The sequence below is a fragment of the Neomonachus schauinslandi genome, chromosome 1 (assembly GCF_002201575.2).
Source record: "Neomonachus schauinslandi chromosome 1, ASM220157v2, whole genome shotgun sequence".
Lineage (NCBI taxonomy): Eukaryota > Metazoa > Chordata > Mammalia > Carnivora > Phocidae > Neomonachus > Neomonachus schauinslandi.
Window position 1 is genome coordinate 63,600,595 of NC_058403.1, and position 144,179 is coordinate 63,744,773.

A 144,179-nucleotide genomic window follows, 5' to 3' on the forward strand; every position below is an offset into this window, starting at 1 on the left:
AATGTCTTCCATACACGATGAGTTTGTGAACCATCATTTGATCTTCACAGCAGTTGAGCTTACTATTTACATTATAGATGAGAACATTGAGAGATGGATATGATTTGTTTGTTCAAGGTCACATAACTCGTAAGTGGTAGGCCTGAGACTCAACATCATCTCCTTCTAAGGTCTGTGCTCAATCTACTATCCCACTTAATTTGTCTAAATGCAAGGTGAATATTTCTTATTTTTAAATTAATCATTGATCTCTAATGTGCTACTGAACTTTGGTGTCTAGGAAATCAACAAGGAAGAAAAGAGAAAGAAATATCTGGGAGAATTTAGGGAGTTAAGAGAACCATGTAGATGTAGATTATAGACCAAAATGCTGTAACAGTTTCAGCAATTGAGAAAAGATTTTTCTTGCCCACTCTCCTTCCTTGCTTCAGTGAAGAAAGTGTACTGCAGTGACAACACTCTGTGATTTCCTCAGGGTAAGCTAGTATTGGCAGGCCTCGGGCAAAGAAGTTGGGTAGCAGCCCCTTCTTGCCCTGTCCCCACTTCCTTTAACAGGCTGTGTTCCACATATTAGCAAGCTCTTAGTTTCCTCCCTGAGCACTGTGACTCTTTTTTTTTTTAATTTTACTTTATTTTATTTAAATTCAATTACTTAACATACAGTGTATTATTAGTTTCAGAGGCAGAGTTCAGTGATTCATCAGTTGAGCAACTGTGATGCTTTAAACCCTTACAACAACTGCTTCTTTGGGATGGAATATTCTCCTGCCCTTGAAAAAAAGACCAAAAGATAATCCTTTCCCAAATGAAATATTTATGTTATTCATATCCAGCTACTTACATCTCCTCTTGTTTCAGAATGGTACAGTTAGGGGGCACCTGGGTGGCTCAGATGGTTAAGCATCTGCCTTCAGCTCAGGTCAAGATCCCAGGGTCCTGGGATCGAGCCCCACATTGGGCTCCTGGCTTGGTGGGGAGCCTGCTTCTCCCTCTCCCCCTGCTCGTGCTCTCTCTCTCTCTCTCTCTGTATCTCTGTGTCTCAAATGAATAAGTAAAATCTTTAAAAAAAAAAAAATGTTACAGTTACCCTACACATGTAGGTTGCTTTTTCTTCTGCCTTTTAATTTATGAAGAGGTAAGCTTTAAGGTTAATGATTGGTTTTAACATAAACACCATTCTTTACTTTTCTTACTCAGTCTAAATGTTGTTAGACTTGTGGGGTTGTTGTTAGAGTAGGCAGTTAGTTAGGTTCTAACAGGATACCTGGAGGCCAGGACTGAGGAAGTCATGGCCAGCTATTGGGAAAGTCAGAGGCCTGTCCTGGCAGCACTCCACAAGAAGCCAGATCTAACCAAACAGGCCTGAGATGGTGGATGCCATGACAGGAAACCCCTGACCAAATTAGGAAGAAAAAGTGTAAAACACTGCTTCACACCCCAAGTAATAAACATTTTGCCTCTTAGTTAATAACGGTCAATAAAAGCTAGAAACCGAAACCCCCACGGCAAACATTGTTCTTGCTATCATTCTTGCTCTCACATCTCCACAGGGTACTTTTTACTTTAATAAACTTCCCGCTTCTGTTACTCATCCACTGTGCTTCATGTCTGTCCTTGAATTCCTCCTCGTGACAAGACCAAGAACCTTCGGCAACTCCTTCAGGTCTGGCTGGGTCGGTGGCTCAGGAACCAGGGTCTCCCCAGTTCACCCAGCAATAGGATGGCCTTTGTCTTAAAGGCAAAATAGGAGTATAACACAATGACATTTAGCGTTTCCCATTCTCCCCCAAGAAAAATCTCAAAAACCCACTTCCCCCAAGAAAAACACGACAATTTTAGAGCTGTAACTGGAGATTAAATTGAGAGTAGGTGGTGTGTGGAGACTAAATAATAAAGGATTAGATTCAACCATCTGTTTTACAGAGGTAACTCTGAGGTTGGTTTGATTAGTGCCTTTCATATCAAGTTCTTGCTTCCCAATTCTGATTCTAACCAACAATATTTTACTATTTTAAGCCTGTGGGGCTCTTCACTATTGCTATTGTAATTGCTATATTAATAGGCAGCAAGAGTTGAAATGGTGAGTCTAATGGACTTTTTTATAGTAGAGTGAATATGTTATGTGTGGTACTGAATGGAAGCATTACCTATGAATGGCACCAAGCAATCATTCTGTGGTTGGCAGCCCTGGTAATGTAACAAGCAACAATTAAGGAAATACTTTCTAAAATCCCACCATGATGAAAGTACTTAGCTATTTTTCATGCCTAACAAATTCCAGGTGTGGAGACTTTACCACTTAAGGGTAGGAAGTGGATGTTGGTAGAGGAGTGACACCATATGCTGAGAGAGAAGAATTACAAGGCTTGAATTCTCACTTCCCTAGTTAATAAGTTTAGAGGTAATTTTGTACCTCTAAATTTACATTTCTGCCTGCAAATTCCACAGGTAAGTATGTACTATATATTATGCTCTATAGCTTTTTAAGAACTCTGAAGGGTTTGAAACTTTACTCTATTTGCCTACCACAGTCCCATGAATGCTAGTAGAAGCCAGCAAACTGCTAGGTCAGAGATAAAGGTAATTTATTACTTACAGCCGTAGCAGCAATATATCAGCATTTTTGTGTCAGTTTGCTGAGCTCCAATTCCCACAGGGTGATGTGAAGAAGGCCAAATGACATCTGCATACATATTGGGTTGCATTATTGGAAAAAAATATAGTGAGCTTAGGAAACCCAAATCTTTTTTTTTTTTTTTTAAAGATTTTATTTATTTATTTGAGACAGAGAGAATGAGAGAGAGAGCACATGAGAGGGGGGAGGGTCAGAGGCAGAAGCAGGCTCCCTGCCGAGCAGGGAGCCCGATGCGGGACTCTATCCAGGGACTCCAGGATCATGACCTGAGCTGAAGGCAGCGGCTTAACCAACTGAGCCACCCAGGCGCCCAGGAAACCCAAATCTTTAATAATGGGTGGTAAGAACGTCTGCCCTTTGCTCAAAGGGAGACTGACTTTTTTTTCTTTTTAAAGGTTTTCATTTATTTGAGAGAAAGAGTGTGAGAGAGCGAGAGCATGAGTGAGGTGAGGGGCAGGAGAAGCAGACTCCCCACTGAGCGGGGAGCCAGATGCAGGGCTCAATCCCAGGACTCTGGCATATGACCTGAGCCAAAGGCAGACGCTTAACTGACTGAGCCACCCAGGCACCCAGGAGACTGACTTCTAAGGCTCTAAGCAAACCTGCCCTTTGCTCTAGAAATGCACACTATCTCTATTGTCCAAGGTTGTTTCCTACACAAAGGAACAAGGGCAGACAGTATCCCCCTTACAAGGCAAGCAGAACATGGCCAACTGTCTTCCAACATGGCAAAGTATAACTTTAATGATTTTTTTAATTAACTAGCACTCCTCTACAATATCAAAGTTACAAGTAAACCACAAGACACAATGTAATTTCATAAAGATGGCACATTATTTCATGCTGTGTAGCATTACCAAAAACCTAGTGGTAATACACGTTTATTATCTCCGTTTTTAGTTAGGAATCTAGGCGTGGCTTAAGTAGTTCCACTGATTAGGGTCTCACAAGACTGCAATCAAGATATTGGGTGAAACTGTGATCTTATCTGAGGTTCTAATGAGGAAGGATATGCTTTTAATCTCACTCAGGTTGTTGGCAGAGTTCAGTTTCTTGAGTTGTAGGATTGAAGGTTTTGGTTTCTTGCTGTGGGTTGGAGGTTGCCCTCAGCTTCAAGAAGCTTGTTATGTGGGGTTCCCCAACATGGCCACTTGCTTCCTCCAAGCAAGGGAGAGAGTGAGCAACTCCAGTAAAATGGCCTGTACGGTCTACCTAAGACAATCACATAGTCACATATATCTCATTGCATTTGACATATTCTGTTGGTTAATGTCTTCCAATATATTTATGGAGGGGGCTGGCTGTTGGCTACTGAAGATAATTAATGTGATTCAGTGAGGAGAAGTCTTTCTGAAGAGGGGAGATTTTAGCTGAGAACTCAAATGATGAAGAGTCAGCAGTGAGAAGATGGGGGACAGGGATGAGGAACATTCTGGGAAGAAGGGACAGAAAGTGGGAAATGTAGCTATGCCCACAGACAAATATTATCATACCATTATAACATTGTATTTTGTTTCTGTGTCTGTTTTCTCCATCATTCAGTAAGCTGTACAAATTATCTCAGAATCTTCAACACCTATTTTATAGTAGATAGTAAATTTGTTTAATAAATGGATGTATTTATTAATTTAGGAATCATTTTATTAAGTTTTCATTTATCAGGAACTTCAGAGATATAAAATGATCATGTGAAGGCCTGTGCCCACAATGAACTCACAGTTGTGTGGAGCAGAGTTGCAAACAATTACAATTCAAGGTGGTCCATGCTATTGGTACTATTATAGTGTTGGAAGAAAGAACGAAGTCTCACTCTTTTTGGGGGATTTGAGGAAAACTACATAATGGTAGTAAAGTTAGCACTGAGTCTTCAAAGATATCTAAATTAGTTGGGGTGCATAAATAGGAAAAGGCATTTTAGGCAAAGGAATCAGCTTGAGCAAGGGCTTGGGAGTGACAAAGCATATAGCTGGTTTGCAAAACCCCCAAGAAGTTTAGGAGTAAACAAAACCAGGAGTATGTATGGAAAGATGGATAGCATGCCAGGAGGCTTATTCAATAAGTGTCTATGGATCACATCAAAAGGACAAAGAAGTCAGCTCTAAGGTGTGCCACTAGCCTAACAGGATCATTTGAGTATCATAAATAATAATGGATTAAGACACATCAGATTTGTAAAATGTATGCATTCCTAATGATACTAAACAAACAAAATCTTACTGGCTAACACTGGAGGTTGCTAGGGCACCAACTCGTTTCTCTGAAATTTTATAATAAAGTGAAAAACCACAGCATTTATCCAGTCTTTCTTCTAGGATCCCGGTATTTCAGGATAACCAATGAGTTGGTGAAAATTGTTTTTTTTAAAAAAGATTTTATTTATTTGAGAGAAAGAGCATAATCGGGGTGAGGGGCAGAGGAAGAAGCAGACTCCTCCTTGAGCAGGGAGTCCAGCGGGGAACTTGATCCCAGGACTCCAGGATCATGACCCGAGCTGAAGGCAGACCCGTAACCAACTGAGCCACCCAGGCCCCCCCAAAGTTTTTTTTTTTTATAGAATCCCAGCTAATAAAGAAAATCATTAAAAGTATTAGAAATCTACTGTTACAAGACTTAAGAGCTATACCAAAATGCAATGTGAAGATTTCTTTTTTGATCTTTTGATAGGAAAAAAACAACTATTAAATGACATTTTGGCTTTAACCAGGTTAATTTGAACATGCACTATTAGATGACATTAAGGAATTATTAATTAGATGTGATAATGGTGAAGTTAAAAAAATCCGTATCAGTTTGAGATGCACATTAATTTAAGGGTAAAATAATGTCTGGGATTAGTTTCAAAATACTCAAGCACGGAGCGGGAGAGGGGATCAAACTAGATTGGCAAAATGTTAATTGTTGATTCTTGGTGACGGGTACGTGAGGGTTATTAAAAGTGGATTCACTTTTGCCTATGTTTAAAATTTTCCTTAATAGTTTTAAAAAGCAGAAGTCCCGCGGAAAGGGGATGTCCGAAATGAAAGACCCCAACTATTCTAGGAGATTCTCAGATTTCCCAGGGCTTTCCGAGAGTTGTGAACTGTAATTGCCGAATCGGGGCTGGATTTGAGCAGCAGATTCCGGCTCTCCGGGAGCTGACCCAGAGTGGGCGGTTGAGAGCTCACAGCAGTTTTGGGAGCATAGTGGGAAGCGAGGACATATTTCCCCAACCCGGCGGCCTCCCCTCCTCAAGCCTGCCCTTCTTTTCAATGTTCCTTCCCTCCGAGCCCCACACGCCGCTCACGCACTTGGACGAATCTCTTTTTCTCCTATTCTTCCTCTCCAGCGCCTAGCTCCACCCCTAACTCTTCCTGACCCTACTTGTCCTCTCCCACGACAGCCCCGCCCCTTCCGTTTCTAGCCCCGCCCCATGTATTCGCCCCGCCCTTCCCCTCCTGCTCCTCGCCCCGCCCCTTATCTCGGCGCTGAGGAGGAGGTTACCATAGCGACCGTGCACACAGCAGCTAGGCGTCCCTCGTTGGTCCCCGGCTGGCCGGAGGGAAGAGGCGACACCATGAGCCATGTGGTGACTATCGAGGAGCCCCAGGCCAACCCGAAGGTGTCTCAGACCCGGTGCGGGATCAGGTCGGGGGCCTGGGGCAACGTCTCCTCCAATCGACAGTATGATTTTCTGTACGGTAAGGGTGGCACCAGACCTCCCTCCTGAGGTATTGAGTCCTGGGCTGGGTGGGCTTCGGGACGGTGGGACCGGGCCAGGGGCCCGGTGAGCGGAAGATGAGCCTCAGGACGGATCCCTTGTCCGCGGTTATCCTTTGTTGGGTGGGAGCAGCTCCGAGCTCCGCAGGTGGCGGCGCTCTCCGGGCGCGGCGGAAGCCCCAGGTGCGCTCAGAGTCTCGGAGCACCGCGCGGGATCGCCTTACTGCTCGCCACCTGTTACCACCTTTTCCTGATAATTTGCACAGCCTTAAGTAATCTTCCCGAAACCTGTTTCCGGTGTTTTGCTATCCAGAAAAGTATGTAATGATTTGCAGGCTTGGAGATTCACTCAACATTCCCACGTTCAAACTGTGTAAAGTGCCCGACAAAAATGACCTTCCCGCCCCCATTCTCCGGGCAACTCCAAATTTGGCTTTGTAGATAAAGGAGTAGCAGTTTATCTCACGTTTGTTTCTAGTTTTTCTCTTTTTAAAAAAAACTTATTGTTACTCATCAAAGCATTGCTTATAAACTAGGTCCACTGGATTCTTTTGGGTCAATAAAGACAGGCCCAGTTTGTTTTAATGCCCTGCTTGTCCGTTTGTGTTCTGTCTCTTTTACTGGACCTTAAGTTTCTTGAGTTCTTTAGGTACTTGTTTTATACAGTTTTCCAGCCTTCTTAGCACCTATTCCAGTGTTGGTACATATGCAAGGTACTTCATAAATGCTTAGTGAATTTTGAATTTACTATTAAAAGAATTTTAATCAGTTAAACATGATTTTTTCTAATTTTGCCCTCATCAGTCCCATGCTCTTCACCTGAACCTTGCATTGCTTTTAACCATGTGGTATCTCCTCTAAGATTCCCAGGATCATCTTTGGATGGGAATCCACAGGTTACCCATTTCCTGGTATAGGGGCTATGTAATGGTTGCTTACATTTTATAGCCAGTGGTTTTCTTTATCCATTCTTGGTTTCATTTTGTAAAATAAGTCTAGTAAACTGTAAACACATCACCGTGTTGATTTCAAAGGTAATTTGGAAATTGGATAGACCTCTTCAGTAAAGACAGGCAAACAATTTACCAAGCTTCTTGTCTCTTTTATTCTTAAAAGTATTCCTTTCTCTCTCTCTCTTTTTTGCAGGGAGATGCTAAATGTTTCCATGTCCCTTGCAAGGAACAGAAACCCACTCAAAATAGGCCAAATAAAGTTTGGATTGTTCCAATAAAACAGGCAGTCTCACAGCTATTAATGGACAGGAAGCATAGTATAGCCAGGACAAAGTAGAACCAAGACAGGGAAGGTCAGAACTAAGGTATGGTGCCCTTCTGCGTGATTTCTTAGACCTTATGGTTTTTTATCTTGTTTAGGTTGTCAGATTTAGCAAGTAAAAATACAGGATGCACAGTTAAATTTGAATTTGAAATAAATAACGAATAATATTTTAGTATATTTATTTATATATTTAGTATAAATTTTTGGCCCCATGCAATATTTGTGATCTATTTATATAAAAAGTTATTCATTGCCTATATGAAATTTAAATTTAACTGGGCATCCTGTATTTTATCTGTCAACAGATATGTTGCAGAATGTGTAGTCATAAATCATACAGTATTGTGCCATTATCTTCTCTAGATGGCAGGAATGTTTCTATGGATAGCACGTCTTTGTACTCCTTATGGGAAGAAGAGAATAGTTTATAATTTATTATTCAGATTTAGGGGAAATGCAGGCTAAACTCATTTAAGATGAACAACACAGTTGGAACCATAGACCCAATGACATCTTTTAAATCATTTAAAATAAGAGTATGAATAGAAATTTCCCATTGGGGATGCTTAACTGTCTCCGTCAGTTAAGCATCTGCCTTCGGCTCTGCTTCTCCCTCTCCCTCTGCCTGCTGCTCCCTGCTTATGCTCTCTCTCTCTGTCAAATAGATAAATAAAAAATCTTTAAAAAATTTCCCTTTGTCCCTACGATATCAGACATGTTGAAGCTATAGCCTTTGTCCCTTTAAACAGGTGCATTCATTCAGCCTTCAAATTCATGAGCCTGTAATTTGAGGTCATAAAATCTGGCCTCATCATTCCTAATCAGCCCAGTTTCCATCACTTCTCAACTTGAATCATAGGTGTGGATTTGGGTGCTGCAGCTAAAGAAGAGTATATTAAAGGTGATGATTCCCAAATTCATATCACTGGTCCAGACTTCTCTCCCAAACTCTAGATTCTTATATCAAATTGCCTACTTCATTTCTCCACTTGGACATATAATAGACACCTAAGGCATGCTTTTCATGTTCTCCCTACAAACCTGCTCCACCACAGGCTTTCCTGTGTCAATTGATACCAATCCCATACTTTAGTTGCTAAGTCTAAAAATCTTGGAGCCATCATTGTCTCATCTCTCTCTCTCTCTGACACACACCATTCCAATCCATTAAGTCCTCTCTGGTCCCACCTTAAAAATATATCTAGAATCCTGCCCCATTTCATCACTTCTCTTGCCACCACCATCATTTCTTCTCTAAGCTCACTGCATGAGCCTCCTAATAGGTCTCCCTGTCTTTTCCATTGTTTCCATGCAGTCTGTTCTTCACTGGGCAGCCACAATGAACATTTTATTATTTTTTTAAAGATTTTATTTATTTATTTTAGAGAGCACATGAGTGAGTGGGCAGAGGGGTAAAGGGGTAGAGAGGGAGGGGAGAAGGAAAGAGAGAGAATCCCAAGCAAACTCCACACTGAGTGCAGAGCCCTATTTAGGGCTCAGTCCCACAAGCCTGAGATCATGACCTGATCTGAAACCAAGAGTCGGATGCTTAACTGCCTGAGCCACCCAGGAGCCCCTACAATGAACATTTTAAAATGTAAGTCAGATTTTGTCACATCTTGTCTCAAAATCTTGAAATGGTTTCCCTCCTCACTCAGATTAAAAGCCAAAGTCTTTTCAGTGGTCCACAAAGCCCCATGTGATCTAGGCCCCTGGTAACTTGCCTGACCTTTTATCTACCATATTTTGCCTCTCTCACTCTGTTTCAATCCTGTTGGTCTCTGCTGTTCTTCAAACATGTCAGGCATGCTGCCATCCTAGGGCCTTTGCTCTAGCTGTTTCCTCTGCTTCAAATGCTTTTCTTTCAGATAACAGTATAGTTAACTCCCCACTTGCAAGTCTCCTTAAATGTCACCCCTTGGGGCACCTGCGTGGCTCAGTCAGGTTAAGCATCTGCCTTTGGCTCAGGTCGTGATCCCAGGGTCCTGGGATCGAGCCCCATGTCGGGCTCACTACTCAGTAGGTAGCCTGCTTCTCCCTCTCCCTCTGCTGCTCCCCCTGCTTGTTCTCTCTCTTTCTCTCTCCTCTCTCTCTCTGTCAAATAAAAAAAAAAAAAAAAAAAAAAAGTCACCCCTCAATGAGGCCTGGCCTGCCCTGACTCCCCTGTGTAAAATTGCAATCCAATCTCCATTACCTGTTCTTTCCCCACTTTTTAAAATAACACTATCCTCTAACATATTATATAATGTGCTAATTTGTTGTGTTGTTTATTGTCTCTCTCTCATGAAGTCAGGGATCTTTATCTTTTTCTTGATATGTTCCAGGCACCTTGAACATAGTAACCTGTCAATAAATCTTTCTTGAATGAAAGAGAGCTGAGCCTCTTGTAGTTTTTCAACCTTGGGAGAATATTAAATGTCTGCATTCAATATATCATTTTTGTTGGGTAACTGAGGAGTTATTAGACTCTAGGAATTGACTCACATTATCTAAATTAAATTAAATTTAAATTACTTATAAATCACAATAACAATTATTAATTTCTGTGAATAAATATGTTGCCAAGTCATCTAGACTAGTTGGTCAAGGTATTTGTTTCTCAAGAGATATCTACTAGGGAAATCAAGTCTCTATCTGAAGGTTGCTTATGAATTTAATATCATATTGTTTAATTTTAAGGGATGGTATAATCGATCATAAATAGTCTTCATTGCTTTAAAGATATACCTAACAAGTCCGTACTTATAATAACAGGGCAATCTTTTGTGGAACTTTGGAGAAAAAACTTAGTCCCATCATCAACATCCTTCTAAATTTAAGGAGTGAATTATAGCTGATTTTATTTATTTATTATTCGAGAATGACATTTTCCTACTATGTTTATCAATTCTGAGGTGACATGTTGTTAAGAGTTTGTATCTTTCCCTTGTACTGAATATGGGAGGTAGTGCCCCCAATGTGTTATTTCTTTTACTTGTAAATGGGTGTAGTTAGCATATACAGGGTCTCTCATCTTAGAGTATTTCCTGGGCTACCCAGACCCAGAAAGTGGTTTGTTCGTAGAAGAGAAAAGACGGTGTGTTTAGGCTCTGGTGCTTGAGGACATCTCAGGCCTACTTTTTGCCTTGCAATTCTATAACCTGACTTTGGAATATACAGAGGAGAAATGCATCTAACAGACTCTCACTTGTGATAGAGTAACAGGGCAATGAGCTACTGTAGAGTTAGGCAATATCTAAATCTTGTAATTTTTTTTCCAAATAAGAAATTACATTATTTTGCCATTATTCTCAGTCTAGATATATTCCATTCCTTATACCACCTTATTGTTTATTTTGCAGATCCATTGTTTATTGTGTCAAGTGAGAAAGACCACATGCAGGCAAATATCCAAGCTAACCTGATTCGAAACAGACTGGTAGGTCTAATTCAATCACTAAGGCAGCCTAATGAACTTGAACTATCCAGTTTTGCTAACCACACTAATCAGATTGACTAATCCTGAGATCTCCAGTGGATTTTATATTCTGCAGAAATTACTCTGCCATGATTACTAGGGGATAAGACATCTTGATACTTGTGGCCCAATGTGAGGATTAATTAACTAATAGTGAATAAAGGACTCATTATAACCTAATTTATTTCAGTGGGAAAAGTTATATATGCCTGTGTTAAGTTAAAAGAATTCAAGTAGTACAAAAACATACACAGTATGAAATAAATTCTAACCCTCATCCCCCTTCTCATGATCATCCACTGTTATCAGTTTCTTGGGTATCTTTCTAGAGATATTCTATGCACATACAATTACCCTTCTTTCTATGCTACATACACTATTGTGTACCATTTAAAATTTACAATAACAAAATGCTTTAGAAAATCTGATGGTAAAATTTTGTCCTTTTCCTCCCTATCTCCCTGTCCTAATTTTAGAGAAAAGTTCCCAGGTTTAGAAGCATGTTCAGTAACCTGATCCATTATCCAAGATATTCTCTGTATTGGAGCAAGGTAGACCCTGTCCCACCATTCATCCGCTGGGAATGGAAAGGACAGGAGGAGAAACACAGAGAAGCCCTTGGGCAGCTTGCCATGTAAGTGTCAGGTAGCTTCGGGGGCTACTCATGTTTTTAATGAATGCATTTTTCTTCTTAAGATTTTTTATTCTGCATTTTTTAAAAGTATAATTGGGATGTTACACCTAGGTCAATTGACCCCAAATTCTCTCTCTTAAACCCCCTAGCCAAAACAAGCCTGATTCAGGGGCAGTGGTTATGGGTTTATGGGTTAGTAGATATTTTCAGAAGCTTGGAGTGAATATATATATATATATAATATATATATATATATTAAATGACAGTTTGCCACCAAAGGTAGAGGTAGAGGTGACTGAATTTGTTTCTTTGATCCATCTTAGAAATTACAACTATACACTTCTGCTAGTATCTAAATATATATATATATATATATATTTGGAGATTTGCAGCCAAAGCACCTTCAGAGACAAGTCTCTTGAATTCTTTATTCTTTTAATTATTTATAAGTCATGCCTAGTAAATTAAAAGAAAAAAGCTACCTTTCAGCCTGGACATAAAAATATCTCTTAAAACTCTATTATTCCTATGTACTATTAATTAAAAGTGTGCATTTTTGTATGTGAGATTTCATAAATCTACTCTTTTCTTACTCTTACTTCCCCTTGTTAGCTCCCGGTTTCCTGCTCAGGGAAAGTAATTATGTAGTCTGAGATAGGTCAGTCAGATGCATGTTATAGAAGACTTTGCTCTCAGTCTCAGATACCCTGTGCATCTCCCACTTTACAGACATAAAAATATGAAATAGAAATTATATTTGGAACTAATATGTTAGAGTTTAATAATGTTTTCCTGCTTCATTTTAGAACTGCTAAGTCTTTTCAGATGGCTAAAAAGGCTTATGAAGATCCTGAAATTACTGGAAGGAATCGCTATAAATATTTTGAAAGGTAAGAAGTAATTACTAATGAAAATGAGCCCTGATATTATTAGAAAATGTCTTTATGATAATGATAGCAGCTATCAGTTTTGAGTGCATGCAGTGTGTCAGGTACCAGTTTAAGTGCTTTATATATATAATCAATTCTCTTTTTAGATTGTATTTTTAAGTAATCTCTACACCCAACGTGGGGCTCCAGCTCACAACCCTGAGATCAAGAGTTGCATGCTCTACCAAGTGAGCCAGCGAGGCGCCCCTATATAATCAATTTTTACAACAGGAATGTAGGATAAGATATATTATCCCTATTTATCAGTAAGGAAGCTGAGATGAAGAGAGGAAAAATAAATTACTTGAAGTCTCTTAAGTAAACAAGTGGCAGATCTGGGATTCCAGCTAAATCTGCCTAACTTCAGAGGTACTAGCTGTAAATAAGAATGTATATTTGAGAACAAAATGAAGTCATCAAATCAAGTGAGATACAGCAGAGACATCATGACAGTAATAGTACATGGGAAATTGTTATAAGTAGCCAATAGGCGACATTCACTGTCTTTTTGTGAATGTTGCCAAAACCAGTATGGTCCAAAGTTTCACTTTGTTTCATTTGTGATCAATACTCATGTGATAATCATATAGTCAGATTAAAATAAAATGAGGGTCTCCCTATAGGTCTTCTGTGGTTAGAGAAATAGTCTTGATGCCATATGTACATAAGCTTCCTTGAGAAAGTAAATTTGTAACCCACGTTGTTATTTGTGAGCAACCTCTTTAGAGAAGTTTTATAATGCTGACTTTTTAGAGCAATGTTAAATTTTCAACACAGTATACTCAATTCCTAGACTTTCTGGGGGTAGTTTTTAAAACTAAATCACTGAGAATTTCAGAATGTCTCAGGGAACTAGAGAAGTTGCTGGGAGCTCATGACCAGCTGAAGCCCAGGTATTAAGGCATTACTTCTGAAAGTATGATTTCTTTACCATCTGCAGGGAAAACATTGGAATGTCTATTACAAATGCAGATTCATTAGCTCTGTCTTAAATCTACTGGATCTCCTGGGCTGGACTTGGTAATTTGCATTTTAAACAAAAATTTCCCCATTCTCCAGTGATTTTGTGTTTGTCCAGGTTTGAGGATTAGCAATACGGGTTATTCAAGCTCACTGATTTTAAGGGACTAATATGAGAGTTGGAATAAAGCCCAGAGAGCACACAGTGTAAAAGTCCCACACGTTTGTGTTCTTCTTTCTCCACCAGGCCTTTCCTTCCATTTCATCAACAGATGCCATTTAATGTTGTTTTTGCAGCAACCAAGTAAGTAACCATTATTTTACAACTTTTTTTCCTAGTTTTTTATTTATTGTTTGTTCCCATATTTGTTTCCAGAAGTTCTGTAAATCAACATTTTTCAAATTCCAGATCACAAATCATTAGAAAGTCATGACATATTTTAGTGGGTGATGAACAGTATTTTAGCAAATGAAATAGAAAATAACCAGAAGCATCAGATACATTGAGGGTAAATTGCCTTTTTGCTAATAACTTCTGTTTTGGATAGATATATACATTTTTTCATATGTAATGATTATGATGTAAAATGTATTTCTTATTACGTGTTATGGTAAAAATAAAAGTTAAAAAATGCTTTAAATATCATCTTTTGCTTCCCTGAAACGCACATTTATTTGGGAACAGCTCTTCAACATTTTATCAAGAAAACTAATCAGTTATAAAATAGTTTTTGAGTACTGGAAGTTCATAATTTAATAATCATAATCTACACAAGGTAATTTAATATACGAAGATCAATGCAACATGGTTTCTGTCCCACAGAGGGGTGGACCAAGGTGAGAGAGAGGTAAAGGACAAGGGCCGAATCTGGGATGAATGTGCAGTTCTCCAGTCTTGTTTTAGGGCTATACTGTTTCCTGAGTCAGTATAACTTAATTTGTGTATAAGAGAAAAAAATAAAATGATCAGGAAAAGAAACCTTTTTTAAGGTATCAGATTTCTGAACAGAAATTTAGATAGGGCTTCGCTTTCAAACAAGCCTTTAAAGGATACCCTAATGATACAGCATTTTATGAATAGAATATATGTTATCAAATGTCTGTAATCCTCAAGATAAGTGCCAGTTGTGAACCTGATTCTCTGATTTTTTAATTCTTTTTTGAAGATTATTTATTTATTAGTGCATGAGCAGGATGGCGGGGGGTGGGGGGCGCGTATGCAGACTCCCCACTGAGCAAGGAGCCTGACACGGAGCTTGATCCCAAGATCATGACCTGAGCCAAAGGCAGACACTTACCTGACTGAGCCACCCAGGCACCCCTCTCCTCTGATTTTTTAAGACTATGCGTGGATACTATTGGCTCTTATATAGATGGAGAATAGATTTCTTGCCCTCCCCCTAGAGAGATCAACTTTGTGTGGTGTCAGTTTACTTGGGGACAGCTACAGACTTGTTTTCAGTGAAATGCTCTGTATGAGAAAAGGAGAACATATGAGATTGGTGGATCCCTATAGATACCTTTGATAATTCTTTAAAAGCAGGCTTAGTGGATCACCTACTATGGAGGTAATAATTACATCAGGTCTAAAAGTTGTTTAATTAATTGTGGGGAGTTCTGAGGTCTACAGCGATGAACACTGAGCCTCTTCTTTTCTAAATAACTGTGACGTGGGAGATTCCCTATAAGAATTAAACTGTAACGGTTGACATCTTAGATACTCTCTGTCTTTCTTAGAAGTTTTTAAAGAATTAATCAGTATCCCCGAATGAAGTCAACTCTGGGATTCTGGCAGGGTTCAATTTCTGAGCAATGAGGATAATCCACCTTATGTTAGCAGGGATAGAATTGTCTGGGGGACCAGCTGGCCTTCTCCAGCCATACCCTTTTCATGGTTAGCTGTTGGAGTCTTTACTTTGGACTCATGTAAGCATCTTGGGGAAAAGGATAAAAAGTTAACATTTTTAAAAAGTTTAGTGGTGGATTTTAGTTCCACATGTAAGGACCTTGGCAGTTGCCATCTGTCCTAACAACAAGTAAGAAGCTGAACAAACTGAAAAAGCAACAACTTTTCTTGGATCTGTAAGAAAAGGGGAGAATTCAGGACAAACTGCTCCCCTAAGATTAGAGAGGCATGTTTACAAGGAGGCATGGCTTCCCAGAATCCTAGAGATTCATGAGTGGAAACCACTCCAGAAACCAAGTTCAGGTAGGAAAGCCTGAACAATAATTGATGAATTGCTGGAGGCTCTGAGAATTAAATTCTAGGGGGACCTAGTCATTGGGGTTCCCACAATTTTGTGAGATTTACCTCCAGGACCTCAACTAGGTTCTCACAGGGCATTTGAGGAAAAATCCCCTCATGCTCTTGGTAGGGGGAGTGGAAAGGAAACCATTTTGAAATATGCCAGGGCACTCTGTTCTTCTTAACAAGGTCAACCGTTAGGAGAAACTAGTTAACCAGAGCCTAACCTGCTGGGTATTATTAGAGCCTAACTGACCTGGGGGTAGGAAAATATGCAACTCTAGCCTCCTCTAGCCATCTTGCCCCACCTAGGAGGGGGGTGGGGAGAAAAAACTGAGAAACACTTAAGAAATTCACAGTCCATATACATAGGTTCACCAAAAGACTGAGACATAGTCATAGGATAATAGAACACTTATCTTCCTCCCCTCCTCCTCACCTCACCCCCACATTACTAAAGGCCTATTTACAGTAGTTTTTCTTACCCAGTACATTATGTGTAGCAGTCAAGAAACAAAAGGCATAGTGAAAGGCAAAAAACACAATTTGAAGAGACAGCATAAGCATTAGAACCAGACATGGCAGTTATGTTGGAATTATCAGATCAGGAATTTAAAACAACTATGATTAACATGCTAAGGGGCTCTAATGGATAAAGTGGATAGCATGCAAGATCAGATAGACAATGTATGCAGAGAAAAGGAATCTTAAAGAACTAAAAAAAGAAATGCTAGAAATAAAAAATGCTGTAACAGAAATGAAGAATACCCTTGATGGGCTCATTAGTAGGCTGGACATAGCTTAGGAAAGAATTTTGGAGCTAGAAGATATAACCATAGAAAGCTATAAAACTGGAAAGCAAAGAGAATAAAGACACAAAGACTGAAAAAAAGGAACAGAATATCCGAGAACTGTGGGCAACTACAAAGATATAATAAATGTGTAATGGAAATACCAGAAGAAGAAAGAGAGAAAGGAACAGAAGACATATTTGAAACAATAATGACTGAGGATTTCCCCAAATTAATGTCAGACACCAAACTACAGAGTTAGGAAGCTCAGAGAACACCAAGCAGGATAAATGCCAAAAGAAGTACACTGAGACATATCATATTCAAACTAAAGAAAATCAAGATAAAGAAGAAATTTTGACAGAATCTAGAGGACAAATATGCCTTACTTATAGAGGAACAAAGATGAGAATTACTTCTGACTTCTCAGAAATCATGTGAGCAAGAAGAGAGAGAAGTGAAAATTTGAAGTGTTGAGAGAAAAAAAAAAATCAACCTAGAATTCTGTATCCTATGAAATTACCTTCAAAAGTAAAGGAGAAATAAAAACTTTCTCAAACAAAAATTGAGGAAATCTGTTGCTATTAGACCTGCCTTACAAGAAATGTTAAAAGAAGTTCTTTAGAGAAAAGGAAAATAAAAGTCAGAAACTTGGATCTGCATAAAGAAAAGATGGAATAAATGAAGATAAAATGAAAAGTTGTGTTTTTTAATCTGACAGTTGACAGTTTGTTCAAAATAATAACAACAATGTATTTGGAAACATATATGCAGTTGATACACAGTTGACTCAAAAATATGGGGGTTGGGGCACTGACCCTCGCATATTAGAAAATCCATGCATAACTTTGACTCCCCCAAAACTTATCTATTCATAGCCTACTGTTGACTGGAAGCCTTACCAATTATATAAACAGTTGATTAACACATACATATTTTGTATATTTATTATGTGCTACATTTTTTACAGTAAAGTAAGATAGAGAAAAAATGTTAAAATCACAAGAGAAAATACATTTATAGTACTGTACTATATTTATGAAAAAAAATCCATGTGTAGGTGGATCTATGCAGTTAAAACCTGTGTTGTTCAAAGGTCAACTGTGTGTATGTGTATGTGTGTGTGTGTATGCTTATGTATGCTTATATTTAAGTAAAATGAATGACAGCAATGATAAAGAGATGGAAGGGAAGAATTAGGATTGTTTTGTTAATTATATGAGGTGTGTATGTTGTCAACTATATGTTGTCAACAAGAAATCCACTTTATTTTTTTATTAAGTTTTTAAATTTTAATTCCAGTATAGTTAACATACAATGTTATATTAGTTTCAGGTGTATAATATAGTGATTCAACCAGTTCTATACATTACTCAGTGTTCAGCATGATAAATGTACTGTTTAATCCCCATCATCTATTTCACCCATCCCCCCCCAGCTATCTCCCCTCTAATAACTATCAGTTTGCTCTCTATAGTTAAGCGTCTATTTTTTGTTCTCTCTCTTTTTAAAGAAACCCACTTTAATTATAAAGACACATATAGATTTTCTTTTAAGAATTTATTTTTAAGTAATGTCTACACCCAGTGTGGGGCTTGAACTCAAAACCCTGAGATCAAGAGTCACAAGGCCCACCAACTGAGCAGCCAGGCACCCCATAATGTGTCCTTTTTTCTTTAATGTATACTGTATGCCCAGTGTGGGGCTTGAACTCACAACCCCAAGATCTAAGAGTTGCATGCTCTATTGACTGAGCCAGTCAGGTGCCCTGAGACACCTATAGATTAAAAGTAAATGGGTAGAGAAAAATACATTATGCCAGCACTAATTAAAAGAAAGCTGCAGGAGTTATACTAATTTCAAACAGAGCAGACTTCAAAGCAAGGAAGATTATCAGGGATAAAGAGAGGCATTACACAATGATAAAAGGCTCAGTTCTCCAAAAAGACATACATTATTTCATGTGTATGCACCTAACAGAATATCAAACTACATAAGGCAAAAACTAATAGAATTACAAAGAGAAATGGATGAATCCATTATCATAGTTGGAGACTTTAATACCCTTCCCGTAGAAATGGACACATCTAGCAGGCAGCAAATCAGTAAGGCTCTAGTTGAACTCAAGAACACCATCAATCAACTGGATATAATTGATATCTACAGACTACTTCATCCAACAACTGCAGAATACATATTCTTCTCAAGTTCACATGGAAGATTCACCATGATAGAGTACATTCTGGGCCATAAAACACAGTTTAACAAATGTGAAAGAATAGAAATCATACAGTGTCTGCTCTCAGACCACAATGGAACTAAACTAGAAATTAATAACAGAAGGATAATAGAGAATTCCTGAATATGTAGAGATTAAATGATACATTTCTAAATGACACGAGGGAGAAAGAAGAAATCTCCACAGAAATGAAAAAATATTTTGAACTTCATGAAAGTGACAGTACAGTTTTTTAGAATTTGTGGGGTACATTGAAAGCAGTGCTTAGAGAGAAATTTATAGCATTGAATTCATGTATTAGAAAAGAAGAACTAAAACCAATCATCTAGGTTTTCACCTTAGGAAACTAGAAAAAGAAGAGTAAATTAAGGGCGCCTGGGTGGCTCAGTTGGTTAAGCGACTGCCTTCAGCTCAGGTCATGATCCCAGGGTCCTGGGATCGAGTCCCGCATCGGGCTCCCTGCAGAGCAGGGAGTTCAAGCCCCACACTGGGCATACAGTATACATTAAAGAAAAAAGGACACTTGCTTCTCCCTCTCCCACTCCCCCTGCTTGTGTTCCCTCTCACTGTCTCTCTCTCTGTCAAATAAATAAATAAATAAATAAAATCTTTAAAAAAAAAAAAGAGTAAATTAAATTCAAAGCAAGCAAAAGAAAGGAAATAATAAAAATCAGAGCATAAATCAATGGAATTGATGAAGAAAATCAATAGAAAAAAATCAATGAAACCCAGAGCTGGTTCTTCAACAAGATCACTAAAATTGATACCTCTAGCCAGGATAACTGGAAAAAAAAAAAAAGAGAGGACACTACTTTCTAATATCAGAAATGAAAGAAAGGCTATCACTACTGATTCTATTGACGTTAAAAACATAAAGGAATACTATGAATAACAATGCCTGCAAATTTGATAACCTAGATGAAAAGACTAATTACTTGAGGGGCACCTGGGTGGCTCAGTCAGTTAAGTGTCTGCCTTTGGTTTGATTCATGATCCCAGGATCGAGCCCAGGCTCCCTCCATCGGGGAGCCTGCTTCTCCCTCTCCCTCTGCCCCTACCCTGCCCCACTCATGCTCTCTTTCTCACTCTGCTCTCTCTCTCTGATAAAATCTTTTTCTTTTAAAAAGGAAATGCTTGAAAGATACAGTTTGTCATAACTCACACAAAAGAAAGAGAAAATGTGAATAGACCCATATCTATTAAAGAAATTAAATCAATAATTAATAACCTTCCAAAACATAAAGCACCAGACTCAGATGAGTCTACTGGTGAATTCTACCAAACTTTTAAGGAAGAAATGATACCATTCTCTACAATCTCTTTTAGATAATAGAAGAAGAGGGAATACTTTCTAACTTTATGAGGCTAGCATTATTCTAAAACCAAAATCAGACAAAACATTAAAAGAAAATGGCAGACCAATGAACATAGGCACAAAAATCCTCAACAGAATATTAGCAAATCAAATCCAACAGTGTATAAAAAGTTATACACCATGACCAGGCTGGTGCAAAGCTGGTTCAGCATTTGGAAATCAATTAGTGTAATCCATCATATCACAGGCTAAACAAGAATAATCACATGATCATGTTAATAAAGGCAGAAAAACTATTGTACAACATCCATGTTTTATTCATGATAAAAACTCTGAGTAAACTAGGAATAGAAGGAAACTTCCCCAACTTGATAAAGAACATGTACAAAAAACCTGCAGCATACTTAATAATGAGAAACTCAAAGCTTTTCCACTAAGATCAGGAAAAAGGCAAAGATGTCCCCTCTCACCCCTCCTTTTCAACATCATAGAAGTCCTAGCTAATGCAAGAAGACAAGAAAAGGAAATAAAAGTTATAAGGACTGGGAAGGAAGAAATCTGTCTTTGTTAGCAGATGTTATGTTTATCTATGTAGATAATCAGGGACAAAAAAGGACTAAAAAAACTAGAACCAATAAGTGATTGTAGTAAGGCTATAGGATACAAGGTTAATATACAAAAGTCCATTGCTTTCCTATATACCAGCAATGAACAAGTGGGATTTAAAATTAAAAATACAGTACCATTGGGGCGCCTGGGTGGCTCAGTTGGTTAAGTGACTGCCTTCGGCTCAGGTCATGATCCTGGAGTCCCGGGATCGAGTCCCGCATTGGGCTCCCTGCTCGGCAGGGAGTCTGCTTCTCCCTCTGACTCTCCTCCCTCTCATGCTCTCTGTCTCTCATTCCCTCTGTCTCAAATAAATAAATAGAATCTTTAAAAAAAAAAATACAGTACCATTTACATCACCATAAAAAATGAAATATTTACGTATAAATCCAATAAGGTATATATATACAAGATCTATAGGAGGAAAACTATAAAACTTTGGTGAAAGAAATCTTGATGAAAGAAGAAGAACTAAATAAATGGAGAGATATTCCATGTTCCTGGATGAGAAGACTCAATATTGTCAAGATGTCAAGTCTTCACAACTTGATCTATCGATTTAATGTAATCTCAATCAAAATCCCTGCAAGTTATTTTATGGATATCAACAAACTGATTCTAGAGCTTGACAATAGCCAACACAATATTGAAGGAGAAGAACAAAGTTCAGGACTGACACTATCTGACTTCTAGACCTACTATTAAGCTGTAGTAATCAAGACAGAGTGGTATTGGGGAAAGAATAGACAGATCAGTGAAACAGAATAGGGAGCCCAGAAGTAGGCCCACATAAATATAATCAACTAATCTTTGACAGGAAGAATAAAGGCAATACAATGGAGCAAAGATAGTCTTTTCAACAAATGGTGCTAGGACAACTGGACATTTACAAGCAAAAAATAAAAAATAAAAAGAATCCAGACACAGACCTTACACCCTTCACAAAAATTAATTCAAAATGGATCACAGATCTCAGTGTAGAATGTAAAACTGTAAAACTTTTAGAAGATAACAAGAAAAAAATCTAGATGGCCTTGGGTATGGCAATGACTTTTTAGCTGTAACACCAAAGGTACAATCCTTTAAAGAAATGATGGATAATCTGGACTTTATTAAAATTAAAAACTTCTGGTTTTTCAAGCAAAGATGGCAGAGTAGTAGGAGGACCCTAGGCTTACCTCATCCCTTGAACAGAGCTAGATAAATATTAAATGTTCTGAACACCCAAGGAATCTGGGTACTGACAGAACAAACTGCACAACCAGAGGGAGAGAAAAGGCTACATCATGGAAAGTTGGAGGTGTGGAGATGTGATGGGGAGAAAAGGATGGTGGGTGCTGCAGAGGAGAGGGAGCCCTGATCATGGAGAGAGGCAAGATGGGGGCGTTGCACAGGGGATCACACAAGGAAAACATTTCCCCAAAGCCATTGACTGGGAAAATGAGAGGGGCTGATTATTGTGAGTTTTTACAGTCAACAGAACTCAAAGACTGGAGTTTTAGAGTCCTGTGCTGTGGCCAGTGTGGAGCCCGGTAGGTGCTGCAGTGCTCCTGTGGAGAAGTAGGGCAGAGAGCCTGAGAGCAGACAGCATGCTCTGAGGATCCCCTGGGATGCACTGGGAGAGATGGTTCCCCCTTCTTGAAGTGCATCTGGGAGAAGTGGAATTGCTTCTCCAGGGAAAAAAGAGGTCGCAGGCATCATTATGCTCCCCACCCCTTAGCATAGACAGACATCTGCTGAGGTGGCTAACCTGGACACTGGCTTTTGCTTCACTTTACTCCAAACCACTGTGTGTTCATCATATTTCTGGGACAAACCTCTATCAGCCCCAGTGTGGCAAGACCCTTCCCCAGAGGACCAGCACACAGGTCCAAGCCATGCCAGGTCCCTAAAATTTGGAGCTGTAAAACTCAGCCAGCCTGCCTGGGATAAAACACAGGTACCCTGCACTGCCAGGTGGATAGACACCGGACACAGACAGGGTGAAGGCAGGGATCTGCGGGACACCTGGGATACACAAGGGGAGACTGTTCATTCTTCTGTAAGGGCTTGCCAGACAGTGGTGGGCACCAACTCCCCTCTCCAGGATGAGGGAGAGGGCTGGTGCCATTTCCCTTCCCTGCCCCTCAGCATAAACTAACTTCAGTAAGCAGCACAAGCCAACAGTGGCAGCATAAACCACCTATATCAAGCTCTGCCCCCCTGCACTCTGCAGGTGCTTCTTTACTAGGGCAAGTGTGCCTGAGAACCCAAGCAGCAGGCCCCTCCCCCAGAAGACCAGCATAATCCCCCTGTATGCACCAAATCTACAGACCATAGAGTGCTGCAAAGCATCAGGTCTCTTTTAATAAACAGACCAGAGCACAAATACTTAAAACTTGCCACACTCTGGCCAAGTTCCAAACAGTTCCCAGTGCAGGCAAGGTGAAACTGCAGAGGACTGACCTGAGGGAAAGAGTAGCCAGAACACAGCAGCAGAGTGCACACAGCATATACCAGAGACACTTCCTGAAGTGCCAGGCTCAGCACAGCATATGACCTCTTCTCCATAAAGTCATTACTCTCAGGAGCAGGAAACATAACAGGCTTTCCTAACACACAGAAGAAGACAGAGACCTAAACAAATGCCAAGACAGAGGAATTCATCCCAAAAGAAAGAACAGGAAAAGGTCGTGCTAGAGATCTAATCGGAACAGATATAAGTAATATGCCTGATCCAGAATTTAAAACAACAACCATAAGGATACAAGCTGGGCTTGAGAAAAGCATAGAAAATACCAGGCAGTCCCTTACTATAGAGATAAAAGTCCTAAAAAGTAGTCAGGCTGAAATAAAAAATGCTATAACCGAGATATAAAACTGACTGGATGTAACGACCACAAGAATGGATGAAACAATGAATGTGATATAGAAGATAAAATTATGGAAAATAAGCTGAAATGAAGAGGGAAAGAAAAATATTGGATTATGAATGTAGACTTAGGGGACTCAGTGACTCCACAAAGTATATAACATTCATATCATAGGAGTTCCAGAAGAAGAAGAGAAGGAAAAAGGGGCAGAAGGTTTATTTGAGGAAATTGTAGTTGAAAACTTTTCTAATCTGGGGAGGAAACACATATCCAAATCCAGGAGACACAGAGAACTCCCATCAAAATCAACAAAAGCATGCCAACACCAAGATATATTATAGTAAAATTTGCAAAATACAGAGATAAGGAAAGAATCCTAAAAGCATCAAGAGAAAAGAAGTCCTTAACTTACAAGAGAAGACAAAATAAGGTTAGCAGCAGACCTTTCCACAGAAACTTGGCAGGGTAGAACAGATTGGCATGATATATTCAATGTGCTGAATGGGAAAAATATGCAGCCAAGAATACTCGATCTAGCAAGGTTGTCATTCAGAGTAGAAGGAGAGATAAGAGTTTCCCAGACAAACAAAAACTAAAGGAGTTTATGATCACTAAACCAGCCCTGCTGGTTTTATTTTTTTTAAAAGATTTTATTTATTTATTTTGACAGAGAGAGACAGCGAGAGAGGGAACACAAGCAGGGGTAGTGGGAGAGGGAGAAGCAGGCTTCCCGCTGAGCAGGGAGCCCGATGTGGGACTCGATCCCAGGACCCTGGGATCATGACCTGAGCCGTAGGTAGACGCTTAACGACTGAGCCACCCAGGCGCCCCAAAACCAGCCCTGCTGGTTTTAAAGGGGACCCTTTGAGTGGGAAAGAAAGACCAAAAGTAACAAAGACTAGAAAGGGACAGAGAAAATCTCCAGGAACAAGGACAAAACAAGTAAAACAATGGCACTGAAGTAATATCTAACAATAATCACTCTGAATGTAAATGGACTAAATGCTCCACTCAAAAGACATAGGGTATCAGAATGGATAAAAAAAAAAAAAAAGAAAGGACCCATCTGTATGCTGCCTACAAGAGACTCACTTTAGACCTAAAGGCACCTACAGACTGAAAGAGAGGGGATGGAGAACAACTTATCATGCTAATGGACATGAAGAGAAAGCCAGAGTAGCCAGACTTAAATCAGATAAAGTAGATTTTAAATCAAAGACGTAACAAGAGTTGAAGAAGGGCACCATATCATAATAAAGGGGTCTATCCAACAAGAAGATCTAACAATTGTAAATATTTATGCCCCCAACTTGGGAGCACCCAAATATATAAAACAATAACAAACATACAGGAGCTCACTGATAATAATACAATAATAGTAGGGGACTTTAACACCCCACTTACAGCAATGGACAGATCATCTAAGCAGAAAGTCAACAAGGAAACAATGGCTTTGAGTGACACACTGGAACAGATGGACTTAATGGATATATTCAGAACATTTCATCCTAAAGCAGCAGAATACACATTCTTTTTGGGTGCACATGGGACATTCGTCAGAATAGATCATATACGAGGTCACAAATCAGGCCTCAACAAGTACAAAAAGATTGAGATCATACCATGAATATTTTCTGACCACAACGCTATGAAACTTGAAGTCAACCACAAGAAAAAATGTGGAAAGACCACAAATACATGGAGGTTAAAGAACATCCTGCTAAAGAATGATGGGTTAACCAGGAAATTAAAGAAGAAATAAAAACTACATGGAAACAGATGAAAATGAAAACATGCTGGTCCAAAACCTTTGGGATGCAGTAAAACCGATTATAAGAGAGAAGTATGTAGCAAGACAGGCCTACATCAAGAAGAGAAATCTCAAATACACAACCTTACACCAAAGGAGCTAGAAAAAGAACAAGTGAAGCCTAAAGCCAGCAAAAGAAGGGAAATAATAAAGATTAGAGCAAAAAGAAATGGTACAGAATTTAAAAAAAAAAAACAAAAAAACAAAAAAACAGAACAGATCAATGAAACCAGGAGCATGTTCTTTGAAAGAATTAATAAAATTGATAAACCTCTAGCCAGACTTATCAAAAAGAAAAGAAAAAAAAGACCCAAATGAATAAAATCACAAATGAGAGAGGAGAAATCACGACCAATGCCACAGAAATACAAACAATTATAAGAGAATATTATGAAAAGTTATATGCCAACAAATTGGGCAATTGGAAGAAATGGATAAATTCCTAGAACATACAAACTACCAAAACTGAAGCAGGAAGAAATAGAAAATTTGAACAGACCCATAACCAGCAAAGAAATTGAATCAGTGATCAAAAATCTCCCAACAAACAAAACTCCAGGGCCAGGTGGGTTCCCAGGGGAATTCTATCAAACATTTAAAGAAGAGTTAATATCTGTTCTTCTGAAGCTGTTCCAAAAAAATAGAAATGGAAGGAAAACTTCCAGACTCATTCTATGAGTCCTGCCTCACCTTGGTTCCAAAACCAGACAAAGACCTCACTAGAAAGAATTACAGGCCAATATCCCTGATGAATGTGGATGTAAAAATTCTCAAAAAGATAGTAGAAAGTTGAATCCAACAGTACATTAAAGAGTTATTCAGCACGATCAAGTGGGATTTATTCCTGGGCTGCAAGATGGTTCAATATTCACAAATCAATCAACATGATACACCACATTAATAAAAGAAAGGAAAAGAACCATATGATCCTCTCAATAGATGCAGAAAAGCATTTGACAAAGTACAGCATCCATTCATTATAAAAACTATCAAGGGCACCTGGGTGGCTCAGTTGGTTAAGTGACTGCCTTCGGCTCAGGTCATGATCCTGGAGTCCCGGGATCGAGTCCCGCATTGGGCTCCCTGCTCGGCAGGGAGTCTGCTTCTCCCTCTGACCCTCCCCCTCTCATGCTTTCTCTCTCTCTCTCATTCTCTCTCTCAAATAAATAAATAAAATCTTTAAAAAAAAAACTATCAATAAAGTAGGGATAGAAGGAACATACCTCAACATCATAAAGGCCATATACAAAAGACCCACAGCTGATACCATCCTCAATGAGAAAAAACTGAGAGCTTTTCCTCTATGGTCAGGAATAAGACAGGGATGTCCACTCTCACCTTTGCTATTTAAAGTAGTACTCAAAGTCCTAGCCTCAGTGTCAGACAACAAAAAGAAATAAAAGGCATCCAAATCGGCAAGGAAGAAGTCAAACTTTCACTATTCATAGACAACGTAATACTCTATGTAGAAAACCCAAAAGACCCCTGCCAAAAATTGCCAGAACTGATAACATGAATTTAGTAAAGTGGGAGGATAAAAAACCAGTGTACAGAAATCTGTTGCATTTCTGTATACCAATAATGAAGCAGCAGAAAGAGAAATCAAGGAATCAATCCCATTTACAATTGCACCAAAAACAAGATACCTAAGAATAAACCTAAGCAAAGAGGTAAAAGACCTGTACTCTGAGAACTATAGAACACTTATGCAAGAAATTGAAGAAGACACAAAGAAATGGAAAAACATTCTGTGCTCATGGATTAGAAGAGCAAATATTGTTAAAATGTCTATACCACCCAAAGCAGTGCACACATTCAAAGCAATCCCTACCAAAATACCACCAGCATTTTTCACAGAGCTAGAATTAACAATCCTAAAATTTGTATGGAACCACAAATTAGCCAAAGCAATCTTGTAAAAGAAAAGCAAAGCTGGAGGCATTCCAATGCCAGACTTCAAGTTATATTACAAAGCTGTAGTTGTCAAGACAGTATGGTACTGGCACAAAAACAGACACATAGATCAATGTAACAGAATAGGTGACCCAGAAGTGGGCCCGCAACTATATGGCAAACTAATCTTCGACAAAGCAGGAAAGAATATCCCATGGAAAAAGGACGGTCTCTTCCACAAATAATATTGGGAAAACTGGGACAGCAACGTGCAACAGAATGAAACTGGACCACTTTCTTATGTACAAAAATAAATTAAAAATGGATGAAGGACCTAAATGTGAGACAGGAAACCATCAAAATCTTAGAGGAGAACACAGGCAGCAATCTCTTTGACCTTGGTCGTAGCAACTTCTTACTAGACACGTCGCTGGAGGCAAGGGAAACAAAAGCCAAAATGAACTATTGGGACTTCATCAAGATAAAAAGCTCTGCACAGCAAAGGAAACAATCAAGAAAACTAAAAGGCAACCTATGGAATGGGAGATGTTTGCAAATGACATGTCTGATAAAGGGGGTTAGTGTCCAAAATCTACAAAGAACTTATCAAACTCAACACCCAAAAAAGCAACCCAGTTAAGAACTGGGCAGAAGACATGAATAGACATTTTTTTCAAAGAAGACATCCAGATGGTAACAGACGCATGCAAAGATGCTCAACATCACTCATCATCAGGGAAATACAAATCAAACCACGATGAGATACCACCTCACACCTTTCAGAATGGCTAAAATTAACAACACAGGAAACAACAGATGTTGGTGAGGATGTGGAGAAAGGGGAACCCTCATGCACTTTTGGTGGGAATGCAAACTGGTGTAGCCACTCTGGGAAACAGTATGGAGGTTCCTCAAAAAGTTAAAAATGGAACTACCCTACAATCCAGCAATTGCACTACTAGGTACTTACCCAAAGGATACAAAAATACTGATTTGAAGGGATACATGCACCCTGATATTTATAGAAGCATTATTAACAGCCAAATTATGGAAGGAGCCCAAATGTCCATTGACTGATGAATGAATAAAGAAGTTGTCATATATATATATAATGGAATGTTACACAGCCATAAAAAAGAATGAAATCTTGGCATTTACAATGACATGGATGGAACTAGAATATATTATGCTAAGCAAGATAAGTCAGTCAGAAAGACAAATACCATTTGATTTCATTTATATGTGGAATTTAAGAAACAAAACAGATGAATGTAGGGGGGAAAGATAGGCAAACCATAAAACAGACTCTTAACTATAGAGAACAAACTGAGGGTTGCTGGAGGGGAGGTGGGCAGGGGGATGGGCTAAATGGGTGATGGGGATTAAGGAGGACACTTGTGATGAGCAGTGGGTGTTATATGTACGTGATGAATCACTAAATTCTCCTGAAACTAATATTACACTGTATGTTAACTAAGTGGAATTTAAGTAAAAACTTAAAGAAAATAAGTAAATAAAGTTAAAAATTTCCAATGTACAAAAGACAATGTCAATAGAATGAGAAGACAAGCCACAGACTGATAGAAAATATTTGAAAAGACGTATCTGCTAAAGGACTGTTACCCGAACTATGTAGTGAACTCTTCAAACACAACAATAAGAAAAAGAACAACCTGATTTTAAAATGGGCCAAAGACCTTAACAGACACCTCACAAAGAGGATATACAGGTGGCAAATAAGCATATGAAGAGGTGCTTCGCATCATATGTCATTGGGGAAATGCAAATTAAAACAATAAAATGTCACTCTGCACTTGCTAGAATGGCCACCATCTGGGACACTGATAACACCAGCACTAGGAACCCTCATTCATTGCTGGTGGGAAATATAAAATGCTATAGCCACTTTGGAAGACAGTTTGGCTGTTTCTTATAAAACTAAACATACTCTTACCATATAGTCCAGCAATTGTGCTCCTTGGTGTTTACCCAAGGAGTTGAAAACTTACGTTTACACAAAACCTGCACATAAACCCATAGATGTTTATAGCAGCTTTATTCATAAATGCCAAAACTTGGAGGCAACCAAGATGTCCTTTACCAGGTTGATGGATAAACTATGGTATATTGAGGCAATGTAATATATTATTCATCACTAAAAAGAAATGAGCTATCAAGTCATGAAAAGACATGGAGGAATCTTAAATGTGTATTACTAAAAGAAAGAAGCCAATCGGGAAAGGCTACATACTGTATGATTCCAACTATATGACTTTCTGGAAAAGGCAAACCTGGAGATTATAAAGGGTCATTGATTGCCAGGGGTTAGAGGGGTATGGATGACTAGAAGGAGCACAGAGAATTTTTAGGGTGGGCAAGATACACTGTATGATACTATAATGGTGGATAGGTGTTATTATATATGTATACTACATATTGTAAGGATTTGTCTAAACCATAGAATGTATAATACCAAGAGTGAACTCTAATATACACTATGGGGTGATCATGATGTGTAAATGTATGTTCCTCAGTCGTAACAAATGTACCGCTATGGTGAGGGATATTGATAATGGAGCAGGCTATGCATGTGTGGAGGCAAAGTGTGTATATGGGAAATCTCTGTACCTTCCTCAGTTTTACTGTGAATGTAAAGCTGCTCTGAGAACATTAAGTCTTTAAAAAATACAAACATTCATTAAAGTTCATAATTACAGAACAGGGTTTGCTACTTTGTGAAACCCCTCTTTGTGAGGTTTAGTTTTGTTGGGCCTGGAAGGGAAAATCTAGAAGAGGGTATGGCAGACAGTGCATGCTCCTGGTGCCTGTGCAGTAGTGGAGGAGGAAGGGTCTGGAGAGAGGGAACAGAGCAGCGCTAGGTGCTGTTGGGATACCGGTGAGCCTGTGGATGGGATCCAGGGCTCAAGCCAGGTAAGCAGCAGATATGGGGTCTTTCTTTCTCATTTTTCAGTTCTGACTGAAGTTGGGGAGGGGTAGGAAAGAGATCATTGTTTTTTCTTATTCAGTTTATTCTCCCCTAAAACCAGCTGAAATGGAGAAAAAGAGAATAGGTTGGAGAAAAATAACAAGTTAGTTAGGAAAGAAACTGTATTAAGTTACTGTAGGACTTCTGTCAAAGTAGCATTCCCCCTTTGCATCCTCTTCTCTGACTCACCTAGAAGGATCTTAAGTCATCAGAAAGATTAGTCAGAAGGATTCATTAGGCTTTATCATAATCTTAGCATATTTGATCAGATGGTTCAAATGTGTAATTTTTAATTTGGAAAAACAATTTATTCTCTTGATTCAAACTAATGGTGTTACATAATAATATTCATATGACCTGGGATGATATAAAGCTTATTTATATCATCAGTTATTTCCTCAACTAGAATCTTTATAGTCAAATAATTTCTGCTGAAAACACAAATTATAAATACCTAAATTATCTACATAGGTTAGAAATTCATAGCAGCTGCTGAAAAAATGATTTCAATACCATTAGAATTCAGCATTAATAACAATTTAAAGTATTATTTCATTACAGGTTGAACCTCCAAGTAGGTGCTTCTTTCTAGCTGACTTGAAGTGCATTTTTCTTAGAGCTAAGCTCTGTATGTTTTGCTTCTTTATAAACACCTCCCATTGCCTTTGACTATTTTTAAAATGGAAATCTTTCTTTTTTGCCATTATATTTAGTTTTTTTGTTTATGTAATTTAATAACTCTTCTACCAACTAGAAAACATATTTTCTTTTAAATGGAAATGGCTGTATTGTTTTTTTCCTTATTTTTTTCCCCTTATTTTAATAGTAGTATATTTCTAGGTTAAAAAAAAGTTAGAAAATTTAGAAAACTATAAACATGAAAAAAATTCTGTAATCCTATCCAGAAATAATTGTTATTTATGTTTATAAATTCTGATTACATTTTTACTTTTAATAGTTGCATAAATTCCATTATAGGTGTGCCATATTTTTTGAAGTAGTTTTTCTATTGGTGGTGATCATTTAAGTTTGATTTTTCTTGAAAAAGAGCCACATGAATAGATTGGAAAGATTTCCATGAAGTATGGTTTAGTTAAAAAGGCAAGATGCAAAAATGTATTCATAATATGATTTCCATGTTAGCAAAACAATAAAATAATACTCTATGTGTATATTTGTGTGAGCATAGAAAAATAAGTGTGGATAAAAATACAGCAAGATTCAAGGATAATTCAAGTATATATTCTAGATCTAGGATGTACAGAGAGGGTACTGCTATAGGTAGATAAGGGAGGAAAAGATATTAAGGGAAGCAAACTCAAAAGTAAAAGAAAAACGCACTGCTGGGGTGCCTGGCTGGCTCAGTCAGTGGAGCATGCGACTCTTGATCTCAGGGTTGTGAGTTCAAGCCCCTCATTGGGTGCAGAGATTGCTTAAAAATAAAATCTTTATTTTATTTTTTAGATTTTATTTAAATTCAGGTTAGTTAACATATAGTGTATTATTAGTTTCAGGGGTAGAATTTAGTGATTCATCAGTTGCATATAACACCCAGTGCTCATTACATCAAGTGCCTTCCTTAATACCCAGTTACCTCATCCCTCACCCACCTCCCCTCCAGCAACTGTTTGTTCCCTATAGTTAAGAGTATCTTATGCTTTGCTCCCTCTCTGTTTTTATCTTATTTTTCCTTCCCTTCCCCTATGTTCATCTGTTTCATTTCTTAAATTCTACATATGAATGAAATCATATTGTATTTGTCTTTCTCTGAGTTATTTCGCTTAATGTAATACACTCTAGTTCTGTCGTTGCAAATGGCAAGATTTCATTCTTTTTGATGGCTGAGTAATATTCCATTGTAGGCATATACCACATCTTTATCCACTCATCAGTTGATGGACATCTAAAAATAAAATCTTAGAAAAGAAAAAGAAAAAAGCCCTGCACTAGAACATTAAAGCATATGTGCTATCATACTTGCTATAAAAATTATGTTAAGAGTAGACATATGTTTAAATGAATTAATGTAAAATTTTTTTCTGTACTTAAAAATAGCCAGAATAAAAAAAAAAAGATGAAAATATGGATCCAAGATTGATGCCTAATAACCTCAGGTGCAACTATTTTTTTTAATTGGCCATTAAAAAAGAGTTTGTAAGTTTTTATTCTTACACATCAGACTTTATGAATGTGTTTGCATATATCTCTGTATACTTGTCCAGTTATTTCCTAGAATAAATTCCTAGGAGTACATTTGCTGGGGCAAAAGAGTATTGTAAAGTTCAGATATATATTGCTAAGTTACCTGTTAGGTTATATCTATTTATTTTAATCAACAGTTTATGAGAATGCCTGTTTCTTCACAACTTCATCAATGCTGGGTATTTTCAATCTTTTAAATCTTTGCTTATGTGATATAATAAGATAGAATCTTGTGGTTTTATTTTACTTTGATTACTAGTTATGTTCATTATTTTTTCATATGTTTGTTAGTTTTCACTTTTGTGAATTGTTACGCATTTTTCTGTTGGTATTTAACTTACTGATTTACAAGGGCTTTTTGTATAGAAAGGGTGTTTAATTATTATCATATATGTTGTAAAACCTATTTCTAAGTGTGCCATTCATATTTTAAATTTGTTCATGACACTTTGAGGTATAGAAGTTTCAACTTAATTCATTTCCTTTTGTAGTTTCTGGCTTTTGAGCCATGCTGAAAAATACTTTCACTCAAAGATAGTATATTTACTTATGTTTCCTGTTAGTACTTTTATAGTCTCATTTTTACATTAAATGCCTTAAAATATCTGGAATTTTTGTCCAAGGGATGAGGTAACTTCTGTAGTTAATCAAGTAATCCTAGCATTAATTATTGAGTCATCTATCTCAAAAGAGCCTTGCCTTTTTAAAAAATCAGAAGCATCTCTTCTCTTTTCTCTGCTCCTGAATTTCTAGAGGGAAACAATTAAATTTGGTTATATAACTAAAAGCAGAGAAAAAAGAAACCAGGAAATAGCAATTCTCAACAGGTTTAGAAGTAACTGTATAACATCCTAGAATCTACATTTCTGACTACAATCCTGCCCAGTGATACACAGATAAATAGGTACTTTTGTGAGTAGACCTGGGCTTTTATATCCCTTCAGTTTCTTGGCAGAGGTGAGACTAACAAGGCAGTTCTCTCAAGATAATTGGGCACAATCCTGGTTACACTGGATTCATGAATTTGTGCATGTTTAAAGGGGGAATGGGCTTAGTGAAGATAAGGATTTATTTCTACTTGACGGTATAGTATTCTAAGTGATTGGATCAGGTTTTAATTTTTAAAATAATTTTCCCTTTTAGGACAGAGGCATATATTTTCCCTCCTACTACTTCTGCTAAGTACCCTTCCGTACCTTCAAAGTACACTGTGGGTACTCAGACTGATTATCGGGATGCTGAAGTTCAAACTGATCCATATTCTCCAGAATATGTAGTATGTCAGGATTCAATCCCTGAGCTCTTGACCCTGGCTGCTCTTACTTGGGGTGAGTTGGTAATTGTCTTGAATATTTATGGTTGCCTGTCCTGATAACCGTGCATGCTACTGAGTTCCTGGAAATGATGTGCTCAGAGGCAACTGTGGTATAAAGTGTTGCTATTTAAAATGTCTTGCTCAACAGAGCTACTTCATAGACTCATACTTCTACTGATACTTTTGTTCAAAGAGAGTATACCCTTTCCATTGCAAGGAGGCTTATTGTACTTTATCCCTGAAGCTGAAGTTCTATTTCAGCTTAATTTTGTGGTTATTTGCTGATGACTCACCTCCCCCCGCCCCCAGTGTTTTTCCTAGTAAATCAGTTCCTTTTCATTGAGCAATCCTTACTCCCTCTTTACACATAAACCTTTTTTGAGTGTATAATACTGAATGTATATTCTATAATATGTAACAGTATTATCTTACTTTGCCAAAATATCTTGCAATTTATCAAAGCTCTCTTACATACCCTATTAGATGATTTGGGTGATTTCTTTTGCTGTTATCTCTGAAATGCTAATATGGTTCAGGCTCAGAAATTCACTCTTAGAATGCAATAAAATCTGACCTAGGCCTATATTATGTGAAATTAGAAAAATTAATAAGGAAAGGGGCTTTTGGAAATGACTAGACATTAGCTTCTTGAACTCACTTGATTGTAGCTGGGAAACGGAAGAGCCAGAGAGGCCAGCTCATCCCAGGTGGTGGAGATAGTTGGTAACCTGTAATGGTTTTTATTAACATGAGATTACCTTTGTTTCCCAGTTGTGATGGTTTGCTGTGGTCAAGTCTACATCATAGAGAATAAAGATGTTCATATCTGAGCTCTAGTTTTGATTCATGTTTCCTGGCTCACCTTACGAATTCAGATGAAGCATTCTTGACATCCATACTTGAAAGCAGAGGCTCTACTTTCAGACCTAGAAGACAGATTAAAAATATGCTGAAACTTTTCCCTCCTGATCTAAATATATATATGTGTTAGTATATATATATGAATATATATATTGGTTATGTGTATATTAGTGTGTGTGTATCCATACACACACACACACTTTTAAAAAAAGGAAGAAAATTTCCATAGTTTAGTATTGGAGATGTCTTCCTAAAAGAAAGAAATAGCTGGGAGCCTATGAAGATGAGCAGGTACTGCGAATGGTGGGGAGCCAGATCTGAATTGCCTGCCTGAAACTAGAGGAAGCAGGACTTTTCTCCTGCCCATAGGTAGGACTGAAGGCCAGTGCCTGCCAACACAGAGGTTGAAGTATCAGTAAAAACCACTGAGTCAAGCCTACCCCCTCATTTTTGAGGCTCTGAGTAGGAGTTTAAATGGAGGCCTATACACTATATGTATAGATATTTAAAAGTTATAAATCAAGTTAATATCTTTTAAGTAAAATATTTTAAGTAGAATTCTATATTTTTCACAAATATATCTTTATAACAAGTTGAAAGGACAACTTTAAATTAAAAATTCTTAGATTCCTTGGGATTCTTTGGTGGAATGGGGCAATAAGGGAAGAGGCTGCCTGTGACTTGCCTTTTTCTCTGGCTCTGTTCCACATCATGAGGGGCCTGTCATGTATGCATGTGATTACCTCACCTTGTTTTTCCAACCTTTATGTACATATCGCTGTAAACAGCTGCCACTTGGCTACCCCTTGGGTTTAAGGGTGAACAAACAGGGTGCCTGGGTGGCTCAGTCAGTTAAGCATCTGCCTTCAGCTCAGGTCATGATCCCAGGCTCCTGGGATCAGTCCTGCATCCGGCAACCTGCTCAGTGGGGAGCCTGCTTCTCCCTCTCCCTCTGCCCCTCCCCCTGCTTATGCTCTTTCTCCCTCTCTCTCTGTCAAATAAATAAAATCTTAAAAAAAAAACCAAAACGGTGAACGAACAGCAGCATATGGTCTGCCCTTGGGAGTCTGACTTCTGGGAAGAGGTCCATGTAGATTTTGGAAGGAGGCTTGGGCCATTTGTTCAAGGAATTCAGGGTTTCTAAGAGTAGAGTAGCTCCAGCTGGGCATAGTCTGTTGAACTCCTCATCCTATGGTGATGGGTAGGACTCTAAAGAATGAGGCTGGGGAGCTATCCCTCTTGCCAGGTCAAAGAGTGTTACTACCCAGGGTGCTCATGAGAGAAATCAACAAATGATCTCAACCCAAGAATCACAAAGCATCTAAGGAACACAGACACCAGGAGTGATCCACAAAATGTAAAAAAAAAAAAAAAACAGAGAGAGAGAGAATAAATTCTTGAGCAAACAGAGCAAATGGCGCAATCTGAAAAGGACTTGGGAAATACTTTTTATATCCTCAAAGAGATAAAGCAGGATAAAGCATGAAAACAAGAAGGGGAGCTATGAAAAAGAACCAGTTGCAATCCCTGGATTGATGAAGTTTGAAATAAAATGAGCTCAGTAGTAAACTAGGCAGAGCTGAAGAACAAATTAGTGAAATGAAAGATTAAATGAACAAGTATTCCAGAATGCAATATTCAAAGGTAGAATAAGATAAAAAAGGTAAGAACCATGGCGGATAGGATTATAAGATCCTATAATAGAATGGTGGAAAAGCAATGCAAAAAAAGATAATGGCCGAGAATTTCCCAGGACTAAAGAAAGATATGAGTCCACAGGTTGAAAAATTTCATTGAGGACCAAACAGGATTAAAAAAAAATTCACACCTACAATAAAGGAAAAAGAAAAAACTGCAAAAACCTTTAGAGAGAAAAGTCAGATTACCTACAAAGAGACAAAAACTAAATTGACATTTTACAGAATTATTTTTAAAGTGCTGCGGGATAGAGATGAGTGGGTGGCTCATTTGGTTCAGCGTCTGCCTTTGGCTCAGGTCATGATCCCAGGGTCCTGGGATCAAGTGCCGCATCCAGCTCCTTGTTCAGCAGGGAGCCTGCTTCTCCTTCTGCCTGCTTCTCCCTCTGCCTGCTTCTCCCCCTGTTGCACGTGTGCTCTCTCTCTGACAAATAAATAAAATCTTAAAAAAAAAAAAATAAAGTGCTGTGGGAAAATAATTGCAAATCTAGAATTCTTTTACCAGCCAAACTATTATTCAGGAGTGAAGCTGAAATAAAGACTTTTCATAGGATAGGACATTTCATTGGATCTATCTCATAGGATATTGTACAGATTAAGTAAATTCCTTTATGTAATGTACTTAGACCCGTGCCTAGCATGTAAATAAGCATCCTTTAAATGTTACCTATTAATCTGAATAAAAGAAGATGAAAGGATATACTTCTGTAAGAAGAAAAATGATCTCAAAAGGAAGAAGCAGGGTTTGAGAACATGATGCACAAAAAAAGAGAAAAACATGTCATTAAAACTGTTAGGTATTGAGTTTCTAAAGATGATAACTTTTTTTTTTTTAAGATTTTATTTATTTATTTGAGACAGAGAGAATGAGAGACAGAGAGCATGAGAGGGAGGAGGGTCAGAGGGAGAAGCAGACTCCCTGCCAAGCAGGGAGCCCGATGCGGGACTCGATCCCAGACTCCAGGATCATGACCTGAGCCGAAGGCAGTCGCTTAACCAACTGAGCCACCCAGGCGCCCCAGATGATAACTTTTTAAAGATTGTATTTATTTGAGAGAGAGAGAGAGAGCCCACACAAGTGGAGGGAGGGGCAGAAGGAGAAGCAGACTCCCCAGTGAGCAGGGAGCCCAACACAGGCTTGATCTCAGGACCCCAGGATCATGACCTGAACCAAAGACAGATGCTTAACTGACTGAGTCCAGGCACACCTAAAGATGATAATTTTTTAAAAAGACTTTATTTATTCATTTGAGAGAGAGAGAAAGCAAGGGAGGGAGGGGCAAAAGGAGGGAGAGAGGGACAAGCAGGCTCCCCACTGAGCAGAGAGCCCAACGCGGGCCTCCATCCCAGGACCCATCCCATGACCTGAGCCGAAGGCAGACGCTTAACCTAATAAGCCACCCAGGTGCCCCATAAAGATAAATTTTTTTTTATTCTTATGTTAATCCCCATACATTACATCATTAGTTTTAGATGTCATGTTCCATGATTCATTGTTTGTGCATAACACCCAGTGCTCCATGCAGAATGTGCCCTCCTCAATACCCATTACCAGGCTAACCCATTCTCCCACCCAAGATGATAAATTTTTTTAAAAAGAAGCAATTACTAAAACTCTAGGGCAGGATTGGCAAACTATGGTCCACAAGCCAAATTGGCCTATTGCCTTTTTTTTATATAGCTTGGATGCTAAGGATGATATTTACGATGTAAAATAGATGAAAAATCCTGCTGTTTTGTAGCGTGTGAAAATTACATGAAATTAAAATTTCAGTGACTCTAAAGAGGTTTTATTGGAACACAGCCACACTCATTTGTTTATGTACTGTCTGCCTGCTTTTACAATACATTTTTTGGAAAAAATTTAATAATTTTTAAATTTTATTATAATTAACATACAGTGTTACATTAATTTCAGGTGTACAATATAGTGGTTCAACAGTCCTATACATTACTCAGCACTCATCACAATAAGTATATTCTTTAATCCTCATCACCTATTTCCCTCATTGCCTCCTCCCAGTAACCTCCAGTTCTCTATAGTTAAGAGTCTATTTTTTTTTCCCCTTTGTTGGTTTGTTTTGTTTAATAAATTCCACATGAGTGAAATCATATGGTATTTGTCTTTGACTGACTTATTCACTTAGCATTATGCTCTCTAGCTCTATCCATGTTGTTGCAAATGACAAGATTTCATTCTTTTTTATGGCTGAATAATATTCCATTGTGTATATATACCACTTATATTTATCCATTCATCAGTTGGGTTGCTTGGGTTGCTTCCATAATTTGCCTATTATAAATAATGCTGCTATAAACATAGGGGTACATATATCTTTTGAAATTAGTGCTTTTGTATTCTTTGGGTAAATACCCAGTAATGGAATTACTGGATTATATGGTAATTCTAGTTTTCATTTTTTGAGGAACCTACATACTGTCTTCCACAATGGTTGCAGAAGTTTGCATTCCCGGGGCCCCTGGCTGGCTCAGTTGGAAGAGCATTCCACTCTTGATCTCAGGGTCATGAGTTTGAGCCCCATGTTGGGTGTAGAGATTACTTAAAAATAAAATCTTTAAAAAAAGTTTTGGGGTGCCTGGGTGGCTCAGTTGGTTGAGCATTGGACTTTGGCTCAGGTCATGATCTTGAGGTCATGAGACTGAGCCCTGTGTTGGGGTCATGATCAGTGGGGAGTCTGTTGGAGATTCTCTCCCTCTGCCCCTCCCCTCACTCACGCATGCACTCTCTCTCTCAAATAAATATATAAATCTTTGAAAAAATTTTACATTCCTTCCAACAGTGCATGAAGGTTCCTTTTTCTCCACATCCTCACCAACACTTGTTTCTTGTTTATTTTAGCCATTCTGACAGGTGTGAGATGTTATCTGATTGTGTTTTTGATGTGCATTTCCCTGATGACGAGTGATGTTGAGTATCTTTTCATGTGTCTATTGGCCATCTGTATGTCTTTTTTGAAGAAATGACTGTTCATGTCTTCTGTCCATGTTTTAACTGGATTTTTTTTTTTTTTGGTCTTGAGTTGTAAAAGTTCTTTTTTTTTTTCAAAGATTTTATTTATTTATTTGAGAGAGAGAGAGAATGAGAGACAGAGAGCATGAGAGGAAGGAGGGTCAGAGGGAGAAGCAGACTCCCTGCCAAGCAGGGAGCCCGATGCGGGACTCCATCCAGGGACTCCAGGATCATGACCTGAGCTGAAGGCAGTCGCTTAACCAACTGAGCCACCAGGCACCCTTGAGTTGTAAAAGTTCTTTATATATTTTGGATACTAACCCCTTATCGGAAATGTCATTTGCAAATATCTTCTCTCATTCAGTAGGTTGTCTTTTAGTTCTGTTGATTGTTTCCTTTGCTGTGCAGAAGCTTTTTATTTTTTAAAATTTTTTATTGTTATGTTAATCATCATACATTACATCATTAGTTTTTGATGTAGTGTTCCATGATTCATTGTTTGTGCATAACACCCATTGCTCCATGCAGAACGTGCCCTCTTTAATACCCATCACAAGGCTAACCCATCCTCCCACCCCCCTCCCCTCTAGAACCCTCAGTTTGTTTTTCAGAGTCCATTGTTTCTCATGGTTCGTCTCCCCCTCCGATTTCCCCCCTTCATTCTTCCCCTCCTGCTATCTTCTTCTTTTTTTTTCTTAACGTATATTGCATTATTTGTTTCATAGGTACAGATCTGTGATTCAACAGTCTTGCACAATTCACAGCGCTCACCATAGCACATACCCTCCCCAGTGTCTACCACCCAGCCACCCCATCCCTCCCATCCCACCCCCCACTCCAGCAACCCTCAGTTTGTTTCCTGAGATTAAGAATTCCTCATATCAGTGAGATCATATGATACATGTCTTTCTCTGACTTATTTCGCTCAGCATAACACCCTCCATCCATGTCGTTGCAAATGGCAAGATTTCATTCCTTTTGAAGGCTGCATAATATTCCATTGTATATATATACCACATCTTCTTTATCCATTCATCTGTCGATAGACATCGCGGCTCTTTCCACAGTTTGGCTATTGTGGACATTGCTGCTATAAACATTGGGGTGCATGTACCCCTTCAGATCCCTACATTTGTATCTTTGGGGTAAATACCCAGTAGTGCAATTGCTGGATAGTATGGTAGCTCTATTTTCAACTTTTTGAGGAAACTCCATACTGTTTTCCAGAGTGGTTGCACCAGCTTGCATTCCCACCAACAGTGTAGGAAGGCTCCCCTTTCTCGGCATCCTTGTCAACATCTGTCATTTCCTGACTTGTTAATTTTAGCCATTCTGACTGATGTGAGGGGGTATCTCATGGAGGTTTTGATTTGGATTTCCCTGATGCCGAGCAATGTTGAGCACTTTTTCATGTGTCTGTTGGCCATTTGGATGTCTTCTTTGGAAAAATGTCTGTTCATGTCTTCTGCCCATTTCTTGATTGGATCATTTGTTCTTTGGGTGTTGAGTTCGATAAGTTCTTTATACATTTTGGATACTAGCCCTTTATCTGATATGTCATTTGCAAATATCTTCTCCCATTCTGTTGGTTGTCTTTTGGTTTTGCTGACTGTTGCTTTTGCTGTGCAAAGGCTTTTTATCTTGATGAAGTCCCAATAGTTCATTTTTGCCCTTGCTTCCCTTGCCTTTGGCGATGTTTCTAGGAAGAAGTTGCTGCGGCTGAGGTCGAAGAGGTTGCTGCCTGTGTTCTCCTTTAGGATTTTGATGGACTCCTGTCTCACATTTAGGTCTTTCAACCATTTGGAGTCTGTTTTTGTGTGTGGTGTAAGGAAATGGTCCAGTTTCATTCTTCTGCATGTGGCTGTCCAATTTTCTCAACACCATTTGTTGAAGAGACTGTCTTTTTTCCAGTGGACATTCTTTCCTGCTTTGTCAAAGAGTAGTTGACCCTAGAGTTGAGGGTCCATTTCTGGGCTCTCTATTCTGTTCCATTGATCTATGTGTCTGTTTTTGTGCCAGTACCATACCATCTTGATGATTACAGCTTTGTAATAGAGCTGGAAGTCTGGAATTGTGATGCCGCCAGCTTTGTTTTTCTTTTTCAACATTCCTCTGGCTTTTCGGGGTCTTTTCTGGTTCCATACAAATTTTAGGATTATTTGTTCCATTTCTTTGAAAAAAGTGGATGGCATTTTGATGGGGATTGCATTGAATGTGTAGATTGCTCTAGGTAGCATTGACATCTTCACAATATTTGTTCTTCCAGTCCGTGAGCATGGAACGTTTTTCCATTTCTTTGTGTCTTTCTCAATTTCTTTCATGAGTATTTTATAGTTTTCTGAGTAGAGATAGTTTGCCTCTTTGGTTAGATTTATTCCTAGATATCTTATGGTTTTGGGTGCAATTGTAAATGGGATCAACTCCTTAATTTCTCTTTCTTGTGTCTTGTTGTTGGTGTATAGGAATGCCACTGATTTCTGTGCATTGATTTTATATCCTGCCACTTTACTGAATTCCTGTCTGAGTTCTAGCAGTTTTGGGGTGGAGTCTTTTGGGTTTTCCACATAAAGTATCATATCATCTGCAAAGAGTGAGAGTTTGACTCCTTCTTTGCCGATTTGGATGCCTCTTATCTCTTTTTGTTGTCTGATTGCTGTGGCTAGGACTTCTAATACTATGTTGAATAGCATTAGTGATAGTGGACATCCCTGCCGCGTTCCTGACCTTAGGGGGAAAGCTCTCAGTTTTTCCCCATTGAGAATGATATTCGCTGTAGGTTTTTCATAGACGGCTTTTATGATATTGAGGTATGTACCCTCTATCCCTATACTCTGAAGAGTTTTGATCAAGAAGGGATGCTGTACTTTGTCAAATGCTTTTTCTGCATCTATTGAGAGGATCATATGGTTCTTGTTCTTTCTTTTTTTGTATCACGTTGATTGATTTGTGGATGTTGAACCAACCTTGCAGCCCAGGGATAAATCCCAGTTGGTTGTGGTGAATAATCCTTTTAATGTACTGTTGGATCCTATTGGCTAGTATTTTGGTGAGAATTTTTGCATCCATGTTCATCAAAGATATTGGTTTGTAATTCTCCTTTTTGATGGGGTCTTTGGTTTGGGGATCAAGGTAATGGTGGCCTCATAAAACGAGTTTGGAAGTTTTCCTTCCATTTCTATTTTTTGGAACAGTTTCAGAAGAATAGATATTAATTCTTCTTTAAATGTTTGGTAGAATTCCCCTGGGAAGCCATCTGGCCCTGGGCTCTTGTTTGTTGGGAGATTTTTGATAACTGCTTCAATTTCCTTAGTGGTTATAGGTCTTTTCAGGTTTTCTATTTCTACCTGCTTCATTTTTGGTAGTTTATACATCTCTAGCAATGCATCCATTTCTTCCAGATTATCTAGTTTGCTGGCATAGAGTTGCTCATAATATGTTCTTATAATTGTTTGTATTTCTTTGGTGTTGGTTGTGATCTCTCCTCTTTCATTCATGATCTTGTTGATTTGGGTCCTTTCTCTTTTCTTTTTGATAAGTCTGGCCAGGGGGTTTTCAATCTTGTTAATTCTTTCAAAGAATCAGCTCCTACTTTCTTTGATCTATTCTACTGTTCTTTTGGTTTCTATTTCCTTGATTTCTGCTCTGATCTTTATTATTTCTCTTCTCCTGCTGGGTTTAGGCTTTATTTGCTGTTTTTTCTCTAGCTTCTTTAGGTGTAGGGTTAGGTTGTGTATTTGAGACCTTTCTTGTTTCTTGAGAAAGGCTTGTATTGCTATATACTTTCCTCTTAGGACTGCCTTTGCTGCATCCCAAAGATTTTGAACAGTTGTGTTTTCATTTTCATTGGTTTCCATGAATTTTTAAAATTCTTCTTTAGTTTCCTGGTTGACCCATTCATTGTTTAGTAGGATGCTCTTTATCCTCCATGTATTTGAGTTCTTTCCGACTTTCCTCTTGTGATTGAGTTCTAGTTTCAAAGCATTGTGGTCTGAAAATATGCAGGGAATGATTCCAATTTTTGGTACCAGGTTGAGACCTGATTTGTAACCTAGGAAGTGATCTATTCTGGAGAATGTTCCATGGGCACTAGAGAAGAATGTGTATTCTGTTGCTTTGGGATGGAATGTTTTGAATATATCTGTGAAGTCCGTTAGGTCCAGTGTGTCATTTAAAGTCTTTATTTCCTTGTTGATCTTTTGCTTAGATGATCTGTCCATTTCAGTGAGGGGGGTGTTAAAGTCCCCCACTATTACTGTATTGTTGTCGATGTGTTTCTTTGCTTTTGATATTAATTGGGTTATATAATTGGCTGCTCCCATGTTAGGGCATAGATATTTACAATTGTTAGAACTTCTTGTTGGATAGGCCCTTTAAGTATGATATAGTATCCTTCCTCATCTCTTATTATAGTCTTTAGTTTAAACTCTAATTTGTCTGGTATAAGGATTGCCATCTCAGCTTTCTTTTGGTGTCCATTAGCGTGGTAAATTGTTTTCCACCCCCTCACTTTCAATCTGGGGGTGTCTTTGGGTCTAAAATGAGTCTCTTGCAGACAGCATATTGATGGATCTTTCTTTTTTTATCCAATCTGATAGCCTGTGTCTTTTGATTGGGGCATTTAGCCCATTTACATTCAGGGTAACTATTGAAAGATATGAATTTAGTGCCATTGTATTGCCTGTAAGGTGACTGTTACTGTATATTGTCTGTGTTCCTTTCTGGTTTATGTTACTTTTAGGCTCTCTCTTTGCTTAGAGGACCCCTTTCAGTATTTCCTGTAGGGCTGGTTTCGTGTTTGCAAATTCCTTTAGTTTTTGTTTGTCCTGGAAGCTTTTTATCTCTCCTTCTATTTTCAGTGACAGCCTAGCTCAATATAGTATTCTTGGCTGCATATTTTTCTCATTTAGTGTTCTGAATATATCATGCCAGTCCTTTCTGGCCTGCCAGGTCTCTGTGGATAGGTTTATTGCCAATCTAATGTTTCTACCATTGTAGGTTACAGATCTCTTCTCCTGAGCTGCTTTCAAAGGATTTTCTCTTTGTCTCTGAGACTCGTAAGTTTTACTATTAGATGTCAGGGTGTTGACCTATTTTTATTGATTTTGAGGGGAGTTCTCTGTGCCTCCTGGATTTTGATGCCTGTTTCCTTCCCCAAATTAGGGAAGTTCTCTCCTATAATTTGCTCCAGTATACCTTTTGCTCCTCTCTCTCTTTCTTCTTCTTCTGGGATCCCAATTATTTTAATACTGTTTCATCTTATGGTATCACTTATCTCTCAAATTCTCTCTTCGTGATCCAGTAGTTGTTTATCTCTCTTTTTCTCAGCTTCTTTATTTTCCATCATTTGGTCTTCTATATCACGAATTCTCTCTTCTGCCTCGTTTATCCTAGCAGTTCGAGCCTCCATTTTTGATTGCACCTAATTAATAGCCTTTTTGATTTCGACTTGGTTAGATTTTAGTTCTTTTATTTCTCCAGAAAGGGTTTCTCTAATATCTTCCATGCTTTTTTCAAGCCCAGCTAGTATCTTTAAAATCATCATTCTGAACTCTAGTTTCAACATCTTACTAATGTCCGTATGGATTAGATCCCTGGCAGTCGGTACCGGTTTTTTTTTTTTGAGGTGATTTTTTCCATCTTGTCATTTTGTTCAGAAGAGAATAGATGAATGAGAGAACAAAATGCTAACAGGGTAGCAATGACCCCAGAAAAATATACACTAAACAAATCAGAAGAGACCTGAAACTGGGGGAAAAGAAAGGGAAAGAAAGAAAAAAAAAAAAGAAAAAGAGATAAAAAAACAAACAAACAAGAAAAACAGAATATGATCAAATAGCTGGTGCATAGATCAGTGTCACACAGTAGATTTTGGGCATATTTTGGTTTGTTAGAAGAAAGTGCCTCCCAAAATTTTAAAGAAAGAAAAGCTTGTATATTTACAAAAATAAGGGTAAATACGATGAAAGGATGGAATATGACTGTAAAGATGAAAATTATAAAAGATTTTATAAAAGGAATTGATAAGAAGTTGGTTGAAAAATGAAAGAAGAGGATTTTAAAAAAAAAGGAGGAGAGAATGTGATCAGGCAGGAGACTAGAACAAACCCATACACTAGAGATTTAGGGTATATTTTGGTCTGTTAGAAGAAACTGTATCCCAAAGAGAGAACAACTTATATATATATATATATATATATATATATATATATATATATATACCAAAAATAAGGGTAACTACTCTGAAGGGATAGAATATGACTCTAAAAATGAAAAACAAAAAATATTTTTTAGAAAAGGGATTGATAAGATGTTGGTTGAAAAAGGGAAAAAGAAAAACTCAAAAAAAAAAAAAGTTAAAAAAAAAGTTAAGTTTGAAAGATTAAAGAATCATGATAAAAAAGCCATGAATTCTATGTGCAGTATTCCCCTAGCACTGGAGTTCTGCTGTTCTCATTGATCGGTAAACTTGGTCTTGGCTGGCTGTTCTTGCTGATCTTCTGGGGGAGGGGCCTGTTGCCGTGGTTCCCAAATGTCTTTGCTGGAGGCGGAATTGCCCCGCCCTTGCCGAGGGCCGGGCTAAGTAATCTGCTGGGGTTTGCTCTGGGGAGCTTTTGTTCCCTGCAAGCTTTCTGTACAGCTTTGGAGGAGGAGAGTGAAATCGTGGCCTCCCAATCTCCGCCCTAGAGGAGCCAAGAACTCGGGGCCCCACTCTTCAGTGTCGCCCCTAGAGAAAAGCAGTCAATCACTCCCCTCTCCCTGGTCTCCGGCCGCACTCCGTGCTCACGCAGCCTGTGACTGAGCGTTTCTATCTCTGGCACCTGACCCCATGTGGAGTCTCCAAACCCAGCAGATTCCTGCAGTGAGCTCTTGCACCACTCCTCTTGGGGGAGGAAGGGGAGTCTCCCCAGATCTACCGCTTGATGGGCCCCTGCTGAAAGAGCAGTGGCCCGACTGTGCTGTGGATCACGGTTTATGGCAACCCCAAGCTGAGAGCCCCCTCCCCAGCTCTATCTTTGCAGCTGGCTTCCCCTCTCCGATACCTGGGAGCTGTGCTGCACTCGGGCACCCCTGGTCTTTCTGTGACTCCGAGGGTCCTGAGACCACACTGTCCCAGCGAGGGTTCCACCCCCCGCTTAGCCACTGGAGCGACATCCCTCAGTGGAGCCGACTTCTAAAAGTTCCAATTTTGTGCTCCAGGGCTCTATCACTTGCCAGAAGCGGCGGACGGAGGCCCCCTCCCCTGCCATCTATCCTCCCGAATATTGCCTCAGATTCACTTCTCCGCATGTCCTACCTTCCAGAAAGTGGTCGCTTGTCTGTTCAGAGAATTGCTGGCTATTCTTTTCTTCAATCTCCTGTTGAGTTCATAGGTGTTCAGAATGGTTTGATCCCTATCTAGCTGAATTCCTGGGACCAGACGAAATCCAGGTCTTCTATTCCTCCACCATCTTGCTCCTCCTCATTGAAACATCTTTTAAGAGATGTGTTTCCAGAAGAAGTAAATGCAACCTAAAGGAAGAACTGCTGTGGTCCCCTCATGATGAGTATTCTCAGGGCAGACACTGAAGACCAGCCCAGTTTGGGGCTTTCATGAGGTTTGTTGTGAGGAATAGGAGACATTGTATCACCATGGAAAACATTATGCTTTTTCATTCCTGGAGAGCTCAGTGCGAGGTGTCAGGGGCCTTGAAATCCAGGCCATGACTATTTTCCATGAACCAGAACCTAAATCCCCACCAAGAGACTGCAGGAAAGTGAAAGAAGCAGAATCTCCTGCAAGAGGTAAGCAGCTGCTTAACAAAACGGTGTGGGACAACACTCATTCAAGTCCACCAGCTCGGGGCTCTCAGAATGAATTTGTTTTATTTCTGATATTAAGGGAAAAACTCTCAGTTTTTCACCGTTGAGTATGATGTCAGCAATGGGGTTTTCATATTATGTTTGTCTTTATTATGTTGAGGTAAGTTCCTTCTAAACCTACTTTGTTGAGGGTTTTTATCATGATGGCTGTTGTACTTTGTCAGATTCTTTTTCTGCATCTATTGAAATGATCATATGGTTTTTATACTTTCTGTTGTTGAAGTGATATATCACGTTGATTGATACTGAACCACCCTTGCAGCCCAGGAAAAAATCCCACTTGATCGTGGTGAATGATTTGTTGGATTTGATTTGCTAATATTTGGTTGAGGATTTTGCATTTAGGTTTATCAGAGATATTGGTTTGTAGTTCCCTCTGAATCTGTCTCTTTTTGTAGTGTCTTTGTCTGGTTATCAGGGTATAGGTGGCCTCATAGAATGAATTTGAAAGCTTTCTTTCCTCTTCTGTTTTTCAGAGCAGTTTGAGAAGAATAGGAATTAGCTCTTCCTTAAATGGTAGAATTCACCTTTGAAGATGTCTGGTCCTAGACTTTCTATTGTCAAAGTTTTTTGATTGCTGATTCAATCTCCCATGCTGGTGATCAGTCTTTTCAGATTTTTTATTTCTTCCTGATCAAGTTTGGGGAGGTTATATGTTTCTACTTCTTCTTCTTGCCCAATTTGTTGGCATATAATTTTTCATAATATTCTCATAACCCTTGTTATTTCTGTGGTGTTGGTTGTTATTTCTCATCTTTGATTTCTGATTTTGTATTTTTGAGTCCTCTCTTTCTTTTGATGAGTCTGGCTAAAGGTTTATCAATTTTGTTGATCTTTTCAAAGAACCAGCTCCTGGTTTCATTGATCTGTTCTATTGTTTTTTTAATTTCTATTTTGCTTATTTCTTCTCTAATCTTTATTATTTCCTTCCTTCTGCTAGTTTTGGGTTTTGCTTGTTGTTATTTTTTCTAGCTCCCTTAAATGTAAGGTTAAGTTTTTTATTTGAGGTTTTTCTTGCTTCTTGAGGTAGGCCTGTATTGCTATAAACTTCCCTTTAGAACAGCTTTTGCTGCATCCCAAAGATTTTAGACCATTGTGTTTTCATTTTCATTTGTCTCCATGTATTTTTCGATTTCCTCTTTGATTTCTTGGTTGACCCATTCATTGTTTAGTAGCATGTTATTTAGCCTCCATGTATGTGTGTCTTTTCAGATTTTTTTTCTTGTAGTTGATTTCTAGTTTCATAGTGTTGTGGTCAGAAAAGATGCATGGTGTGACTTCAATCTTTGTGAACCTGTTGAGACTTGCTTTGTGGCCTAATATGTGATCTATTCTGGAGAATGTTCCATGTGCACTTGAAAAGAATGTGTATTCCACTGTTTTAGGATGGAATGTTCTGAATATATATGTTAGATCCATGTGGTCCAATGTGTAATTCATAGCCACTGTTTCCTTATTCATTTACTGTTTAGATGGTCTATCCATTGATGTAAGGGGTGTTAAAGTCCCCTACTATTATTGTATTAGTATCAATTATTTCCTTTATGTTTATTATTAGCTGCTCTATGTATTTAGGTGTTCCCATCTTCTTGTTGGATGGTTCTCTGTATGATTATGCAGTGTCCTTCTTTGTCTCCTGTTACAGTCTTTGTTTTAAAGTCCATTTTGTCTGATATAAGTGTTGCTACCCTGGCTTTCTTTTCACTTCCATTTGCATGATAAATGCTTTTGCATCTCTTCACTTTCAGTCTGCATGCATGTGTCTTTAGATCTGAGATGGGTCTTTTGTAGGCAGTATATAGGTGGGTTTTCCTTTTTAAAAAAGATTTTATTTACTTATTTATTTGACAGAGAGAGCATGAGCAGGGGAGAAGAGAAGAGGGGGAGGAGTAGAGGGAAAAAGAATCCCAGGTAGAATCTGTGTTGAGCATGGAGTCCTACAAAGGGCTCAATCTCACAATCCTGAGATCATGACCTGAGCTGAAACCAGGAGTTGGATGCTTAGCCAACTGAGCCACCAGGCGCCCTGATGGGTCTTGCTTTTTTATCCATTCTGTCACCCTATGTCTTTTGATTGGAATGTCTAGTCCACTTATATTCAAAGTAATTATTGAGAGGTATGCACTTATTGCCATTTTGTTACTTGTTTAATGGTTGTTTTTGTAGTTCTTATGTTCCTTTCTTTTCTCATTCTCCTCTTTCAAGGTTTGCTGGCTTTCTTTATTGATATACCTAGGTTCCCTTCTCTTTATTTTTTGCATATCTAATACTGGTTTTGATTTGTGGTTACCTTTAGGTCTATATGTAACATCTTATGCATATAGCAGTCTATATTAGGTTGATGGTTGCTTAAGTTTGAACCCATTCTAAAAGCACTAAATTTTTATTCCTCTCCCCTGCCACATTTTAGGTATATGGTGTCATACTTTATGTCCTTTTATTTTGTGATTCCCTTGACTGATTTTTTATAGATATACTTAATTTTACTGCTTTTATGCTTCCTACTTATCTTACTCCTGCTTATGGCCTTTCCTTTCCACTCACAGAGTTCCCATTAACATTTCATGTAAGGCTGACTTAGTGGTCATGAATTCCTCCAAGTCTGTCTGGCAAACTCTCTACCCTCTCTTCTTCTATTCTGAATGATAGCTTTGTTGAATGGAGTATTCTTGGTGGCAGGTTTTTCTATTTCAGCACTTTGAATATTTCATGCCACTCTCTTCTGCCTGAAATGTTTCTGCTGAAAAATCAGCTAGTTCTCTTACAGGGTATTTCTTGTATGTAGCTACATTTTTTTTCTCTTGCTGATTTAAAAATTCTTTAGCACTACTTTTTGCCCTTTTAATTACCATGTGCCTTGGTGTGGACCTCCTTGGGTTGATTTTGATGGGGGCTCTTTGTGCTTCCTAAATCTGGATTTCTGTTTCCTTCTCCACATTTGGGAAGTTTTCAGCTATTATTTCCTAAATAAAATTTCCTCCCCCCCCCCCTTTTCTCTGTCTTCTCCTTCTTGAATCCTTATAATGCAACTGTTATTACACTTGATGGTGTGGTTGAGTTTCCTTAATCTATTTTCATTTTTTTAAATTCTTTTTTTCTCTCCTGTTCAGCTTGATTGCTTTCCATTACTCTGTCCTCCAAGTCACTGATGTATTCTTCTGATTCCTCTTGTGTACTATTTTTGTCCCTCTAGTGTATTTTTAACTTCAGTTATTGAGTTCTTCATCTCTGATTGGTTCTTTTTTATGTTTTCTCTCTTTGTTGTGTGTCTCACTGAGTCCTTCACTCTTTTCTCCATTCCAGTGGGTATGTTTATGACCATTACTTTAAATTCTCTATCAAGCATTTCCTTATCTCCGTTTCATTTAGCTTCCTTGTGATTTTGTCCTGTCCTTTCATTTGGGACATATTCCTTTGTCTCCTCATTTTGTCTAACTCTCTGTGTCTGTTATCTATGTGCTATGAAAGTCAGCTACATCTCTGGCTCTTGAAAGTCATGGACGTGTGAGGAGGTGGTCCTATAGTGCCCTGCAGTAGAATACCCCCTGTTCACCAGACCCTGGAATTTCAGGGGTGTTTCCTGTGTGTGTTGTGTGTGCCCTACTGTTGTGGCTGAGTTGTGTTTGCCTTCAGTCTAGTCATTCTGCAAAGGCTGTCTGCCTGTTGTGGTCAGGGTTTGGTCCCTGTGTTGTAATTTTGCCAGTCTGGGATTGCCTTGAGCTTGAGTTGAGTCAGATCAAGGGTTTGCCAGAGCTTCAGTAGCACCAAACAGCAAGGTGTTCTCCCTGTGTTGTCCCCTTGAGATACTTTTGTTGGTGGGTGGGACCAGCAGTCAGTCCCGAAATCTGCCCCCAGCCCATTGCTGTGTGTGGTTGGACTGGTGTGTGTGGTTATCTTCCCCTCTCCCTGGGGCAGGAATCGCTTGGAGCTGTGGTGACCCCTTTTTGGGCTGCTTGCACAATGCCAGCCTTGGATGGACTCCTGCCAAGGATGGTTCCACAGGAGACATGGGATCAGAGTGAGTAGCCACAGCAAGGTCTGTCAGTATGTAGGGAGGTGACCTGCAACTGCCTGGGACAACTCTGCTGAGGCCAGCTTGGTTGGAGAGGGCAGATCTGCAGAAGACTGTGGGGCAGGGCATGCTTTTAGAAAGGTTGGTGGGGTTATTCCTGCTGTGCTGGTTCTGGCAGGTGTCCATGTATCTACACTGGAGGGTGGGGGTGGGAAATGGCTCCTGCCAGCTCCTTTGTTCCTAGAGAAGTCTCCCAAAGATCCTTGCCCCTCCAGCACAAACTCTGAGATAGTAAAATAAATCCCCCTCTTGTATACCCCTGGTGTTTTTCAAATTTCTCCTTCTAAGTTGAATCTCAGTGGGGCTGTTTGTTGTGCTGTCTCTTTAAGGGTGGGGGCTCAGTTTCCTCTCAGCCTCCACTTTCCCAGAGCTGAGCCCAATGATTTTTTTTAAGTTCTGGGTGCTAAGCCTCATTGATTTTAAGAGATTGCAAAGCCAGACCCCTCTGCCTTTCAAAGCCAAATGTTATGGAGATTCCTTTTTCAGGTGCCTGTCCCCTGTGCCTGGGGTGCTTGGTATGGGTTCTGTTCCTCTTTGCACTCACTGCATTCTTCCCTTTTGTGGACAGTCCTGCAGGTCCATTTAGCTCCCACCATGTCTTTGCCCTCCTCAAGGTGGTCTCTTTTCAACATATTGGTGTGGAGAGTCTCTTCTGCCAGTCTATGTTTTTTTTCTGGTTATTTACACTGATAGGGATATATCTAGTTGCAGCTATGGGATGAGGTGAGCCTAGGATCTTCCTACTCTGCCATCTCCCCACAAGTCCTTGCTCTAGGAAGTGCTCCTGGCATTTAGCACATGGGGTGGGGTTTGGGAGGTAGGCTGGCATGGATACTAAATATCCTGTCCTGCATTCAGCAGTCCTATACAAGAAATAATTGTTTGCTCAGTATGGCAGTGTTATCACTTTGGTTGAGAAATGCTGACTCAGTGCAGTAAGAGAAAAAATTTGAGGTATGAGGATTAGAAATAAGAAGCAAAACTATATTTGCAGACAATTTATTCATTTAGAAAATCAAATGAAATTACAAATTATCAGAACTAAGAACCTGAGTTCGAGATAGGTGATTGTGGAAATGACATGCAAAGATCAGTAGCTTTCCTATATGAGCAATATATGATTAGAAATATTTGAAAATATCATATTCCTTTTTTTAAAGATTTTATTTATTCATTTGTCAGAGAGAGAGAGAGACAGAGAGAGAGAGAGAGTACAAGCAGGGGGAACGGCAGGCAGAGGGAGAAGCAGGCTCCCTGCTGAGCAAGGAGCACAATGCAGGACCTGATCCCAGAACCCTGGGATCATGACCTGAGCCGAAGGCAGACATTTAACCGACTGAGCCACCCAGGTGTCCCTGAAAATATCATATTCTTAAAGCAACAAATAACCTAAGAAAGTCACTTAAAAACATGTGCACAGAATTATGGAGAAAAATATAGTGTTCCTTAAGCATGTGAACAAAGATTTTATAAAAAGAGAAGCATATGGGAGGCCTGGGTGGCTCAGTAGGTTAAGCGTCTGCCTTAGGCTTGGGTCATGATCTCAGGTTCGTGGGATCGAACCCTATATTGGGCTTCTTGCTCAGCGGGGAGTCTGCTTTTCTCTCTCTCTCATCTGCCCCTCCTCCCTGCTCATTCTCTCTGTCTCTCTCAAATAAATAAAATCTTAAAAAAAAGAGAGAGAGAGAGAAGCATACCATGTTTATAAATAGGAAGACTCCTGCTTGAATAGATATTATTTCTCCCCTAAACATTTTATACCTTCAAGCAATTCTAATCCAAATCCCTATTCCCAGTATAACTGTGTCTATGTAAATCAGTATCTTTCCTCTTCTCTTCCCAGAAATCACACAAAAGCAACAAGCACAAAAGAACTCCCACAAATTACACTTTCAGTGAAACTAAAAAAAAAAAAAAAAAAAAAAAATCGGTGAACTACTACTAAGTATTTGTTAGGACTACAAAAAGCAACTGAGATTAGGCAGAAACAATGTGGGAGGAAGTAAGGAAGCATGGGCTATGGGAGAGCATCAGGGGAATCTCAGAAGGCTTGAGCAAAATTATACCTTTGGGAGGCAAGTTTGGCAATATCCAGAAAAATTTAAAGTGATTATATTTTATGATCTAGCTGCTAGACTTTAGATCCTTCTAAGGATGCTAGAGAAATTCGCATATGGCATGAGACCAGTACAAGGATGTTTGTTGCAGCATTACTATGTGTAATCAAAAAATTGAAGCAATCTAAAACATCAATTTTTAGAAGATAGCTTAAATTGTGTTAGAGTCCTACAATGGAAGAATGAAATTAGATCTCTGCGTATCAGTGTGACTAGTGTCCCCAAAACAAACTTGAGTAAAAAAGCAAGTTGCAGAATACTTATAGTAAAATCTCATGTATGTAAAAATCAAAGACAATGTTATATTTTTACTTATGTATAGTTCATTTTTTCCCAGCTTTATTGAGATATAATAGACATACTATGTAAGTTTAAGGCATACCATGTGATGATTTTATATACATATATTTTGCAAAATGATTACCACAATAATATTAATTAACAGACCCATCACCTCACATAGTACCATTTTTTTGGTATGTGTGGTGAGAACATTTAAGATCTACTCTCTTGTCAACTTTCAAGTACACAATACAGTATTGTTAACTATAGTCATTATGCTGTATATTAAATATCCAGAACTTATTCATCATATAACTGAAAATTTGTACCCTTTGACCACTTTCACCCATTTCTCCCACCCCTTGCCCCTGGCAACCATCAGTCTACTCTCTGTTTCTATGAATTCAGTTTTTTTAGATTCCAGACATACTTGAGATCATACAGTATTTGTCTTTTTGTCTGACTTATTCTACTTAGCATAATGCCCTCAAGTTTCATTCATGTTGTCACAAATGGCAGGATTTCCTTTTTGTATGGCTGAATTTTATATATTTTATATTGCATATAAAATAAAATTTATCACATATTATAGTCAATATATGTCAATTATATTTAATATGTTATATAGGAATTATATACATTTATATCTTTTTTTTATACATTCATGTGTTGATGAACACTTAAGTTGTTTCCATGTCTTAGCTACTGTAAATAATGCTGCAGTGAACATGGGGGGTACAGATATCTCTTTGAGATAGTAATTTCATATCCTTCAGATATATTCCCAGAAGTGGAATTGCTGAATCATATGGTACCTCTATTTTTAATTTTTTGAGGAACCTCCATACTATTTTTCATAGTGGCTGTAGCAATTACATTCCTGCGAACAGTGTACTAGAGTTCCCTTTTTTCTATATCTTTGTCAGCATTTGTTATCTCTTGTCTTTTTGAAAACACGTATCCTAACAGGTGTGAAGTAATATCTCATTGTGTTTTTCTTTTGTAGTTCTCTGATAATTAGTGATGTTGGGTACCTTCCATGTACCTGCTGGCCATTTGTATATCTTCTTTGGAAAAATGTCTATTCAGGTCCTTTGTCCATTTTTTAATTGCATTATTTTGGTTTTTGCTATTGATTTGTAGGAGTTCCTAATATATTTAGGATATTAACCCCTTATCAGATGTATGGTTTGAAAATATTTTCTTCCACTCCATAGGTTGCCATTTCATTTTGTTGCTCATTTCTTTTGCTGTGCAGAAGCTTTTTAGTTTGATGTCCCATTTGATTTATTTTTGCTTTGTTGTTTGTGCTTTTGGTGCCATATACAAAAAATCATTGCCAAAACCAATATCAAGAAGATTTTCCCCTATGTTTTCTTCTAGGAGTTTTACATTTAAGTATTTAATCCATTTCAAGTTAATTTTTATGATTGGTGTAAGTTAGGGATTCAGTTTCACTCTTCTACATGCCAATATCCAATTTTCCCAGCCCCACTTATTGAAGAAAGTATGTTTCCCACTGAGTTTTCTTGGCTCCCTTGTCAAATATTAGTTGATGATATTTGGGTTTATTTCTGGGCTCTTGAATCTGTTTCATTGGTCTATGCTTTTGTTTTTATGTCAATACTATTTTGTTTTGATGACTGTAGCTTTGTAATATAGTTTGAAACCAGGAAGTATGATGCCTTCAGCTTTGTTCTTCTTTCTCAAGTTGCTTTGGCTCTTTGGGTTTTTTTTTTTTTTATGGTGCCATATGAATTTTACAATTGTTTTTTCTATTTCTGTAAAAAATGTCATTGGGATCTTACTAGAGATTGTGTTGAATCTGTGGATGACGTTGTGTAGTATGTATATTTTAACAAATTAATTCTTCCAATCCATGAACATGGGATATTTTTCCATTTACTTTTGTCATCTTCAATTTCTTTCATCAGTATTTTATAGTTTTTAGTGTATAGATCTTTTACGTCCTTGGTTAAATTTATTCCTATTATTATTTTAAGATTTTTTTATTTATTTGAGAGAGAGAGAGAGAGTACGAGCCGGGTGGGGAGGGGTAGAAGGAGAGGGAGAAGCAGACTCTCCACTGAGTAAGGAGCCCAAGGAGGGGCTCGATCCCAGAACCCTGGGATCATGACCTGAGCCAAAGGCAGATGCTTAACTGACTGAGCCATCCAGGTGCCCCCCTATTTTATTATTTTTGATTCAATTATAAATGGGATTATTTTCTTTGTTTTTTAGGTAGTTCATTGTTAATATATAAAAACGCAACTGATTTTTGTATGTTGATTTTATATCCTGCAACTTTATTGAATTCATTTGTTAGTTCTAACCATTTTTGATAGTCTTTATAGTTTTCTATATATAAGATCATGTTATCTGCAAACAGAAACCATTTTACCTCTTCCTTTTCAATTGGTTGACTTTTATTTCTTCTTTGCCTGATTGCTCTGGGTAGGACTTCTAGTACTATGTTGAATAGGAGTGATAAGAGTAGGCTCTTGTTTTGTTCCTGATCTTAGAGGAAAAGCTTTCAACCTCACTGTTGAGTATGATGTTAGCTGTGGGCTTGTCTATATAGTTCATTTTTGTTTCATTTCTCTAATAGAGAGGGAGTATAGAGTAGTAATAAGACCACAAGTGTCAGATTGCAATGTTCAAATCCTGATTTCTACCACTTACCAGCTGTGACCTTCTGTAAGTTACTTTGATATTTCCTTGCATTTCAAAATATTGATTTGTCTAATATAGGACATTCCAAGGTACAATTATTCAGTAGTCACGTGATATTCTTCAAATACTGTCTAGCATCTTATGTGCAACTAAAATGTCTTCTGGCTGAATAACTAACAAGAGATAGTACAGGGCACAGATAACAAGCTGTGAGGCACATCAGGAGGATGTTTGCTAATATCATTTCATCTTGTCATAACCCTTGAAGTTCAAGAGGACAGGAACTGAAAGGGAATAAACTAAATACTGAAAGGTACATGAGTTTGTCCATATGTTTCTAAAGTGCTTTGCTTCATCATCCAGGTCGAGGGCTCCCAGCAGGACAAGCTGAGGTTGAGATGATAGAACGTGCCCGGGAGAAGCGTGCTTGGGAAGCCACTCTTCCCTGTCTGAGTGACACCTCCCAGTTTGAGAAGAGGAGGAGGATGATGAATGCGATGGAGAGGAAGGAGTGGGCCTTCAGAGAGCAGGAGATTGAAAAGTAAGTTCTAGATTACCCAGACAGTTGCACCTGTGCTGGTGGAGTAATGTAAATACTTTTTATCTGTAAAGCATTTTCCCAAATGTATGGGTTTAAAAGCAACCTTCTACCTATAGAGATAGAAAGTTGGGTTTCTGGTTCTTTTGGGAATAATAGCTCTATAATTTTCTCTCTAACAATATAAAAATGTATAATGCCCTCCTTGTGTGTAAAGTTAAGCATGGAACCCAGATTTGAAGAATTCCTCAAAACATCTGTGATTCTTCTCTTCCTTTTTCTCTTTAAAGATTTTATTTATTTGACAGAGAGAGATACAGCGAGAGAGGGAACACAAGCAGTGGGAGTGGGAGAGGGAGAAGCAGGCTTCCCGCCGAGCAGGGAACCCGATGCGGGGCTCAATCCCAGGAACCTGGGACCATGACCTGAGCCGAAGGCAGACGCTTAATGACTGAGCCACCCAGGCGCCCCTTCCTTTTTCTCTTTAGAGAAATTCTAGACTATCATAGAATCCCACTGAAATGCCTTTTTTTTTTTTTAAGAGTTTTAAAATTTATTTGACAGAGAGAGCAAGCACACGCAGAGGGAACTGCAGAGGGAGAGGGAGAAGTAGGCTCCCCGCTGAGCAGGGAGCCCTATGTGGGGCTTGATCCCAGGACTCTGGGATCATGACCTGAGCTAAAGGCAGACGCTTAACTGACTAAGCTACCCAGGCACCCCTGAAATGTCTTTCTTTTTAAATTTTTAAACTATAGTTCATTAACATACACTGCAATATTGGTTTCAGGATTAGAATTTAGTGGTTCATCACTTATATAGAATACCCAGTGCTCATCACAACAAGCGTCCTCCTTAATCCCCATCACCCATCTAGCCCATCCCCTTCCCACCTCCCTGCATCAACCCTCAGTTTGTTCTCCATTGGTAAGAGTCTCTTATGGTTTGCTTCCCTCTCTCCTTTTTCTTCCCCTTTCCATATGTTCATCTGTTTTGTTTCTTAAAATCTACATATGAGTGAAATCATATGGTATTTGCCTTTCTCTGACTGACTTATTTCACTCAACGTAATATACTCTAGCTCCATCCACTTTGTTACAAATGGCAACATTTCCTTATTTTTTCATGGCCGAGTAACATTCCTGTGTGTGTGTGTATGCCGTATCTTCTTTATCCCTTCATCAGCCTTTCAAACTGACCCTTTCTGTTCATTCCCCGTGCCACTCTGCCTGGGCCTAGGCCCTCTTCATATCCATCAGCCTCCTAGCTAATTCTCTTATTCCTCCCGGTGTTGGATTCACAGTCAGGACACCTTGGGTTCTAGCTACAGCTAATGGGGCATTTTCTATTTAAAAGACAAATTGTGGAATTCCTCAATTAAGAGATGAGCTCACGGTGCATAAATAACACTATGCTGAGGTACTTCTGGTTTTCAATCATTTAACTAATGTATTTTCAGTAATGAGGCTGTCCTTGGAATGTGTGGAAAGGATGAAAACCTCACAATTACAACTCCCTAGCAGTAGAGAAAGGAAAGGGGCGCCTGGGTGGCTCAGTCGTTGGGCGTCTGCCTTCGGCTCGGGTCATGATCCCAGGGTCCCGGGATCGAGCCCCGCATTGGGCTCCCTGCTCAGCCAGGAGCCTGCTTCTCCCTCTCCCACTCCCCCTGCTTGTGTTCCCTCTCTCGCTGTGTCTCTCTCTGTCAAATAAATAAATAAAAATCTTAAAAAAAAAAAAAAAGAAATGCAGAAGAGGGGCGCCTGGGTGGCTCAGTCGTTGGGCGTCTGCCTTCGGCTCGGGTCATGATCCCAGGGTCCCGGGATCGAGCCCTGCATCGGGCTCCCTGCTCAGCAGGAAGCCTGCTTCTCCTTCTCCCACTTCCCCTGCTTCTGTTCCCTTTCTCGCTGTGTCTCTCTCTGTCAAATAAATAAATAAAATCTTAAAAAAAAAAAGGAAGGAAGGAAGGGAACTTGATGAGGTTGTCCTTTGCCCTAGGCTGAGCTGAGGCGCTTCACTGCTCATCGCAATGCCACCACAGCCCCTGACAGTGTGCTTACACAAAAGAGAGTTAAGAACCAAGACAATTAGAGACTCAGCGTGGTTCTGAATTCAAAATATGTTTATCTTTTTACAACACCTTCTATTAACCCTGAATCCAGACTGTGTGGTGTTTTGGTAAAAGCTTGCAATTAAAGAATGCAAAGTAGGTATCGGATGCCCAATCCCGTCTGTAGAAAATTAAATTTATTGCTGCAATTTGGAGAGATATATTCTTATCAGAAGGGCATTAAAAACATTTAAAATGTTCCTGGCTCGTTCTGTTTGGGGTGGGTGGAGATTTGGGAAAATTATTGTGAGAAGGTAGCCTCTGAGCTGGGTGTTGAAGGGTTAGTAAGAAGCCATCAGGTAGAAAATATTAGTGATGATGATGATGATATTCACAGAGCATGTTAAGTTGCAGAGTGCTTACTATGTGTTGGAGCCATGTTCCAAGCCACTAGTTCTCAAATTGTGGTCCACAAACCAGCAGCATCAGCATTACCTGGGAATTTGTTAGAAATCCAGATTTTCGGGCACCATCCCAGACCTACTGAGTCAGGTGGTCGACTCCAGATTATCTGATGCATGCTCAACTGTTGTACCATGTTGTATACATTAACTCATCTAATGCTCACAACAACCTTATGGGACAGATATGATTATGTCCATTTTATGACTGAAGGAATTGAGGTAAGTGATGAATTTGAGAACGAACTTAGGATTTCTAAGTCCAGAGAGAAAGGTGACTATTGGTTTGTGGCTTATTTTTAAAAACACCTGTTTCTCCATATTCACTTTTCACTACTTCCCCACCCTCCCCGGTATGTTTGCTTTGAGAAGCTCCACCAGTATGACATGTTAGCTCTGTCTCTAGTCCTTTGAGTTGAACTTTCCTCTGCTGAGGCCTCACTTTTCCCTTGTCTATGTGGCAAATCTCAATCCTTGTTTATCCTCAAGACTACAGAGTTAATGGCTCCTGTAAAGAAGCCCTCCCCACCTTCCTGGATCCACTGGGAATAGTGCTAGACATAGATGCTCTGTCATTTCTTCTCCCACAGTCTTCATTCTTCTGGCCTGGTATTTATCTCCTTATAAAATGCTAGTTGATATGCCTGCTCCAATAGAACAGTGCTTCTTGAGAGAAGGCGTTTTATCTTGTTCATCATTGTTTGTTTCCTGCCTGGCATTTGGTGAGCACTTAATAAATATTTGACAAATAAGTAGCTGAATAAATTACTCTATGAATTTTTAAGAAAGATTAAAATGTTCAAATGTCTATTTTAGGAAGGAAAATCTTGACAGCTGTGTGGAGCAAGATTGGAAGGAGAGAGTAGATTAGCAACTAGAGTCCAAGTTAGGAGAGGGATGATAAAAACATGAGCTAGGGAATGGATGCAAGAAGTGTTTTAGAGGAGGAATTATTAGGGGAAGGAAGAAGATGTAAGAAAGGGTAGATTTCTGGGGGAACAAAATGAGTGGGGTTTTTTCTTGAAGTTGTCAAGGGATACCTGGAAATTCAAGTAGACAGGAATTCTGGTTCAGAAATACCTGGGCCGGAGGTACAGGTTTTGAAGTCATGTGTACATTGTTGTATACACATGAGCAAGGTAGCTAGCTCTAGGAGAACAAGCTAAAGGTAAGCGGAAGGGAAACGAAGATTGATTGGATGTCTGTATGCGCCAGACACTGGCATTTTCACATTCATTCCTTAAAATATCATGCTGCCTCATTTTCTCTTCACTCATATTACTTAACTCCCCAGCCCATACCTGTGGGCCTGGAACCGTGCACAAACATCTTGTTGTTCATTTAGGCCCATCTGCCTGGAGAGCCCTTTTATTTACCTGGCATACTCTTCTTTGCCTTTCAGAAATATGCCCATACATATTCCTTTTATAGAGAGACTCACTATTGAGTTGCGTCCCCCAAACACCCAATCCACTTGTCACACTTTTGCCAGAGCAGTCTTTTTAAGTACGTGAATATGATACCAGCCCAAAAAGAGGATCCTGTTTATGGCAGGTGTTTCCCTTCTCTCTAGTAGAACACTCTGGGATACCAAATAGGTCTTTATGTTTGGTGATTTACTTAAAGACTGCAGGAGATTCGCCTGGAAATTCTAAAAAAGCTGCTGAGAAAGCGTGATGAGAATCAAAACGAAGTGAACATGAAGCACCTGAATGCCCGATGGTGTCGATTGCAGGAAGCAAAGGAGGCAAAATTGGCACGGATTCAGCACACACATGTATCAGGTAATGGTGTAATATGAACAGTGAAGAGAATGGGAGGGTTGGCTTTGCTTTGAATCTTTGATCAAACCTGATTTAGATATAATTCTCTTGAGTCCTAGTGTTATTAAATAAGTAAAGGAGATGAATTATTTCTCAAAAGTAGAAGAGTGGAAGAAAATTCCTCACTAAGAAAGCCAAGTAATGATGTTCTAACAGGTAGTCAAGTTATTGACATTATTGTGATTATTGTGATATTATTGTGTATGTTTGTGTGTGGGGTGGGGTAAGTGTAAGGGGTTGGGCTTCCCATATTCATAGGTTGAAGTCCTGGATAGAAAGCCCTATTTCTCAACCTTTTTTTTTGTTGTTGTTATTGCTCTTAAATGAGACATTTAGACATCTTTTCTCCTGCTCACCCTCTTCCATGAAATTTTAATACCATGGATATACTGTTTATCTGTTTATGTACTCTATCTGTACACATAAAAAGAGCAGTCAGTGGATGATTAGGAATGACTATATAAAATTTTTGAATTAAAATTAAAAAGGGGGCATCTGCATGGCTCAGTTGGTTAAGTGTCTGACTCTTGATTTCGGCTCAGGTCATGATCTCAGGGTCGTGAGATCAAGCCCCCACGTTGGGCTCCTCAGTGGGTGTGGAGCCTACTTAGGCTTCTCTCTCACCCTCTCCCTCTGCCCCTTGCCTCCCCCCACCTCTATCTCTCTCCCTCTCAAAAAAAAAAAATAAAAATGAATAAAAATTAAATTAAAAACTTTTAACTTATTAGTATTTAACTTTATAGTTTTATTTACTTAGTAACTTTTAATGTAATTTACTTATAAAATTGTAATGTATCAATTATATGCAAATTAGCAATTTCTATGCATATTAGAATAATCACAATATTTAAAAAAATCAAATTTGTTATTTTTCTAGCAAAAGTAGAACAATTATAAAACTTCCTTAAAATTATTATCAGTGAACTTAACTTTTAACGTTTTCTTGATGTGAGAAAATAACTTTTAACTAGATGCTAGGTATGCCTAGATCTTTAGATATTGTCAACAATTTCTTTTCAATACTTCACAATACTAATGATGGGTTGACTAGCTTGCTTATTTTATTTTATTTTTATTTTATTTTATTATTATTACTTTTTTTAATTAATTCCTCCTGTCCCTCTCTCCAGCCCTCTGGGATCAGTAGCCTTCCAAATAAACTACCTGACACATGCCTTTGTCTCAGGCTCTGCCTTTGGGGGAACCAGGCTAAGATGACCTCAAATGTCCCTTCCTCAGGGAGGCCTTCGAGACCCCCCCCAATAAGTCGGGTGCCTGTTATCTGCTTTCACTTTTTTGCCCCTGAACGTTTTTGTGTGTAAGAAAATAACATTTAAATAGCTGTGAGATATGCAGTTAGATATTGTCAACATTTTTTTCATTTCCATACTTGATATAACTAATGATGAGCTGACTAACTTTTGTAGCTAACAAACTGAGGGTTGCTAGAGGGGAGGGGGTTAAAGGAGGGCACCTGAGGTAATGAGCACTGGGTGTTATATGCAACTGATGAATCACTAAATTTTACCTCTGAAACTAATAAAAAAAAGATAAATAACAAAATTAAATAAAAATAAAACCATTTTTACTTAATTCCAAAACCCCAAGTCACACACAAAAGCATGGAGAATCAAACATAAATGCCCACAAGGCAGCTGTGGTGCATGCAGCCGCCTCTTACGATAAGACTTTGCCATCCCACAGTATGATTTTCACCCATTGGGAGTGCACAGCGTGGAGCCCTCGAACGGGGTGGATCTGTGATAGGACTGAAAGAAAAGGAGCAGGCGGAGGTAGGAAGCCTGACTCCTTAGAGTGCACAGCTGAGCCTTTTCCCTCTGTCGGCCAAACAGTTCTGAAAGCTCTAAGCTGGGATACATTATGTTTTATTCTGTTGTTAGCCAAGATGGAAAGAGATTATTGAAGAACCTGTAGTCTTCCCTCCCTTGCAATTATTTTCCTAGGAGAAAATAATTCTCCAAATCTCCACTGACCATATCTTTTTTTGGTTACTTTGAATTTCTTTCATTAGCTTGACAAACTTACTGAATACCCTTTCTTGCCTCAGAGCTTGGAATGCACTTATAAAAGATTTTTGATGAGTACCAACTGAGGATGCTAATTGACTCAGCTTCTGTCACTCCCACTTGTCTCATGATGCTCTGGGCCACACAGATGACAGACCTGGCTGCAGTGAGTGGTCATCATGAAATTCATTCAGTTCAGTAGCTTCCCTGTGAATAAAAGTAGAACTGGTTTATTATTATGCATTTATTCAGAACAATACTTTGAAGATAGTCACAGAGGTATGTTTTATTCTAGCAATCAGAAAACTTGTGGGAAAGGGAAAGAATATAGAAGGGAAGCTGGAGAGAAGGAATATCATCAGGGATTATTGTGATTATGCATCACAGGTCTATGGACCTCTGTCTCGTCTTGGTCGTTTCCCTGACAACAATTCAGAGGACTTTGTGGTAAAAAACCACTATCTCAACACCTATGAAGGTAAGCAATTTACATAATTACAAGTCCAGTATAAGAGGAGTATTGAAGTACTATAAGGGAAGTATTAGATTAAAGGCTAAACAGCAAATAATATTTTCAAGAAATAGCAATGAACACATTTAATGTTATTAATACGAGTTCATACAAATCAATAAAAACTCCTAAGACCCAAGTAAATAAATGGATATACTGGGGCACCTGGGTGGCTCAGTTGGTTAAGCTGCTGCCTTCGGCCCAGGTCATGATCCCAGGGTCCTGGGATCAAGCCCTGCATTGGGCTCCTCGCTCAGCAGGGAGCCTGCTTCTCCCTCTCCTCCCCACTCGTGCTCTCTCTCGCTGTCTCTGTCTCTCACTCTCTCTCTCAAATAAATAAATAAAATCTTAAAAAAATAAGTAAATGGATATACTGTATAACAATATAGCAGTGTTTAGCTACTAAACCTTTAAACATGTTCAGTGTCACTAATAATTTCTCATTTCACAAAAATGAAACGAATAAACTTTTATACCATGTTTACAAAGTAAACAAGGAATATATCATGAAATCAGTCTTTAAGAAGAAGTGCTAGAAAACTAGTGGGCAAGAAAATGGATAACTAGGGGATGAATTTATGGATTCATGGATTCATGGCCAAGATGATGAATTGATGGTCACAATGTTGAACTTGTAGCTCTGGCTGATCATCTCCAGAGCACAGTATGATAAATTGGTGTATATCCACTACAGAATGGTGGTCCCATGTATCATATGATCACCAATTTTCTGTTGGTTATTATCATAGAACTTATTACTTTTCTGTAGGGAAATATTTAATTAGAATGCATTTCTTGGGGTGCCTGGGTAGCTCAGTCAGTTAAGCGTCTGCCTTCAGCTCAGGTCATGATCCCAGGGTTCTGGGATCGAGCCCTGCATTGGACTCCCTGCTCCGTGGGGAGTCTGCTTCTCCCTCTGCCCCTTCCCCTGCTTGTGTGCTCTCTTTCTCTCTCTCTCTCAGATAAATAAATAAAATCTGTAAAAAAAAAAGAATGCATTTCTCATTTTATGGTCTAAATTACTGAGAATATGAGTTAATTATGCAGAAATTTGCTTTACATGTTGGGGCCATGTCAATTATGTGAACTATATCTTATCAATAATTCTAAATGAAACCACTTGGCAAACAGCTACTAAAATTAACAATATGCCTTCAAAGCATTAAATTTAATCACTGAATACTAAAATCATGTACTTCCTTCCTGTAGGATTAGTTGAACTTGAGTCATGTCTCCCAGATTTTGTGACACAACCCCGAATTAGACCTCCAAAGCCAAAAGTCGCTACCACAAAAGCTGGTTTTCTCAAGAGGGCAGCAAGGATGGACCATGAGTTGGCAGAAGTTCATAAGGTATGATGCTTATTCGTAGACAAGATGCTGTTAGTGGGACTTTCTTGCAGTGAAATACTACATCTCCAAAACTGCAATGTCCAGTAGTTCTCAACACGTAACTCTACATCTTTTCTCCTGTCCAGATTTTTATCTTCTGAAAGTTGCCAGTGCTATGTTGAACCAATGTTTTTTCCCCTCATTTCAAACCGTAGGAAAATCTGTTGGAGGCTCTTCTCCCCATTTGCAGAAGACATGTTACTTCCTAAAAGTGGTTCTGACTTTAGATCTACATAATAAAATCTGACACTACATTGAGGGGTAGCAAGTTTCTAGTGTTAGGAATTACTGCTGGTTTTAATAGTGTAATAGGCCTCATTTTTTCCCTTTTAGATTTATTACCAGAGCATCAGGAAGAAAGGGAGTCACGTTCAAGTCCTCTCTAATCTGGTTTAAAGCTCAATTAAATGAGAAAGTGCAATGGTTATCCCCATGAAACAAATACACAGCATCCACCAGCTGTGCTTGCTTCCTTTTTGTTAATTGGACTCTAGGTGTAAAGACTCTAGAATTCATGATTTATGATCACTCTGCTCAGTCTTTAGCATGCATCAGAATCACCTAGAGGACATGTTAAAACACATGTTGCTGGGCCTAACCCCCAAAGTCTCTGACTCAGTAGGTCTGGGGTGGGGCTGGAGTATTTGCATGTGTTACAAGTTTCTAGGTAATGCAGATTTGCAGGAACTACCCTTTGAGACTCACTGGTTATGACATAATCTCATCACTGGTCCATGAATTTGTTTGTTCAGTTGGTTTTAGTAATAGAATAAGAATCCACGGGAGCCCATGCTCAATATAAAAATTAGGACCTCGGGGCACCTTGGTGGCTCAGTTGGTTAAGCGTCTGATTCTTGATTATAGCTCAGGTCATGATCTCTACTGGGCATGGAGCCTGCTTAAGATTCTTTCTCTTCCTTCCTCTGCCCCTACCCACCCTGCAAGTCACGCGTGCGCTCTTTCTCTCTAAAAAAAAAAAAAAAAGGACTTTGACAATCATTCATGTATATATATGTAGTTCTTTCCCACCTCATCCCCCTCTCTCCATTTACCCATTCTGAACTCTGTGTTCATTATTCTCTCACTTCCTGTAAGGTTTTTTTCAAATACACTTTATTAGGGTATGGAAGTTCTCTTCTATTCCTAATTTACTAAAGCTTTTAATCATGTGTTCATGCTGAATTTTAGCACATGTTTTATCTGTATCTGTTGAGGTAATTATATATTTTTTCCTTTTTAAAATTATTGTAATAAGGAACATTTATAGTTTCTGGGGGTTTTTTGTTTTTGTATTTGTTTTACAAACAATCTGCCCTTACATACTGGGATGAACCTAATTTGGTCAAGGTGTTTTATTTTTAATACATTGTTGGGTATTAAGGAGGGCACTTGGGGCACCTGGGTGACTCAGTTGAGTCCCGCATCGGGCTCCCTGCTCGGCAGGGAGTCTGCTTCTCCCTCTGACCCTCCCCCCTCTCATGTGCTCTCTCTCTCTCACTCTCTCTCTCTCTCAAATAAATAAATAAAATCTTTAAAAAAAAAAAGGAGGGCACTTGTTATGATGAGCATGTGTGTTATATGTAAGTGATGAATCACTAAATTCGACTCCTAAAACTGATATTACATTATATGTTAACTAGAATTTAAATAAAAATTTGAAAAAGAAAAAAAAACAATACATTGTTGGATTTGATTTACTAATATGTTTTGCAGAATTTTGATTCCATATTCATGAGTGAAATGGCCTTATTTTTCTTTCTTAATTTTGACTCCATATGGCATTGGTGTCAGAGTTATGCAGGTCTTCTGAAATGACTGCAGAGTAGTCTTTCTTTTCTACTTTTGAAAAGAGTTTAAATAAGTTTAAGATGATCTATTTCTTCAGATGACATTCTTCTGATGTTTTCTTCATGGGAAATTTCATGGGAAAATTCTAACTACTCCTTCAGTTTCCTTACTACTTACAGAACTGTCTGCATTGTTTTGGTAAATTACATTTTCTTTCTTATTTTAATTTCTTTTTTATTATTATTTTTATTTTTTTAGGGAGGGAGAGAAGAAGGGGGCAGGAGAGGGGCAGAGGCAGAGGAAGAGAGAGAAATCTTAGGCAGGCTCCATGCCCAGTGCAGAGCCCAATGCGGGGCTCAATCTCAGGACCCTGAGATCATGACCTGAGCCAAAACAAAGAGTTGGACACTTAACTGACTAAGCCAACCAGGTGCCCTGGTAAAATACATTTTCTTTGTAAAGTTTGTTGCACCTAACTTTTCATATTTTTTGACATATGGTTGTTGATAGTATTATTTAAAATCTTTTTAGTGTTTGTGGTATCTATAATCATGCCTACTTTTTTCATTCATAATATTATTTATTTGTGCTTTCATTCTTTTTCCTTATTCAGTTTTACTGGAGGCTTATTAATTTTCTTGGTATTGTTTTTCCAAAGAATGAAATTTTGACTTTGTTGGTTTTCTCTACTATATATATTTTTTCAGTCGCAGTAACTCCCATTCATATATATCTTTCTTCTTTCTTTTTGTTTTGTAGTTCTCTTCCTAACTTAAAGTAGACATGTAGCTCATTAATTTTCAGGCACTCATCAGTTTTATAGAAGTATTGAAGGGTGTTTCCTTCAAAACATGGATTGTGGTATAGTCCATTAGTTTTGATATGGACTGTTTATCAATATTAGTATCTAATTTTTTAAAAAGATTTTATTTATTTATTAGAGAGAGAGAGTTAGCTAGAGAGAGAGAACACAAGCAGGGGGAGTGAGAGAGGGAGAAGCAGGCTTCCCACCGAGCAGGGAGCCTGATGCGGGGCTCAATCCCAGGACCCTGGGATCATGGCCTGAGCCGAAGGCGGACGCTTAACGACTGAGCCACCCAGGCGCCCTAAGTTTTAACTCATTTTTGAATTAACTCCTAACTCCTTTACTTTGCAGTCAAGGATCCCTATTCTTTGAAACTTAATGAGGCTTGTCTTGTGAACTAGCATATGGGTTTACATATAAAATAATCTAAGTCCACCGTCAGATAATCCTGTCACTTTCCACGCAGTGCCGGTCCCTTATAGCAGATTATTCCCCATTCATCCCTACTGTCCCTGTGGCATTGCTGTCGTTCACTTCACGGATCCATAGGCTATAGTAGCCCAATACATTCTTACTCTGATTGCTTTAACAGTTATATTTTGGATCAATTAAAAATAAGAAAAAACAGTTTATTTTACTTCATTTATTCTTTCTGTGCCACTGTTCCTTTCTTTATAGAAATGCAAGTCTCTGACCTATGTCACTTTGCTCCTGCCTGGAAAACTTGTTTTACCATTTATTATAGGGAAGTTCTCCTGGCAATGAACTCTCAGTTTTTGTCTCAGGAAGTCTTTATTTCTCCTATGTGGTTTTTTAAAGATATAACTCACATACCAGTAAATTCACTCTTTTAAAATAAACAGTTCAGTTGCTTTTAGTATACATATACACAAGATTGTTCAACCATCACCACTATCTAATTCTGAAACATTCTCATCCCGAAAAGAAACCGCATACCCATTAGGAGTCACTCCCAATTACCTTCTTCCCCCTAGCCCCTGGCAACCACTAATCTTTCTTTTTATCGATTTGCCTATTCTGGACATTTCATATAAATGAAATCAAACAGTGTATGGCCTTTTGTGTCTGGCTTCTTTAACTTAGCATGTTTTCAAAGTTCATGTTGTAGTAGGTACCTCATCACTTTTTATGACTATATGATATTCCATTGTGTGGGTATATTACATTTTGTTTACCTGCTCATCAGTTGATACAGTTGGTAGAAATTTGAGTTGTTTCTACTTTTTATCCATTATAAATCATGCTGCTATGCACATTTGTGTACAGATTTTTGTGTGGACATAAGTTTTTCAGTTCTCTTGACTCTATACTTAGGAATGGAATGGAAAACCAGGTAATGGTTTTACTTTTTGAGGAACTGCTAGACTGTTTCAAAAGTGTCTACACTGTTTTACATTCCCACCAGGAATGTTTGAGGATTCTAATTTCTCCATATTTTTGCCATCACTTATTACTGCCCATCTTTTTTATTATAGCCATCCTAGATCACCCAGTGAGATACCTGGGTGGTATCTCATTATGGTTTAGATTTGCATTCGTCTAATGATTAATGAGTTTAATGATTAATCTTTTTCATGTGCCTTCTGGTCATTTGTATATCTTTTTTTTTCTTAAGATTTTATTTATTTGAGAGAGACAACATGAGAGAGAGAGCGAGCATGAGCCAGGGGAAGGGACAGAGGGAGAGGGAGAAGCAGGCTTCCCGACGCAGGGCTTGATCCCAGGACCCTGAGATCATGACCTGAGCCGGAGACAGATGCTTAACCGACTAAGCCACCCAGGCACGCCAGGTCATTTGTATATCTTTTTTGGAGAAATGTCTATTCAGATCCTTTGCTTATTTTTTAATTGGGTTGTCGTTTTTGTTGTTTTTTTTTAAGATTTTATTTATTTATTTGACAGAGAGAGACACAGCGAGAGAGGGAACACGAGCAGGGGGAGTGGGAGAGGGAGAAGCAGGCTTCCCACGGAGCAGGGAGCCCAATGTGGGGCTTGATCCCAGGACCCTGGGATCATGGCCTGAGCTGAAGATAGATGCTTAACGACTGAGCCACCCAGGCACCCCAATTGGGTTGTGTTTATTGTTTATTATAGACATTACTTTTAATGTCTATTTATTGTTGAGTTGTAAGAGTTCTGTATATATTCTGAGGACTATACCGTTGTCAGATATATGATTTGCAGATTTTCCTCCCATTCTGTGGGATGTCTTTTTACTTTGATAGTATCCTTTGAAACAGGTAAGTTTAAGATTGTGATCTTTTCAGTTTTGAATAATGTTTTTATTGTGTGTAGAATTCTAGGTTGGTCGGGGTTTTTTTCAACACTTCAGATTTCACTCTACTCTGCATGGATGCTTTCTTTTAAGATTTTATTTATTTGAGAGATAGAGAGAATGAGCAGGGAGAGAGGCAGAGAGGGAGGGAGAGGGAGAAGCAGACTCCGCACTGAGCAGGGAGCCTGATGTGGGGCTTGATTCCAGGACTCTGAGATCAAGACCTGAGCCAAAGGCAGAGGCTTAACTGACTGGGGCAGTCAGACATCCCACATGGATGGTTTCTGACTAGAATTCCACTGTAAATTTTATCTTTGTTCCTTAGCAGCTAAGGTGTGTTTTCTCTCTGGCTTCCTTCAAACTTCTCTGTGTTTGGTTTTTTCTAAATATTATATGCCTGAGGTGTTTTTGTTTGTGTGTTTTGTTTTGTTTTGTTGTTTTTTAAGGTCTTGCTTGGTGTTCTCTAAGCTTTCTGGATCTGTGGGTTGGTGTTTGTCAGTACTTTAGGAAAGTTTCCAGCCATTATTATTTCAAATATTTATTCTGCATTCTCTCTTTCTTCTCCATCTGGTTGGTATTCCAGTTACACATATTACTCCTTTTGATATTGTCTCACAGTTCTTGGATGTTTTGTTCTATTTCTTTGTTTCTCTTTGCATTTCAGTTTGGGAAGTTTTTATTGACGTATCTTCAAGTTCCTGGATTCTTTTTTTATCTGTGTTGAGTCTACCAATGAGCCCATTGACAGCATTCTTCATTTCTGTTATAGTGTTATAGTGTTTTGACTTCTAGCCTTTCCTTTTGATTCTTTGAGTTCTATCTCTGCTTACATTACTCATCTGTTCTTGCATGTCATCTCCCTTTTCCATTAGAGCCCTTAACATATTAATCATTGTTGTTTTAAATTTTCTGTCTGATAATTCCAACATTTATGTCATATCTGACTCTGGTTTTGATGGTTACTTCTCTCTTTAGACTGTGGTTTTTGTTTTTTGGGTTTTTTTCCTTGCATTTGGAATGCCTTTTAGCTTTTTTTGTTGATAGCCTAACATCTATTATCAAGCAATAGGAACTGAGGTAAATAGGCTATAGTGTGGGATTTATATTGATCTGGCTAGATGTTGGGCTGTGCTTAATGTTTGTTGTAGCTGATATTGTCAGAGGATTCACATTCTTTTATTGTCCTTGTTTTTATCTGTCCTCTTGGCTTTGGGATGAGATGCCATTATATGGAGTCTGTCAGTTTGGAATATTGGTTTGAATTAAAGAGAGTTACTAAACATTAGGTTTACGTCCAGACAATGTATCTGCTTAGTCTTATGGTTACATTATTTTGAGAATCCAGACTCATAGAAATATGAAGATACAGGTGATATAAGGCTTAAAAAATACTGTATGAGCTATGTCATAGTAATCATGGAGGAGAAATATCTAGAATAGTATAAAATAATTTCCACAGTACAGTATTTTCAGGCTATTCTTGGTATAATTTAGGTTGGAATATATTTTTGAAAAATTATTAAATTGCTTATGTCCTAAAGCAGATTAAAAGAGTGTACCAATGAGTTCTTTCTTCTGTTTATGAAAATCATGGATTGAACTCAGTTGCCTAACCTGTTTGTCTTTTAAGCATGTTAAAATGTATTGTTTGGTAACAGCATTTCCTTGATATTCTCATATTCCCGCCTCCCCCCCCCCCCCCCCGCCGCCTCTCTCTCTGAGAGCTTTACCTTTCAAGACAATAAGACAGATTGAAGGAATTCTCAAATATTTTTATTTGTTGGTTTTATAAATTGCATTGGACTTCTTGACCAAACATTTTTCTTTTAACTGTGAAAATCCAATTGCTTTTTTTCAAAATTTAAATTATTTGTTTCTTTCTTTTATATTTAGAATGTATTTAGTGACTGGGAAAAATATCCACATCGTTCAAAATTCATGAATTATACAAGAGTATTAAATGTAAACCTTCTCTCCCTGTCTCCCAGCTATGCAGTTCCTTCTTTGGAGGAAACCAGTGTTTTTTAGTTTCAGATCTTTCCTTCCAGAGATATCTTACAAGCAAATATATTTGTATCTATATATCTCTCTATGTGTAGAGATATGCACATGTGTATGTGTCTATTTAGAAATATATAAAAAAATACAAATACCTGTAAGTATCTTCTTAAACTTTTTTACCCAAATGTTAATATATAATACACACTGTTCTGTATTTTTATTATTATTGTGCTTTTATTATTTAATATATCTTGGAGATCATCCCCTAATTGTGTTACATCATTTTTTTTGCACAATATGTCATCATATAAATGTACCACATCTACCCAGTTCCCTCTTGATGGATATTTGTATTGTCCCAACTTTTTTGCATCAAAAATAATGCTGCATTGAGTAATCTTGTTTCCATATAATTTGGTACATGTATGAACATATCTAGAAGAAGATTCCTAGACATGAATTGCTGGCCCACAATATACCTGCATTTATAGTTTTGATGGCTACTGACAAATTTTCTTACATAAGTGATGTACTAATTGCTGAATGTGTGAGAGTGCCTGTTTTCCCAGATCCTTACCAACATATTATGAATGATTGGTCTTAAAATGGTTTCATGTGGTGCTCTTCAGGGCAACGCACTCAAGAGATGCCAGAGTTTAGAATTACTAGTTTTTAGACTGCTGCTGCTTTCTGGTGATTCAGTAGCTGTGGTTATTGTAGAGCTGGTCTATATTAGAGCTGTTATGTATTTGGTGTCAGTTTTATTTTGTAGAAACTCAGGGGTTCTGTTAAAACCACAATAATTTCTTGTGGTTTCAAATTTTACTCCACTTGCCTATTTTTATTAATTTCAAGTTTTGGCTTAGTGCTTATTTTATCACTTCTCTCTGTTGTCTGTGGGAAAACTAATGTAAAAATTATATGATGAAAAACATAATTCTAAAGTATGATCTTTAAATGACAGAGATCAGACTTTTTGATATTTTTAAGTTAAAAGTATCTCCCTATGGATGAAAATAGAACCAATGAACAAAACCTTATGTCATATATAATTTGGGGGACTTTTGGTGATCAAAAGTAAAATCAATAAAAATGTATGTTGAAATCAAAACACACATACACACACACACACACACTCTTTCACAAGGAAACAAGTTCATTTTCAGAAAACGTGAGGTGCAGGCCTTCACAGTCAAAGGAAAGCTCTTTCTTCACTAGGAGACAATTGCCATTTAATGTTCCTCAGTTCCATACCAATATTTCCGTCATTTGTGGCACAGGGAAATTTTCTATTGCCCAGGCACTTATTTTAAACAGCTAATTGGCTCTTGTGGAGGAATAGGAGTTGGGGGTTTTGCTTGCATACACGCAACAAAACCTTTTAAAATCTCAAAAAAAAATCTTTTTTAAATCCTCCAAATCTTTGATTAAGATGGATAAACCTAGAATATGTACCCGGTTTATTCAATGTTAGCTGATGTTTAGGGAATATCATGCCATCCCTTGGGTCATACAGGCACCCAGTTTTGGCCTTTCTCAAACTGTCCTAGCATAGCCATAGTGAAGATTCTTTTTTTTTTTTTTTTGAAGATTTTATTCATTTATTTGACAGAGAGAGAGAGAGAACAAGTAGGCAGAGAGGCAGGCAGAGGGAGAGGGAGAAGCAGGCTCCCCGCTGAGCAGGGAGCCTGATGCGGGGCTTGATCCCAGGATCCCGGGATCATGACCTGAGCCGAAGGCAGCGGCTTAACAGACTGAGCCACCCAGGCGCTCCGTGAAGATTATTTCTGATCGATATTCGATCTGTGGCCTAGATCAAGTAGTGGAAGAAAATACAAAGGAGGTAAATGACACTAGTTGGTGTTATTCCAGGCAATATTGGATAAGAAGAATAGAGTTCTTGAACCAAAGAAAGTTCTGCGCTTTCTTCAAAGAAAGGCTCTACCTCAACCTCGGCTTCCAACTCCAACCTTGGAAATGAGTTCCAATGTAAGTTTGAAACTTTATTTGAAATGCTAAATCCAGTATTGCTGTCTGTTTATTCTTATACTTTGGGTTAAAAACAAATCTAATTTAACAGGGTTACCTTTTCAAGATCTGACTTACATGGCATTTCTTCTTATGCTTCAACATCAGACACACACAAATAAGCAAAATGAAATCTTCCTAAGAAAAATAGGCATCAGAAGGTAATCCTCATGCATGTCAAATAAAAAAAGGTCGAATGATGATCAGTTACCATAACCATCTTACCACATGGGGAGGTGGCTATGACAGCTGGTGTGAGAGAGGAGTGAAGTGCCAGAGATGTCATGAGGACAGTCTGGCTTCTGAGATAGACTGGCTCAAAGAGTTCACCCTGACCAGGGTCATACCTCACCTTCATAGATCTCCAGACTCAGTTTGGGCAGGGTACCAGAGTCAGTCAGGATTAAGGACAGACTTGGACTAGACAGCAACCCCCTCCCCAAGAAACTGCTAGAGATGCCACAGTACAGATGTACTGCTTGACAGAAGGATAACTGCCTGCCTGGTAGATGAGGATATTCTTCTTAGCAGCCCTTCTCCTCAGCCCACTGTCTCCCAGTATAGGGCAGTTCTCACAAGACGCCAGATCCTATTGAGAATGTGCTTTGTCAGAGGGAGGGATGTTAACAGGAGATCTCATTAGCGCTCCTGAAGGGTCACCTGTGCGGAGACATTGCTCCAGTACTCCCACTGACTGGCCAGTATGTGCTTCTCGACATCCCCCTTTCTAGACTTTGTCCCAGTCACTCCCTGTGGTTAACACATTGTCTTGCATGTGTTTATGCTATTGATTTCTGTTGCTTTCTTTTGCATTCAGAGCCACTTTAAGTTGATTTGCAGGCTCTGCTTTCTGCTTTTGACACATAGTTACTTAAGGTGATTTTTGTAGATGGTTAGTCTTGTCCATTCTGATTTTACCATCTTATCTAAATTCTTGTGAGAAGCACCTTACTCTAGACTCTGACAGACTAGCTGTATTCCTTGTCTACTCGCGATTAAACACGAAAAAACTATTGCAAAATGGATGTTATAAGCAATACTTGTTGCTTCAAGAAAGATTTTACTAGAAAGGAGTATAGAGATTAGAATGAATTTTTTGCTTTTGATACGATTTTTTAATGATGTCTTATGATAAAAAATAATTTTAACAATACAGTAAGTAACATTTAAGATACTGTATGTTCAATGAGAGTGTAGGCCTTATTTATTTCTCTTTAAATCTTTCTGGCATCTAGCACAGTGTCTTTTGCTTGATCTAAGTTTTCAAAAAAAATTTGATGCTGACCGTTGCTCTTCTCAAGCTGCTTGGTTCTTACTTTGTTCTTTTAGGAAGAAGAAGATATAGAGATGGCTGTGATCTACCTTCAAAAGTTACTCCGGGGAAGAGTCGTTCAGAACACGGTGCGTAGGGTCCAACCACTGGTCCTGTGCTTCTCCTTTGAGAATAGATTTATAGAATGCATATGTACTCGGTTCCTTGGGGTGAATTCCCTCTTGCACCCTGCTGTCTGATGGAACTATATACTCTTTTTTTTTTTTTTAAAGATTTTGTTTATTTGACAGAGAGAGACACAGCAAGAGAGGGAACACAAGCAGGGGGAGTGGGAGAGGGAGAAGCAGGCTTCCCACCGAGCAGGGAGCCTGATGCGGGGCTCAATCCCAGGACCCTGGGATCATAACCCGAGCCGAAGGCAGACGCTCAATGACTGAGCCACCCAGGTGCCCCTGGAACTATATACTCTTGAATTACCTACCCATTTCCTTCTACTGTCATAGTTTGCCCAAGTGGGTGGCAGTATCAAGGAGAGAAAGGACCTGCCTGCTGTTTGTCACAGTTGTAACCGAGGCAAAGTGAAATTAATATCTTCCTTAGAATCACTAAATCCACCAATTTTCTTACCTGAACTTGGACTTATTTTAAAAAGTTCATTTATTTAAGTAATCTCTACACCCAACATGGGGCTTGAACTCATGACCGCCCGAGATCAAGAGTTGTGTGCTCTACTGACCGAGCCAGCCAGGTGCTTCTGAATTTTGACTATTAAGGCATCACAGACCAAGTGGATTCCCTAACTTTCCACAAAGTCATAATTATTTGAGTTTGTATATAGCTAGCAATACCTGAATAATAAATAGCTAAGTAATACTAACTAGAGTTTTGAACCCATACTATAAGCTCACATTATATATTCTTTGCTTCACATAGATCATCTCATTTTTTTCTATCAGTTATCCTATTTTATAGGCAAGCAGTGTGAGTCTGAGATTATATTACCTGGTAGCAAATTCAACTCTGGTCTTCCTGACTGTAAAGCCTTTGCCACATTATTTGTGCAAGCACACTTCAATTTTAAAATGGACTGATTACAAAGCATCAGCAAAAAAAATTTTTTTCTCCTCATACAGCTGTAACTCATAAGAGACTCAGTTATAATTAGTATGTCCAGGGAAGCTGGGTGAGCATCTTGTGTTCAGCATTATTCTCTACTCTCCTTATTTCCCCAGGAAAAATGTCACAACACATTACGTATTACAAACCAGGGGCAGATCTCTTGGTAAAGAAAGCATGGCTATGAAAAATACCATCCTCGGGCGTCTTAGGGAAGGAGCACAGAAAATGAAGGGGAGGGTCTAGTTTCTTAATATGACCCTATAGTAACCGCTTTGTCTTGGAGAGGCATTTTGAGAAATCGAGTAAACAACTGCTAAGTAAGCTCTTTCTCGACCTGAGCAGCAGGAGAACTCTCAGCTCTGGGGAGCATCCCTGCTTGGGCGGGAAGGCAGGACCGGGCCCCCCGTTCGCAAGTGCCTCACCAGTCACTGCATGAGTCCTAGTGCCGCGCCCAGGGGATGCCAACTCGCAAGTCTCTTTCTGATTTGATTTGATACAGATGTTTGAAGGGAAGGAGAAGCGACTGGAGTTGATCCAGGAGCTGCGCACCAGCCACGCACTGCAAGAGGACGACAGGCTGCTGAAGAAAGCCGAGAAGCAGGTGACACTGGCCTTACAGCGGCAGAGGAACTTGCACGAGCACAAGGTTCTTTCCTGTTCTTTCTCCTTGTGTTGTCCCCCCGGATCTTTATTCTTGCACAAGTGGCAGTATCACAACAGTAAATGAAATGACAAAAAAGAAACATACCCCCAGGCCCATCACTCTGTCCCAGTCGACGTTTTTAAACAGTGCTGCCTCAGTCCAGAATTGGAATGGGGTGTGCCCTCGCTGAACTGAATATGGTCTTATTTTATTTGCAAGAAAAAAAAAAAAAGGAAAAAAGAAACCCCACATTTTAAAAAGGTTTTTCCTTCCAATTTTCTTAAATATTTGGTGATTCTACTGTATTTTAGTGGGAGCTCAGCAGAATGAAAAGTAATAAAAGCAAAAAAGAAGAGACACAAGATTTATTTCAAAATATCGGCACTTGTTTATGAGTTTTGGAGCTGGTTAAACTGCATATTAAATATGTTGATATCTCATGGTATTCTCTGACTTTCATCAGTGTCACCTGACCACAGCTGCTAATTGCCTCTTTACCCCAACAATTGTAGATGTTTTCCTATTTTCTTCTGCCATTTGTCCATGTATACAGTTTTTAATGGTGCTGACTACAGAGTAGACATGCTTTTACTATCTCTCCCACTTACCTGTAAATCAACATGAAAAAGAATCAATTTACAGAGAGTTTAGTGTTATAAGAAAGCTAATAGTGAAGTTAGTAATGCACATAACGCTTGTGCCATGGGGGACTGGGCACAAAGGGTAAGCAGCTTGAAAATGAGCACGTTATTCCTTTTACGTGACACCAGGCTTGTGGATGGTCTCTGAGTTTGGGGTTGATGGTGTAGGGGAGGGAAGAAGAAAGCCACAGGCTGTGAGACCCAACGGAGGGACAGAGAAAGAATGGAATGTGACACCAGAGTCTCTGAATCTGGATGTCTGAGGGTCCTGGAAATGATAGAGACAGGGCTGTGCTTCTGTTCAGATGTGAGCAGAATGCCCTGGAAGCACCAGGATAGAAAAATGCCCTTCTTGGCCCTTCGAAATTTCTGATTATAGACTTTATTGGCAGGTGCACCTAAGCCAGTCCAGGCTTTTTACCCCATCTGTCCCAGTTAGTAGGATATCATGCGAGCTAAGAGCTAAAGGAGGAGTTAATGGAAAGAGAGCTGTCACTTAACAAAGGACTCGCCCTGCTTACCTTCCACTGTACCTAGATACACCAATGATATGCAGGAGTCTGAGGGAGGGGGCACCTCACTTCTATCTCCTTTCCTCCTATTTTCTATGGGGAATAGTACAGAAAATGCACAGTTCCCAATTATGTAATGCACTGCATGATATGATCACAGAAAAATCACCTTCCTAAATATTTTTACTTAATTTTCAAATTAGATTACACTACCTTAGCATACTCAAATTTCTTGCTGAGGGAGGAGGCTGCATGTGAACAGGTAGCCATCTTGGGATTTTAAAGGTTGCATCTGCCCCCCCAGCTGAGGGAGCTTGTCATCCTGAGACAAGGAGAGAATCCGTTTGTGGTCTCTGGGCTGAATGACCACTGTTTATAAATGTGAGGCACTCTTAGTGTGGCCCTTTCTTTCCACCTCCTCCTATCATATAAGTAAAGCTGAACTTTGTGGTTAGGAAGTATGTGTGGGCTGGGAGGAGGCGAGGGAGGGTGTTGGGGCTAACGTCCACGCTTGAATGACAGTCTCACATGGTAGCCTCACCACCTGTGAGACCTATGTGGGTTTCCTCCCTTTGGATACAAACCAGAGAAGAACCCAGCATAGCAAGAACTGTCAGGGCTGAGGGAGCATATGACTGGGAGAAGGGCCCTTTCCCTTAGACCTAAGGATAGGAAAAGGAACAAGATGAAGTTGCAGAGGATTCAATCTTCTTAAACACTTTTATTCTCCATGTGTCAAAGCCAGGACAGACGGATCCATAAATAGATACTGTGGCTTATTCCTGCCAGAGAACTCCAGGCCCCGACTTTACCTCAATGATTACATAGACCTGTAGGCTTTTTCCTGCTCTGTTTCAAAGATAGTTCTTAATGACTTTGAAGTTATTTAAAAGAATATAGTACCACAGTTTTCTACTTTCATGCTATTCAAGATCTTAGAATTCCCCAAACTTGTGTCAAAGGACCAAGGATTAAAAAATTAAAAGGTGTCATGAGTGAATTTCTAGAAGACTCTTTTTTATTGAACTCCAGAAAAATTTTTTAATAAAAACCTTGACATTTCCCTTCATGTCTGGGAAGATAGAAGTACCTTCTGGATAAAAATGAAAGAAGAAAATCAATTTGTGTGGATATTAACAAATGTTTTGCTAAATCTCCCTCATAATTTGAGGGCTGTAATCTGTCAGTGACTGAGCAATCCACTTTCTCATGTCTAAGTTTGTATCATAAGTTTTCTTAGTAAGAGCCCTTGGGATGACGCCAACCTAGTGATAATATTCCTAATAAACACTAAGTGCATTCTGAAAGTGAAGTGACTGTCACCAGTTCTGGGTAATCCAGCATCCCTCCTTATACATCCCCATGCTTAGCAGAATTTGTATCCTTGAAAATTTACTATTATTTTTAAGGTCTCACTGGTTGAAAACCACTTGGCTGGACTGGAAGGAAGGGCACTGGCGGACATGTTTGACTTCCTGTCTAAAGAGCTTGTGAGACTGCAGGAAGAGAGGAGGATCCATGCTTTTGCCATGCTGGCCGAGCGGCAGCGGAGGATGCGAGAAGCTGAAGAGAGTGGTCGGCGCCAAGTCGAGCAAAGGCGCCTGCGGGAGGAGGACCAGATATTTAAGGAGGCAAGTGGGGGTGCAGCTGGATGTCTGGAAGCTACTTGTAAGGAGCCAAATCAAACCAGAGGAAACTCATGATATGAAATGGCACTTGTTTTTTGTTTTTCATTGTGTTCTACAAATATGTATTGAGTTCCTACGATATGCTAGGCACTGTGGGATACTTAGGAGGGGAGAAACCAGACATGGTCCCTTTTCTCCTGGAGCTTAATTACTGTCTAACATGCAAATATGTGTAGAATTAGAAAATATAGTAAGTTTCCTGAAGCAAACAGGTGGGGCCCAGTGACACATTTTAAACAGGTTACCCTGCTTGCTGTGTGGAGAATAGGTTGGAAGGAGGACAGAGTGGAAACAAGGAGATCAGGAAAGAGGTTGTGGAAGTGGTTAAGGCCAATGAGAAACAGGAAGAAGTCAAGGAAGATGTCCAGTTTCTGGCTTAAGCAACTGGGGAGATGATAGTACTGTTTTTTGATGTGGGAAAGTGGAGCATGGAATTAATTTAGGGGCAGGGGTGGAATCAGGAATTTGATTTTTATTAGGTTCGAGACATTCTAGTGGAGGTGTCATTTCAGCAGGTGGATCAACAAGATGGAATTTAGAAGAGAGGTGTTGGCTAAAGATATAAACTAGAGCACCAGGTTGGTAAATTGGAATTCTGACCAAGACATAATGGGTATGAAATTGCAAAGTGAGCAAGATGTAAATTCAGAGGAAGTTCAAGGAGCTAGTAATATCTCAAAGCACTCACCCTCATCAAGAATAGAAGAGCTCAAGCGTTAAAATTGGAGGGGATTTATGAAGAAGATTCCTTTAAAGCGAACTGTGCTATGACTACCCATCCTACTCCCCAACACACACACACACACCAAAACACACCCAGAGGTTGGTTTCTTTTCCTGTAGTCATTGCGAGCTTGATATGTATTCTTTCATTTAGGGTGTCTGACCCCCTAAGAATGGAGAGGAGGGGAGCTGGGCCAGCTGGCTGCTTTGGAGGTGGGCACACATGAGGTCGTATGGGTGGCTAGCACACCCAGAGTATGTCAAGGCGAAGGCTGTGTGGGGGTCTCCCCTGGACCAGATGTGGGCCACATGGGAAAGAGAGAGAGAACCAACCCGGACCTTAAAAAATTTCCTGTCGAAGAGGGCTGTCTGAATTGTATGTGCGGATACTCAGTTTAAAAAAAAAAAAAATGCGTCCATTTGAGATCTTCTTACTTGATCTGAGATTTTCAGGATTTATCCAATTCTTATGGAATTAGGATTGATTCATGAATAGTATTTGTTGTGTGTGTGTTTCAGGTTTTTTTTTTAAACCAAACAGATTGCTCTCCCTCTACACAGCTTAAGAATTTTTGAGTTACATGTGGTCAGTGGCAGATCATCTACAATGTGTAACAGTCTATAATCCATATTCTAGCTATTTATGATTGCATACTTAGGAAAACTGTAAAGAAAAGGGAATGTTTACCATAAAATCATGACAGTAGAAAGGATCTGTGGTCAGTAAGAACCCATAGCAGCCTTCTAGAATTCTAGCAGGGGCTGCGTGGGTACTGGCTTTCCCCTAATTCAGTGCACAGTACATCTCTCACTGTGCACTTTTGAAAATGTGTGTTCTAGTTCACAATTTCAGAAAGCTTAAAAAAGCAGCAGTCCAGCGTATGATAGTTCAAAAATTCATCAGAGACCCAGGATCCTTCTAGCTTTCCACTTTTCTGTCCTTGAGGCATGGTCCTCATGGCAGTTTAAGATGACTTCTGGTGCTCCAGCATTATGTCCCCATGAAATGAGAAGTGAAAAGAGAAAAAAAAAAATAAGCTAGGTTTCTCCCTTTAAGAATCCTTTCTAGGTGCGTGTGAGTGGCTCAGTTGGTTAAGTGTCCAACTCTTGATTTCAGCTCAGGTCATATCTCAGGGTTGTGAGATTGAGCCCCGCCTCGGGCTACACGCTGGGTGGAGACTGCTTAAGATTATCTCTCTCCCCCACCTGGTTGTGCTCTCTCTCTAAAAAAAAAAAAAAAAAAAAAAATCCTTTCTAGAAAGTGCACAGATGACTGCCTGTACTCCCTCAACCAGAACTATGGTTACTAGGAAATGTAATCTTTATTCTAGACATGTGTTGGCACAGCTAAAACTCAGGGGCTCTGTTACAAAGAGGAAGGAGAGAAAGGACATGGGGAAATACCTCTTAGTTTCTGCCACAGTTGGGTAGTTTGACCAAGTCACATTGCTGGAAAGAACAAAGCCAGGATCCAAAATAGGGTTATTGCCTGAAGCCCATGATCTTTCTGCAGCGTTGTATTGCCCACCCTAACTAAGACCCATAATTCTAAAATGGGCTAGATGGATGGGGGCTGCCCAGAATGGGTAGGTAAGTGGGCTAGAAACTGACCAGACAGGAAAAAAAAAAAAAAAAAAGGAATGATTAATGAGGGGACTATTGACTTAATGAAAGAAATAGGTCAGCCAATGTTTGTTCATTTTTTTGGTCTTGTTTACAGTAGTATTCCTGTTCTCAGTAACAGGGGTATTTTTATTTTTTGCAGGTGATTAAAGTTCACCAAAGCACTGTAACTTCCTATCTGGAAGACATAATACTGAATACTGAAGAGAGCACAGCAGAAGAACAAGCCAGGGCAGAAATTGAGAAGATGGCTGAGGAAATCAATGACATTGCTTATGAAATGGAGATTCGGTTAGTACAAGAGAGCAGACGGCAGAATGGACAGCCCATTTGCTGTTACTCATATGTATTTTCCAAGAGCTTTAGATTTTATCACCAAGGAGAAACAAGTATATATCTCCTGCTTCAGTGTCCATTGTTTTAATTGCATAACTCTTTAGAAGTCAACATGCCTAAACCTTTGTGAGGCAGGAGCGCTGGGAGTAGAATTTTCAGTTATCCTCTGCAGTCTGGATCACTAACATATTACTTTTAGAATACCACAAAGCACGAAAGCAATGTGAGTAATTATGTGCAATATTACTCCACCCCAAAGGTTTTGGCTTCTTATATAAATTATATCTCTAACATTCCCTTCCTGGCAGGCAGGTTAACTGAAGAACAGGGTCAAATCTGAATCTGCATGAAGTTAACCAAGCCCATCAGGAGTACAATATTTCAGACAACTTAATCAAGGAAAAGGCAGTGGTGAGATTTGAGCAGTGGAGTCCCTTACACAAGCAAGGAGAACTTAAGTAGAAATCAGCAGCTCAAGGCAACAAAGGAAATTGTTTTTTTTTTTTTTTTTATTTTTTAGTCGAACTCAGCTTCAGTCAGAGGAGATTGTTGCTGAGTTAGTTTATAGTTTCCTGATCCCAGAGGTACAAAAGGACTTTGTCAAAGAAAAAGGTAAGCCAATGTAATGCTTCACTTTGAAAGATATAAACTATTTTCAATATCCCTGAGATTTAAAATGAGCAGAAGTAGAAGAAATTTCTGAAGGAGAATCACCGAGTTTTCTTATTTCAGAGCTTGTCAAGTTCTCTTCATGCTGTCTGACTCCAGAATATAATCACCTCGAGTATAGATGGGGTGCAGTTCTAGTAAGTGTGACAGAGTATCAAAAGCCAAACCTTCAAGAGGAAGTTCCCCAAAGAGGTGTATTTTGTGATTTTTTTTTTTTTTAAGACATAAAGCAAATGTTGACAATATGCAGAATTTTCAAACTGTACTAGCCTTTTGGAGGTGGGACACATACAAAGTGGGTGTTGGAAAGCTGAGTTGCTTGAAGGGCTTAAATCTGTTCTGCTGCTCTGCCTGTGCCATAGATAACTTCTGTTTCTGCCAGGCCTGTATCTAAGTATAAATATCTGCACTTACTGGTCAAAAGTGGCATGTTTTGAAGACTGATGCTTTTAGTCAATAGAGAAAGTAAAAAAATTGTCTTAAAAAATGTTCTTGGGGCACCTGGGTGACTCAGTCGGTTAAGCATCTGACTCTTGATTTCGGCTCAGGTCATGATCTCAGGGTCTTGAGATCAAGCACCACGTCTGGCTTCACACTCAGCATGGAGTCTGCTTGAGATTCTCCCTCTCCCTCTGCCCAACCTCCCCCCTCAAAAAAAAAACACCCCCCCCCCAAAAAAGAATACTTTTCTGGAGCTTTCAGGCTATTGGTGATAGACAGGTAACCAGAGAGAGGGGTGCAACCAGAAGATCAATATTTAAATGAAATAACTTCCAGGAAAGATAGCCAAGTGGGAAGATCCTAAGCTTACCTTGTCCCATGGTTACACCTAGATAACACCCACATCAGTGTAAATAACCCAGAAAGCAACTTGAAAACTGGCAGAACACACTCTCAACACCTAAATGTAGGGAAGAGACCACATCAAAAACGGTTGGAAGGGCAGGGACAGGTCAGGAATCAAACTGACCCATGACACTGTCCATGGGAGGGACACCGCAAGCATGCAGAAAGGAAAGCAGCAGACCCTACACCAGATACCCCAGACACAGGGGACCTGCACTGGGCAGATGAATCCCCTTAACATTTGGCTTTGAAAACCAGAGGGTCTTAACCTCACAAGTCTTACAATCAGCAAGACTCAACACCTGGAACTTTATAAGTCAGCGGCTTGGCTCTAGGAGAGCCAGAGGGCAATAGGAATCAGTCCCCACCCTTAAAGAGACAGCATAACAAACAAACAGCCCCACTGGGATACATCATGGAAGCAGCAGTATGAGTGTATGAGAAGGTTTACTAATCTCAGAACATGTGCTAGGAGATTTCTTCAAAAACAAAAGTGCTGTCAGGGCCATTTTCCTCCCTCAACCCCAGCCTAGATAAACAGATACCTACAAGGACCAGCAAAGTACACACACACTCTCCACTTAGCTTGCTAACAATGTGCCCCATCCCCATGTTCCCCTTTGGATCTGCCTTCTCCCAACCACTCCACTTAGCAGGAGTTCATGTAAAGCAATGTCACAAACCTGGCATTATGCAAGCAGCCCCAGTGTACCAGCACCACGCCAAACTGACTCCTGCCCCAAGGAAAGGGAAAAATAATCACACACACACATCAGTTCAACTGTGAACCCAGCAGTGGGCAGATATCTGGTCTGACTGCAGGCCTCACCCACCAATGAAAGCCTCCCAGGGGTCAACGCAGGGAGAATGCCTGTAGTTCATTGTGACCACAGCTCTGGCAAACATCTGTGCTGACCAAAATCAAGCCCATGGTAACCCCAGACTGGCCCTAACAACACAGGGACCAAACCCTGCCCACAACAGGCAGAGAAACTTTGCAGACAACTAAACTGAAGGTAGATATGACTCAGCCACAACAATAGGGCACACACAACACACATAGGAGATACCCCTGAATGCCAGGGTCTGGTGAACAGGGGGCATTCTACTGCAGGGCACTATAGGACCACCTCTTCATATGTCCATGACTTTCAAGAGCCAGAGATGTAGCCGACTTTCATAGCACATAGATAACAGACACAGAGAGTTGGACAAAATGAGGAGACAGAAGAATGTGTCCCAAATGAAAGGACAGGACAAAAATCACAAGGAAGGTAAATGAAACAGAGATAAGCAATATGCCTGATAGAGAATTAAAGTAATGGTCATAAACATACTTACTGGAATGGAGAAAAGAGTGAAGGACTCAGTGAGACACTCAACAAAGAGATAGAAAACATAAAAAAGAACCAATCAGAGATGAAGAACTCAATAACTGAAGTTAAAAATACACTAGAGGGGAAAAAATAGTACCTGAGAGGAAGCAGAATACATCAGTGACTTGGAGGATAGAGTAATGGAAAGCAATCAAGCTGAACAGGAGAGAAAAAAAGAGTTAAAAAAAAATGAAAATAGATTAAGGAAACTCAACCACACCATCAAGTGTAATAACATTTACATTATAAGGATTCAAGAAGGAGAAGACGGGTGGAGGGGGGGGAGAAAATTTTATTTGAAGGAATAAAGCTGAAATCTTCCCAAATGTAGAGAAGGAAACAGAAATCCAGATTCAGGAGGCACAAAGCACCCCCATCAAAATCAAAACCCAAGGAGGTCCATACCAAGGCACATGGTAATTAAAATGGCAAAAAGTAGTGCTAAAAATTTTTTAAAGCAGCAAGAAAAAAAAGTAGTTACATACAAGAAATACCCTGTAAGAGAACTAGCTGATTTTTCAGCAGAAACATTTCAGGCCAGAAGGGAGTGGCATGATATATTCAAAGTGCTGAAATAGAAAAACCTGCAACCAAGAATACTCCATCCAACAAAACTATCATTCAGAATAGAACGAAAGAGGGTAGAGAAAGAGTTTGCCAGACGGACAGAAGTTGGAGGAATTCATGACCACTAAATCAGCCTTACATGAAATGTTAATGGGGACTCTGTGAATGGAAAGGAAAGGCCATAAGCAGGAGTAAGAAAAGTAGGACGCAAAAAACCTGTAAAATTAAGTATGTCTATAAAAATCAGTCAAGAGATACACAAAATAAAAAGATATAAAGTATGTATGACACCATATACTTAAAATGTGACAGGGAGAGGAATAAAAATTTAGTGCTTTTAGAATGGGTTCAAACTTAAGCGACCAACAAGTTAATATAGACTGCTATTTGTATAAGATGTTACATATCAACCTAATAGTAACCACAAAACAAAAACCAGTAATATATATACAAAAAATAGAGAGGGGAATCCAGGTATATCACTAAAGAAAGCCAGCAAACCAGGAGAGAAAAGAGTAAGAGAAGAAAGAAACAGAGAAGAACTACAAAAACAACCATAAAACATGTACTTACTGATATTTGTTACTTACTTGTCAATAATTACTTTGAATGTAAATGGACTAAATGTTCCAATCAAAAGACGTAGGGTCATAGAATGGATAAAAAACCAAGACCCATCTATATGCTGCCTATAAAAGACTCATTTCAGACCTAAAGACATATGCAGATTGAAAGTGAAGAGATGCAAAAGCATTTATCATGCAAAGGGAAGTGAAAAGCAAACCCGGGTAGCTACACTTAGTTCAGACAAAGTAGACTTGAAAACAAAGACTGTAACAAGAAACAAAGACACTACATAATCATAAAGGGAACAATAATCCAACAAGAAGATACAACAGTTGTAAATATTTATGCATCCAACATGGGAGCACTCAAACACATAAAGCAGCTATTAACATACATAAAGAGAGTAATTGATAGTAAAACAATAATAGTAGGGGACATTAACACCCCACGTAATCAATGGATAGATCATCCAAAGAATAAAACCAAGAAAACAGTGTTTGAATGACACAGTGGACCAGATAGATCTAAGAGATACTCAGAACTTTCCATCCTAAAACAGTGAAATAGGCATTCTTTTCAAGCACACATCGAACATTCTCCAGAATAGATCACGTTAGGCCACAAAATGATTCTCAACAAATTTTGAAAGTTTGAAGTCATCTTATGCATCTACTCCAACTACAATGCTATGAAACTAGAAACCAACTACAGGAAAAAATCTGGAAAGAAGACACATACATAGAGGTTAGATAACATGCTACTAAACATTGAATGGGTCAACCAAGAAATCAAAAAATACATGGAGATAAATGAAATGAAAACACAATGATCCAAAATCTTTGGGATGTAGCAAAATCTGTTCTAAGGAAGATTATAGCAGTACAAGCCAACCTCAAGAAGCAAGAAAAATCTCAAACAATCTAACTTTACACCTAAAGAAGCTAGAAAAATAACAAGCAAAACCCAAAACCAGAAGGAAGGAAGTAATAAAGAGAAGAAATAAATAAAAGAAACTAAAAAATAAGAGAAGAACTCAAGGAAACCAGGAGCTGGTTCTTTGAAAAGATCAACAAAATTGATAAACCTTTAGCCATACTCATCCAAAAAAAAAGGGGGGGGGGTGGGTAGAGACAGAGAGAAGACTCAAACAAAATTAGAAAAGAAAGAGGAGAAATAACAGAAACAGAAATAATACCACAGAAATAGCAAGGGTTATGAGATTATTATGAAGAAGTATATGCTAACAAGTTGGACACCCTAGAAGAAATGGATAAATTCCAAGAAATATATAACCTCTCCAAACTAGATCAGGAAGAAATAAACAATTTGAAGATTGATCACCAGCATGGGAGATGAATCTATAATCAAAAAACTTCCAACAAAAGTTTAGGACCAGATGGCTTCACAAACATTTAAAGAAGAGTTAATACCTATTCTTCTCAAACTATTCTGAAAAATAGAAGAGGAAGGAAAGCTTTCAAATGTATTTTATGAGGCCAGCTGTACCCTGATACCAAAACCAGATAAAGATGCTACAAAACAAGAGAACTACAGGCCAGTATCTCTGATGAACATAGATGCAAAAATCCTCAACAAACTATTAGCAAACCAAATCCAACAATACATAAAAAAAATTTCACCACAGTCAAGTGGGATTTCTTCCTGGGATGCAAGGGTACTGCAATGTTTTCAAATCAATTAATGTGATAGATCACAACAACAGAAAGTATAAAAAAACATATTTCAATAGATGCAGAAAAAGCATTTGACAAAGCATAGCATCCTTTCATGATAAAGACCCTCAACAAAGTAGGTTTAGAGGGAATTTACCTCAACATGCTAAAGGCCATCTATGAAAAACCCACAGTGACATTATACTCAGTGGTGAAAAACTGAGAGCTTTCCCCCTAAGATCAGGAATTAAAACAAGGATGTCCACTCTCACCACTTTTATTCAACATAGTACTGGAAATCCTAGCCACAGCAATCAGAAGAGAAGAAGAAATAAAAGGCATCCAAATTAGTAAGGAGAAGTAAAACTTTAACTATTTGTAGATGACATGATAATATAGAGAGAAAAACCCTGTTAAAGACATGACCAAAAAACTATTAGAACTAATAAATGAATTCAGAAGGGTTGCAGGATACAAACTCAATATGCAGAAATCTGTTGCATTTTTATACATTACTGATGAAGTAACAGAAAGAGAAATTAAGAAAACAATCCCATTTACAATTACACCAAAAAGAATTAAATACCTAGGAATAAACTTAACAAAGGAGGTGAAAGATCTCTACTCTGAACACTGTAAAACATCCATGAAGGAAATTAAAGATGACACAAATGGAAAGACATCCCATGTTCACGGATTGGGAGAACAAAATTGTTAAAGTGTCCATACTATACAAAGCAATCTACAGATTTAATGCAGTCCCTATCAAAATACCAACAGTATTTTTCACAAAACTAGAACAAATAATCCTAACATTTGTATGGAACCACAAAAGACCCTGAATGACCAAGGCAGTCTTGAAGAACAAAACTGGAGGTATCACAATCCCAGATTTCAAGATTTGCTACAAAGCTGTAGCAATCAAAACAGTATGGTACCAGCACAAAAACAGACACATAGATCAATAGAACACAATAGAAAACCCAGAAATAAACCTACAATTATAATGGCTGACTGATTTTCCACAAAGGAGGCAAGAATATGCAATGGGAAAAAGTCTCTTTAGTAAATGGTGTTGGGAAAACTGGACAGCTACATACAAAAGAATGAAACTGAACCATTTTCTTACACCATACATAAAATACACTCAAAATGGATTAGGGACCTACATGTGAGACCTGAAACCATAAAAATTCTAGAAGAGAGCACAGGCAATAATTTCTCTGACATTGGTCATAGCAACATTTTTCTAGATATGTCTCCTGAGGCAAGGGAAACAAAAGCAAAATGAACTATTGGGACTACATCAAAATTAAAAGCTTCTGCACAGCAAAGGAAACAATCAACAGAACTAAAAGACAACCTACCGAATGGGAGAAGATATTTGCAAATAACATATCCAATAAAGGGTTAGAAAATATATAAAGAACTTTTATAACTCAAGACCAAAAAAAAAATCCAATTAAAAAATGGACAGAAGACATGAACACATTTCTCCAAAGAAGACATACAGATGGCTGATAGACACATGAAAAGATGATCACATCACTAATCATCAGGGAAGTGCAAATTAAAACCATGGTGACATATCACCTCATACCAGTCAGAATGGCTAAAATCAAAAACACAAGAAAAAAGTGTTGGCAAGGATGTGTGTAAAAAAAAAAAAACCCTCATACCCTTATGGTAGGAATGCAAACTGGTACAGCCACTGTAAAAGACAATATGGAGGTTCTTCAAAAAAATGAAAAATAGAACTGCCAAATGATCTAGTAATTCCACTACTGGGTATTTACCTAAAGAATATGAACAGTAATTTGAAAAGATATATGCATCCCTGTGTTTATTGCAGCATTATTTACAATAGCCAAATTATGGAAGCAGCCCAAGTGTCCATCAGTAGATGAATAAAGATGTGGTATATATCCACAGTGGAATATTACTCAGCCATAAAATAAAAAAGAATGAAACCTTGCCATTTGCAACAACATGGATGGATCCAGAGAGTATAATGGTAAGTGAAATAAGTGAGTCAGAGAAAGACAATTAAATTATTTCACTCCTATGTTAAGTTTAAAAACAGATCAAATCAACAAAGAAAAAAAGAGACAAGTAAAAAGAATCTTAAGTGTAGAGAACAAACTGATGGTTACCAGTGGGGATACTGGTGGGCAAATAGGTGAAATAGGTGAAGAGGACTAAGAGTTCACTTAACATGATGAACACTGAGAAATGTATAGAATTGTTGAATCACTATATTATACACCTGAAACTAATATAACACTGTATTTTAATTGTACTGGAATTTTAAAAAAGAATAAAAAAATAAAAATTATCTTTTGTAAGCCTCAAATGTTTACAATAAAAAAAAAATATGGAAAGAGCACAGATGTCCATTGATAGATGAATGGATTAAGAAGATGTTGTGCATATATACAATGGAATATTACTCAGCCATCAAAAAGAATGAAATCTTGCCACTTGCAACGATGTGGATGGAACTAGAGGGTATTATGCTAAGCAAAATAAATCAGTCAGAAAGACAATTATCATATGATCTCATTCATGTGGAATTTAAGAAACAAAATAGAGGATCATAGGGGAAGGGAGGGAAAAATAAAGTAAGACGAAATCAGAGGGAGACAAACCATAAGAGACTCTTAACTCTAAGAAACAAACAGCGTTGCTGTAGAGGAGGGGTGTGGGGGTTGGGGTAACTGGGTGATGGGCATTAAGGAGGGCACGTGATATAATGAGCACTGGTGTTATATGCAACCAATGAATCACTGAATTCTACCGCTGAAACTAATAATACACTATATGTTAATTAAATTGAATTTAAATTAAAAAATTTAAGTGAAAGAACAGCTTGGTTATTTTTTACAAGGTTTCCATGTTGTTCAGGGGAATTCTGGACAGGTTTAAGAAAAGTATAACATTTCGGATCACCTAATAGGGATAAAGGAATGGTGGAGTTCTAATGCATTTGAAGAGAACAAAGAAATACCTTATTTTCCCATTACATGATTGTACTGTAATTTCTAAGCCCGAACCTTTTAGTGATAAGCATTTAGTTTGTTTCAGTGTGTTTTCCTATAACTAGCAGTGCTGCAAGCATATATTCTATGCCTATCCTGCTCATGCTACTGACAATAAATTCCTAGCAGTACGGTGCTAGAAATAGGGTATGTGCATTTTACTTTTGCTAGATACTACCAAATAGCCCCCACAAAAAGATTGTTCTAATTCATACTCCCATCAGTGGTGTATGATAGTGCTTATACCAATAATATTTCATTTTTGGATAAAATAATCAATGTTTCTGTGTCACCTTTTTATAAAAGGGATCTTGTGTTTTCTGAATCTTTAAGAAAATATGCAACTCCTTTTTATTTTTCCTAGGTCCAAAGTGAGGTCAGTCTTCTTTAGGTCAATTCTAACTGAGGGAATTGAAGGAGGCAGGGAAATAGTGTTTAGTAGTTACTAGTTTGTGATCCCTTCCCCTAGCTTCTCTGGGCCCTGAGGGAAAGGAGCAGGAGGAGGCACTTGAGCTGAAGGAATCCAGTGGGACTTGTCTATGGGGAAGCTGGGCAAGTCCTTAGCCTCTTCTCTTTGTATTATACCAAATGAAGAAAGCCATCTGGACAGGGAGCGCACACTAGGACCTTTTGTTTCTTAAAAGAACCATATGTATTATATATAGACTCTTTACCCCAAATTAAGGTAATATATACAGACTGTTTTGAGATATATCATGATTGAAGACTTTGAAGAGACCTGTATATAGATGTAAAATAACAGTAACTACCAAATTTTAAGTGCATGCTAAGTTCCAGACACTGGACTAAGCATTTAAAAAGTACCTATCTCAATTTCTTAAAATAGCTGGAGCTGTATTCTCATTTTCAATTATGGAAATTAGTGCTTAGAGAGTTTATACAACTTACAGATGTGAACCATGGTCTGTGTGGCTCCAAAGTCCCCATTCTTTCAACCATACTACTGTGAAGTGGAAGTTGATTTATCCTCTATAAACTGTGATTTATCCTCTGTAAATTCGCTGATACCTGAACAGCACAGAACCCATAGTACTTCTTACTGTCCTTTACGGGCTGTATGATTTGGGGCAAATTACTTAATCTCTCTGTGTCTCTGTTTCCTTATCTGAAAGTGGGGCTATTATTAATAGTCTCTTTTAGGGTTGTGGGGTGGTTTAAATGGATATATGCCAACTGCTTAAAACAGTGCCTGGCACAAAGTAAGGACAAATGCTAAGTGCTAACGTTATCATCATCATCATGATTATTCCTTCCAAGGGAGATGGGATGCTTAATGTACTAATCCTTGATAATAAATATCCTTACAATATGGGGCAAAGACCACCTTTTAAAGCCATGAGCTCAGAAACTCATCATCAGTCAACAAGTATGCTCCATATTAGGAACAAAAGTTCAAAGAGAAGTGGGAGACAAGGTCTCTACCTTTAAGTCATTACAACCTACTTAAAAAACAAAACGAAACTCACACTGAGTGCTTCAGTGCTGTGTGGGTTTGTGGGAACTCAGGTGTGGCAATGGTGGATGTGGCCCGGCCCGGTCAGAGGAGGCTTCCTGGCAGAGCTGGGCCCTGAGTCGGGCTGTGCAGACACTCCAGTGGAGGGCAGCTGTGGGGGACAGCAATAGAAGCCAGCCGGGTGGGGAGGAGACTGACCGGACTGAACCAGAGAGTGGGGATGGGGGAGCAGCAATGATCAACCTTAGGTCTGGTTGCCTCTAGAAGGCATACTTCTACAACAGAGAGCAGCTTATTGTTATTTACTCTCATCAGCTTGAAGCAAGGGAATATGTGGTTTACCAAATTTTCATTTCTGTCACTACTTTCTTGAAAATCTTTGGGAATGATTTTGTTTAGACTTTCAGAGTAAAATTTCTTGTCGCTTTGGCACAGTGAGGAACGCCCAGTGGAAGCATATCCTTGCAGCCCATCAGATCATCCACAGCCACACGGAAGACATGGTCAACAAGAATTTTGTGGCGCAACAGCAAGATGAGGAGGTCTCGGACACTGGCAAGTCACCTGAGGAAAAAACTCAAAAATAAGAATCGCAGCTAAGGTGAGTTTCACTTTTTATCTGAAAGGAAGCAAAGGGGAGGAGAGGCCCAGCATCATTCAGCTCTCTGCTCTACTCCAACAACCCTAATGTGTTTAAGAAAGTGAAACACTCCCATTCGAACTGGCACATTTCATCTAGGTGATGGAACCTACTATTGAAATTCTTAGAGAATAGAGTTGACATTATAGCAATTGGACTCCTGTGTCCAGAAAATAGGATTCTGGGTAATTTTTTATGGGTCCTTAAAGCACATGATGGTATTTGATCACAAATAAAGCTGTAAAATGTGTCCGTGTTATAAAAAGCAGCTTGTTCTTAGGGAGTAGAGAAGGAATCCCTGTCTCATCACGCTGGTTGTAAGCACAGCATGAGGCACAGCCTGTCCAGTTCTAGCCCAGATGCCTCCTGCAGGGCCCACCAGGAGTTGGTCTTAGGCTCAACCAAACATTCCTACTCACAAGACTAACACAGATGAGGTTCGATAGGAGCTGAGTATCCGTTTACTCAGCAAGATAGAAGACAGGAACCCCAGCTTTGAGCAGGGCAGCAGCAGGTGCTTCTCTTTATATGGAAGCTCTTGCTGTGTCCACACAGACGAACACATAGCTATTTAGTCCCCTGGTTACAAAGCTTAGACGCAAGGAAGAGAGATTGACATTGGGTAGGTGCAGACCTGCCCTGGTTTCCGTGCCTCAGGGGCCAGGATGTCTTGTAATGATTCCATAGACACAGTGTCCAGGGTCCCCTTAATGGATTCACTCGGTTACAAAAGTCAGCACACTCAGGAAAACTCAAACCTATGGTTTCCTATTAGGTATTACTAGTTCGTTTATAATTCCTTCCAATCAAATGCTAGTTACCACTTGGAGGTCAAGTAGTGTTGCTTAGTAACATAGTTGATACAAACTACCTTACCGAATTGCTAGGAAAACAGAGCTAGAGAGTCAATTGAAAGTAAAATTCTCATGAGAATTCTCAGAAGAAAGGGAGTGAACCCTTTGCATATACCTTCTTTCTCAACCCTTCTCTGGTCAAGCACATCATCTACTATTTTGGCGTGAGAATATGCTATCAGGATAGGGAAGACACAAGGCTCATGGGGAAATTTGAGCCTGGCATTCAGAAGGTTTGAGTGTTAGCCAGCTCTGCCACTAACTGTGTAATTTTTACAATAATGTCCCTTCACTAGAGGTTTGCCTGTACTTATGTGACCAACAGACCCTCTGCAAGGGAATCTATGGGGACCTTAAGTTTCAGTCAAAGAGGATCATGGAAGGAATATTGAGATGAAGGGTCAGTTAAGAAAGAAAACAGAGGGGGCGCCTGGGTGGCTCAGTTGGGTAAGCATCTGCCTTTGGCTTAGGTCATGATCCCAGAGTCCTAGGATCAAGCCCTGTGTCAGGCTCCCTGCTAGGTGGGGAATCTGCTTCTCCCTTTCCCTGTCCTCCTCCCCTCACTTGTTCCCTCTCTCAAATAAATAAAATCTCTAAAAAAAGAAAGAAAGAAGAGAGAAAACTGACAAAGAACTCTTAAATACCAAGCTATGGCTGTAAATTACAGCAGAAAATCTTTTGTTTTTAATTAATAATGAAATAACCTCTGAAATCCCTAAAAATATAAACCATGTATTTACATGTAACGTTATCCATACATCTATATAATATAAATCCAGGGACCATAACATTTTGCCTATCTTATTATTGTGATAAAAATCACCTTCAATATTTGGATAGTCATTTTTCTTACATGAAAATTTAATAAGATAAATAATTCACATAGTTTAAATTGAGTATGTCTGCATTTACTTCTGAGTATAAAGTATCTCTTTACTGCTTTATTAATGTTTGGAACATGATGCTTAGTTGCTCCCATGTATGTACTCTCTCTTCCTTCTCTGTGGGAAGGAGGGAAGGACAGATATGAGATTATTTAATAATGCTTAGGGAATGTAGGCATGGACCTTGATTTTAAAATATTTTTAATCAGCTTGAAGACAATGGAGAGCTAACAGTGAGGAATTTCTGGGCAAATATCTAAGAGAAGACAAATTCAGAGAGTTGATGCTGGCATTTGCAGTCACTTTTTTTCCCCCCTGAGGGAATATGCACATTCTAGAAAATGGGGCTGAAAAGCTGAGTGATGTTTTCACCAGCTTTGTAAAACTAGGGGGACAAAAACTAGAGTCAAGCTAGAGGCCCTGGTAAGCCTCCTCCATTTGGGTTGGGACTCCAACCCCTAGTTGGGATGAGGGGTGCCTGCATGGCTCAGTTGGTTAAATGTCCAACTCTTGATTTTGGCTCACATCATGATCTCAGGGTCATGAGATCAAGGCCCATGTCAGGCTCTGTTCAGCATGGAGTCTGCTTGGGATTCTCTCTCTCTCTGAAATAAATAAAAATAAATCTTAAAAAAAAAAAAAGTACCTAACTCATCTGGTTCACAGCTGGAGAGGAATTTGCCTCAGGATGAATCATACCCTGACTCTCACCCATACCTGATTTAGAGGATAATTAGATGAGACTTAGTTGATGCTCTAATGAGTTAAGACTTTGGGGGCTATTGGGATGGAATGATTGTATTTTGCATGTGAGAAGGACATGAATGGTGGTGGTGGGGGGGCTGGGGTGGAGTACTAAAGACTTGTGTCCCTCCAAAATTCAGATGTTAAAGCCCTAACTTCCAATATGATGGTATTTGGAGATGAGGGCTATGGGAGATAATTGGCTTAGATGAGATCATGAGGGTGGGTCCCCCATGATGCGAATGGTGCCCTTATAAGAAGAGACACCAGAGAGCTTGTTCTTTTTCCCTGCCATGTGAGGACCTGGCAAGAAGGCAGCCATCTACAAACCAGGAAGAGAGTTCGCCCCGGAAACCGGCCATGCTGACATCTTGATCTGGGACTCCTAGCATCCAGAACTGTGAAAAAATGAATTTCTGTTGTTTAAGCTACCCAGTTATTTTGTTAAAGCAGCCTGAGCTAAGACACTTATGTTTAAAGAGATTAAAGTCAACATTGAAATTTTCAAGAGAACTGGAAATGATACAAATGATACAGCAAATTTCAGTAATCAGCAGTAATCAACATGAGAAACTCAATGAATGGATTTAAGAGCAAGAGAAATACAACTATGGAGAAAACTAATAAATTAGAAGATAGGTCAGAAGAATTTACCTAGAAAGAATAAAGGAACAAAAAGGTGGAAACTACAGAGGAGATGCAAGGATAGATATAGGATAACTTAATCATTAGGAAGAGACAAAAAGATAGTAGAAATGGACCATTGATTCAAGAAATCTGACTACTAAGAGAAGAAATATGTTGGGAAATACTATGAAATGTGAATTTTTAAAAACCAATGAAAGACTCACTATTTAATAAGCCTTCTTAACCCCAGGCAAAAAAATATTAAAAATCTATACCTACATACACTTTAATATGACTGCTGAAAACAAAAGAATCTTTAGAGTTTTCAGAGGAAAAGGATGTGAATTACCTTCAGAAGAGCAATAATTAAACTGAAGTTGACTTCTCATCAGAAACAAAGCCAGAAAATAAAGGAATGATAGCTTCAAAATGCTGAAATAGTATAATAACAAAGGATCTATAACATGCAAATATATCCGTCAAGAATGACAATGAAAGACATTTTCAGATAAGTGAAACAAAATTCGTCACTAGGAGATCTTCACTACAAGAAATTACTAAAGGGTGTTTTTCAAATAGAAGGAAAATTATCCCAGTTGGAAATTTGGAGATAAAGAATATGTGGCTATTTACTGACTGCTTAAAAAAAACAATAAGAAAAAGCAACAGCAGTGACATTACAGTTACACAGCATAAGTAGTGTGGGAGTCCGAAATCCGTGTGTGGGCTAAATTGTTCTAAGCCATTTGCATTATCTAGGAGCGGGATAGAGTGTTATTTAACATTATCTTTGATGACTCAAGGCAACAGTTTGTAACCTCTAAGGTAACTCCTAAAACATAGTAGAAAGACGTAGGACATCTAAACTAATAGAAGAAAATGGAATAAAAAAAACCCCCCTCAATATAAACAGAAGAGAAAGGAGAGAAAAAGGAAACAAAACCAATAGAAAGAACTGAATAAAATGGTAGGTGTTTATCACTGATTCATCATTAATTTATATTAAATGTAAATAGCTAAATGCTCAAAGTCAGAATTTGTCAGACTGAATAAAAATAAATGCTGTTTGTAAGAGGCACATACAAAATCTAAATATACAGAATGCTTACAAGTTAAAGGATAAAAAAATATACCATAAAAAAAAATCACCCACAGGAAAGCAGATACAACGATATTAATATTAGACAAAGAAGACTTTAAGGCAGAAAGTCCTACTAGACAAAATGAAGGACACTTCATAAAGATAAAGGTTTTAATTCATTGGGAAGGTATGAGTCACAAATAGGAATGTATCTAGTAACATGGCCTCAACCTTTGTAAAGTAAACTTAATATAACTGCACGGAGAAACAAATCCAAAACAATGCTAGGAAATTTTAATCTCTATCAGGAACTGAGGAAAAAAAAGAAATGGAAGATTTGAAATACATAGTTAAGAAATTTGACCTGGGGCGCCTGGGTGGCTCAGTCGTTAAGGGTCTGCCTTGGGCTCAGGTCTTGATCCCAGGGTCCTGGGATGGAGCCCCGCATCAGGCTCCCTGCTCAGCCAGGAGCCTGCTTCTCCCTCTTCCACTCCCCCTGCTTGTGTTTCCTCTCTAGCTGTCTCTCTCTCTGTGTCAAATAAATAAATCTTTAAAAAAAAAAAAGAAATTTGACCTAAAGCACATTTATAGAATATTATACCTAACAACTACTGAATGCATATTATTTAAGAATACACACAACGAACATGTACAAAAACTGACTATATATGGTCATAAAGCAAGTGTCAACCATTTCAAAGAGTTGAAATCCTGCAAAATGTGTTCTTTGATAAAAATGCAAGGAAACTAGAAATCAGTGATAAGATAATTCTAATATATTTGAAAATTAAGAAATACAGATATAAACAATCTGTTCATCAAAGAAAGTGTGATAATAGAACTAGAAAATACTTTGAACTGAAAAATGACAAAAATGCTATGTATGTATCAAACTTGTGGAACACTGTTAATGTGACGCTTAGAAATTTGTAGTCTTAAAAGCATTTATTTGAAAAGATGAAAATAAGACTAAGCATCCTTTTCAAGAAATTATAAAAAGGACAGTAAATTAGATGCAAAAAAGCAAAAGGAAAGAAAAAACATAAAATTTTGAAGAAAAACATGCATAAGTTGGGGGGAAAAGAATTTAATAAAACAAAACAGACATGTCTTCTGATTTTAGGTAGGATGTAGTAGGTAGCTGCAACATTTAAAGAAAATAATGGATACATTGTAAACATCATTATTTTTAAAGACATCGGAGAGCTATGGAAATCAAAGGGAGTAGATGAACTGTAACAGCAGAGGAAAGTCCTTCCTAAGTGATCTGAGATCACTGGCCATTTTCTTGCCTTGGGGCATTGGCCAAGTTTGGGTACAAGCTGGGGCTCAGGCTTGCCAAGCGCAGAGGGTCTTTATTTACTAGGGGAAACAAACCAACAAGGCTTTTAAAATCAGTATGGGCTGGCATGATGGATTACAATCAAGAGGAGTCCTGAATGTATGGCCAAATTTCCCCACAGAATGTCAGCAGTAGATTTTTAGTGGATAAACATTTTACTAGTGAAAACATGTTTGAATCTATCATGTGTTATTTAACCAGCTGTTTAAATGGTGATCTTCACTCAGTCTCATGGATTTAACCATTGTTAATTTATTGTTCCATGATTTTTTTTTTTTTCCAGAAATAGCTGTATGTTCTGACTTGCCTACCTCACTGATACTTGATGGCTTAGCACTGATAACCTTTCAGTGTGAGTTTTTGAGTCAGATTAAGATTGAGATTTTTCTAAATAAGTAAACTACCCTTATCCACCATTATGGAATACTGAATGGCTTTGGGAAATTAGCTTTTGCTGTAGACTTGATAATATTTTTTAATGAATCCAACCTAAAATTACAAGGCAAAACAGAGCTTATATGGCAGAATTTACACTATGGTAAAATCATTTCAAGGGCAGCTAACATTAAATCACAAGTAATGGCAAGCTGCTTTATATACTTCCTGTGCTGTCACAAGTTAAAACAAGAGGCAAGATTTTAATTCCCACACATAGTTGCAGTGAATATGTTTTCTGAGTTTACACCTCCAGGAGCATTTTCTGGACCTTGAAACAAGTGCAGAGGAAAATTTTCCTACATCAAAGTCTCTAACTGTGGGATGGAGGAATGTCCACTTAACCTTCTACTGGAAGCAATTAATATACATTGTAATGACATGCTAAGAGGGAAATATCAAGAGAAGAATCTAATGGAGTTCTGTAAATGCCTCCCAAGCAATAAATACGCACAATGAAAAGCTTATGCTCATGGATTGATATCAGTGTTGGCAGCATGCATCTGTGTGACAGACATGTTCCAAGCTGAAATGGGGGTGTGTGTTGGGGGGTCTCACTGTAAATGTTTATCAGCTATTGGTGATATGTAATCAATTTTGATGATCTGAACCTTAATTGAGCAAAATGTTATCCCCTAAATAAGACTTCCATTTTTCTCATTAGTAGACTTATATTAAAAACAAACCTGTAGTCAGTTATTATTACTATCTTTTGAATTTTATAAAAAATTTTGTGAAAGTTTGTTTTCTCTCGTTGAGGACCTACATAATATCCCCAATTTTGTTTATTGGCCCCCAAAGTCTAAAATTCTTACTATCAGGCCCTTTGCAGAAAAAGTTTGTCAATTCCTACTATGTAGCAGTTAAAATGAATGAAGAGATTCATATATTTGTGAGATTCATCCATGTTGTAAGTATCAGATCCAAAAAAGAAAACTACAGTATGAATCTATTTATATAAAGTTTAAAATCAGCACTAAACTATGGCATTTAGGAGGTAAAGATATGAAGAAAATCAAGAAAGTGAATATGGAAAAAATCACATAAAAATCAGAATAGTGATAACTTTTAGAGAATAGAGATGGTTGTGATTGGGAAGGAGTAAGTGGGAGCTTATAGGACTTCTTGACCTGGGTGGTATTTACACAGATGAATATTTAACATTAAATCACTAAGCTGCACATTGGTGTTCTGTTATTTTCTCATACGTGTCATATTCCTTGATTAAAAGCTAGAAATATGTTTGCATATATACAAACATATGTGCATTCATGAGGCCTCCAATAAACATTAAATATTTCTGGAAAGATCAACAAGAAATTGGTTAAGTATTTGTCAGTAGACCTGGGGACTGGGGGGAAACAGATATACTTTCCTCATGTTTATATCCTTTTGTAGTTTGAATTTTTTTACAGTGTACACAAAGTAAGTTTTCAGTTATAATTCAGTTAATGTAAGGCTTGTAAGTCCTGTAATTTGGAAACTGAGACCCTGTGAGTTAAGAAACATTCGGGTCATGGGGCTCATAAGTGGCAGAGCTGGGATATGTCTGGTGATGTCTGGCTTCTGAACCAAGGCTCTTTGTAATTGTATCACAGTAATTTTTTGTATGTATTGGTCTGATAATGATTGTTTCTTAAAAGATGACATAAACATTTGTGGGTTTTTTTGTGGTTTTTTTTTACAGATTATCTTTTTTAAAAAGAAGCTATACAAATCATCATATGGAATTCCAATAATCTATGCTTCTCCCAAGATGTGCAGCTTTTATGGACTTGTCAATGTGTAATTCATGAGGAAAGATCTTTCTTCTCCATAAACTTCCAATAATTTAAAATTATTTTCAGTAATAATAATCAAACGAAGGAGTTTATTCTCTTCAGTGTTTCCCAGATGCTCTACTTCAAGAGAAAATTTTCTCATGTCTCATTTCAACATTTTGTTAACTAAGAGGATATTCTGGCTTGCTGAATCAAACAAAAAGAAATGTTATTGAATATTTCTTACGTAGTTTTGGCTTGATATCCATAGTCCATTGACCTTATCTGCTAAGTTTGAAAGCATGCATACCCCATGACCTGGCACTTCATCTCCTAGATATATATGCAGTAGAAATACATGAGTGTGTGCACCAACAGGCATGACAAGAATGTTCACAGCAGTACTTTTCATGATAGCCCCTAAACTAGAAACCCAAACATCCATTGACATTGGAATAGAAAAACAAGCTGTGGTATATCCATACAATGGCCCATCAACTTACCATTGAGCTTTAGATCTAAGAAGAATATTCATGCAATACCCATAGAGAGGGTGCTGTTGGGGAACAATCTGTCCGTCCTGTGTGTTGACAAACATCATGATCCCTCCTCATTTAAAGATTGGTAAATATGAAAAAAACAAAAGTCTCAACAACAAATCTACATGGGCCCCATATGCATGTTACTCTGAAAACAGAATAAAAGCCTATCTTAGAAAATATCCTTCTCTAGGAAACAGGAAAAGCTTCAGAAGCTATCTGCTTGATGATTTTAATAGGAGGCAAAAAGAAATGGCCTCTTAGGAAACTGCAGCAGAGAATAAGAAGAGCAGACGCCAACAGACAGACGCAGGCTGAAAAGAAAAGATAGCTGGCTAAGATGAAAAAAAAAAATACAAAAAGATTAAAAAATCCAGTGAAACACATTTGGATGCAGTTAAAAGAACAGAAATATCAAAGCAGAGAATAAAAGAGGTGATGTTGCTAACAAATTTATTGTCATCCAGTATGGTTTGGGAAGGATAAGGAGATGAAAATGACAAAGAGGTTAGCTCTGGATCACCAATCCTAAAGCAATAGGAACCAAAACAAATAAAAATAAAGTTATAATAAAAGATTTTCTGAGCTGAAAAAATACTTGATCATATAAACTTGAAAAGGTTTACCTTGTATTAGGAAAACTGTGATCAGGGTAACTTATTTTCACCAGAGAATCACTGACACACAGATAAGTACTGCACAAGTAAGGAGGCACTTGCGTTTTGTTTTGTTCCTCTAAAAATGCTAACCTGGGGGCGCCTGGGTGGCTCAGTCAGTTAAGCATCTGCCTTTGGCTCAGGTCCTGATCCCAGCATCCTGGGATCAAGCCCCACATTGGGCTCCTTGCTTGGGGGAGTCTGCTTCTCCTTCTCCCGCTCCCTCTGCTTGTCTCTCTCTCTTGCTCCCTCTCTTTCTCTGTCAAATAAATAAATAAAATCTTTAAAAAAAAATAAAAATGCTAACCTGAGTGAGGTAATAGTTATTCACTTGTAAAATAAAAAATCAGTAACCCAAGACAAAATGAGAAGCAGCAAATTAGGCATGATGGGATAGGAGATGGGGGCGGGGTGGGGGGTTGCTATACAATAGCAGGCAACAGCTGACTTATTCTGTAAATAGCCAGATAGTAACTATTTTAGGTTTTTCTGGCCAGATTCTGTTGCAATTACTCAATTCTGCCATTATAAGGTGAAAGTGGCAATGGATAACACATAGAAGGAACATGGCTGTGTTCCAATAAAACTTTACAAAAACTAGCAGCAGCCAGATTTGGCCCATGAGCTGTAGTTGGCCCATCCCTGCTGTATAGCAATGAACTAACGTTAAAATCAACACCTACTTTGAAAAAGTGTTTTTAAAGTGGCTTTTAATAAAGAACATATCATGAAACAGAATATTTTCTAAAACAGTATTTATCTTTATGCAGTCTTCTAAAACTAAGATTTGTATTTAGACAAAAAGAAAAATACAAGGTATTACAGAATTCTCATTAGTTCATTGAAGTTTACCAGGAGAGGAAAACTTTTTTTCTGTTACTAGGAACCTTCTCCTTGTAATGGCTTTAGTTAAAACACCTGAACTTTAATAACCTTTGCTCTTAAAAATAAAACACCTTGGGTGATAAACAAAACTCATGTTTAAAGCCCTGTGATCATGGCAACTGAAGCCATGTAGTTGGCTGGGACTAGACTAGTATAATCAATAGCAATATACAATCACAATGAACTGATTTGTAAGGTAGAAAACTTTTTTCATGGACGCATAATCATATATAGTGAATCCTTGTGCCACTTAACAAAGGCATTGCCTCTTCCCAACATGCTTAAGAACAGGCAAAGTAAAATCCAAGGAAGAAGTGTGTAGTGTGAGTTAAGGATCTCTTTGGGATGAGAAACGTAAGCACAAAATTGTTAGAGATTCCAAAGCCTTAAGTGCAGAACTCCTAGACAGACAGTTTAAAGTCTGAGTATATGTTGATTCAAGGGAACCCTCATCCCCCTCCTCAATTCTGGACCATGGTACCCCCTTGGGAGTAGAGTTGCACCTACTAAGATGACTTGGAGTACTTTTATGCAGCAAGCTGCACAGAGAGGCTTACAGACCCAGTTACCAGTAGAATGGAGAATGCCTGCCGGCATATACGCACTTAGCACTGGCCTCCAACTGTGCTTACCACTTGTGGAACAAAGGCCAGGCTAGCCCCTTAGCAGTGGAGTAGCATGGAGGTTAAGAGAATATGCTCTGGAGCGAGGTGGTCTGGATCGAAATCCCAGTCCAATGACAGTGTGTCCTCAGACAAGTTACTTAATCTCCTTAAGTTTTAGCTTCCTCAAATCTAAAATGGTATAACCACAGAATGGACATCATCAGGTTGGTATGAGGATGTAATGAATTAATTCATGTAAAAGGCTTAGGACAGCAGCTGCCATATGGTAAGCATTCAGTAAGTACCATTTAGCTGTTTTTATTATCACTATGGGATAGACGCAAAGGATATGGGTAGAGCAAAGTAACTACATCTGCTGCACAGAGTGTGGTTCAGTGGGTGTCAGAGGCTAACTGATCAGATGAATTTCTCCATTTCACTTGGGGATGAGTAAGAGAGAGAGAGGAATGAGTGCCCCATGTTCTTTAGAATCTTGAAGTGTTGATGATAAGGGCTCACTCTCTACCAGACACCAGAGCAGTAGAAGGAAACCATAAGTATTGTGAAGAAGAATTTCCCAGAAAACTTAACGAAAACCATTGAAGGAGGCTTCTTTTATTCCAGGTGTCAAATGTTGAAGAAACTGGAAACAAAGGCTATAATAGTTCTTAACCACGGTTGCATGCTAAAGTCATTGAGTACTTTAAAAAATTGGGTCTTGGGCCTCACCAGATCCAGGCAAGGGTATTTTTTTAAAGCTTCCCAAGTGATCTAATGTACATTCACAAATTTAGAATAGGAGAAACCTTTCCCAAGGAAACTGTCCCTCCCCAAGTATTTACCATTCAGAAACTTACCATGGGAGACGTGTCTTTAGTCCAGGCTTTAATGATATTTTATTTCTAAAGCCTCAAGGATTCCAAAGACCAGGAAAAAAATTGTGGGAGCAAACACAGATACTGGGCACAATCATAGAACTGACTTCCTCTGCCATTGCCCATCTCACACTTGATTGTAATTGTCTGCGTAACCATCTCTCTCACCAATTGGACTGTTAGCTCTGAGGGGAGGGCAGGAGCTGTGCCTCCTGAGTACATTTGTTTTTATTCCTGGTGCCTGGCACAGTCTCTGGCACATGGTAATCTCTCAATAAGTATTTCTTGAATGAAATTCTACATAATGTTTGTAAAAGCAAATACTTGTATGATTTTGAAGAACATTTGTGATGTCTTGGTATTTTATGGTATGAAATGAGTTTTCAAGAATAAAATTCTAATTTATAATATTCATTTCTAGCAAATAAATGTTTAACTTGTTGTGATTCAACTGGTGAATGTTATGAAGGAACCAAGTAAGTCTATACTACATCCCGAAGGGAGTTTTTCCCGCTTATTCTGGACAAACAACATTAACAACTTAAAAAACCTCCAACAGAGGTTTTAGAGAAGATGCAGAAATGTTCTTCTCAATATTTTTAATAAAGGTTAAAGGCATCATATTAAAATAGTACCATAAAATCGGCTTCTAAAGAAGAGGCCAGCAATTCTCCTCCACTAATAGGTAGGTAGGTAGGTAGGTAGGTAGATAGATGGATAGACAGACAGACTAGACAAAATTGTCAAAAACACCCATTTTAGGGCACTAGAAATCTATCAGAGATGGCCAACACATTGAAAACCTGCTAAAGATTCAGGTAAGAACAGCTCAGGTCTACTCTCCCCCCAGCCCCCATACAGCTCAGTCTGCAAGAATGGCAGTCTTCCAGTCCAGCAGCTTTGCTGCCAGAGAGGAAAGACTTGATTTAGGGTGGGGAGATGGAGAGAAAATCTTATGACATTGCAGGCTAAAGGTAGCACCTTCTTCTCAGTAGTTGATAGAAAAATTAAATAAGACATCAGTACAGTTTTAGACGATTTGAACAACACTACTCACTGCCTTGACCTAATGCTAATCAGAACACTACATCTAACTACCACAGGATATGCATTCTTTTCAAGTGTACCTAGGACATTTGCTGAGCTAGGCCATATCCTGTGCCATAAAACAAGTCTCAATAAATTTCAAAGAATTGAAATCTTATGAAATATATTCTCTGGACACAAATAATTAGGAATCAAAAGGAAAAAATAAGGTTAGAAAATTCCCAAACATTTGGACATTAAACAATATATTTCTAAATAAACTTTGGGTCAAATAAGAAATCACAATGGAAGTTAGAAAATACTTTGACCTGAATGATTAAGAAAATACAATTTTGAAATTTATGGGATGCAGCTAAAGCAGTGCTTAGAGAGAAATAATTTTATATACTCCTGAGAAAAGAGGTTTAAAACCAAGTGAGTTTCCAAAATAGGAAAGATACAAAAAGAAAAAGTAAACCCAAAGTTAAGTAGTAAGGTGGATATTTTAAGATAAGAACAGAAATCAATGAACAGAAGACTTACAAACAACAGAGATAACAAAGCCAAAATTTAGTTCTTTGAAAAGATTAATAAAATTAATTCCTAGCAAAATTAGTTTAAAAAAGAAAACACAAATTATCAATGTCAAAATGAGAAGGGCTATCACCCCAATGAAAGAAGGTACGTCACTACAGATCCTACAGGCATTAAAAGATGAGTAAGGGAATATTTGGAAAATTTATAACAATAAATTTGATAGCTTACATGAAATGGACAAAGTCCTTGAAACACAGAATTTACCAAAACAGATATAATAAAATACAATATCTGAATAGCTCATTACCTTTTAAATTGTTTATCAAAAAATTTTCCCTCAAAGAAACATTCAGGACCAGATGGTTTCAGTGGTGAATTAATAAATCAATCAAATAAATTCAATCCCATAAATTCATCAAACATTTAAGGATACTGATACAAATTTTATACAAACTCAGAAAATAAAGAGGAAACACCTCCCATCACACTTTAAGAGGCCAGTAAAATCATGATACCAAAACCTAACAAAGATAAGAAAAGGAGGTTAAAGATTTATATCCCTCATGAATATAGATGCTAAAAGTCATTAACAAAATGTTACCAAATCAAATCCAGCACTACACAAATGAAATAAAAACCAGGACAATACATCAGGACCAGTAGATTTATTCCAAAGATGTAAAGTTGGTTCAACATTCAAAAATCAATATAATTCACCATATTAATAGAAAAAAAGATAAAAGCATTATGATCTTAATAATTGAAGAAAAAATTCAAATTCTACACTCATTTAGGATTAGAAATTCTCAAAAAACTAGGAATAGAAAGGAACTTCTTCAATCTAACAAAAGAATCCATACAAAATCCTACAGCTAGCATAATAGCCAATGGTGAAATACTGAATGCCACCCACCTCAAAACTGGTAACAAAGCAAGGATATCCACCCCACCTTCCTATTCAATATTGCTTCTAATTGGTGCAATAAAGTAAGGGGAAAAAAGCATAAAGACTGGAAAGGAACAAGTAAAACTAAAAACATTTTGCAGAAAACATAATTGTTTACACAGAACAACCTAAGAAACACTAAAGAACAACTACTAGACTTATTTAACAAAGTCAAAGGACACAGGACAATATACAGAAAAATACGTATTTCTATATACTAGCAACGATTGGAAGATGCAAAGAAAAATTCTATTTACAGGAGTGCCTGGGTGGCGTTAGGTTATGTTAGGTTAGGTTAAGTGTTAGGTTAGGTTAAGTGTCTGCCTTCAGCTCAGGTCATGATCCTAGGGTCCTGGGATTGAGCCCCACATCGGGCTCTCTGCTCAGTGGGAAGCCTGCTTTTCCCTCTCCCACTCCCCCTGCTTGTGTTCCCTCTCTTGCTGTCTCTCTGTCAAATAAATAAATAAAATCTTAAAAAAAAATTCTATTTCAGTAGTATCAAAAGACCTAAACGCTTAAAACTTAATAAATTTAACAAAAGACATAGAAGACCTCTGCACTGAAAACTACAAAATACCATGAAAAAAATTAATGACCTAAATGAAGAGATATACAATGTTTGTGAACTAGAACACACATTATTATTATGATGTTGACTCTCCCCATATAGATCTATAGATTCAATGCAATCATCAACAACACAGGCATTTTAACTTTGATAAGTTGATTTTAAAATTTACATGGTAAACTAAAGGACTACGAAAAAGCCAAAGCAATTGTGAGCAAAGTTTAATGGTTCATGCTACCTGATATCAAAACTTGCTATAAAGCTGATTCCAGGAATTGCTATAAAGACAGCATAATGTTAGCATAAGGATAGGTAAATAGATAAATGTTACAGAATATGGGGTCTAGATATAGGCCCATACATTTACAGTTAATTGATTTTTGACTAAGCTGGCAAAGCTATGTAATGGGGAAAGGAAAGTCTCTTCAACAAATGGTGCTAGAAAAACTGAATAAATAAAGGGGGGAAATGAGTCTTGATACCTACATCACACCAAACACAAAAATTAATTTGGGATGGATCTCAGAATTAAAAGCTTAAACAATAAAGCTCCTTGAATAAAACATAGGAGAATGTCTTCATGACTTATCTGCAGAGGACCCAAAAAATACTAATCATAAAAAAAAAAAAAAAAGGCTGATATGCCTATAGATTCTTCTGAGGAAAGGTTGTTCACCATTATGACCAATATGGACACAAAACCCAACACAGCAAGGTCTTGGGCTTCTGAAATAGGCTTTCTTGTTTCATTGATCACTTTTCTCAAAAGGAAAGCCTTACTACAAACCACCTGTGTCATCTCCTTGTACAGAGAAGGGAACAGAGATGTACACAGAGAAGAAACGAGATATCCATTAGCGTTGGTGATATCAGCAAAATAGCAGAGTGGCCAGCTCCAAACTCCTGTCCCTCCACAGAAACACTGAAGCACAAACAGCAACGATTAGAACCAACTTTGCCAGAACTCTTGAAAAAGTCAAAGGTTTCTAACAACCAAGCAGATGCTGAATCAAGAAAAGGACAACTTAAAAATGGTAGGAAAGTGATCACGGGACTTCTGGGAAAGATGACAGAATAGGAGGATCCTAGGCTCACCTCATCCCACGGATACACATATATAACACCGACATCAGTATAAATAACCCAGAAAATGACTTGAAGATTGGCAGAACAGACTCTCCACAGCTAAATGTAGAGAAGAGGCCACAGTGAAAATGGTAGGAAGGTCGATGACGTGATCAGGAACTAAACTGACCCAGGAGACGGTATGCAGGAGGGAGGGACCCACAGGTGTGGGGAGAGGAGAGGAGCAGACCCCAGTCCAGGCACCCCAGGCACAAGGGACCTGTACTGGGAAGACGAATCCTCATAACATTTGGCTTTGAAAACCGTATGACCTAACTTTGTGCATTCTTACAATCAGTGGGGCTTAACACCTGGAATGTTAAAAATCAGTGAGCCCACCCCCGGGGAGAGCTGGAGGGTGATAGGAAACTGAGTCCCTGCCCTTAAAGAGACAATGTAACAAACAGCCCCATGGAGATACAGCATAGAAGCAGCAGTTTGAAAAATGCTTGGCATATAGGGGAGGGAGATTTGTTCACTAATCTCAGAGCATATGCTAGAGGGGCAGGGATCTTTGGGAGACTTCAGCAAGAACAAAAGAGCTGGCAGACACCATTTCCCTTCCCTGCCCCCTAGCCTAGATAAAAGGACACCTGTGAGAACCAGCACAATGTGAATACCCTCACCTAGCTTGCTAACAATGCACCCTGCACCCCACCCCCTTCTGAAGACTGCCCCTTCCAGCCCAGCCTTAGCAAGAGTTTTCCTAGGTGGCTGCAGGTTCCCTCCTACAGCAGACCAGGTGGGACCTTGCTGTCACCGCATCCCTGTTATCCACATATTCTCCAGCAGATCCACTCCATCAAACATGCCCTTGACAGGAGTCCATCCAAAGCAGCACCATAAGCCTGGCAGTATGCAAGCAGGCCTGACCAGGGTCAGCCCACTCTAAAGTGACTTCTGCCCCAAAGAGAAAGGAAGAAAACCACACATACCAATTTGACTGCAGCCCCAGCAGTGGGGCCCCACCCACCAAGGAAAGCTTCTCAGGGGACAACAGAGGGAGAGCGGCCTGTAGTTCTGTGACTCAACTCAAGCCCAAAGCAGCCCCAGACTAGCTCACTAATAGCACAGGGACCAAGCCCTGTCCACAAAAGACAAAGAAAGCTATTGCAAATGACTCGACTGAAGGCAAATATAACTCAGCCACAATAGTAGGGCACACACAACACACACAGACACCCCTGAAGTGCCAGGTTCTGGTAAAGAGGGGATATTGCACCACAGGGCATTATAGGACCTCTTCTTCCTAAATCCATGACTTTCAAGAGGAGGAGATATAGCTGACTTTCCTAACACACAGAAACAGACACAGAGAGTTACGCAAAATGAGGACACAGAGGAGTATGTCCCAAATGAAAGAACAAGACAAAATCACAAGAGAGTTAAAGGAAATGGAGATAAGTAACATGTCTAATAGAGAATTTAAAGAAATGGCCATAAAGATACTAGCTGGACTTGAGAAAAGAGTGGAGGATCTCAGGGAGACCCTCAAGAAAGAGAAAAAAAACCAAAAAAGAACCAATCAGAGAACTGAAATTAAAAATACACTAGAAGGAATAAATAGTAGACAGGAGGAAGCAGAAGAACAGGTCAGTGACCTGTAGAAGAGAGTAGTGGAAAGTATTCAAGCTGAATGAACAGGAGAGAGAAAAAAATAATAAAAAAATGAAAATAGATTAAGGGAATTCAGCCACACCACCAAACATAATAACCTTCACATTACAGAGATCCAAAAAAGGACAAGGGAGGGGGGGAGAAATTTTTATTTGAAGAAATAGTAGCTGAAAACTTCCCAAATCTGGGGAAGAAAACACAAATTCAGATCCAGGAAGCACAGAGAGCCCCTCAAAATATCAACCCAAGGAGGTCCACACCAAGACATAGTGATTAAAATGGCAAAAACTGGGGCGCCTGGGTGGCTCAGTTGGTTAAGCGACTGCCTTCGGCTCTTGTCATGATCCTGGAGTCCCGGGATCGAGTCCCATGTCGGGCTCCCTGCTCAGCGGGGAGTCTGCTTCTCCCTCTGACCCTCCTCCCTCTCATGCTCTCTGTCTCTCATTCTCTCTCTCTCTCAAATAAATAAATAAAATCTTTAAAAAATAAAAATAAAAATAAATAAATAAAATGGCAAAAACTAGTGATAAAGCAGCACAAGGAAACTTACCTATAAGGGAAACCACGTAAGGATATCAGTTGGTTTTTCAGCAGAAAACAGGCCAGAAGGGAGATATGATATCATCAAAATGCTGAAAAAAAAAAAAAAAAAAAACCCGCAACCAAGAAGACTGTATCCATCAAGGCTATCATTCAGAATAGGAGAGAGAGAGTTTCCCAGACAAATACAAGTTAAAGGAATTCATCACCACTAAAAACCAGCCTTACAAGAAATGAGTGGAAAGGAAACACCATAAGCAGGAGTAAGAAAAGTAGGAGGCACAGAAGCAGTAAAATTAAGCATATCTATAAAAATCAATCAAGGGATTCACAAAATAAAAGGATGTAAATTATGGCACCATATGCCTAAAATGTGGGAGGAAGAGGAATAAAAATTTAATGCTTTTAGAATGGGTTTAAACTTAAGCCACCGTCAACCTAAAATAGACTGCTATGTGCATAAGATGTTACATGTAGACCTAATGGTAACCACAAATCAAAAACCAGTAATAGATATGCAAAAAAATAAAGAGAAAGGAATCTAAGTACATCACTAAAGAAAGCCAGCAAACCATGAGAGAAGAGAGTAAAAGAAAAGAACAGAGAACTACAAAAACAATCATAAATAAGTAACAAATGGAAATACATACTTATCAGTAATTACTTTGAATGTAAATGAACTAAATGCTTCAATCAAAAGACATAGGGTGATGGAATGGATTAAAAAAAAAAAAAAACAAGATTGAGCCCCATGTTGGGTGTAGAGATTACTTAAATAAATAAAAATAAATTTTAAAAAAGTCCATCTATATGCCTATAAGAGACTCATTTCAGACCTAAAGGCACAAGCAGATTGAAAGTAAAGGGATGGAAAACATTTATCATGCAAATGGAAGTGAAAAGAAAGCCAGGTTAGCAATATTTCTATCAGACAAAATAGACTTTAAAACAAAGACTGTAACAAGAAACAAAGAAGGACACTATGTAATCATAAAGGAACAATCCAACAATAAGATATAACAATTGTAAATATTTATACACGGAACATGAGAGCACCCAAATACATAAAGCTGCTAATAATAAACATACAAGAAGTGATCGATAGTAATACAATAATAGTAGGGAATTTTAACACCCCACTTACATCAATGGATAGATCATCCAAACAGAAAATCAACAAGAAATCAGGGGCTTTGAATGACACACTGGACCAGATGGATCTAAGAGAGATATTCAGAACATCATATCCTAAAACAGAGGAATACACATTCTTTTCAAGTGCACATGGAACATTCTCCAGAAGAGATCATATGTTGGGCCACAAAACAAGTCTCAACATTAAAAAAATTTGAAGTCATATTATGCATCTTTTCCAACTACAACACCACGAAACTAGAAAACAACCACAAGCAAAATCTGGAAAGAACATACATACATAGTGCTCCTTTTGGCACCACATATACTAAAATTGGAACAATACAGAGAAGATTAGCATGGCCCCTGCACCAGGATGACATGCAAATTTGTGAAGCATTCCATATTTTTCTTTTACATCAACATGGATGGGACTGGAGGAGATTATGCTAAGTGAAATAAGTCGAGCAGAGAAAGTCAATTATCATATGGTTTCACTTATTTGTGGAACATAAGGAATAGCATGGAGGACATCAGGAGAAGGAAGGGAAAAATGAAGGGGGAGAAATCGGAGGGGGAGATGAACCATGAGAGACTCTGGACTCCAAGAAACAAACTGAGGGCTTTAGAGGGGAGGGGGGCGGGGGGATGGGTTAGCCTGGTGATGGGTATTAAAGAGGGCACATACTGCATGGAGCAGTGGGCGTTATATGAAAACAATGAATCATGGATCGCTACATCAAAAACTAATGATGCAATGTATGGTGACTAACATAATAAAATTAAATAAAATAAAATTAAATTAAATTAAAAAAAAAGAACATACATACATAGAGGTTAAATAACATGATACTAAACAATGAATGGGTCAACCAAGAAATCAAAGAGGAAATAAAAAAACACATGGAGACAAATGAAAATGAAAACACAATGGTCCAAAATCTTTGGGATGCAGCAAAAGAGGTTCTGAGAGGAAATTTTGCTCTATAATTAAAAGTCTATTTCTTGGTTTGCCTCTCCCTCTCTCTCTTTTTTCCCCCTTTCCTAGTTTACTGATGGTTACCAGAAGGGAGGTTGGTGGGGGGATGGCTTAAATAGGTAATTGGGATTAAGGAGTGCACCTGTTGTGATAAGCATTTTGTGTTGTAAGGAAGTGTTGAGTTACTATATTGTATACCTCAAACTAATATTACACTGCATGCTAACTAGAATTTAAATAAAAACTTTATTATTTTTTAAAGATTTTATTTACTTATTTGACAGAGAGAGACACAGGGAGAGAGGGAACACAAGCAGGGGGAGTCGGAGAGGGAGAAGCAGGCTTCCCGAGGAGCAGGGAGCCCGACGCGGGGCTCAGTCCCAGGACCCTGAGATCATGACCTGAGCCAAAGGCAGACGCTTAACGACTGAGCCACCCAGGCGCCCCTTAAATAAAAACTTTTAAAAAAGAGGGAAGTTTATAGCAATACAGGCCTACTTCAAGAAGCAAGAAAAATCTCCAACAACCTAACCTTATACCTAAAGGAGAAAAAGAACGAACCCCTAAGCCAGCAGAAGGAAGGAGATAATATTAGAGCAGAAATAAACCAAATAAAAACAAAACAAAACCAAAAAAAGAACAGATCAGCGAAAAGATCAACAAAATTGATAAAGCTTAGGCAGACTCTTAAAAAGGAGAGAGAAGGAGGGCTCCAGCAAAACCAGAAATGAAAGAGGAGATATAACAAACCCCACCGCAATGAAAGATTTAGAAAGTAACCTGCTTGCCCAGGACAGGACACATGTTCAGAAAAGACCTGAGAAGACCCTAAGCTTTCCCCACCCACCGGAGCGCACCCCAGAGGAATCCGAAGAGATCTTTTTTTTTTTTTTTAAGATTTTATTTATTTATTTGACAGAGAGAAACACAGAGAGAGAGGGAACACAAGCAGGGGGAGTGGGAGAGGGAGAAGCAGGCTTCCCGCCGAGCAGGGAGCCCGATGCGGGCCTCGATCCCAGGACTCCGGGATCATGACCCGAGCCGAAGGTAGACACTTAATGACTGAGCCACCCAGGCGCCCCCCGAAGAGATCTTGAGGAGGACCACTGGCCTGGCGGATACACCCCTGTTCTCCTCACGGTCCACCACTAGGGCAATACTCCTTGGGTAGCCTCGCTCTGTTGTTCTTTCTAAATATAAATATTCCTTGACCAGGTAACATATTCCATGAATTCACCCTGAGGCAACTCCCTAGGCTAATCCGATTGCCTCCCCCCTGAAGAGTGGCTCAGGAGGCTCTGCGTTTTGGGGTCCTGCCACAGACACAGTGCAGAGGAGGCCAGGGATTTGAATTTCTCCTACTTGCCAGCTCAGCTTGCCCCTCGTTGCAGGCACCCGTCCACCGCCCTTAATAACTACTGTGTCTTTTGATGGCTGCATAATATTCCATTGTATATATATACCACAGCCATCAAAAGGAATGAAATCTTGCCATTTGCAACAACGTGGATGGAACTAGAGGGTATTATGCTAAGCGAAATAAGTTAATCAGAGAAAGACAAGTATCATATGATCTCACTGATATGAGGAATTCTTAATCTCAGGAAACAAACTGAGGGTTGCTGGAGTGGTGGGGGGTGGGAGGGATGGGGTGGCTGGGTGATGGACATTGGGGAGGGTATGTGCTATGGTGAGCGCTGTGAATTGTGCAAGACTGATGAATCGCAGACCTGTACCTCTGAAACAAATAATACATTATATGTTAAAAAAAAAAAAAAGGGAAAAGGGAAGGGAAAAATGAAGGGGGGAAATCGGAGAGGGAGACGAACCATGAGAGACTATGGACTCTGAGAAACAAACTGAGGGTTCTAGAGGGGAGGGGGGGATGGGTTAGCCTGGTGATGGGTATTAAAGAGGGCACGTTTTGCATGGAGCACTGGGTGTTATACACCAACAATGAATCATGGAACACTACATCAAAAACTAATGATGTAATGTATGGTGATTAACATAACATAATTAAAAAAAAAACAACTACTGTGTCTTTTCCGGCGGTTTTCTTAGCTTCGAGCCAGGCCTGTTGTGGAGGCCGTGCTTACGGACGGCAGAGGCCCAGCTGTCCCATAGCCTTCTTCCTGCCTGCTCGGCCACAAGCTCGCGAGAGCCCCAAAAGATCCCTGTAGAAACCGGAGAATGGTTTCTTTGCCTCGGTGATGTTAGGACCTGCTGTAAATAATTCACCCTTTTTATAAGTGAGCTGCGACCAGGCACTTGCGAGCCAGGAGAGATTTGAGAGATGATGAAAGCCACGTATTTTGCCCACAACCCAAGGACTTCTGGCAAGCTGCCCCACCTGAGCTGGGATCCTACCCCCTTTTTTTCCACCCCTAGACACAGAAATGCCGATCTTTACAAAAAGGTCTACTTTTTTTTTTTTTTAGAGTGGTTATGGGTTCAGAGAAAAATGGAGAGGAAGGTACAGGCAGTCCCCATATGCTCTCTGACCCTGCACATGCTCAGTCTCATAGCTTGCCCGTTATCAACATCGCCCAGCAGAATGGTACATTTGTTGCAATCAGTGAACCAACACTGACACATCACAATCCCTCAAAGGCCATAGTTTACATTAGAGTTCGCTCTTGGTGGTGCCCATTCTATGGGTTTGGATTAATGTTTGTTTGATGACATGTATCCACCATTTAGTATCATACAAGAATGTTTTCCTGCCTTAAAAATCCTCTGTGCTCCCAGAAAGGCCTACTTTTAATCTTGGAAATAAAGGTTTCCTGGAGTGAGTTCCTAACCCTTTTCCACCTCCCCACCACCGGCTGTGGTCATGGCCTGTTGGTCATAGCTTTACAAGTACTGGGGGTGTCACCAGGGCACCCTAGACAGGCTGCTTCCTTTGGCACCCCAAGCCAGTATCTCACCTCTTCTAGGTCCTCCTTGTCCAAGGCCCAAGTCAACCTGCCAACCAGTGGGATTTATAATCCAATGCTCCCCAGCCCTAGCAGAATCCCCTATGGATAGACAGAAAGACTGGACTGAAAGACAGGAGTCGCATGGCCATGGGTCCCAGTCACCACTGCTGGCTGAAGCTCCCTAATAGACACGTGCACCATCTTATTTCTGCATTTGGTTGAGGAGAGCAAGGTGAGCAATCAGTTGATAAACGTTGACCCTAGATTCCAATCCTCCTCACATCCAGGAGGGCAGAATTGAGGGGAAGAGAAGAAACCAGTTTAACTCAAAAACAAGAAAACCATACTTATTCTTGCTTTTCTTATCAGGAGGGCTTGATTACAATTTCTAATTCAAGATAAAAACAATTTAAATCAGAAACAAGTGTAAGGAAGTCCAAATTTTCCTGAGAAGACCGTGATAATCATTTAGAAATCTCCAGTTCTTATCCCTGTCCATCTAACTGATCAGTTTCCCTTGCCCCTCCTCCTCCTCCTCCCCTTTTTCCTTCCCCCAAGACCAGCTTTACTATTCCCAAGAAGCATGGACCTAGTCCACTCCCCATGCCTGTCATAGAGCATCTTTTAAAAAAAGCAAGTAGAAGAAACATAACCTGTGAAACCCTCCTGCTTTTGGCTTTTATCTATTCTTTTCCCTTGAGAGCTCTAATAGCCATCAAGCTCCTCCCAGGGAACACGAAGGATCAGGCTAAGGAGTGAGGGGCTGCTGGTTCCTGGCAGGCCTGGAGGAGGACAGAGCCCTGCACCCATTCTCTGGCTCCAGGTCAGCCGTCAGTGCTAAGGCTAGAGCTGTGGGTGCCCACTCCCTGGCAATGGGCTCAGCCGCCTCATCCTTCCCTCTTCCTCTCTCCCTGCGTGCCCCCTCTCACCTAAACACGCTGGCCCTCGCTCATCATCCAGTCAAGTAACACCGTCCAGGAAGGTGGCTTAGACAAATGAAGACATGATAGGAGATCTAGGTTTGAATTAACTTTGCCCTGGAGGCCACAGCACAGAGACGGCCAGACGCATGAATTTGCACAAAACCAGTTAGACAAAGCGATACTAGCAACATTCCTCCCCTTCCCCAGCGTTTTACAGTGAAGACAGGAGAGAAAAAAGTGGGGGCATGTAATGAGAGTAAATACGGTAATCGGTTCATTTGCTAGTTGGAACTCTGGACTTGGGACTTAGGAGTGCCAGATGGGGGCCACTCAGAGCCTCCGTCTGACCTGGACTGAAATGTAGGTGAGAGACCAGATTGGCTCACATCCTGGGAAATAACCTAGACGAGGGCAGAGCAAGCCCTGCTTAACTCCAGCGGGAGCACATCCTCTGCCCTCTGCCCGGGCGAGGTGTTCACCACTGCAACAAACCAAAGATTAAGGTAATGCTCCAGTCTTCACCAAGGCAACAACTTCAGGGGGACTGAGGTTCTGGTTGAGCCTTTGTTCCTGCTTATTCAAAGCGGACCCCAAAGGAGAAGTCACAGCAAAGAAATTGCCACCAAGCAGGTATGGATTTTCTTTCTTTCTTTCTCTTTTGCCGGTGGGGTGGGGCGGGGGGTAGATTGCCTCCCCAGCTCCCTGCCAAAAAAAAAAAAAAAAAGTGGGAACACAAATATATTGTAACATTTGAGGCCAGCACCATAGAGGGCTGTGTATCATGTTGGCCTTATTGCTGTTCGCCATTTCCAGGATGGAAAAAAACATGAAGATAATCACTTAATATTGAGTTTCATTAACCATGCTTCCTGATCATGCACTTGCCTCCTAAAGAAATAGTCACAGTGGAAATCTCAATTTTCTGTCAGCCGTGATGAGTCATACGTACAATCGGCCCCCTCTCTGTTGCAGAGTTGGAGTCTCCTGATCCAGAAAAACACCAAGGTGCGGGACTGTGGGGGCTGGGAACAGCTCAGCCCTGGTTCCTCTCAGCTGCTGAGTGAGTGTCGGCAGCCCTTGGGGCCAGGGCTGAGACATAGCATCGTGACAGTCACAGGGCCTGATCACCTCTGCAAGGGGTCCCTCAGAGGCTCTTCCAACCCCTCCCCAGCCCTTGGGCTGAGTTGGCTTTGGCCCAGTCAGTGTTCTATCTTTACTTGCCAGGGTAGGCGCCCTGTCCCGCAGAACAAAACCTCTCCTATGTGTGCTCAGTGCCACCGAGCCCCCCTTCTCCCTACATCACAGCCCAGCCTGACTGAGGCTATGGCCAGCGGCTTTGTTTTAAGGCAACACCATATCTGGGGATGGTCAGGAGCTACCTCTGAGGCCACTGAACCTTGATTCAGTGAGTCAGCTGCGAAGGCACTAGACTCCTCCCACACGGGATGGCTGTGTGACTTTGTTGCTGGGAAGGTCAATGGTCAGCACCAACATGGCCAAGGTGACTGGATTATTTCCACTGTGATGGGCGTTTGATCTCGAATGATATGGCCAGAGTCCAGAATATTCTAAGCAAGGCCCCAGAGGCTACTACTTATTTAATTAGTTGGTTAATAGGAAAGATTAATTTTTCCATATACTTATTTCTTAAGTATACTGTTCAATATACTTTTTAAAATATCTTTTAGTTATATAATAAACTTAGTCTAAACCAGGGATTGGCAAACTACGGCTGACAAGCCAAATGTGAACCACCAGCTCTTTTTTTTTTTTTAAGATTTTATTTATTTATTTGACAGAGAGAGACACAGCGAGAGAGGGAACACAAGCAGGGGGAGTGGGAGAGGGAAAAGGAGCTTCCCGTGGAGCAGGGAGCCCGATGTGGGGCTCGATCCCAGGACCCTGGGACCATGACCCGAGCCGAAGGTAGATGCTTAACCGACTGAGTCATCACCCAGGCATCCCCCACCAGCTGTTTTTATAAATAACATTTCATTAGAACACAGCCATGCTTGTTAGTTACCTATCATCTGCAGCTGCATTTGCCCTAGGACAGCAGAATTGAATAGTTGCAAAAGAGACATTCTTGCCCCCCAAAGCCTAAAATATTAACTATATGGCCCTTTACAGAAAAAGTTTGTCAACTCCTAGTCTCAAGCTATCAACTTGTTTAATTATTATGGCATAAACATAATAAACCACCACAAAATTGACTAAACTGTTGGTAGTAGGTAATAGCTTTTTAAAATTATGAATGTAACAGATGATTACATGCTCTTTGTAAAATGATGAATCCAAAAGTTAAAAATAGAGCTACCCTATGACCCAGCAATTGCACTACTAGGTATTTACCCACAGGATACAAAAATACGGATTTGAAGAGACCCATGCACCCCAATGTTTGTTCATAGCAGCACTATCAACAATAGCCAAATTATGGAAAGAGCCCAAATGTCCATTGACTGATGAATGGATAAAGAAGATGTGGTGTGTATATATATACAATGGAATATTACTCAGCCATCAAAAAGAATGAAATCTTGCCATTTGCAATGATGTAGATGGAGCTAGAGTATATTAGGCTAAGCGAAATAAGTCAGTCAGAGAAAGACAAATACCATATGATTTCACTCATGTGGAGTTTCAGAAACAAAACAGATGCACATAGGGAGGGAAAAAAGAGAGGGAAGCAAACTAGGAAACAGACTCTTAACTATAGAGAACAAACTGAGGGTTGCTGGAGGGAAGGTGGGGGGCGATGGGGTAACTGGGTGATGGGTATTAAGAAGGGCACGCGTGATGTAATGAGCACTGGGTGTTGTATTGCAACTGATGAATCACTAAATTCCACTCCTAAAACTAATATTACACTATATGTTAACTAGCTAGAATTTAAATAAAAACTCAAAACAATAAATAAATAAAAGTAAAATGATAAATCAGCATAGATAAAGCTAAATTCTCCTTAAGCCTTCCTGCTAATGCCAATCCCGTTTCCCCAAAAGTAACTGCTATAACCAGTTTGGTGTATTTATTGCCAGTCTCCTTTGCATTCACATATACATATATGTCATACTAGTAAACTATTTGTTGTCATATTATTCTCATTCTGGTTTTCTACCCAACAAACTTTTCATATCCATATTCCCTATAGAGACTTTCTATCTCCATATATAGCTCTACCGCAATAATTTTATATATATTATACATAGGATATGTGCATTTTATTTTTTCCAGAGGTTTATATTTATTTGGGGGGGTGAGGGGCCGAGGGAGAGGGAGAGAATCTTAAGCAGGCTCCAGGCCCAGTGCGCAGCCCCACGTCAGGCTCCATCCCACGACCCTGAGATCATGGCCTGAGCTGAAATTTAGAGTCGGAAGCTTAACTGACTGAGCCCCACAGGGGCCCCAGAATATGTGCATTTTAATTTTTGATACTATCCAATTGCCCTCCCCAGTGCCTGCACCGATTTATGTCCCGCCCAGCAGAGAACGGCAGTTACTGCTCCTGCACACCCTGATGCTTGCTATTAAACATTTATCACTTTTCCAATTGGAGGAGTGAAAATAGTAACCCATTTGTAAAATATGTACATGTCCCTGATTACTAATGTGTTAGTTAGTCTGCCTTCGCTGCCGTAAAAAACACCACGTGCAGGACGGCTTACCCCCCAGACACTTACATTCTCAGTGCTGGAGGCTCCAAGGCCAAGATCAAGGAGTCGGACAGGTGTCCTTTCTTCCGAGGTCCTTGCATGGCTCTCTCTCTGTGAGCACATCCCTGGTATCTTGCCTTGTGTCCAAACTTCTCCTTACATGGACATCAGTCATAGTGGATTAGCACCCACCCTAATGACCCCATTTGAACTTAATTACCTCTTTAAAGGTATACGTGGAGATAGAGTCACATTCTGCGATCCTGGGGGACACACACCAACCTGTAACAACTAGTGCAATTGGGCATCTTTTTATATCATTCTTGGCCATTGTATTTCCTCTTCTTAATTGCCCATGCATATCCTTAGCTCATTTTATATGGCGTTACCTTCTTCCACTCCCTTGTAGGAGTCTTTTATTCTTGATGCTAATCCTTTGATATACATATAATAAATATTCCTGTGAAGCCTGGGACTTGTTATTTAACTTTGTTTACATCATGTTTTTAGTCAACAGAAGTATTTCCTGTTATTGCTATTATTATTTTGATTTAGTTGAATTTATTAATTTTCTCCTTTAAGGATTTTGTTCTTTGGGGCTTATTTAAGGAAGCCTTCTCAGCGTCCCAAGATTATGATGATAATAAAGTATTAGCACACTTTTTTTTTTTTTTTAGATTTTGTTTATTTAACAGAGAAAGACACAGCGAGAGAGGGAACACAAGCAGGGAGAGTGGGAGGGGGAGAAGCAGGCTTCCCGCGGAGCAGGGAGCCCGATGTGGGGCTCGATCCCAGGACCCTGGGATCATGACCTGAGCCGAAGGCAGACGCTTAACGACTGAGCCACCCAGGCGCCGCAGCACACTTTCTTTTAATACCTTTATCACCTAAAAAAAAAAAAAAAATAGGTCTTTAGTCCTTTATTCCAAATTAAGTCTGCCCTTTCCCTATTCATTTGAACATAGCCTCCATCGTGTACTAAATTCTCATTTTTACATGTCTGCTGCTGGATACTCTTTTTTTTAAAATTTATTTCCTATTCTATCATAGGAAATATTATAGAGCCAATTTCTATTATAGTTTTACTGTTTCTAATTGATTTTTTACTGATATATACAAAATCTATTTTGTGTTTGGTTTCATTTTGTTTTTTAAAGATTTATTCATTTGTTTTAGAGAGTGAGAGGGGGAAGGGGCAGAGGGAGGGAGAAACTCAAGCAGACTCCTCACTGAGCACAACATGGGGCTCGATCTCATAACCCCGATCTGATGACCTGAGCCAAAACCAAGAGTCAGATGCTTAATCAACTGAGCCACCCAGACACCCCAAAAATCTATTTTGTGTTTTGATATTTTGTCTGGTCATGTTACTGAATTCTCTTAATACTTGTAAAACGTTATCAGTTGATTCTGTTGGAATTTCTTGGTAGACAACCATATTATATATGTAAAAGAGTTTTGTTCTTTCCTTCCTCATCTTTACATAGTCTAATTTTTTTTTGTCTTATTGCCTTTTCTTGGCCTTCCAACATAATGCAGAGTAACAGTTAAGACTGGAGGATAATCTCAGGGCTGATGTATACAATTGTAGGAGTTGTGCACTGCACAATTCTAGCAATTCCATTCATAAACCCTTCGATGTTTAGGTATTTTTTATCATGTTTCTGTTTTAAAGATTTTATTTATTTATTTGAGAGAGAGGAAGAGAGAGAGAATGAGCTGGGGAGGAGCAGAGAGAGAGGGACAAGCAGATTCTGCACTGAGCACAGAGCCAGATACGGGGCTTAGTCCCACAGCCTATGAAATCATGACCTGAGCAGAAATCAAGGGCTGGACGCTTAACTGACTGAGCCACCCAGGCTCCCCAGTGTTTCTGATTTTAATTCATTATTATTTCATGCTGTGAACTCCTATTTCTTGGAGACTTCTCTGTAGGACTCTTCGACAGAGGAGTGTGTGTGGGACTCTTCTTACATATAGGGGCCTTCTAAGTGCTAGGATTTGAAGGGGACTGGGAAGAGTTCCCTGCCACCCAACACCTGCTTATCGACCTGCCATTATCTCCTAAACTTCTGTGAAACACTGAAATAGCAATATCCAAATGAAAATTAAGATAAAGAGACACATCCAAATTTCTCATGTAATGTCTGAAACAGCTCTCCTGAATCTGTATGAATTCCAAACAGAGTCACACTCTGAACCCTAGTCAGTAGGAACACTGCAAACACATGGAAGAGACAGGCAGTTGACTCAGAGGTCATCGTGCTCTGTTAAATATTGGAAGATGGTACGGGGTGTACTTTTGACTTGGGCTGACACCAGCTCTCAACCCTGATCTGTGTCTAGGAACAAATTTTCTGACCCCTTGGGTCTGATGACTGCATCCCAGGACGCACAAAGGCCAAATTGCATTTATAGCCACCTGCAGATAGCAGCTGACTTCTCCCTTGAATTTATGCAAAGTGACATTTCCTGAGTTTCCTCCGGGTGCCTGTCCCATGCTAGGGCCAAGGAAGGGGGGCACTTTTGTTCACAATATTTGATCTATTTAAAAAAAATTTTTAATATATGATCTCATTTTATCTCTGTGACTTTTGTGACAAAAAATGCAACTTACACAGTATGTAGTGTATCTATTTGCCCTATAGGAAGAATCAGACTCAAGGGGAAAGTTCCATCACTTGTTGCCTTTGTGACCTTGGGCACATAGCCCCAGTGTCTCCAGTCGTAAAGGGGGTAATAAGACTCGGCTGGCCCCGCTCAACCACAGAGAGGCCCTTCTCTGCTGACCTCACAGGTCCCCCTGCATGAGATGATGAGTTGGCAATCACTTCATAAATAATAAAACCTGTATCATGAGTTAATAAAATTTGCCAACCTTCTCCCTTCATTGAACAAAGCCAATAGTTTATAAGCTTCACTGTCAACTTCTTAGAAACTCAATTCTCTCTTTTTTTTTTTTTTTTGAGGGAGAGCAAGGGAGAGCGAGGGAGAGCATAAGCAAGGGGAGCGGCCCGCAGAGGGAGAGGAAGAAGCAGGCTTCCCGCTGAGCGGGGCTCGATCCCAGAACCTGGGATCATGACCCGAGCTGAAGGCAGACACCTAACCGACTGAGCCACCCAAGCATCCAGAAACTCAATTCTTACATAATTTCCCTTTACCTGCTTTTTTCCCCCTCTTTACCCTCTGGTCAGTTCTGACATATATCCACACACTTCACACACACACACAAATTGCACATACATTTCTGATTTTATATACTTATGTGTGTAGATACATACATGTATCTACATATAAAACATATGTATATTATAATCCTACTGTTTACAATAGTTTCTATCCCTAAAATCATGAGTTTTCTATCATTTTCCCCTCCACTTAGACTCCTTGCTGCTTCAACTCCAAGTTGCCTACTCTTGCCTCCCCATAATTTTGGTGACCTGGCTTCAAAGCTTTTTGATTTGACTCATTTGAAGATTAAATATATATTCATCTCCTCCCCACGCCCTTTTCCTGGGAAGGAGCTATCTCACCCCCAAACGCATATCGACTTTAAACAATTTACCAGGCCAAGTTATTTCGCATGTGTGTTTGATTACTTCCTGTATTTTCAAGAACCCTAAAAATGTTTGAAATGCCATACCCTCTGCCTGCTGCTCGGTCATCTTCTCCATCGTGTCCCTTTTGTGCACAGCCGATTTTCGGTCTGGGTTAGCTGGATTTCTTAGGTCCTTGCTGCTCCAAGTGTGGAGGTGGACCAGCAGTGCCGGCAGCATCCAGAACCCACCCCAGACCCAGGGATTGGAACGTGCATTTAACAAGCTCCCCAGGTGATCTGTTTGCACGTTAACTTTGGAGAATCCCGATCTTAGATTATAAACACGTGCTCTGGGTTATTTGGTGCGGATTCTGAAGCAGACAGCGATCTTAACTGTTACAGAGATTCCAATGTAGTTTGGAAGCTAAGGTCTGCCAAGCTCCAATGCAGCTTGATTGTGACCTGGTTATCTTTTTATTCCTTACTGTAGTGCTTTGAACTACTGTTCCTCCTCTTTCCTCTGCTTCTTTAACTACCTTCCTCCAGCTTCTCCTGCCTTCTGCTTCCTCGCAGCCCTGCCTGGCTCCTGGGGGCTTCCTTCTCTTTGGGCATTAGGGCTGCCCAGGCAAGGTGGGACTGAGATATCTGGCCACTCACTTCAGTCTAATATATTGGCTTCCCTTTTAATATTCTTTAAATATCCGACTAACATTTATTTAGTGAAAGTGATGGTATTTTTTTTAATTATAGTAAAATACATGTAACATAAAATTTACCATCTTAGCCATTTTTAAATGTAGGGTTCAGTAACATTAAGTATATTTAGACTGTTGTGCAACTGATCTCCAGACCTTTTTCATCTTGTAAAACTGAAACTCTACCCATTAAACAACAACTCCTTATTCCTCTCTTGCCCCAGGCCCTGGCAACCATTCTCCTACTTTTTTAAACTTTATGGAGGAATAATTGCAAATATAATTGTATATATTTAAAATGTACGATGTGGGGCACCTGGGTGGCTCAGTTGGTTAAGTGTCTGCCTTCGGCTCAGGTCATGATCTCGGGGTCCTGGGATCGAGCCCTGCATTGGGCTTTCTGCTCAGTGGGGAGTCTGCTTCTCCCTCTCCCTTTCTCTCTCTCAAGTAAATAAATAAAACCTAAAAAAAAGTACAATGTGATGATTTGATAGACATATATATTTTAGAATGATTACCAACGTTAAAATAACTCATCCATCACTCCACACAGTAGACATAGTTAACTCTGTGTGTGTGTGTGTGTAATTTCTACTCCCAGCAACTTTCAAATAAACAGTACTATATTATTAGCTAATTAACTATGTTAGCAATACTGTATTATTGCCTATAATGACTGTACATTGCCACCATTCGTCTGTGTTTCTATGAGTTTAACTACAACTACAGTCAAACGGTACTTGTCCTTTTGTGATGGGCTTCTTTCATTAGCATAATGTCCTCAAGGTTCATCCGTGTTGTAGCATGTGCCAGAATTTCCTTCCTTGTCAAGGCTGATAATATTGCACTGTATGTGTCTACCCTTTATCTGCTGATGGCCATTTTGGTTGCTTCCATCTTCTGGTTGTTGTGAATAATGCTGCTGTGAACATGGGTGTGCAAATAGCTCTTCAAGACCCTGCTTTCAATCCAGAAGTAGAATTGCTGGATCATATGATTCTACATTTAATTTTTTGAGGACCCACCACCCTGTTTCCACAGTGGTTGTGCCATTTTGCCTTCCCACCTGCAGTGCATGAGGGTTCCCTTTCCTCCACATCCTCATCAGCACTTGCTGTTTTCCATTTCTGTGACAGCAGCCCCCCAGTGGGTGTAAAGTGAGGTCTCATTGCATTTCCCTAATGATTAGTGATGTTGAGCATCTTTTCATGTATTTATTGGCAAGTGATGCTTTTTTTAATGCAAAATATGTATCATGTCCTTCATGGTCAATATAAATAATTTATTCTGCGCCATTTTCCAAGCCAGACAACTTCTTAGAAGGCATGTTTAAGTGTTTATATCTAAAATAGTCTACTCATCCCCTGCAAACAGCCCTATACCACACAGTATTCTGTTTCTGGCTCTGTCAATTTTTGCAGGTTACTCAGGGTTTTCAGAGGCTTACCCTCAGGTGCCTGGCTGGAGTGGCCCAGGGTGACAGGCATATGAGTGCCCCTGGTTACTCCACAGAGACTCGTCTACACTGTCAAGGAGTGTAGGAAAGGAAACAATTTATGGTTTACTTTGTTTCTGAGTTATTCCAGCAATGTTTTGATACCCTTTGAATATGGTGGCCCCCTAGGCAGCAGCTCAGCCCGCCAGCCCTTTAAGTTGGCTCTGTCTGTGTATCTGACGTTCAACGTCACTAGGAGAGGATCTTAATGGGTTGGTGGATGACTTGTCCCTGGGAGAGAGCAGTCACACCATCCCTCACAGGCCCCCAGAACCTGGTCTAACCAGGAGCCCCTGAGGGCGGCCGTGGGTGGGATAGGCCTGCTGAGCATCCTCTTCCTGCAAGGTCAGGCTGGGTGAATTTGTGAGTCCCCTTCATGAAGACAGAGATGGGAGGCTGTGAATACTTGTCTGCCGGGCCGTTTCTTCTCTTGTAATTGTCTCACAAATGTTGGCATTTTATCTGACACATCCTGTCTTCCGATGTGAGGGGACAGGGGAGGGAGTAATACTTTTTTCTATCAAAAGCTTTCCTTGATCTCTGTGCTTAAAAAAAAAAAAAGTTCTTCGATGATGGGTCTCCTTTCAAAACTCCAGGTCTCACTGTAACTCCCACCTTGCTGCCGACCCCTTCTGTCCTAGCCAAAGCCCACTCTTCCCCCTTCACTGTTGCCAGGCAGAAAAAGAAGCCTCAGTCCTTGTCACTGAAGAAGATTAAAGAGTTAACAGTGCAGAGAGAGGCAGGACAGGGTCGACTGCAGGCCAGGCAGTCCCGCTCTGCCTGATCAGTGGAAGGGGCTTCTTTGAAGATTTCCTTTTGCCACGTTTGTTAAGGCGTTTGGGCCTGACATTGGCATCGGGCTCCCACACAGAGAGAGTGAGCAGTAAAGGCTCTGTCGGCCGGTCTGAGACGTGATCTCTCCTTGAGACTCCAGCAGGTTGTGTCCCTTTGTTGACAGGGTCAACGGAACCAGAGCAGGGATTGATTTTAGCCACTGAAGCTTAGGGCTCTGGGGGCCCCTTCCATACATGGGCTCCATCCCACAGTTGAATGCTTTTGTAACATGTTCAAAAGTAAGATATTTAAGCATGGTTGTTTTAGACCGTTTCTACTCTATTGTCCTATTTTCCCTGACGTCAGGTGTTGATGGAATGGCCACGGGCTCACTGGAGATTGAGTTGGGGATACATGTAGTTTGGGTAGACGCATATGGTGGCAATTACTTGCGTGTGGGGTTGAGTTACTGCTAACCACCCAGTGTAGCAACGGGTCCGAGGAATGCCCCACTCTGCTGCTCGTCCACCACCGTTGCAGGGGCCCAGCACAGGCTAAAGGAGGGGAATGAGTTTTGAAATGTGTGGAGCCAAGAACCTAGACTGTGGAAAATTCTTCCAAATATGAAGTCTTATACGAAAGAATCTTAGTAGAGGTTTTCTTATGTTTGACAACAATCCTCAGCTGGATGTGAAGATGCAAATGTTCCCATTATCGTAATAAAAAGCAAATTTTGGTCAATGATACTAGAGGAAAAACTTTATTATCTTCTGATTCTTTATATAAAAAATGACATTACAAGATCATGGTTATATGAGGGGAATAATTTGTTTTCTACTGCTGCTGCAATATTACCACAAACTTGGTGGCTTAATACAAAATTTATTATCTTATAGTTCTAGATGTCAGAGGTCCAAAGTCAGTATCACTGGGGTGAAACCAAGACGTTGTCAGGCTGGTGCCTTCTGGAAGGTCTAGGGGAGAATCTGTTTCCTGCCTTTTCCAGCTTCTAGAGGCTGCCTGGAATCCTAGGTTCATGGCCCCTTCCTCCGTCTTCAAAGCCAGCAGTGTAGCATCTGACCAATTTTCCATTATCACATCTCTTTCTCTGACCAGACCCAGGGAAGTTTCTCTGATTTTCAAGGTCTGTTTCCTCAATCACATCTGTAAAGACACTTTTGCCTTATAAGGAAACGCATTTACATGTTCTAGGGATTAGGATGTGTTGGGGGCCATTATTCTGTCTCCCACAAAGGACAATATTAACAGTGTAATTTATTGTGATTTCTTTTCTCAATCTTTCTCACAAATACATCTTCTCTTTAGTACCTAATTCTGTATTTGCCATGTGCATTCTTTTTCTTGAAGAAGACCCCCCCCCCCCAGTGGTATAAGCTTCAGACCTCACATAAGCTGACTCATGGCACCTCTACTTGCCCACTGACCAAGTCGAGAACTTCAAATTTCCCCCACACTGGCTGGGCAGAGTCTGCTGCGGTGGTTCTGCTCACTGGCCGGCAAGGGAGCCGGGGAAGAGCTGAAGAGGAGAGTGCCTGTGTCTCACGCGGTGGCCCCAGAGAATCACCGAGCAAAGCGCAGCATGCCCACGTGCTGTAAGGGATGCTCCGATGAACGCCAAGCTCTGTGGGTGGACGCTGGGGGGGAAGGTAGAAGAGCCCATGAACCATTGCACTGGGAGCTCAGTAAATGTCCTGCTTTGGCAACTGCCACGATGCTTTTTGGTTCAGCCAGTCTGCTCTTTTTGCCTTGTGGCTCCAGGACAAGCATGTCCAGTTTCTCTCTGGGATTCTTTTCTGGCCCCAGGATTAACTGAAGCCTCTCTTCTCTCCTGCTGCCTTATGAAAAACATCCATCATCGGAGTCTCCCTTTGGTCATTTAGTCTGCCCTCTTCATGTCTTCCTGCTGCCCCCCACCTCGCCACCTGTGCCACTGGTCACTTGGGTCCCTGAACTTCCTTCCCTCTGCTCTTGACTCTTCCTCAACGACAACCCCCACTCTCACTTCCTTAGTGTGTCTCTTTCCCAAATCTACCTCAGCACCCAGGAGAGGGTTTCTTTCCTGCTCATCTTTCCCATTCTAGCATGTTCCTCTTCCTGCTCTGGTGAGAATTTTCTCCTCCACCTCCAGACATCTCTGCTAAACTTGGCAACCCAACAGGTAACATCATGGGCCTTCTACTGGGCATCTCCTTCTTTCCTGCACACAAAGACAGCCGCTGTCCATGTCTATACCCGGTGTCTAGCCTGGATGTACCCATAGCATGGCTCACCGTGTTCTCGCACACAGTCTCTCAATAGCTGGCTCCAACGGTCCCTAGTGGATGGCTTCCCACCCCTCCCTCTGCCCCAAAGTAGACTCTCTCCCCAGCACCTCCCTTTCACACATTTCTTCTACAGGGGAGGAGTGTGAATATTCACACACTTCTCTGATTTTCTTGGTCTTTTGTCATGATCAGCCATCTACCCCATACCGTCCGGGTTGTGTAAACTCATGCCTAGTGCGCTGCCTCTCACAGCTCAATCCCCCTTGATCAGCAGATGCCAGGTCTATGGACAGGGTCTCATTTGGCCTCATTTTGGAGTCTGAAGTTGCTCAACCAGGACCGTGCAGGGTGAGCCTCCTGTAACCACTGTCCTCCAAGGTCAAAGCCCACCCAGGGACCATGCAGTTCTCATCCTCCAATGCTACCTCTGCAGTCCTCCTCCGGCCCCACTTGGGGATCCTTTCCTTCCATAGCAGAAACTGAACTCCACGTTTCTTCTAGAATTTCCCTCCATTATCACCCTGGGATGCACCACTCTCCTTCCTTTCTTTCTCCCCAAGTTCAGACCTGTCCTTCCTGTAGGGCACGTTCTCCAGCATGCTCAGATTACCAAGCCCGGTGAGGAATAGGTGCAACCCTCAGAGCAAGCCCAGCTGGATTCAGTTGAAACTGCGTGTTTAATTAGTCTTACTAAATTCACATGAACAAGAGATGTGGCTGGCACATAACGGTCACGCAGGCACTGTCATTTTCCTGTCCACAGGGCACCATGCTGGAAGGACTGATGCAAGGGGGAAGTAGGGTCAGAATTGCAGGCATCAGCTGACACCCCCACCCCCCCCAGGTCAGATCTATTTCTAACAGAACTCTAGGGGTTCTGTTTCCATTATCTCTTGCCATGTAACAAACCTTACCGGATTAAACAAAATTTACCGGATTAAACCAGCCACCATTTTATTTTCTGCCATGATTCTGTGTTGACAGAGCTCAGCTAGGAGTCCTGCTCCATGGCATCAGCTGGATGCTTAGCTGGGCTGGGACGTCCACGAGAGCTTGCTCACTTGTCTGGAGCTTGGTGGGGAGGGCTGGAAGGCCGGGGCAAATGGGCCTCTCTCATTTGTCATGTCAGGGCTTACCCTCCTCACATGGCCTCTCTGCATGGTCCCTTTGGGTGATAACCCCAGCAGCATAGCTAAACTTTCTCACGTGGTGGGTTAGGGCTCCCCCAAAGGGCAGAAGCAGAAGCTACCAGGCCTTCTTGTGGCTTCGCCCACAACTGGCACAGTGTCGTTTCCCCGCAATTCTATTGGTTAAAGCAAGTCACAGGCCACCCCAGATTCTTCGTGCAAGAGGACTGCACTAGGGTGCTGACCCCAGGAGGTGTGGTTTGTTGGGAGCCAACTTCGGAGCAAAGCCATCACGGGTTCTCTTAACTGGGGCTTCATAAAGATGGAAGAGAATGAACTACAGAATGTACCAGATCTGTTTATTTAACAGTAAATTCAGGCAAAACAAAGTAAAAGTTACACAAATGCTATGAAGCGAGACTCTGGCATTAATCCTAAGACCTCCTCACTACAGAGTTGGAGAATGTTATCAGTCAGACACAGTGTAAGTAAATGTTTCCTCCCCTTTGTCCCTTAGCAGACAATTCTTTGCATGTCTTAATTTTGCTGTAAGTTGTTTTTGCTGGCTCTTGCTCATGGTGCCATGTTAGTGTTTGATTCCTGATTTGGGAGGTTTTGCTCATATTTCTTGAAAATTATTTGTGTGATTCTTTGTGCCTCAGTGGAAAGTGGTCCCCTAGAGAGGAGGAGTGTGTCTGCTTCTGTGGGTGTCCAGGAGCACTGCCCACCCAAGATTTCTTTAAATCAAACCCTTAGCTTCAGGTTTTTGGGAGCACTCTAAGTATACATTTTGTCTGCAAGCCCATATGAGGTCAGGATCATGATTTGAAAAACCAGGGGGGATTCCCCCTACACCTGTTCAGTTCAAGTTTCCCATCAGCCTATTTTATATGCAGTTTTCTGGAAGCAGGGTTGCAGGACAGATTAATTTCTAATTCATTTTTACAGGCGGACTGTTTGCTTTCATCTATCATGCTGCTGGAAATAGAAACCTTTGTGTTGAAATTTTACTAAAAGTTTTATTTGGGGTTAAGAAAAGGCAACATCATCTGTGGTGTGGTGGCCCTGGACAATCAGTGCCCAGAGAGGCTTTTGGGGGGCGTCATGAACAGGACAGCTCCCCATTTCTGCTCACCCTCCTCTGTGCTCATTCCAAGTATAGAATTCAAGGCACACTCTCAAGGTGAATGTTCCCTGGGGCAAGCATCTCAACCACAAGTTTACTAATGGGTACAAGTTCTTTGAGTACTCACTTATGCCCCAGCTTGACTGGGATGTGGGCCACTGTCTTCCTGCATTCTGGGAGCCTGGTTCCTCTCTGTCTTGCTCCCCATTTGCTTGGTTACTCAGTTGAAAACCACCTTTCTGCCCCGCCTTTTCAGCTTTCTCTGGGAACTCAGGCCACCACATGCCTGAGAGGCTGTCTCCCCTGGGTCTCCTCAGTCCCAGAACCATATCCAACAAGTGGCCTGTCCCCTGGGCCTCTGACCAGGTCATGGGCTCCTAATCTCAGTCCATTCAAGAATTGCTTCTGTGACCGCACCCAGGCAGCCTTTTCTTTTTCCTTCTCATTTCTTTCTCGGAATCTTCTCTTGCCATGTTCTTGTTCACATGCTTTCCTGCAGGGCCCTATTATTGCGTGCGCACCTCCACCGTGACATCTCTCCTGATAACGAGTACTAACTCCACCCCCAGTTCTCCCATGGGTCAGCTCTTGGGTCCGCAGAATCAGATGTGAGCGGCACACAGGGAGGACTGTCTCAGCACATCTCTGTCTGGCCCCTTCATTCCCTGTGGTTTTTTCACTTCTAGCCCAAGAGGCCTGGAAGCCAACCTGGAGGCGAGACCCGGAGAAAGCTGGAACCATGCTGACCTTGTGTCCTACGAAGCAAATGCAGCTCCTGGGAAGCCTGCCGTTAGTGCAGATGAGGGAGATGGGGGTCCCCAAATCTGCCGTGTATGCGGGGATAAGGCGACTGGTTACCACTTCAATGTCATGACATGTGAAGGATGCAAGGGCTTTTTCAGGTAGGGTTACCAGCCAGCCATCACCCACCTGTCACCCTGACACACTGCGTCACTTCTAAGTGGGGTTCTGCCACTAGCTCACTGGGCACTGCTTTAGGGCCTCAGCCTGACCTATCCCGGGTTCAGAGTATGGGGCAGTGGCCGATTCAAAAGCCTCCTACTGTTTCAGGAGAGTCATGAATATCTCAGAGGATTTCTTCATCTTCCATCTTCCTATCTTACCTGGGAAAGGGCCCCTTCCATTAAGATATCCCTTTTGTTTCTCCATGTGTTCTTGAATAAAATGGAAAAGCACTTCATAAAAGAAGAAAGAATCTGAAAAGCCAAAACAGTGCTCAAATCAGCTGTAGGGAGCGGTAAGCAAAGAATGTCATAAAATAAAAGAATAGGACAAAACAGTCTCATCTAGAAACAGGCAAACGGGGAGGTTAGAAACTTAAGGACTGAAAAGTACCAGCTCACAGCAAGACAGGCCTGCACAGAAGGGTTCACACTGTCCCAATGAAGAAAGAGTAAAGCCCAAAGCCCAAAGCGGGGCTCAGATCAAGAGGGAAGAGAAGCCGGCCAGGAAAGGCGGGAAGCAGAGAAAGAACGTGTGAGGAGTTGGCAGTCTGCCCTCAGGGAGGGCCGGGTAGGCGGAGAGCAGCTCCCACCTAGGGGCCCACTTGGGACCCTCACAAGCTCCCAGGACAGCCAACCTGACGTGGCCGTCTGCAGAGTTCTTCTTGGTGGCCGGACATGGGACTGGACATGGCTCCTAGAGCCAGGACCCACCCTACAATCCCTAAGATGGGCTGCCAGTCAGCATGCTGTGGTTGGGAGGGGGGGGACCCCCAGGGAGGCGCTGCGGTAGCTGCGCGTCGCCCGAGTGAAGAGGCCCCGGCTTTGGGAGCTGCTCTCAGGTCCCACGGGGTTTGGTGGGCTTGGTGCAGGTCCAGAAGCAACCACATCGGCAGCCACGTTCCAGCAAGAGATGAACACGTGTGTCGTGCGGAGTACAACAGGGTCCAGACGGAAGTGTAGCTTGGCGCCCCTCGGCCTACGAAGCCCGGGTGTTCCCCGAACCTGCCTTTCGCTCTTTGTTCTCTCACAGGAGAGCCATGAAACGCAACACCCGGCTGAGGTGCCCCTTCCGGAAGGGCACCTGCGAAATCACCCGCAAGACCCGGCGCCAATGCCAGGCCTGCCGCCTCCGCAAGTGCCTGGAGAGTGGCATGAAGAAGGAGAGTGAGCAGCGGGAAGTGCCCTGGGCGGGCGCGGGCGCGAGCGCGGACTGGGGCGCATGCGCTCCGTGAGCCTGGGACAGGTGTGCGGGGGGAGGGGGGGCAAGTGGGAAGGAAGCGTGGGGATGTGTATGCGCACGTGTGCAGACACGCACCATGGGTGTGCACATGCGTGTGGCCTGTGTGCAACAGGCAGACTCAGGGCGGAGAGCTTGTGGGCCACCTGCCCGCACCACCACCACGGGGCGATCCTGGAGGGACTTGACAGATGCACTCACTGCATCTTTGTTCTCTGCCCTGGGAGGTGTGGTGGGCATCTCATGCTCCTTTTTCCTCTCAGGTGCCCCTGCGTGATTCTTTTTGTCGCCTTCATAATTGTCCTCATGGTGGTCTAGCCAAATTGGTCGAGGTGAATTGGGGAGAAGGAAGCCAGAGACATCTTACAGCAGCTAGTGCCCATCAGCCACCCAAACCTGGTGTCCTACAGAGGAACCATTTGCAGACAGGTGACATAGGGTGATCTCATTCTACCCGTGAAGCTTTGGTGTACAAATGTGCTCCCAGGTCACTCTGAGATTAAAGCTGATGGGGAAAATGCAGGAAGCTTCCAGTGCATATTTGTCTCCACTGATCACAGAGTGGGCAGCCTCTTTCAGGGGACCAGTTCCCTGGGCATGTGGACAGGCCCTCACCTGGCTGTCCCTGCCGTTCCTCGCACCAACCCCCACCTCTTCGCTCTGCCATGTGAGCGGGCTCCAGAAATCCATGGAAGGCCCTAAGGCTCCAGGCTAGACAGGAAGTGGCTGGAGTTGATATTTCTTGCTAAGCAGTAGCCCCAGCTCTCTAGGGTCTTGGAGACCCAGATGCCTCGGGGGGACTCTGAGGAGTCTGCCTGGTATCTAATCCACCAAAGAAGACTACTGTCAGGTGCCATTGACGCCCATTTACCATGTGCCAGGAGCTCTGTTAGGCACTTTGCACACCATACCTAATTGTGGCAGCAGCGTGAAGGGGGCACTGTCGCTCCCAATTATGAAGGAAACTGAAGCCCGGAGAGGTTAAGGAACTTGCTCAAGGTCACCGCTAGTGAGTGGCAAAGCTGTCACTCAAACCCAGCACCTTTTGATTCTGCAGCTCGAGCTCTTCCCACGGTTCCACAAAGTTGTCGCACACCCACTGCCTCAGGCAGCACACCAGCTGCATCTCGTTCTCTGTGCTTAACCCAGGGTTTCTCCAGGGGAGCCCACGGTCTAGGACAGGGTGGGTTTTTTGTCACCAGCACTTCCCCTGCCTGCTGCCTGGGGAGGGTCACCAAGGGCAGCCAAGCTCCTGCAGGTGCCTGAGCCTGTTCCTGGTTATCCCCGCAGTGATCATGTCGGACGCGGCTGTGGAGCAGAGGCGGGCTTTGATCAGGACGAAGAAGAGAGAACGGATGGGCACTCAGCCCCTGGGAACCAAGGGGCTGACTGAGGAGAAGCAGACGATGATCAGAGAGCTGATGGATGCTCAGATGAAAACCTTCGACACCACCTTCTCCAATTTCAAGAATTTCCGGGTATGAGGCTTTCTCAAGTTGGCTCAGCCATTATGCTAGCTCCTCAAAACCCCAGTCCCATTCCCAGGGGTTCTCAAAGAACCCCTAGGTGATTCTGACACATGCTCAGGTTTGAGAATCTCTGTTCTCTCCTTCCACGGCAGGTAGCAAGTGGGGCTGAGCCAGAAACAGAGTTTTGGAAGCTGAGTTGCTCCAGGGTGGTTGGCCTTTGGGGCTTTATGAGGACAGGGTCAGGACCTGTTGGGGGTCTGGCGTTTGTGAACGGGTTTTATAGATCTAAGACACATTTGTGATCTCAGCAACGTGAGCCGGGTCTGATCCTGGTGCTCTCTTCCTGCTCTGTGCTCACAGGCATCTCAGGTGGCCGGCTCCACTCAGAGAGCTGGCAGCCAGTGACCCCAGGAGTCTGTTCTTTCCATCTGTGCCTCCCACAAACTCCTTTTTAAGTCAGGGATGCTTGGGACGCACCCATTGGTGGAGACCCCTTACATTCCACTGGGCAGAGAGCAAGCCCATTCCTGACCAGGCAGGGATGTGAGGGAACATTGATAGACAGATCCAGAAAGCGCACCACCTGATGCGTGTGTGCACGCGCATGCATGTGCATGTGCGTGCATTTGTGTGTGTGTGCATGCCTGCATTTGCGCATCCTCTCAGGCTGCAGCCGTGGCCGCGAGCCCTCCTGGGCCTGTGTAGGAACCTGTTTGGGAGAATACATGCTGTCTGTCCTGTCCTCTCTCTGCCTCCCAGCTGCCAGAAGTGCCCAGCAGTGGTCGCGAGGTTCCGGAATCTCTGCAGACTCCAGTGGGGCAAGAAGCTGCCAAGTGGAGCCAGATCAGGGCAGACCTGTGCTCGCTGAAGGTCTCTCTGCGGCTGTGCCGGGAGGACGGCAGCGTCTGGAACTACAGACCCCACGCTGACAGCAGCGGGAGAGAGATCTTTTCCCTGCTGCCCCACATGGCTGACATGTCAACCTACATGTTCAAAGGCATCATCAACTTTGCCAAAGTCATCTCCCACTTCAGGTAGGACCCAGCGGCGGGCTGGGTGGGTGTGGAGAGGAGAATGCAGTGGCCAGCAGGTTCAAAGGGTCTAGGGTGGATTCCTCTGAATTTGGGCGATACTGGTGTCGAAAGACCCTCCTTAATCTCCACCTACCCTACCCATCAGTAGGCAGAGAGCAGGTTAGATTTCAGGAGCCCCTGTGGGCCTTATTTATTGGAGGGAGGGTGGCCACGGGTCAGATGGTAGCCAGTTAGGTCAAGGGAGTAAGAGAAAGGCCTGCTTGCATGTGTGGATCTTGGCAGATCCCCACTGACATCCAATGACCCGCAATGTAACATCAAGGTGTGAGGTTACTTGCCATTTCTTGTGAGCACAGTCCCCCCTGGAGGTATGCATTACTACCGCCTTCATTCTGCAAATAGAAAACTGAGGTTCACCGAGGTCCAGGAACTTGCACAGGGTCACAGTTAATCAGAGGGGCCAGATTTGGAAGCAGATTGCACAGAGTTCAAAGCCAGCTACCCGCCAGGTCCTGAGCCAGGCGCTGGGAAACCTGAGAGAATAAGCTCAACTTGCTGAGATTATGGATCTAAAAGAAGGGGGTGGCGCAGAAAACAAGGCAGCGAATTTCCGAGGAAACTGACGACAGGCAGGGGGCCCCTCAAGAGCCAGCCTAAATGTCCTCCCTTCTGGGCTCCTGCTGGAAATGCCCGTCAGCGGGGAGTCGGGGCCTCTCAGCTTGGGAGGGGGGTCAGCCTAACCCTGAGTGGCAGAGGAGGCCACTGGTCTGTAGCACCCTGTGTGGAAGCTGGCACCCCCCCCCCCATCCTTGCCGCCAGGGACTTGCCGATCGAGGACCAGATCTCCTTGCTAAAGGGGGCCACCTTTGAGCTGTGCCAGCTGAGATTCAACACGGTGTTCAATGCCGAGACGGGAACCTGGGAGTGTGGCCGGCTGTCCTACTGCTTGGAAGACCCTGCAGGTGCCCGCGAGCTGCCTGCGAGCCGCCCGCCCGCCCCGGCGGAGGGGGGCAAACACACGCGTGGAGGGAGGCGAAGAGCCGCGCCAGGATGTGCGGGTCCTGGGGTTGCAGGGCAGAGACCCGGCGATGGGAAAAAAGAGCCCGGTGAGGGAAGGCTGAGAAGTTGGCCTGTCCACCCTCCACCCACCTACAGGTGGCTTCCAGCAGCTTCTGCTGGAGCCTGTGCTGAAATTCCACCACAGGCTGAAGAAGCTGCAGCTGCATAAGGAGGAGTATGTGCTGATGCAGGCCATCTCTCTTTTCTCCCCAGGTGATGACCCCACCTGTCCTGCCTGGCCACTCCTCCCCCCCCTAATGTTCTCGCTTGCTGGCACCCCCCTCAGCTATAGCTGGAGGAGGCGGCAGGCCCACCCCTGCCCTCCCCAGATGGCCTTGCCCCAGTTCACTGCGCGGCCAGGAGGGGGCCCCTGACTGGCTTCTCCTTGGGTCGGTGGGGTGAGGCACCCTCCGAGTGCTACCCTCCCTTCCCTGCCTGGGTGCTTCTGGCTCCGGAAGGCGGTTGGCTGGCCACTTGCCCTCTCTGGGCCGGACTGATCTTGTCTTTGCCCCCACGGCCTTGCTGCCACCACACTGTCTTCCCCTCCCCACCAGACCGCCCGGGTGTGGTGCAGCGCAGCGTGGTGGACCAGCTGCAGGAGAGATTTGCCATCGCCCTGAAGGCCTACATCGAGTGCAGTCGGCCCCAGCCTGCCCACCGGTGAGCAGCAAGCAGGGAGGGTGTGAGGGGGTCCCTCCAGAAGCCCCGTCCTCTAGCCCCCCCGCCTGTTCTGGGCCTCTCGGAGAGGGCAGACTGGAGCCGCTCCTGGGGCAGCCTCTGGCCCAGTCAGCCTGAGCTCCAGCCCAACAACGGAGAAACCTGAGGGGGGCCAGAGGCCATGCCCAGCCATGGACATTGCTCCCTGAGGCACAGCTCCTGTCTGCCCTTTTCCACTCCTGTCAGCAGGGACGGGAACAGCCAGGTATTCCCCCGAGGCTCCTACAGGCTCTTCTAGCAATAGCCAGCAGTAACTGGCATGGTAGTGAAGATAACCATGACAACAACAATGATGGTAATAATAAATTTGCATTGCGGAGTGCCGGCCCTGGTACCAAGCAGTTTACATGTAATGTCCCCTTTAATCTTGAACACAGCCCCCACGAAATGGGTGCCACTATACCCTGCGAGGGGCTGGAGGCTCAGGGTGACTGCCTCAGGGTCCCCAGCCAGATAGGCGGGATCTGGAGGCGGCCGCGGGTGGACACGTCAGTAGCCCACCCTTTTGAGCGCTGCCTGATCACCTCCAGGAAGGAGCACAAGCAGACAGGGTAGGAAACTCCTTAGTTTGTTCTGGCCACAACCAAAGGAGGAAGGCTGCTCAGGGGTTTCCATCCCTTCACTGCCTCTCAGCAGCCCCACGGGCCCGGGCCGTGAGGGGTGAAGGCCTGCACAGGGTGCTGGCTGCCCTTCAAGCCTCAAGTCCTTACTTGGCCCCCTTCAACTTTATTTTGAGCTCAGCCTCTGGGCCATGTCTTGATTTGCTTGGTCCTCCCCTGTGTGGAGCCAGGAGGCATCGTGCAGAAACTAAGGCGCGAGGTTTGTCTCAGATGCTAGATCCCAGGCTAGATCCAGGAAGGATCTGCAGGGCAGCCCGTAGTCCCTGCCTCCACAGCTGCTCCGCTCGGCCCTGACCCGCAGCCATTCGCCAAGGCAGTGAATCCCCTCCACCCCCGAGACTGACCTCTGTGCCCGGCCCCTGCAATGCCTGGATTTTCCCTTGGAGGTGTCTGTGTCCGAGGACTCCAGCCCAGGGCGTGAGGGGCCAGCGAGGAGTGCAAGTCTACGGCCCAGTCCCCCCAAGCCTGCTCTGCCCTTCTCATCCGCAGACTAAGAGAAGCTTAAGGAATGCGACTGAGCCTTGTCTCTTGGCTTGCCTGAGATGTTCTAAGAGTAATACCCCCAAACTTGTGCAACTTCAAAGCAGTCCCAGGGTTGGTGGGTGGGGCCAAGGGTGGGCAGCACCCCCAACTTTTCCTCTGGCTGGCCTGCAGGTTCCTGTTCCTGAAGATCATGGCCATGCTCACCGAGCTCCGCAGCATCAATGCCCGGCACACCCAGAGGCTGCTGCGCATCCAGGACATACACCCCTTCGCTAGCCCCTCATGCGGGAGTTGTTCGGCATCACAGATGGCTGAGCGGCTGCCTCCCTGGTAGAGCCTCCGAGGGGCAGCCTGAGCCAGAGCCCTGCCCTCGGAGCTGCCATTCCTGGGACTAGATAGATGGCTACTGCTCAGAGCTGGCAATGCCTTACAGGTCCTCCCTCCCCGGGGAACTCACAACCACTCCTCAGGAAAGGGACGAGGGTCTCCCCAGGCGCCAGCCCAGGCTGTGGAGAGTGAAGCCATAGGCACTTTGATGGAGAGTGCACTGGCCTAAGACCAGGCCCATTCAGAGGCAAGACCACCCTCCCCTTGGAAACGGCCCTGTGGTCTGAGCATCTAGTGTCATGGTGGGAGAGGGGAAGTGTCTGTGAGAGAAGCCAGAAGGCCTACAGCAAACGTCAGAGCCTTGTCATGACCTGTCTATTCTTTCTTCCTTCTGCGTCCTTCATTCTGTGTCTCTGCTTCCATGCAAACACATTAGTAAGCCCGACAATATGCAGTTTGCTGTGGGGTATGCGCCGACTCAGACATAGTTCTGGACCTCCAAGACTTTAAAAGTTCAGCTTAAGAAAACAAAGCAGAAACACAGAGAGCTTTGAGCCAAAGAAGTGGTAAGGGCCATAAGAAGCACAAGGAATTTCTTCCTGTGAACGCTGAGCTGTGTGGGCTTCCTGAGGGACCAAGTGAGGGATCTGTGGAACATGTGTTTGTGGGAGGAAGGGCACTAACTGGCTGTGTGCACATGTGTGTGACTTAGTGTAGGTCTGCTCCACGTCCGACCTGGGGCTTGGGTTTGCCCCCGAGGCTGGAACACTGGGGCGCTCTCTGCGACGAGGTTGTGTTGAGAGGCAGTTAATAAACATGCTAGCTATGCATGCACTCTATCTTCTTGTTTACACATCTATTTTGAAAGCTAAAGAAAATGACAATGGTTGCTTTGTTTATAGCCATTTTGAGTAAAAATGTTTTTGCCTTTGGTGCAAATTAAATTTTGACTAATATTACATAAGGCATTCTACACCTAAGGACAAGACTTAGTAAATATGTTCATGAGTTTCGTGTCAAATCAAGGCAAGAGGATTTAAATAATTAATTTTTGGCTAGAAATTTAAACCTCTTTTTGCCTTCTTTTCTGGGGAAAAAAGAAATGTGGGGGTGGGAAAATAGAAATATTATTATATAATATACATATCTATTTCTTCACTACTTGTTTTACTATTGCCCTTTACACATCTGATGGCTGTTAGTGTAAAAACAAAAATTTTAACTTGGTTTGCTCATAAAATTATCCCATATAAAAATCCATATAGAAATGATACACCCCACAATATGGTATATGTGTTGGTGTATATATATATACCAAAATTAAAAATGTGGTTAGTAATTGAATTAATTTTAAATGTCTAATGTTTTGAGGCAAATGAAGCTGCAAGTTAACCGAATTTTAAGGAACAGACACTTGTTTAGCTTTTACCATTTTACAAAAAGCAGGCCAAACTTTGAGAACATAAGAAATTGTTGACATTATAAATCAAAGCAAGCAAACATATTCCTTGCCATCTCCCCAGATTTACCAGCCTCTTCTGCATTAAGGATATAGAACACACTCATTTTTAGAAAAGAAACTGAGGGGGGAAAAGAGCTCCTCTCTCCAAATACAGTGAATACAAATTTTGTTCCCAGGAATTTTGTCTCATTACACTCATTGGGAAATAGGAATTTTATTCAACTGTATTCATAAATCATATGCATCTCCTCTTCCCCATTGAAATAATTTTGAATGTGCTATTCATTCAAGAGCCCAAAATTGTTAAATATAGGCTACAGTAAGCCAAAATTAAGATGGGATGTAAACTCCCATGTCCTGGTATTGATTTTAAAAATACCTGCGTAGCTGAATTGATATGTACAGAGGATTTCTGTATCATACAAAAATTATTGTAGTCCAAGTGTAGTTAAGATTCAAGGTGAGATACACCAAATTGCTCACACACGATACTTCAATAGCTTTGTGGATCTTGACTTTATAGGGCTAGGAGCCAGATTCCACTTTGCTCCTCTCAAACGTTTGGATTGCTCCATTACTCCCTTTTCTGAGCCTTTGAACATACAGAACTGTCAGTTTCTAGGCATCTCTGTGGCTGCTGTGCATTTTCTAGGTCTTGTCTCAGGTGAGGATGGAGTCCATCTGCAAAGCTCAGGAGAAAAGCCCTTCTAAGTCAGTACTGCTTGCCTTCTGGCCCCCTCATTAGCCAGAGACACTCAACAGCCAATCTCTATCTGGCCCAGACATTAAGGATCCAGTGAAAGCATTGACATCAACAAGTTTTCTTGTGGGAAGGCTGGGGTGGCCTCTCCTTTCTAGAGAAGAGGATGTAAAGAGAAACAGACATTGGATTGGCCATCCCTTCCCAGCTTCTGACAAATCGTGGGCCTCATCATGCCATGTTACACAGCAGCTTCCGTTTCCTCTGGACACGTTCCCTTAACATGCCCACAGTGCTCCTAAGTCTGAAGGTGCTGGTGAGCAGATGAGTATTTACACCTGAGAAATGGGTGGCCGTATCATCACTCTGGGTCACTTCCTTTCACAAACTTCTCCATGAAGAGCTCTGCAATCTGACCCCTCCCTTTCCTATTTCTAGAACACCTATGAAATGGTCTCCACTACCACTGTTCTCCTGAAATGTGATCCAAAGGACAGGTTGGTCGGTACTTTTTGGAAGACCTTCAAAACTAAAAATGCAGTCTTTCAGGCTTTAAGTTAAAAGGGTATCTTGCTCAACTGCAACTCAAATAGGGCAGGAAATATAATAGTAGTGAATCCCAAACAAATGCACTTCAGTGCCATCAGGAGGCCCATCCCACAAGCGCTATCTTTATGTTTGCATTGTTCTCTCCTTCCCCCCTACCCCCTGCAACTGGTAAACATGTTTAACTATTTTTCAAATATTAGCCAACCCCACCGCCACAATAAATAAAATGAGCAAATAAACAGAGGAGCAGACTTTATCCAATATAAATTTTTTATTGAAGCAGCAGTCACATGACTTTATATCTAGCCTTTAGATTAGGCCTGACAGAGTGAGCCAGCCCTAAAAAAATGATGTTTCTTTTTGCACTAAGAGACATAACATGTTTACATACATCATCCAGTATTGGAAATGAGCAGATTCAAACACAACATGTGTTGGTTACCTGGGAGGTACAACCCCACGGTTTGTGGTGTTCATATATTTTACAGATACTCCCAAAGACCATTACTAATGGGATGAAAGTTAAAAGAAAATACAGCTACACCAAACCATGAACACAGTAATCAAAGACAGCAGCTTATACACGTTTTAAAAAATTTGTCCCTTTCAAGGACATTTTCTTTCTTTTCAAAGCAGTGTCTGCAAAGCTTCCTCTACATCAAATCCAAAGGTTTCCAAGATGGAAGCTGCACCTCTTGGGGCTATACAATGGAGTAAGATCATTTAAAGAACGAGAACTGGTGTTCATATCTTGATTTCATAATAAAGATCCATGTTTCTCTAATTGGAGGAATGGAGATGGTGACATGACTACATATTGCAGTAGCAAAATAGGGTAAAGAAAAGAGGGTTGGGTACTGAAATAAAGACCACACACTTGTGAATTTTAATTTCATTTCCAGGCTAACCTACTTTTTATTTAATGCAAATTACAGTACCAGTTAACTATTTCCAAACCAAGTCACATAGAACGAAATGTATTTACAAGGGAATGGGGGAAGGGAAAAAAAACATTGAGCATACTTTTCACAAAAAAGTTTATATTTAAAATGAAAAAAAAATCAGTCACAGAGGCATTCAAGTAGTAATAATGTTATACAGATTTTGCTTTTCCTTTATATCAAGACAGATTTGCACAAGTGTTTGCAATAGTTTGTATACAACCCACAGTCCTTTATATATATATATATATATATAATAAATTTTGTTTAGATTTGTTTTTAAGATGGAAGTGGTCACGCTAATTGGTATGTGTACAGGCCCAAGTGATCCATCGGCAACACATTTATAAATGCAAATTTTACAGGCAAGCACATTTTCATACATTTATCTGTATCTGCCTGTAGACAGATACAGTAAGAAAAAAAACACTTAAAAATGAACACAAGGAAGTCTACTTTGTCAAGCTAACCCCTTATGTACTGGTTGTCATTTTGCTTTTATTGCAGAGGTGCAAAACGGAGCAACAAACTTGGAATAAAACGTCGTAACCCTTGTGAAAATAATCCAAACCCCAGGGATTACTTTCAAAGCCTCTCAAACGTAGACCTTAGTCTGGGACTCTACTCTGCTTCTAGTTGTCGTATTTTCAGTGGCTCAGGTTTCTACCAGAATATTGTAAAGCATGCTTAGTTTATTTTTCTATGTAGGGGAGAAAGTGTTCAGCTCTGCGATTAGATGATCACTAACATGAACAATAGAAATCAGATACAATTTTGGTTTAAGACAAAGGAAAAAACCCCCAAACTCCTGGGGATCTGGC

The 144,179-nt window shown here is 40.5% G+C and overlaps 3 protein-coding genes and 1 non-coding gene across 5 annotated transcripts in view; 3 read left to right on the forward strand and 1 right to left on the reverse strand.

Moving 5' to 3' along the window:
• The first annotated feature begins 6,188 nt into the window (after positions 1-6,188).
• CFAP91 (cilia and flagella associated protein 91) lies at positions 6,189-107,232 on the forward strand. Its single transcript, XM_021692550.1, has 18 exons — positions 6,189-6,312; positions 10,951-11,027; positions 11,543-11,700; positions 12,507-12,590; positions 13,837-13,893; positions 33,672-33,856; positions 56,740-56,917; positions 61,046-61,203; positions 63,565-63,747; positions 64,990-65,132; positions 73,934-74,050; positions 75,419-75,490; positions 76,981-77,127; positions 79,687-79,908; positions 82,453-82,601; positions 83,167-83,258; positions 93,292-93,457; positions 107,223-107,232. Exons 1-17 carry the CDS (start codon positions 6,189-6,191, stop codon positions 93,441-93,443), a joined length of 2,298 nt encoding a protein of 765 aa, XP_021548225.1. The 3' UTR covers positions 93,444-93,457; positions 107,223-107,232.
• Positions 107,233-112,580: 5,348 nt separating this feature from the next.
• On the forward strand, positions 112,581-112,687 carry LOC123326920. The gene has a single exon (XR_006541392.1). It is a non-coding gene; the product is annotated as a U6 spliceosomal RNA (small nuclear RNA).
• A 16,170-nt stretch (positions 112,688-128,857) lies between these two features.
• On the forward strand, positions 128,858-139,694 carry NR1I2 (nuclear receptor subfamily 1 group I member 2). The gene is given in 11 exon segments (XM_044920145.1): positions 128,858-128,870; positions 132,295-132,403; positions 132,482-132,697; positions 133,791-133,924; positions 135,288-135,475; positions 136,226-136,500; positions 137,320-137,462; positions 137,656-137,772; positions 138,114-138,219; positions 139,551-139,651; positions 139,654-139,694. Coding segments are annotated over 11 exon segments (1,443 nt in total).
• Positions 139,695-143,301: 3,607 nt separating this feature from the next.
• The window catches only part of GSK3B (glycogen synthase kinase 3 beta), a 207,709-nt gene continuing 206,831 nt past the window's right edge, over positions 143,302-144,179 (reverse strand). For both annotated transcript variants that reach the window (XM_021692732.1, XM_021692731.1), the window contains one exon: positions 143,302-144,179. This exon is cut by the window's right edge and continues 4,037 nt beyond it. The gene's annotated coding sequence lies outside the window, so the exon portion shown is untranslated.

What these genes read in the sequence shown, in the direction of transcription:
- CFAP91 (XM_021692550.1), top strand. Translation starts at nt 6,189, where the DNA reads ATGAGCCATGTGGTGACTATCGAGGAGCCCCAGGCCAACCCGAAGGTG. An exon ending in CTATCTCAACACCTATGAAG is followed by an intron (nt 63,748 to 64,989) that starts GTAAGCAATTTA and finishes TCCTTCCTGTAG; the next exon opens with GATTAGTTGAACTTGAGTCA. An exon ending in AGTTGGCAGAAGTTCATAAG is followed by an intron (nt 65,133 to 73,933) that starts GTATGATGCTTA and finishes GTGTTATTCCAG; the next exon opens with GCAATATTGGATAAGAAGAA.